Source organism: Acipenser ruthenus, chromosome 32 (genome assembly GCF_902713425.1).
Source record: "Acipenser ruthenus chromosome 32, fAciRut3.2 maternal haplotype, whole genome shotgun sequence".
Classification (NCBI taxonomy): domain Eukaryota; kingdom Metazoa; phylum Chordata; class Actinopteri; order Acipenseriformes; family Acipenseridae; genus Acipenser; species Acipenser ruthenus.
In genome coordinates this window covers 6432728-6574768 of record NC_081220.1, presented here as the reverse complement: position 1 = coordinate 6574768, position 142041 = coordinate 6432728, and the positions used below count along the sequence as shown (strand labels likewise).

Here is a 142041-nt window from a genome sequence, read left to right as displayed (position 1 = left end):
CTGAGTGGTGGGACGTGAGCTCTGCCTCCACACTATCCTCTCCGTGGAGAGGCTCACCCTCTGATGCATCTCGAGAGATAGCATCCACGTCCCATGCGTCCTGTTGCGCAACTGGAACGGACAGGGGTTGTGGTAGGATGATCGGCTGGTTGACAGCCGGTCTGACTGGCTCCTCTGCGGCCCGAGCTGTGGCCAGGGACATGAGCAGCGATTGCTGCCCCATCATAAGGTCCATAAACTGAGACATCTTAATAGTAAGCTCAGTTACACCACCACGCCTGTCGCGACGAGGAGAACGGGAACATCCTCTCCTTCGGGGCGATCTAGAGCGGGATCTCGAGATCTGACGGGGGCGTTCGCCGCGAGGAGAAGGGCCTCGCCTTACAGAAAGGCTGTGGGAGCGGTCTCTCTTGCGCCTAACGTCAGGAGATCGTTGACCAGGGGTAACCTGGGAAGGCGAACTCCTGGAAAAAGGCAGCTTCGCTGGCGGGGAAGCCAAAGAAGGCTGCGGGGTGGAAAGGGTGTGTGACGACCCAGATGAAGGGGAGCGATCCCCGACTGCTCTCCTCGCCCTACGACGCAGAGTGCGCGTCTGAAAGCTTGCACATAACGTGCAAAAAGCTTTGTCTGCCAAAGCAGATGCCGCAAGCTCCGGTCCCAGACAGGACACACAGTCCTCATGCAGGTCATTAGCCGGTAACTTCGTCTGACAGGTGACACAGCGGTGAAATGACATGGTGCAGCACGTTGTATGCCGAAGCGTACCGTGCCAGTAATAGGAGCGCCGAGCGTTAAGCACTGAGCACCAAGAGAACAGCTTTAAGGTGCGTTGAGGCGCGTGCACCAAGCACTGAAAAGACAAACGTCAAGTGCGTGCACTGAGGCACCGAGCGGCGAGGTGCGTGCACCGAGCACCGAGCGTCGAGTTGCGTGCACCAAGGCACCAAGCACCGAGTGTCGAGGCGCGTGCACCGAGGCACCGAGCGCCGAGCGTCGAGGTGCGTGCACCGAGCACCGAGCGTCGAGGTGCGTGCACCAAGGCACCGAGCATCGAGGTGCGTGCACCGAGGCACCGAGCACCGAGCGTCGAGGTGCGTGCACGAGGCACCGAGCACCGAGCGTCGAGGTGCGTGCACCGAGGCACCGAGCACCGAGCGTCGAGGTGCGTGCACCGAGCACCGAGCACCGAGCGTCGAGGTGCGTGCACCGAGGCACCGAGCACCGAGCGTCGAGGTGCGTGCACCGAGCACCGAGCGTCGAGGTGCGTGCACCGAGGCACCGAGCACCGAGCGTCGAGGTGATTGCACCGAGGCACCGAGCACCGAGCGTCGAGGTGCGTGCACCGAGGCACCGAGCACCGAGCGTCGAGGTGCGTGCACCGAGGCACCGAGCACCGAGCGTCGAGGTGCGTGCACCGAGGCACCGAGCACCGAGCGTCGAGGTGCGTGCACCGAGGCACCGAGCACCGAGCGTCGAGGTGCGTGCACCGAGGCACCGAGCACCGAGCGTCGAGGTGCGTGCACCGAGGCACCGAGCGTCGAGGTGCGTGCACCGGGCACCGAGCGTCGAGGTGCGTGCACCGGGCACCGAGCGTCGAGGTGCGTGCACCGAGCACCGAGCGTCGAGGTGCGTGCACCGAGGCACCGAGCACCGAGCATCGAGGTGCGTGCACTGAGGCACCGAGCGTCGAGGTGCGTGCACCGAGGCACCGAGCACCGAGCATCGAGGTGCGTGCACAGGTGCGTTGCGTGCACTGAGCCCAAGCACTAGGCGCCGAAGCGCTACACCAGGCGCCTAAGCGCTGACACCGAAAGCGCCGGAGCGCGTGTACTGCACCAGACGATCCACGTCAGCTGACCCGCAAAGCGGAGACGCTATGTGCTCTAGTACTGTGTCTGAGTCTCGAAAGACAAGGTGTTGTGCTGCTTATAAGGGCAACAGTTAATGCACTTGGTGGTCGTCTTCCTTATACTGTATGGGAAAAAAACTTTTTTTTTTTTGTTTGTTTGTTTGGACGCTGCAGCAGACACTACGTATGGTGTAAAACAGTGGGGCTATACTCAATAGCAGCCACGTGGCGGTAGAACGTGCCGCGGTGGGGGGGAGACTGCAATGCAGGCTGCACGCACACACACACACACACACGGTCTAGCCTAAGCAAGACCGAGGCTGCAATAATGCGCGTGGCCTAAGGCCAACGCACACGCGTCCCAAACAATATACAATAAAAAATATATATAACAATATATATATATATATACACAAAAACCCAAATAATAAATATAATATAGTTATATATTATAATAATAACAATAAGAAAAGGAAGACGGGGACCACGAAGACGCGATGCCGAAGCAAAGCGAAAGGAAAAATATATTAAAGAAATATATATAATCCTAAATAACACAATAACTGAAAAAAACTCAGAGAAGGGGTAATTAAACAGCTTCTCAAGCGTAAAGCTTATCGAGTACAATCAGTTAACAAGCTCTATTATCTATTACCTACCGTACCAAGGCTGAAGACAAAAGAGGAAGTGCATCCCCGCGCGCGCAGATAAGTAAGCTCCCAGGGGGGCGGGCTTACACTGCAGCTGGCGTGGGGGCCTATCGGCAGCTTTGCTATAAAAGCTCAGCCTACCGGTGCTGCCTGACGGCAATATCTCATGTTGATGGTTATTTTCGACTTGAAAGGGAACCATATTTTAAATATTCAAACAGCACTGTATTAAAAAAATCCTTTACTTCAGTTCCAGACCGTTTTCCAACAAATAAAAGGAGGTACATATTTATAATAAGTATATTTGTTATGATATTAAGACTAAAGAAATGTGCTACAGTTTGGTGTATAATTTATTTATTTATTAAATGTTGCAGTATTTCTTTTTTTAATACTGTATTGTTTTCACAAAATAACATCCATACATTATCAGTTCATCTGCTAGAGTAATCGAATCACAAATATTACTCGTCAGTAATTCATACATAGAAGTTCAAATGTAAGGCTGGATTAAAGTTTAACCAAATAAATAAGTAAATACATTAATAACGACATGAAGCAAAAATACGTTTTGGTAGCTCATAAGTAGTCCTATTTAAATTACAAAATGCGACCTGTTTTAGAAATTGATTTATATACTACCTGCCATTTAAATCTAAATTATATTTAAAATTGTTTGAGGGGCAGACTAGCATAGATGATTTCTAAAAGCCATTAATATGTTAAATTATAACACCATATTAGCACTCTGGGAAATATAGAAATTGATCATTTGTAAAGAATTAGCTGTAAGATTATTTAGATAAATAATCAGAATTATGGACACATGGATTTTTGATTAAAATATACCCACATGTATTTTTGTTTCATGTCGTAATTTATTTATTAATTTCATTGTAACCCCTTGCTGGTGCCATGGCTTGTCTCTGTATCAATTCAGTGATATTTGAGGTTTTGTTTAGTACACACTAGCAGGTGATTTGATAATCTTATTGATGTTATTTTGTGAAAACAATAACACGTTAATACTGTGCTACAAAAAATGACTCGAGGTGTTGTAACTTCTGCGGGTGATGTCATGGGTTGTCATGGCAGCGCCGATCATCACGGGAGAGGTTATCCGGGACAAACACTTCCTTCGCTGGGTCGGAGAAACGCTGTTCCGCTGGCTTCTGAGGTATCCAACCAGAATATCTAAATCAATACAGTGACAACAAAGTAATGTGACATATAAACCTAATGACTACATTAATGAAGCAGTAATACACGACAGTGTGTGTGTGTGTTATCACACACACACAGCAGTGTGGAGTAGTGGTTAGGGCTCTGAACTCTTGATCGGAGGGTTGTGGGTTCAATCCCCAGTGGGGGACACTGCTGTTGTACCCTTGAGCAAGGTACTTTACCTAGATTGCTCCAGTAAAAACCCAACTGTATAAATGGGTAATTGTATGTAAAAATAATGTAACAATTGTAAGTCGCCCTGGATAAGGGCGTCTGCTAAGAAATAAATAATAATAATAATAATTATCAAGAGGTAATATCACCACGCCTTGGGTGCGTTGGGAGGCACTAGACGAAGTTGAGTTCTTCAACCGCCCAGGAAGTGGTGATATATCTCATGATAACACACAGACCCTGGAGTGTATTATTGCTCTTATTAAATGGGGCTATGAGTGTGGTGTTGTTGGTAAATAAAGAAGACTTTAAACCTTATTTTAATAATTTTTATTTGTGTTACCTTCCACTGAGAGAAGTAGTTCCACAGTATCTAAAAATGGTTTTATTAACAATTAAACATTTGATTTTAAACCGTTTTGTATAATATTTACTTTTTCAGGGCTTCGCTAATAGTTTCTTGTTTAGTCTTTGTAGATATTGAACTGGATAATTGTTTTAACGTGCATGTCTGGGTTTTGTCCAGTAGATGGCGCTGCTGCTGCTGTTGTGATGTTTTGTTTAGCAGAATGCAGTTCACGTACCGTGTTACAAACGGGACGGCGCTGCACAGAGCGGTACAAACTGTGCAATTAAAATCTCCGGTAGTACCACAGACGGGCCGCCGATAGTCATCTCTGATTAACCCAACATGAATATAAATACGAACTCAGTCTGTTTCAAAGAGCACTCAGAGTGACGGCGCCGGAGAGTCTGATAGCAGGTTTAATAACACTATGTAACACAATTTTTGTTCCTGGGTAGTAAGTGTTATTTCCTAATTGCTTATGCCTCAAAAGTATAGAAAATGGCTATTATTCCCCACAAACTTTGCTTTTGTGACCAGGACAGTGATATTTTAAAATTTACCTATTTCCAATGAGAAAACGGGCGAATTTGTTTCTTTTCGTTCACATAAAGTCAGAAAAAAACAACATATGAATCCAAATTAACATGTATTTATACTAAAGTAATACAAAGATGACTACAAAAGATTTAGAAGTGAGTAGTTTCTCGAGATTTACGATTATACTGTAAATCACTTTCACGAATCAGCCCCCAAATGTGGTCTCCCATCAGGTTCTCGTTATACTGTCCTTCATCGACAGCTCATCCAGGAGCCTCAAAGCCGTGCTGCTCCATAATGGTAACAAGTACCCGTCTCTTCCCCTGGCTCACTCGGTGCACCTCAAAGAGGATTACAACAGCATCAAGACCTTGCTCGACGCCTTGAAGTATGATGAGTACGGCTTGGACCCCCGGAAGGTGCTGATGCCACCACTGCACATCAAATTAGGCCTTATGAAACAATTTGTCAGAGCTCTAGATAAGGAGTCGGCAGCCTTCAAGTACCTTCAAGACTTCTTCCCTAAGCTGTCTGAGACAAAGGTCAAAGCCGGTGTCTTCGTCGGACCACAGATAAAGAAGATCCTGGAGTGCAATGAATTCCCCAAGAAGCTCACTAGTAAGGAGAAAGCGGCTTGGAACAGCTTTGTCACAGTGGTTTGGGGCTTCCTGGGCAATCACAAGGCCGAAAACTATGTGGAGCTGGTTGAGACTCTGGTGAACAACTACGGCACAATGGGCTGTAGGATGTCCCTCAAAGTCCATATCCTTGATGCTCATCTTGATAAATTCAAGGAGAACATGGGAGCGTACTCGGAGGAGCAAGGCGAGCGCTTCCACCAGGATATACTGGACTTTGAATGCCGCTACCAAGGACAGTATAACGAGAACATGATGGGAGACTACATTTGGGGGCTGATTCGTGAAAGTGATTTACAGTATAATCGTAAATCTCGAAAAACTACTCACTTCTAAATCTTTTGTAGTCATTTTTGTATTACTTTAGTATAAATACATGTTAATTTGGATTCATATGTTGTTTTTTTCTGACTTTATGTGAACGAAAAGACACAAATTCACCCGTTTTCTCACTGGAAATAGGTACATTTCAAAATATCACTGTCCTGGTCACAAAAGCAAAGTTTGTGGGGAATAATAGCCATTTTCTATTCTTTTGAGCCATAAGCAATTAGGAAATAACACTTACTACCCAGGAACCAAAAAAAAAAAAAAATAAAAAAAAAAATAAAAAAAAATAATTGTTACACAGTGTAATATGAATGTGCCTGTGTCTGATCGAGTCTCGCATCAAACTCTCCGTCTTCTTTATAATATAAACACATTACACCCCCCGTACTACACACGGGGTTTCCAGTGTAGTGAATTCAGTTCCAATAACTCACACACTCAAACATGAAGAGAACAACATGTTGTTAAGAAGCACTTTTTTGTGATACTAGAACAAGGTATATATAAGGAGTATTGATAATTTCACCCTAAACTTGCATATTGAAAGTAGCATGTCAAAGCAAGAAGGAATCTAATACGTAGATTATGCCTGTGTAATCACAACTCAGAGGCAGCCAGACCTATGGCATCACACATGGGACTACAGAAACTGGCAAGGGATTCTGGGAATTGTAGTTTGTTTGCAGTTTTACCGTTTTGTGGCTGAACGCTGGAGGCTGCATTAGCCACTGTATTCGATTTTTTTTTAATCTAACGGGAGTAATACAAACTACACTAAGCAAAAATGTAAGAGATATATTAATGTTTTATATTTTGCATGTATATGTACAGAACTGTATAATAAAGTTTGTTTCTAGAATTCTGTTCTTTGCATGTGTGTGTTTTATAATATGCATACCTGTCAGCACTGAGCTTTCAAAGTAAGGGAGACTGCATGGGGCAGAACTCTGAAACAGGCCTTCATGGGCAGGGTTACCATATGACTTCATGCACACTAGAACACACTGGGATAGTTTAGGCTCTTCAACTCACACCCCAATACATTATGGGAAGTGTAGTCCTGCTGTGAACAGTGACCAAGAGGTGTAGAATGTACCACAATGCATTGCAATTGGAAAAGCCTGAATTGTCCCAATAAACAAGGAGTCACATGGTAACCAGAATGCATGCCTGCCACAGGCTTCCCATGGGCCCTAAAGTATGACCAATACAGACAGGGAGGAACTGCACTGCTGGAAATAGTGATTTTAGAACCTGAAATGTTAGCAAAAATAATTGCTTTTGCAAAAACTTATGTAGGAGCTGAACTGGAATTTTGATTATTAAAAAAAGGAATTGTCACGGACAGCTGAGTTGGGTGGAGGTGTAAAAATAATCAAGTCCAGACAATGGTATGATATGACACAAGTTGTTTTCTTTTCCTTTATTAGTGTCTGCAAACAGTGGTAATCAGGACAACAAACAAAAGAAAATGTCCAAACAAAAGAGAAACGCTAACTGAAATGTGGAGAGACAAAACAAACAACAAAGTAAAATTATCCAGACTCTGGGTGGCTGTCCTTGCCTTTCTGGCCATTCTGGTGTCCAACCTCCTGGTTGGTTGTCTCTCTTTTGAATTAGTTTGTTTATGTCTGTCAAAAAAGTCACAGTGAGCATTTGTTTGGTTTTATCCCTCAGTACCTCTCCCACACTCCTTTGTGCTTTCAGATACCACCCTCAACTGCTACAACACAGCCCCATTTTATGTGCTGCGGAACGCCCCCTGATCAGCGGAACACCAATCAGCAATTTTAATCTCCTCCCAATTCTGGGACTTTGCAGGACATTCCGTGTTGTTGCCCTCAACAAAGATGGAACTGCCATGTCACACCATGTCACACCATCTCTGTTGGGGCCTTCTAGGCTGGCTCACAGCCCGCTGGCGGCTGGGAGGAAGGCTTACAGCACGGGATCGCTTTATCTCGTCACAGGAATGTATTCTTATTTTAGTTTATTTAGGCGTGTATAATTATGATTTATGGATTGGTATGTGCTCCTTTTCTATGCACTGCACCCTCAAGTGGTAGTTTTCTTTATAGCTAATGAATTACAGAATTCAGTGTGGAAAGTAAACAATAAAGAACACAGATGACACAGTGAGGAGGAGCAGCAGCAAATACAGTTCAACTGAAGACAATTAGTTTCTACTTTTGAAAGGAGTTCCTGGTATGGAACATATTGCTGTAGTGGAAGGATTTTCCACTAGTTTTATTATTGGATGCAAGTTAATAAAAGCTTACTGTATTCTGAAGATTGGGAAGTTTACACACCTGGAATTATTCTAGAAGTTAAGAGCTGGAAGTGATGTGAAGCACAGTGACTGTATGATGAGTCGTAATGTAGAGGATACCTAGCCTACAAAAATTAACAAGTGGGAAAATTATTTATGAAGCCACCACAATGTAAATTTAAAAGAGACAAGAGAATCTGTCAGGGAGAAGGGCCCAACATAAGGGAAAGTGGACAAGCCTGGCTTTGGTGGACAGCTTTTAACTTTACACCAGCTTTTGTTTTCAAATGAACCCCCCCCTCCATTACTATTTCTACACACGAGGCTTCAAAATAATTAACAGTTAAACATATATTCTTAAATCAGTGATGCAGGGCTCTAGTTTGTTTCTTGTTGAAGCCTGGTTCATGACAATATATAAATTGTATACTGAAATAGAATTTCTATATGAAAATTGTTACCTAATACATATTTAATAAAAGGGACAAATGAGGGGGCAGGGGTTCTTCCTTAAATTTTATCATACTAAATAACTGAAAGTATAGTAATTGCCCTGTTACTGTTCAATATAAAAATAGTGTTACAGCTCAATGGAGGAGGAAAGTCTTTGCCCCCGGGTTCACACAGTGAATTAGTGAAGGGTCCTTGAGTAACACACCATATTGAGAATGGCCTGATCAGGGAAAATCAAAGCATTTGCTACAGCAAAGAGGAGGAAATCCCATTGACATGACCATTCTGACATATCAATGGTAGAATTAGTCAAGCACAAAAAAGAAGCTTTTACAAGTAAGATTTTTATTTATCAATACACACTTTTTGGCAGTTTCCAGAAAGATACAACTCCAGCTACGAAGATAACCACTGAACACACACCCATTGCAGCTCCCAGAAGGGACCACACATTGAATTGGCCTGCAAGAGAACAAAGAAATAGTTAGAGGAATAAAAAGTGTTATATTTTACTTGAACTGCAATTGTGTTCACATCATGCATATTACCACTTCTAGGCATAAAGTGAAGGTACCCATCTCTCTTCAGCTCAATTGGGCCAGAAGACACAAACACCTTTAATGCACCACCATCCATCCCTTCAGCACTGCGACCTACAGGAGGAATTAGGAGGAGTCCATCAAATCAAACGGACAAAAAAGCATGCAAAATGTACCCCCCTTCTTAGACAGAGCTCTTACCAAGCCTCTGTTTCCCTGGAATGCACCGTCTCCTACAGAGGCTGTCTGATGGCCGGTTTGAATCACATATCACAACACTGCAGTGGAAGTAAATCTGAAAGACAGCACACCTTGTCAAGCAAAACAAGCATCAATAGATCAGGCAGTACCATCATCCAATGAGGATTACTGAATTGAAAAACAAATATATTGCATCATAAGTGTTTCTTGCAAAAGTGTAGTTACATGTTTTCATTCCAACTCACTAAAGATTTGAGAACAGCAACTATTTGCTGCTTGCAAAGCAATCCAAACCATGCATTGTGGTACAAGATCCCCATCCTAACACTCCACTTTACCTGTCCTTTCAGTGCATCCCGGCCGCTTGAAGGAAAACATTTTCACTTCAAACCTCTTCAGATGGGAAGGGAACAGCACTCTTGCATTGCTGGAGACTGGGTGAAAGATGGTCAAGTACTCATCTGCAGAGTTCTCACAACTAGAAAGAGAAAGTAGGTCAGGAGCACATCAGCCACAACTCCAATCCCTAGGTTTTGTAGCAGAAATATCATATTCCAGCATCTTACCTGTCCACAACAACATCCCACTTTGGAGAGCTATTCCTGTCAGCAGAATAGGTTGCCCAGCAGTTCTCCAAAAACAATTCAGCCTGTGGATCCCTGCTGTACAGGATCTCTACCTCAAAATACAAGGGTCTTCGCAAGTACTTCACAACAGGGTAATCCTGAGCGCCATAGAAGTCATTGTAGGTTGAATCTGCAGAGATGCAAGGGAGAATTTTATAGGTGGAAACACACTACTAGAGCATCTATATTATTTAAATTGCCAAGTCATACCCAATGCAAGCCGCATGATGACTGCAAGGTCCCCCAAGCCAGGCTGGACTACAGGTGCAGGATTATTCTGGTACAAGAACTGCACTACCTTGGTGTCATTGACCAGGTAGTGACAGGCAACTCTCAACCTGGAAAGAGAAGATGAGGTTAGGAGAGTTTCAGGCTCAACCACAAGGATACTCAATTTGATTGCAATCCTTACCGGTAAGATGTGAACAGCACTTCATTCTCATAAGTCAGGAGGTTGTTGTCAAACTGGAAGAGAAATCACAAAAGGCTCAGGTTGCAATGAACTTGTAGATTTAGTATGGAGCTGCATACCAAGTTGCAGACTAGCGAATATGGTACTCAGGATCATCCCCAGCTGTGTACTAACTTTGTACCAATTTCACAATTTAAAAATAAAAAGCAGTGATTATGAATATTACAGTTAGATTATGTTTGTTACAGTTAGTATGATACCACAAGTCTGTCTACAGAAACTGCTAGACTAATTTGGTATTGTTTTAGTAACCGCCAAGAGGGCAACAGCAGTTATTTTGGATTTGTTGCAAATACACATTTGAATACACAGCTGGCAACTCTTGAGCTGCAATTGGTATTAACTCGTGTACTAGTTTAGTCCCATCCTACATACTAACCACGGGATCTTCCCGAGTTAGTACGCTCCTTCCAGTTCACTGCCATTGACCCAAAAAGGTCTATAGGCAGCACATGCAATGCCATAACCAAGAGTCATGTGTCGCAGCACCTTTGTCAACTGGACAAGCAGTTCAATACAAAGGTGGCATCCTTCAGACGTACACAATTCATGCAAGTAATTCAGCTGATGGAAAACACCAGTCACCATGGCTCCCCAGATTGATCCATGGGTGTTGTGGCCAACTTGTCAATATGTTGAACCTCCTCAAAATATGGTTTTAAATGTGTCAACACTAACCCTTCTAGTTGTGCCACAGGAGTTGACATTGAAGTAGAAAACCGCATTGATAGCATCAGACTGAAGAGGCCGGCAACTCGGATCCCTTAGAGATAGTTGACTTGGAGACAAGCTGGGGACAGATTCCACTTTCACAGCAAGAGCTGCCATAGTTCCATTGGTGAAGCAATCTGAAACACAGCATTTGGATCCAGGCTAAGGAAACAGATTATAGCTTCAATACCACTCCATGCAACCTTTGGCCAATCTCAAAAACAGCTAATTCTAAAGAATGCTTGGTCTGCAAGAGAGTTACCAATCATCTTTGTAGGGAAACTGCAGGACAGAGAAGTCAGCCACCACAACCATGGTCTCAATATCCTTCAAGGTCAAGTCAAGCCTGCTTCTGATGCCTGAAGAACTGATCACCTACAGAGACAATACATCAGGTCAGTAATGTGTTGAACCCAAGACAACTAAAAACACATTAAAGTTTCATCACTTACTTCATATGTGGCATCAACTGAATTGTATGGCAGTCATCCAGAAATTGGTAGCGTTGGCATTATACTTGTACAGGGCAAGCAGACTTCCACCAAGTTCTCTTGAGCCCACAAAAGGAACCCAGTTGCGACCCATGTTGCCATATGTTACCATGGTATAGAATGCAGCACCATCACAGTAGCCAGTTACTGTAGGTAGAACTGCAAGAGGAAGAGCAGTTGTCAGGGCAATGGACTGGATTGGTCAGAAAAGAGTAATTGTAGACCACAAACAGTCAGGCACTTACTGATGTCTTTGAGAATGGCTTCAACTACAGCAGGATGAGTAAAGGGCGTATTCTCTGGCACTATATTCAGCAAGTAGGTCAGGGGCAGAATGTAGGTTCTGGTGTCTGGAGGAGTTACCTGAAAGAAAAGCAATGGTTTGTAGGATTAAACCCAAAGTCAGACAGCAAGCAACACATCCACAAGAAGCAAGTGTTTTCAAAGGGCAATTGGATGGTTGAACAGGTGGGATGTTACCTTTTGCTTCACATTGGGGTCCTCAAATGGCACCTGGAGAGTGTAGGTCTTGGATCCATTGGGAAAGACATGCTCCTGGACATTATAACCTTTTAGGTTGGCTTCTGGCACAGTTAACGTCTCTGATCCAACTATAATTTTGACCAGCTCCACATCAGGCAGGAATGTCCCCAGGGTCACATTGAACACTCTGGCTTTAGGAACAGTGTCTGAAATTAAAGCATGCAATTAAAATGAAGGCTATGAAGTGGAGCATTGCAACAAATCCCTTTGATTTACAGCATGTGGACAAGTTCTACATACTGTTTGTGACAACTGGTGGCCGAGGCATGAAAGGAGTGGTTATTGGATGAAGTACTGTGTACTTGGTCTTCTCAGGCCCATCTTGCCAGGTATGCTCCAGCATTGGTTCAATAGAGTAAGAGATCACATAGGTGTTGTCCAATACATGGCTCTGAAAGCACAGAAGCATCTTAGGAGGAAAGCTTTAAAATGAGAAGGATTTAGAAGATGTTGAACTTCTACATACCTTGTAATATCCACCATCAGCTCCCACAGGAATTTTTACAGTGATTAGCTGGGGACCGACATCCAGTTTATAATCTCCATTATGAATCGTTGCAGGGTCAAGCTTGCGACCATCAACTCCCATTTGAACATCAAGGGTAGTAATTTGTTGTGTCGGAACAAGAGGAGGTGGAACACGGGGAACATTCCATGTAATCATCTGTTCTGTGAAGGCTGTTCCATCTGACAGAAAGGAACACCATAGACTTGGTATAGAAAATTCACTTAAACGTAGAACAGTTCTTGAGCACCGTTACCCTCCATAAGCTTACTCACCAGTAGGACATGTAACTGCAGTGTCCACCATCATGACCATCCATCTTTGCTTATAAAAGGTGGTTGACCTTAGCACAGCCATTGGTACAGTTTGGATCTGTTAGAGGGGAGGGGGAATTTTACCAAAACAAAAGCAAGACTTGTCTACCTTCGTAGTCTGGATATACTGTACTGGAGAACAATGAAGCCTAGACTACTTACCACCTGAGGCTGGCTTTCTGTGGAGTTGTATGCAGCTCTAACCAGAATTCGAGTTGGTGTAGTGTTTATGCCATAGCCATTTGTCATGGCCTGAGCAACAGTCATAGTTGTCTTTCTATTTGCTGGGAGATGGAACACAATTTTCCAGATGCTGTTGTCAGCAGCAGTTGCCTAGCAAAAAAAAAAAAAAAAAAAAACACACATTAGAATAGGGAGTTTGAACACAAAGCATCCCCAGTCTAAAGGATTTGTCACAGCAGATGGCTTGTTTAATAAAACATGAACTAAAACTGAAGGGTGAAATTAACAATGTATCACTGAAACCGTTATATGATCACCAAACATCTCTAATGGAACAGAGAATCCTCAAATACAACTGCGTACGAAAGAGCCTACGTGAAAGCATGTGGTCTGGATCGGATACAGGCAGAGTTTGTAGCCACTCATTTGTACTGGACCTTAATATATCAGTGTAACAAACTTTAGGACAATACTTGAAATTGCTCCTATACAGCAGACTTCAAAAAAGGTATATCAGGACACATTTATCATGAAGGGTTTATAACCCTGCACATATGAAGCCACTACCTCAGTGGTTGAAATACAAGGCTTGCACACAGACAAGAAAGTGTTAACTTCACCACAATCATGGTTTTACCAAAACAAATCACAGAATATATGTATACAAAGCCAATGCCTTAAATGTTACACAATTCCAATATGACCACCCTCTTGGGAGACAGGTTAAAGTTAATGGGGCCGTTAGATTTTGCTTCAACTAGATGAGACAGTAGAGTAGACCTCAATTAGGCAAGACCAAGGGGATGTGAATGAAGCAAATGCAAAGTCACATGATTCTACCTCAGGGTATGCAAGGGACCAATCAGGATAATCTTGAACAAAGTTTGGCTCAATAAGTGGCACACCTCTTCTCACAGAAACCTAAAGAATATTGAAATTAGTCATGAGTGAAGCACTTCTGTAATGACAATTAACATACCCACACAACCCAACAAGTTATACTGAAACAGCATTATCACATCCTGACAGCCCTTACCTCCATGTAGTTTCTTTCACACAGAATCTCCCTCTCCACCCATGGAGAATAGCGGCATGTCATGCTCTGAACATAGGAGGAAGCTGAAGTCATAGCACTGTTTGAGAAGACACCGATTTGTACGTCTCATTCTGGAAACAAAGGCTAAAGTTAGTCCCAGCATGTCACCATTAGAAACAGGTTTACAAGAAATAAAATGATGACTCACTGTGTTCTGAGCAAAGCAACTCAGCACAGAAGCAAGGAACTTGGCATTTCCCAAGAAGTCAACAGTTAAGCTATATCCACACTCAGCAGCCAGTCTTGGAGAGAGGGATACAAGCACCCCCTTATTGTCTATGGAAAATAAATTAAGTTGGCCTTTTAAGAAACTGTACACGTGATCAAGCAATGTAGAGATATAACAACGTGAACACCCCCACCACCCCGTCCCATCTACTTTTTGCAATTTTTTAAAAAACTATTTATATTTCTAGAATTATACACCCATTCGGAACAATAGGTTTAGAGTAAATAATTTCTAATTCTGCGCACTTGCAGTCAACAAATCTGACCAAGGTTGTAGCAGCACAGGTCTATTATTTAGTGTGATCAGCAACGCAAGAGTTTCATACCCTGTATTTGAAAAAAAAAAAAAAACGAAGCCTGGTTGATGCCATACAGCGCGGGAGTGCTCTGTACTTAATTCAGGTTATTACATTACGACTCAACAGGCTTTATACATCAAAAGCTTTCTATTCAAGAAAAATGATCACTCACCAATCACATTGATACGAAAATACTTTCCAACAAAAGACTTATCCAACATCATCATCATAACGATCCCTTGACATTCTGTCCTCACCGAGCCTGCAGAAGACAACGATACGTAAACACACAACCGGCAAATAAACAGGAAGCTGAAAGAACAGGTCTGCTGAAGTGACCGTTATCGTACCTAGAGGCGGGTTCTGCGTCCAAACTTCAGTGACTAACACTGCTAACAGCAATGTTATTCTGCATTGAAAAAAAAAACACGCAAGTGAGAAACACACAATAAAATGAACGTTTCTAAAGTAGAGAAAAGATCAACAATTACCCAAATCTAAGACAACACGGCATCATTAAATCCAAGGCAGCCCCGACCGTGAACTTCTTTCACCGTTATAAAGAAACAATAATAAAAACACAACCGTCAGTAGCTGAGTTTGGTGTTCCTTAGAGCGCAATGTGTTTATAAAGAGGTTCAGGTGCTAATGGGAGCTAATTAGCTGCAATTGATGAGCGCACCTCTTTCATATTAGTCCTCTAATTTTCAATCAGTACGTTAATTAAAATAAATAATAATAATAATAATAATAATAATAATAATAATAATAATAATAATAATAATAATAATAATAATAATAATCCATTTAGAAGATTGTACTTTGAATTTAAGTTTGGAAGAAGTACGTGCGGAACAAACTGGACTGTCACCGACAAGGACTGTCTGATTAAAGGCTCAGCTATGGAGGCATGTAGTAAACAAACCCCAATGAACAATAAAAAGCAGGCCGCGCAAATGAAGAAACACATTTATATCATGCAGGAATCCAGGCAGATGTGTTGCCTGCGCCAGTTTGAGGGGACGAGAATGACAGCTCGAGTTCTGATGTTAACATCCACAAGTCAATTACCCATTTTTACAATTTCACCAGACTGATAGGTAGGCTAAGCAGATATTAAAGTAGACAATTTATTTGAGGCCACTTGATTTAAGAAACAGTGCAAAGCATCTCTTTAGCATGTCAGATTTGCCATGACAGGGGCAGTCCCGGGGAATAGAATGACCAAGTGGCAAATGGAAAGCACAGCGCTTAACCTGAAATACAACGCGCAGTATTGATTTAGAACAGACTAAACACAAATCTGATGGCGTGTTGGAAATTTGAATTGTAATCAATTTATTTAAGATTTGAAGTTCCCATTTCAATTATTGAGCTTAATTACATTCATTATTTTATGTATAATTAATTCAATTAGTGTGTTGAACATTTTCAATTTGATATATTATCTTCGAGTGTTGAGCTTTGTCTATTTGACAGCTGTTATTTCAATTCAAATGTTGAACTTTGTCGTTGATGTTTGACGCTCCGGCTTTTGCAGTTCACATTTTTGTTACATTCCACCTCTCATAGGTTTGAACACAAACGGGTTTATTTGTGAAATTGTCAGATTGTTTATTGTGTATCCAGCGATCTTCTGAACTAACTGGTTCAGTAGTCTGTTCCCGTGAATAGACAGCACATGTCTGAGGGGGGGTGTTCTGTACAGCTGTGCATTTGAGTAAAGTTTGTCGCGGAGTTTTAAACGTTCCCATGGCAACTGAGTCAACAAAACCAACATCATCACGCATTGAGACGCAAGCTAAGGGCTAAGAAGTAAATGGTAAAAAGTGAAAGCAGTGTGAGTCAGTGGAATTTTTTGATTGTTTGATTTTATCAAATGTTCACGATAATCATGTATGTTCTGTAAATGCGGAATGCAATTAGTTGATATGTAAAAGCATGAATAAATGAATGGTGTCTATTCCTAACGCATCGGTAAAGTTCAGTATAGTGCCGCTTTTGTAGCAGCAAGCAGGCTTGTTCCGTCACTATGTAACACAATTTTTGTTCCTGGGTAGTAGGTGTTATTTCCTAATTGCTTATGACTCAAAAGTATAGAAAATGGCTACTATTCCCCACAAACTTTGCTTTTGTGACAAGGACAGTGATATTTTGAAATTTACCTTTTTCCAATGAGAAAACGGACGAATTTGTGTCTTTTGGTTCACATAAAGTCAGAAAAAAACAACATATGAATCCAAATTAATATGCATTTATACTAAAGTAATACAAAAATGACTACAAAAGATTTAGAAGTGAGTAGTTTTTCGAGATTTAAGATTATACTGTAAATCACTTTCACGAATCAGCCCCCAAATGTAGTCTCCCATCAAGTTCTCGTTATACTGTCCTTGGTAGCGGCATTCAAAGTCCATTATATCCTGGTGGAAGCGCTCGCCTTGCTCCTCCGAGTACACTCCCATGTTCTCCTTGAATTTATCAAGATGAGCATCAAGGATATGGACTTTGAGGAACATCCTACAGCCCACTGTGCCGTAGTTCTTCACCAGTCTCAACCAGCTCCACATAGTTTTCGGCCTTGTGATTGCCCAGGAAGCCCCGAACCACTGCGACAAAGCTGTTCTAAGCCGCTTTCTCCTTACTAGTGAGCTTCTTGGGGAATTCATTGCACTCCAGGATCTTCTTTATCTGTGGTCTGACGAAGACACCGGCTTTGAACTTTGCCTCAGACAGCTTAGGGAAGAAGTCTTGATGGTACCTGAAAGACCCTTCTCTTTACTTCTAAAGAAGGCTGCTCTCTCTCCGGAGGAGTGGGTACGGGGAGCTCATGGCAGTGTGGCACCGGAGCGATGGATGAAGGAAGGTCCGGATACGTGATAGCAGGTGCATTCTTGCCAGTCCGACATTTGGAAGGGTCCACCATGCAGAAGTAGCAGTTGCTTGAGTGGTCAGTGGGTTCCCGCCAAATTCTTGGGATAGCGAACTTCATGGCTCTCTTTTCCCCTCTGTACCATCCTACAAAAATACATTTATTTCACCCATGACTAATGTGTAAGAGATTCTCGCAACATTTTTCATATATGATATATTTATTCAATAACATTGAAAATTGTAAAACATTTTAAAATTAAAAACTTTTACAATTTTAAAAATGTTAACAAATTTTATAACATAAAATTCCGAGCAACAATTGTCCATCTTACCAGAGTTTTTTTTGCAGTGCTCGCAGGTGAAATGAGGTGCCCAGGGTTTGTCTTGATCCCCAACAGGCATGCCGAAATATGCCTCGTAGGCCTCACACATCTTAGCAGATGCTTCCACGGAGTACTTTTTCAATCTTGTCTTGATAAATTGGCCGCAGACATAGCAAAATGCGTCTGCCGGATGGTTGCAGCCTCTTGATGCCATCTCAGAAAAATGCAGATATGTATCCACTTAGGCAGCTGGAACTAAACTGAACTGGTGGGCTTAAGGCCCCTGTATTTATACTACTATTTATATTACTGGAAAGTTCTAGAAAGTTCTAGAAGTTACTCCAAGTTTACTCAGCACTTAATCTATCTGGAATGTTCTGGAAAATAGGTCAATTTCAAAATATCACTGTCCTGGTAACACGAAAGCAAAGTTTGTGGGGAATAATAGCCATTTTCTATACTTTTGAGGCATAAGCAATTAGGAAATAACACTTACTACCCAGGAACCAAAAAAAAAAAAAAAAAAAAAAATTGTTACACAGTGATATCTGCCTCCGGTGGCTTCTTTGAGGATTGCGAACAAATTATGACTGAAAAAAAGATCAAGAATGTACCAATCTGGCGCGAAGAAGCGTAAAAAGAAAAAGACTGAGGAAGAAAAACAACATGAGAAAGGTATTGTATTATTTGATTTAGCTCCGTTTTTATTGCTGTAGCTTGCTTGCATGCTGGCTGTGCCCAGGCGCGTAGTCACAGTGTACACATTGAGGCAGCCGAGGCCCTCGGTAAAAATCGACTCAATTCTTAATTGTGAAGACCAAAATAATAATAAAAAATGTACCCACTTTCTTTTTTAAGAGTGTAAAATTTATATATATATATATTTATATATTCACATTACTATAATCTTGGGCTGTGTATTTGCATCTATAGCGACCCGGCCTGTGCGCCAGGCAGCACCGGGACCTCTGCGACCGGTTTCCCCCGCCTGAAGTACTGTACTACTTCCTATCATCGATTTATACAGACAAAAAAATATTAAAGTTGAGTGAGAAACTGTGTGCTAAACTCGTTCAAAGCAGGAGTCACAGTGTCAGCACCAGTCCCAGCAGTATCAGCACCAGTCTTACCGGTCAGCAGCAGTTACCAGTCCCAGCAGTGTAAGGCAACTTAAGTAGCAGTGAACCAAATGCAAGTCAATAAAGGTATGAACCCATCTACTTATTAATAGTGATGTTATATTCTTGTCCTTTTAAAATCACATATTTCTGACAGTGTGAATATGGTCATTGTAGGTTGCTGTGGTTTTGCTGGGAGACAATTAGTTTTAATCTTTGAAATAATATGGGTCATCAAATTTTAACATTAACATCATCATCCAAGAGACTTAATATTGCTTAGCAGTTTACATGAACAGTCTTCAGGCTTTGTAAGATGATAACTTTTACCTTTGTAACATGAACAGGATCTGCAAGAGGTTTGTTCAACTTTATTTATTTTTTGCCTCAGTAAAAATCTAAATGTTTATTTGTACATTGTATGTTTGCTCGTACATATGTGTGCTCTTACAAACGTTTCAAGAAAGACAGTAGTCTTAAGCCTATGTTGTTTTGATGTCGTGCCAAGTGGAGTGTGCTACTGGGGGGGGGGGGGTGGGGGTGGCGGGGGGGGGGGGAAACCAAATCCTGCTTAGGGCCCCCAAAAGGCTAGTAACAGTCCTGTCTATTACCAGTACAAAACACACACACACACACACACACACACACACACACACACACTCACACACACACACACACACACACACAGGCAGCAGTTGTACAGTGTTATACAAGGAAAATAACAAGATATACTCATGACACGTTAAGTGTTGAGATGACGATATCACATTATTTTTACATTAGTAGCCTATTATTTATTTTACAGTTGTCACACACAGCCTACATAAAATAATAATAATAATAATAATACACATTTCAAGAATCACAAATGTATACAAATTCTGCCACCCTTTTATACAGTTGGGTTTTTACTGGAACAATCTAAGAGGTACCGTAAAGTAGTTGCTTGCTAGCTGTCTGTCTGTCCATCCATCTAGTGCAGGAGTTGTTAACCCATGGTCCTAAAGAGAGCCTCAATCCTGCAGCGGCTCCCCTATAACTTTCCTGCCGTATCGGAGCGCCTGTCAGTCTGCGAGTGAACGGCGGTGTGAGCCGTGTCTTAGATCGCAGAACCTTCAAAGTAAAAAAATAAGATCCGTATTAATTTGGAATAGCATTAAAAAATTGACGCACACGTCTTCTTTTCATCCTTTCTTCATTCATCCCTTCCTCTTTTCTTTTGATATTTAGCGGAGAAATGGAACTTTTTATAGACCTCCTCGGAGTCTCCTCCCCACTCCCTCCCTCGCTTCTGAGCTCCGTCAGCGGGACAGTGCCGGGTTTTGTATCCCGCCTTTGGCGCACAATGCCACGGCTTGGCCCGTGTGGGTTTCCCGTCGCAGCCCCCAAGTGCTTCGTAGGCAGTGGCCCTCTATAATAGGCGCAGTCGAGCCGAAAGAGAGCACCAGACTCCAGCGGAGAGATAGCAGCAGCAGCGCCGCACACGAATACACCCGGCACAGAGTAGAAATGGGGACTCGGTCGAATTTACGAAGCGGTTCCCGTACTCGAAATGTCAAAGGTAAGTAAAAATAAATACTGAATCTTATGCAGTATGGATTTACATTGACAATGATGTGTTTTATTTATTTATTTATTGTCATTTATTTTAAGTCTTTGTTAAGTTTAACACGCAGTGAGGAGCATCTAATAACATAAATGAGCAGATAGACTTCGTTTGTTTATTTTTTTTCATCTCTTTTCAAATATTCATTTATGTACTTTGAAATGTTATATATTTGATCATTCACATATATATTCAACAAAATCTATATTATATTATTAAATATACGGGTTTGGTCTATGTATGTATTTCTTTGTATCGCTTGTTTTGAGTTTGCGAACATGGTCCTTTTAGTATTCCTTATTTTTAGTCGTTTTTCCGTTTGATAGAAATGTCAGACATGCTCAATCCATATCAGGATCTGCTGCTGTGTATTATAAAGAGATTTCAGACATGCTCAATCCATATCAGTATCTGCTGCTGTGTATTATAAAGAGATTTCAGACATGCTCAATCAATATCAGGGTCTGCTGCTGTGTATTATAAAGAGATTAAAGACATGCTCAATCCATATCAGTATCTGCTGCTGTGTATTATAAAGAGATTTCAGACATGCTCAATCAATATCAGGGTCTGCTGCTGTGTATTAAAGAGATTTCAGACATGCTCAATCCATATCAGGGTCTGCTGCTGTGTATTATAAAGAGATTTCAGACATGCTCAATCAATATCAGTATCTGCTGCTGTGTATAATAAAGAGATTTCAGACATGCTCAATCAATATCAGGGTCTGCTGCTGTGTATTATAAAGAGATTTCAGACATGCTCAATCAATATCAGGGTCTGCTGCAGTGGATTATAAAGAGATTTCAGACATGCTCAATCCATATCAGTATCTGCTGCTGTGTATTATAAAGAGATTTCAGACATGCTCAATCAATATCAGGGTCTGCTGGTGTGTATTATAAAGAGATTTCAGACATGCTCAATCAATATCAGGGTCTGCTGCTGTGTATTATAAAGAGATTTCAGATGTCAATCAATATCCAGGTCTGCTGCTGTGTATTATAAAGAGATTTCAGACATGCTCAATCAATATCCGGGTCTGCTGCTGTGTATTATAAAGAGATTTCAGACATGCTCAATCAATATCAGGGTCTGCTGCTGTGTATTATAAAGAGATTTCAGACATGCTCAATCAATATCAGGGTCTGCTGCAGTGGATTATAAAGAGATTTCAGACATGCTCAATCCATATCAGTATCTGCTGCTGTGTATTATAAAGAGATTTCAGACATGCTCAATCAATATCAGGGTCTGCTGGTGTGTATTATAAAGAGATTTCAGACATGCTCAATCAATATCAGGGTCTGCTGCTGTGTATTATAAAGAGATTTCAGATGTCAATCAATATCCAGGTCTGCTGCTGTGTATTATAAAGAGATTTCAGACATGCTCAATCAATATCCGGGTCTGCTGCTGTGTATTATAAAGAGATTTCAGACATGCTCAATCAATATCAGGGTCTGCTGCTGTGTATTATAAAGAGATTTCAGACATGCTCAATCAATATCAGTATCTGCTGCTGTGTATAATAAAGAGATTTCAGACATGCTCAATCAATATCAGGGTCTGCTGCTGTGTATTATAAAGAGATTTCAGACATGCTCAATCAATATCAGGGTCTGCTGCTGTGGATTATAAAGAGATTTCAGACATGCTCAATCCATATCAGTATCTGCTGCTGTGTATTATAAAGAGATTTCAGACATGCTCAATCCATATCAGTATCTGCTGTTGTGTATTATAAAGAGATTTCAGACATGCTCAATCAATATCAGGGTCTGCTGCTGTGTATTATAAAGAGATTTCAGACATGCTCAATCAATATCCGGGTCTGCTGCTGTGTATTATAAAGAGATTTCAGACATGCTCAATCCATATCAGGGTCTGCTGCTGTGTATTATAAAGAGATTTCAGACATGCTCAATCAATATCCGGGTCTGCTGCTGTGTATTATAAAGAGATTTCAGACATGCTCAATCAATATCAGTATCTGCTGCTGTGTATTATAAAGAGATTTCAGACATGCTCAATCAATATCAGGGTCTGCTGCTGTGTATTATAAAGAGATTTCAGACATGCTCAATCCATATCAGGGTCTGCTGCTGTGTATTATAAAGAGATTAAAGACATGCTCAATCAATATTAGAGTCTGCTGCTGTGTATTATAAAGAGATTTCAGACATGCTTAATCAATATCCGGGTCTGCTGCTGTGTATTATAAAGAGATTTCAGACATGCTTAATCAATATCAGTATCTGCTGCTGTGTATTATAAAGAGATTTCAGACATGCTCAATCAATATCAGGGTCTGCTGCTGTGTATTATAAAGAGATTTCAGACATGCTCAATCCATATCAGGGTCTGCTGCTGTGTATTATAAAGAGATTAAAGACATGCTCAATCAATATCAGGGTCTGCTGCTGTGTATTATAAAGAGATTTCAGACATGCTTAATCAATATCCGGGTCTGCTGCTGTGTATTATAAAGAGATTTCAGACATGCTCAATCAATATCAGTATCTGCTGCTGTGTATTATAAAGAGATTTCAGATGTCTCAATCAATATCTGGAGCAGCAGTGTGGAGTAGTGGTCAGGGGGGCTCTGTACTCTTGACTGGAGGCTCTTGTGTAGGTTCAGTCCCAGGTGGGGACACACACACTGCTGCTGTACCCTTGAGCAAGCAGATACTTTACTTAGATTGCTCCATTAAAAAACCCAACTGTATAAATGGGTAATTGTATGTAAATAATAATATCACAATTGTAAGTCACCCTGGATACGGGTGTCTGCTAAGAAATAAAATATCAGAGTCTGCTAAACAGTAGAATGTATGCTGTGCCATAGGAGTCTCATTGAAACTGCTGTGCCATAGAAGTCTCATTGAAACTGCTGTGTCATAGGAGTCTCATTGAAACTGCTGTGCAATAGGGAGTCTTATTGAAACTGGCCTAGTCTTTTTTACTGAAGTTTATGCCATAGGGCTTCATCAGCAGGTTACAAGCTGACAAGCTAATTATTAAGTTGTATACCCTCTGTGTGTGTTTGTGTGTGTGTGTGTTCGTGTCTCAGTGAGTGTGTGTGTTTCCCTGTGTGTACGCGTGTTCATGTCTCTCTGTGTGTCAGTGTGCGTATTTCTCTGTGCATGTGTCACTGTGTGTGTGTTTCAGAATGTGCACCTGTGTCTCTGTGTTTGCGTGTCTATGATGTAAACCAATCATTCTGGTTTTCAAACAGCTTGCAGAGCAATAGTGAATCACTCAAATTGTGAATGAATGTGTAAATAAATAAATTAAACAAACTAATGAGAGAGTGGGAGGGAGAGGGAGGGAGGAAAAGGAAGTGAGAGAAAGAACAGCAGGAGGGAAAGCGAGAACGAGTGACTCGTTTGGAAGTGTAAAGGGATGAACTAATGAATGAATCAACAAATTAATCACTGGAATTCTGGAGACTAAAAGATAAATAGAAGTTTATAACCGTTTGTCTGAGGGATGCTGTGACAGGAAATGACCGAGGTTGAGACTCAGAGATAGTTTAAACGTTCAAAAATAAAGTTTTTAATAAACAAAAATACAAAATAAACCGGCACAAGGGCCAACCAAAAAGGTTTTAAACATAAAATAAACAAAACAAAAAAAGCAAAACTTACAAAAATAAAGGTTTCCAGGCTGGACGTTGCCTTCACTGGATTCAAAAACAAACAACCAGAAACACAGCACACACAAAACACTCTTGTTTCTTCTCCTTCTAGAACACTCCCCCTAGCCAGGGCCTCTCCCCTGGCTTTTATCCCCTGTGGCTGGAGCCCAATTAATCAATAATTGCTGATTATTCAATTAGGGCTCCAGCCACATTCTCACATGTTTTCCTGGCACGGAGGAATTTAACCCCCCCCTCCCTGCCAGTCCCAACCACGTTCTTAAAGACGGGGCAGTCCCCCGTCACAGATGCCTTTTCAAGCAGTCACCCCCTCAAATGTTAACATCAAAGCATATCAGTGTTTCTTTTTTTTTGGAATCGTCAATTATTTTTACCCCGTGATTTCTCCCCAATTTGGAATGTCCAATTGTTTTTAAGAAAGCTCCTGTCTCACTGCTTCTACAACCCCCCACCCCACCTCCCCACCTCCCCCCCCCCCCCCACCCCCGCAGTGACTCCTCCTCGGCTGGGAGAGGCTGGAGACAGACAAGCGCACTCAAGCTTTAGTCCTCTGAAACAACACCGTACTTCAAGCTGTCAAGTCAAGCTGTCCACTTTCTTCTTTCTTTGTTTTTTTTGTTTCTTTCTTTCACACTGCAAGCCCAGTGTAACACAGCCGGCTCACAGGCAGGCAGGCAGGCAGGCAGGCGGGCGTCTGCCACCCACAGGAGTCACTGGTGTGCGGTGAGACCGTGATTACCCAGCTGACTTGAGCCCCCCTGCCTGGGTGGCACTCTGCTAATTGTGCACTGTCCCCTGGGAGCCCCTTGGAAATCCTCTAGGAATCCCCTAGGTACCTCCTAGGAGCTCCTGGCCACAGCTGGCGATGGCATAGGCCCGGATTCGAAACAGTGCATTCTGCACTCCAGGGTGTGCCTTTACAGGATGCACCACTCGGGAGTCCCCTATTATTGTTAAAGATAATAAAATATTATAATCAGATTTGTAGGTCAACAGATCCACCATAAATAAAGCGGCTTCTTGTTCCTGATGAAGTCATTTCCACCATGCTGCTGATGTGCTGCTGTGTGAGAGTGCTAATCTGGAGTGAAATGTGTTCAGGCTTTCACACACACACATTGAGAAAGACACACACATTGAGAGACACACATACGCACACTGGAGCACACACACACACATTGAGAGAGAAACACACTGAGACACACACACACACATTGAGAGAGAAACACACTGAGACACACACACACATTGAGAGAGAAACACACTGAGACACACACACACATTGAGAGAGAAACACACTGAGACACACACACACTGAGAGAGAAACACACCAAGACACACACTGAGACACACACACACACACATTGAGAGAGACACACACTGAGACACACACATTGAGAGAGAGACACACACACACATTGAGAGAGACACACACACACATTGAGAGAGAAACACACTGAGACACACACACACACATTGAGAGAGACACACACTGAGACACACACTGAGACACACATTGAGACACACACACACACACACACACATTGAGAGAGACACACACTGAGACGCACACATTGAGAGAGAGACACACACACACACATTGAGAGAGACACACACTGAGACACACACACACACATTGAGAGAGAAACACACTGAGACACACATTGAGAGAGAAACACACTGAGACACACACACATTGAGAGAGAAACACACTGAGACACACACACACACACACATTGAGAGAGACACACACTGAGACACACACATTGAGAGAGAGACACACACACACATTGAGAGAGACACACACACACATTGAGAGAGAAACACACTGAGACACACACACACACATTGAGAGAGACACACACTGAGACACACACTGAGACACACATTGAGACACACACACACACACACACACATTGAGAGAGACACACACTGAGACGCACACATTGAGAGAGAGACACACACACACACATTGAGAGAGACACACACTGAGACACACACACACACATTGAGAGAGAAACACACTGAGACACACATTGAGAGAGAAACACACTGAGACACACACACATTGAGAGAGAAACACACTGAGACACACACACACACACACATTGAGAGAGACACACACTGAGACACACACATTGAGAGAGACACACACGCACACATTGAGAGAGACACATACTGAGACACACACACACAGAGAAACACACCGAGACACACACACACACATTGAGAGAGACACACACACACACATTGAGATAGACACACACTGAGACACACACACACATTGAGAGAGACACACACAGAGACACACACTCACATTGAGAGAGACACACACTGAGACACACACAAATTGAGAGACATACACTCACTGGAACACACACACATTGCAAGAGAAACACACTGAGACACACACATATTGAGAGAGAAACACACTGAGACACACACACACATTGAGAGAGAAACACACTGAGACACACACACACATTGAGAGAGAAACACACTGAGACACACATTGAGAGAGAAACACACTGAGACACACACACACATTGAGAGAGAAACACACCAAGACACACATTGAGACACACACACACACACATTGAGAGAGACACACACTGAGACACACACATTGAGAGAGAGACACACACACACACATTGAGAGAGACACACACTGAGACACACACACACACAGAAACACACCGACACACACACACACACACATTGAGATAGACACACACTGAGACACACACACACATTGAGAGAGACACACACAGAGACACACACACACATATTGAGATAGAAACACACCGAGACACAGACACACATTGAGAGACATACACACACACACACACACACACAATGAGATAGACACACACTGAGACACACACACACATTGAGAGACACACACACACACATTGAGAGAGACACACACTGAGACACACACACACACATATACACACACATTGAGATAGAAACACACCGAGACACAGACACACATTGAGACACACACACACACACACACACACACACACACACACACACACACACACACATTGACAGTGTTCTCCTCTATTCATTGTCTTCCCTGAATTATAGAAGGCGTTCCTGTTTTTCCGAGTATTCGGGTTCTTCTATAAATGTCACCAAAGTTTCCGAGCCTCTCTCTGAGTGACTGTTCGCCCAGTCAGTTCTGTTATGTGCTGAGAACATTATATCATTGGGTCACTCGGGGTCAGGGGTCACTCTTAGAGAGATCTATGACAGACAACTGAATAAATGTTCATTGAGACATGACTTCAAATCTGTCTGTCTATTTGTTTATCTGCCTTTCTGTCTTGTCTGTCATTCTGTTTATCTATCAGTCTATCTCTCTCCCCTCCCTTCTCCTCTCTCACACTCTCTCCTCTCTCTCCCCACGCAGGCTCGGTGTCTGTCTGGCTGTTGCTCTGGCTGGCAGTCTGCTCCCCTAGCCCTGCCTATTCCTGCCCCAGGCTGTGTGTCTGTTACCCCTCCCCGATGACGGTCAGCTGCCAGTCTCAGAACTTCTCGGCGGTGCCGGCCGGCATTCCCTACGACAGCCAGAGAGTGTTCCTCCAAAACAACCGCATCACAGAGCTGCGGGCGCAGTCCTTCGGCTTCCAGACACAGGTACCATCTTGCCCTGTTCACACTTCACATTTATTTGTAACCCCCTTTTCTCCCTCAATTTATAAATTGTTTTTAAGACTATGTCTGCCTCACCACTGCTGCTGCTGCTGCTGCGATCTCCCCCGCAGTGACTCCTTCTCGGCTGGGAGAGGCTGGAGATAGACAAACGCACTCAAGCTTTTGTCTTCCGAAACAACAACGTGCAAGCCCACACAATAATCTAAATGTAATTCAATTCCAGTACTTATTTTGTTCATATATGTAGTCTTTTACAGAGTTTTTTAAACATACATATATAATTACAGGAAGGTAGGATGTCGGAGACAAATTGAAAATGTATGGGGGGGGTCCCTCTTTTAAGTGACACTATTTAACTGTCCCTTGAGTGCAGGTCTCTTAATCGAGGTTTGACTGTAACTCGAAATTGAGCTTGAAAATGATCTTCCTCTCTCTCCCCCACCTCTCTCTCTCCCTCTCATCAGGTCCTGTGGCTCTACTCCAACAACATCAGCTCCATCAAACCCGATTCCTTCAGCGACATGCGAGATCTGGAGGAGCTGGACCTGGGGGATAACCCCTCCCTGCGCACCCTCCACCCTGACTCCTTCCAGGGGCTGGACAAGCTGCAGAGCCTGCACATATACCGCTGCCAGCTGGGGACCCTGCCCGGAAACATCTTCAAAAAACTCTACAGCCTGCAGTTCCTTTACCTGCAGGACAACCTGCTGCAACACATCCAGGTGAGAGAGAGAGAGAGAGTTAGACCTCCTATCTAATACAGTGCACCTCCAACCCTGCTCCTGGAGCCCCCCCCCACCCCCCCCATCCTATCTAATACAGTGTGTCTCCAACCCTGCTCCTTGAGCCCCCCCCATCCCCCCCCATCCTATCTAATACAGTTTGTCTCCAACCCTGCTCCTGGAAAGCCCCCCATCCTATCTAATACAGTGTGTCTCCAACCCTGCTCCTGGAGCCCCCCCATCCTATCTAATATAGTGTGTCTCCAACCCTGCTCCTGGAGAGCCCCCTCTATCCTATCTAATACAGTGTGTCTCAATCCTGCTCCTGGAGAGCCCCCTCTATCCTATCTAATACAGTGTGTCTCAATCCTGCTCCCGGAGAGCCCCCTCTATCCTATCTAATACAGTCTGTCTCAACCCTGCTCCTGGGGGGGGAGGGGTGACAGGAGGCAGATACATACAGGAGAGCTATAACACAAATAATTTTAATTTCATAATTTAACATACAACTTTTTGGTAGTACTGAATTTTCATGTGCCAAATATCAATCTCTGTCCCTCCCCTTCCCCCTCCCTCTCTCTCCCCCTCTCAGGACAATCTCTTCTCAGACCTGGTGAATCTCACTCACCTCTTCCTCCACGGCAACCGAATCCGAGTCCTGTCTGAAAATGTCTTCAGAGGGCTGGTCAACCTGGACAGGCTCCTCCTCCATGAGAACCGAGTGCGACAGGTCAACCGCAAAGCCTTCAGGGACCTGGGTCACCTCACCACCCTGTTCCTCTTCAACAACGCCCTAACAGACCTCCCTGCTTCGGCCCTCTCCGATCTCTCGTCCCTGCAGTTCCTCAGACTCAACGGAAACCCCTGGAGCTGCTCCTGCCAGGCCCGCCCTCTCTGGGAATGGTTCCGTCAGGTCCGGATCTCCAGCTCCGAGCTCCTCTGCGCCGGTCCCGAGGAGAGGAAAGGTCTAGATTTGAGGTTCTTGAGAGAAATCGATTTCGCTCCCTGCCCCATGATGCCTTACTATCCGAGAGCCCGCGTCACTTACACCTTCAGCACCAGAACGAGATGGTGGTTCCCCAAATTGGGCAAGGCAAGCGGGGGGAATTCGGACAAATCTAAAGGCTTGGATGGAAAGAAAGGACAACAGCAAGACAACAGTTACATCAGTCCAGATAAAAGTCAAACCAAAAGTTACGAAGCTGAGTCCACATTGACGAAAGTTAAAGAGCAAGACTACTGGGAGAAATATGAAAACGAAGACTCCACTATTCGTTGTTACAAGTTGGATTGTTTGAAAGAAGCAAATGGGAAATCCAGAGGCGTTTGTCCAGACGCGTCCCTCTTTCTCCTCTCTCTCTCCCTCACTCTCACCCTCTCCCTCTCTCTCACCCTTCACTTTCTTTTTCCTGAAACCATGTGAAGAGCATTTGTGAATTTCCCCTTAAAGTCTATATTGAAAAGATATTACGATTCAATTACTGCTCTGCAGTGTTGAGTTTCCTATAGACCAGCTCTGCTCTGAAACTGCTGTGCGATAACACCGTGTAACAATTTTTTATTTTTTTTTGGTTCCTGGGTAGTAAGTGTTATTTCCTAATTGCTTATGCCTCAAAAGTATAGAAAATGGCTATTATTCCCCACAAACTTTGCTTTTGTGACCAGGACAGTGATATTTTGAAATTTACCTATTTTCCAGAACATTCCAGATAGATTCAGTGCTGAGTAAACTTGGAGTAACTTCTAGAACTTTCCAGTAATATAAATAGTAGTATAAATACAGGGGCCTTAAGCCCACCAGTTCAGTTTAGTTCCACCTGCCTAAGTGGATACATATCTGCATTTTTCTGAGATGGCATCAAGAGGCTGCAATGATGGCATTCCTGATGGGTCTCCAAGGCGGTTTTACCAAGTTTCCCTGCTATCTTTGCCTTTGGGACAGCAGGGACACCAAGGCGCACTACCACATGCGGGACTGGCCACAGCGGACCGAATTCTCTGTGGGAAGGAACAACGTCAAGTGGGAGCCACTGGTGGACCCCCGGAAGGTGCTGATGCCACCACTGCACATCAAATTGGGCCTTATGAAACAATTTGTCAGAGCTCTAGATAAGGAGTCGGCAGCCTTCAGGTACCTTCAAGACGTCTTCCCTAAGCTGTCTGAGGCAAAGGTCAAAGCCGGTGTCTTCGTCGGACCACAGATAAAGAAGATCCTGGAGTGCAATGAATTCCCCAAGAAGCTCACTAGTAAGGAGAAAGCGGCTTGGAACAGCTTTGTCGCAGTGGTTCGGGGCTTCCTGGGCAATCACAAGGCCGAAAACTATGTGGAGCTGGTTGAGACTCTGGTGAAGAACTACGGCACAATGGGCTGTAGGATGTCCCTCAAAGTCCATATCCTTGAGGCTCATCTTGATAAATTCAAGGAGAACATGGGAGTGTACTCGGAGGAGCAAGGCGAGCGCTTCCACCAGGATATACTGGACTTTGAACGCCGCTACCAAGGACAGTATAACGAGAACATGATGGGAGACTACATTTGGGGGCTGATTCGTGAAAGTGATTTACAGTATAATCGTAAATCTCGAAAAACTACTCATTTCTAAATCTTTTGTAGTCATTTTTGTATTACTTTAGTATTAATACATGTTAATTTGGATTCATATGTTGTTTTTTTCTGACTTTATGTGAACGAAAAGACACAAATTCGCCCGTTCTCATTGGAAATAGGTAAATTTCAAAATATCACTGTCCTGGTCACAAAAGCAAAGTTTGTGGGGAATAATAGCCATTTTCTATACTTCTGAGGCATAAGCAATTAGGAAATAACACTTACTACCCAGGAACAAAAATTGTGTTACATAGTGTAATGAGTCTTATTAAAACTGCTGTGCGATAATGAGTCCTATTGAAACTGCTGTGCAATAGGGAGTCTCATTGAAAATTCTGTGTGATAGGGAGTCTTATTGAAACTGCTGTGTGATAGGGAGTCTCATTGAAACTGCTGTGTGATAGGGAGTCTTACTGAAACTGCTGTGCAATAGGGAGTCTTATTGAAACTGCTGTGCGATAGGGAGTCTTATTGAAACTGCTGTGCGATTGGGAGTCTCATTGAAACTGCTGTGCAATAGGGAGTCTCATTGAAACTGTTGTGTGATAGGGAGTCTTATTGAAACTGCTGTGCAATAGGGAGTCTTATTGAAACTGCTGTGCAATAGGGAGTCTCATTGAAACTGCTGTGTGATAGGGAGTCTCATTGAAACTGCTGTGCAATAGGGAGTCTCATTGAAACTACTGTGTGATAGGGAGTCTCATTGAAACTGCTGTGCGATAATGAGACTTATTAAAACTGCTGTGCGATAGGGAGTCTTACTGAAACTGCTGTGCAATAGGGAGTCTTACTGAAACTGCTGTGCGATAGGGAGTCTCATTGAAACTGCTGTGCAATAGGGAGTCTCATTGAAACTGCTGTGCAATAGGGAGTCTCATTGAAACTGCTGTGTGATAGGGAGTCATTGAAACTGCTGTGAAATAGGATAAGTCTCATTGAAACTGCTGTGCAATAGGGAGTCTTATTTAAACTGCTGTGCGATAATGAGACTTATTAAAACTGCTGTGTGATAGGGAGTCTCATTGAAACTGCTGTGTGGTAGGGAGTCTTATTGAAACTGCTGTGCAATAGGGAGTCTTATTGAAACTGCTGTGTGATAGGGAGTCTTACTGAAACTGCTGTGCGATAGGGAGTCTCATTGAAACTGCTGTGCAATAGGGAGTCTGATTGGAACTTCTGTGAAATAGGATGAGTCTCATTGAAACTACTGTGCAATAGGGAGTCTTATTGAAACTGCTGTGCAATAGGGAGTCTTATTGAAACTGCTGTGCAATAGGGAGTCTCATTGAAACTGCTGTGCAATATTGAGTCTCATTGAAACTGCTGTGAAATAGGATGAGTCTCATTGAAACTGCTGTGCAATAGGGAGTCTTATTTAAACTGCTGTGCAATAGGGAGTCTCATTGAAACTGCTGTGCAATAGGGAGTCTCATTGAAACTGTTGTGTGATAGGGAGTCTTACTGAAACTGCTGTGCGATAGGCAGTCTTATTGAAACTGCTGTGCGATAGGGAGTCTCATTGAAACTGCTGTGCAATAGGGAGTCTTATTGAAACTGCTGTGCAATAGGGAGTCTTATTGAAACTGCTGTGCGATAGGGAGTCTCATTGAAACTGCTGTGCAATAGGGAGTCTTATTGAAACTGCTGTGTGATAGGGAGTCTTATTGAAACTGCTGTGTGATAGGGAGTCTCATTGAAACTGCTGTGCGATAGGGAGTCTCATTGAAAGTGTTTGAGAGAGACCCAGGGAAAGCACTGTTTTAAAAGGAACTAATCTAAAAAGTTATATAAAAAATGAAATTGTGTCTTTCCTATAGACTTGCTCTGTACAGCTCTGCAGTGTTGATCTCTCTTTCCTTTTAACCTGTTCTGTACAGCTCTGCAGTGTTGAGTTTCCTACAGACCTGCTCTGTGCAGCTCTGCAGTGTTGTTTTCTATAGACCTGCTCTGTGCAGCTCTGCTGAGTTTCCTATAGACCTGCTCTGTGCAGCTCTGCAGTGTTGGTTCCTATAGAACAGCTGTGTGCAGCTCTGCAGTGTTGAGTTTCCTATAGACCTGCTCTGTGCAGCTCTGCCATCTTGAGTTTCCTATAGACCTACTCTGTGCAGCTCTGCAGTGTTGAGTTTCCAATAGACCTGCTCTGTGCAGCTCTGCAGTGTTGAGTTTCCTATAGACCTGCTCTGTGCAGCTCTGCAGTGTTATTTTCTATAGACCTGCTCTGTGCAGCTCTGCAGTGTTGAGTTTAATATAGACCTGCTCTGTGCAGCTCTGCAGTGTTGAGTTTCCTATAGACCTGCTCTGTGCAGCTCTGCAGTGTTGAGTTTCCTATAGACCTGCTCTGTGCAGCTCTGCAGTGTTGGTTCCTATAGACCAGCTGTGTGCAGCTCTGCAGTGTTGAGTTTCCTATAGACCTGCTCTGTGCAGCTCTGCAGTGTTATTTTCTATAGACCTGCTCTGTGCAGCTCTGCAGTGTTGAGTTTCCTATAGACCTGCTCTGTGCAGCTCTGCAGTGATGAGTTTCCTATAGACCTGCTCTGTGCAGCTCTGTTCATAATGAATTACAAATTACACTTCTTTTAAAGTCTTTTGCCATTTCTTTCCCAGTTTTATGTCTCTCTCTCTCTTTGACTTTCTTAATTGCTACGAAAATCCCTACAAAATATTCTGCAACTGTTTTAAGATGTTTAAAGATGATATATATATATATATATATATATATATATATATATATATATATATATATATATATATATATATATATATATATATATACAAAATGTGTTTCAGATGTTACAATTTGAAACTGTTTTCTTTTTAGTTTGGAATTGCGTGTATTTTATTTAATTTAAGTGCAAAATGACTTTTTTTTTTTTTGAAGGGACTGGTCCATTTAGATGCAGTCAAAGAGAGGGGTGAGGGAGTTTGGACTAGTAATAATATTGTAATAATAATAATAATAATAATAATAATAATAATATGCACAATAGCCTTAGACCAATCACCCCCTATACTAACTATAATGGACTGTTCCGTGTTACTTTGTACTTTTTTTTTTAAAAGGTGTTGAATTGACTGAATTTGTGTAATTTTAGGAATTTGTTTATAAAGTTGTGTATTGATTTTTTCATTTATGTATTTATTTGTTTATTTCGTTCATTCATTTTCATAAGTGTTATTTCTCAGGAATTTAAGATTTACAACATTTTATGGATTTTAAAAACAGCACTGTACTGTACTGGAGATCTGAGAGCCAGCTAATTCAATACAGTCCAGTCTAATCTAACAGCACGGCACTGTACTGGGGATCTGAGAGCCAGCTAATTCAATACAGTCCAGTCTAATCTAACAGCACTGTACTGTACTGGAGATATGAGAGCCAGCTAATTCAATACAGTCCAGTCTAATCTAACAGCACGGTACTGTACTGGGGATCTGAGAGCCAGCTAATTCAATACAGTCCAGTCTAGTCTAACAGCACTGTACTGTACTGGGGATCTGAGAGCCAGCTAATTCAATACAGTCCAGTCTAGTCTAACAGCACTGTACTGTACTGGGGATCTGAGAGCCAGCTAATTCAATACAGTCCAGTCTAGTCTAACAGCACTGTACTGTACTGGGGATCTGAGAGCCAGCTAATTCAATACAGTCCAGTCTAATCTAACAGCACTGTACTGTACTGTACTGGACATTTTGGTAGGGAATGTGTTCACATGCGACAATTGACAAGCTCTTACCAAGATGGCAGCCCAACAACAAACAGAAAAAAAACCGAAAAAATATTTTAACTATTGTCATTCTTTTAACAAAAAAAAAACATTCCGTGTTGTATTGTGTTGTATTTTTATGTATTTTTGTAAAAAAAAAACATGTTGAATAAATGCTTTATTTTAAAAAAAAAAAACCTAAAAAAACACCTTTTGTGTTTCCTCTTTTCAAGCAAAATCCAATGGGACTTTATTTGATTTCATGCGAAACACACATACATCAAATATATTTCTGTCAATAAAAACATAATTCTTAAAGGTTATTAAATTAGTTTTATCTTTTCTTAATGAATGTCTTTTAAATTTGTAAAATTATAACCCATTAAAATAGAACAAATCGACAGAAATTAATGCATTTGTCGCTCGTTACCCTTTTTCATTTTTTTTATTATTATAAAGTCCAGCCACTGTAAAATATCAGAAATTATCGCGATCGCTAAAACCCAGCCCATCACTGATGCATCATGGGAACAAAGAACAGTCGTTTGAATTTGAATACGAATATATTCAATATTTGACCAAAAAAGAGGGGATATGGCAGGTTGACAAGTAAGAGAATAATCTTTTTTTATTGTATTTTCTTAATTAAACAGGAAATAGAAAACTTTTTTTTTTTCTCAGCGTCTTTTCTGTGTTTTCAACGTGTTGTGTTGTCAGGATACCGTACACACTTAACTCGCTCAGTCAAAAATAGATTTTTTGAAGCTTAACTATTTAATTTATTTTTTTGTAATATTTTAAAAAATTCTCCCAATTTGGAATATCCAATTGTTTTTTTATGGCGCTGCTGCAGCTTCCCGTATCGACTCGGGAGAACGAAGACTCATCATGCGCATCCTCTGAAACAAACGCCGTCAGCCACCCTCCTCTTGTCACACTGCAACAGCAAAGCCAGCCGCACCTGGCTGTAGCGGTGTTTGAGGAAACGCAGTTCTGCCCACAACTCGCAGGAGACCGGTCGCCACAGGAGTTGCTGGAGCTTGTTGAGACAATGATTACCAAGCTGACCTAAACCCTCCCACCCGGGTGGCACTCTGCCAACTGTGCGCCGCCCCCTCGGCGTTCCTGTCGGCGATGGCATAGTCTGGATTGGAACCAGCGATCTCCAGGCTATAAGGCACACCTTGCAATTCAGATGAAGCGCCTCAGCTGGATGCGCCACGCTCCCCCCAACAATTCAGCAATTCAGTAGGCTACGTTTGACCCGTTCAGTTAATCAGTGCAGTGTTTTTCACTAGTTTTCTGTTAGGTTATCATCTGTTTTCTTTCTCAGTATTAGCCGTGATTTCCTGGAAAATGTGACAGTGGCGACCTGCAAGTTTGGTCCATCCATAATTAAATACTCTACTGCAGTTACTGACCAGCTCTGCTCTGAAACTGCTGTGCGATAACACCGTGTAACAATTTTTTATTTTTTTTTGGTTCCTGGGTAGTAAGTGTTATTTCCTAATTGCTTATGCCTCAAAAGTATAGAAAATGGCTATTATTCCCCACAAACTTTGCTTTTGTGACCAGGACAGTGATATTTTGAAATTTACCTATTTTCCAGAACATTCCAGATAGATTCAGTGCTGAGTAAACTTGGAGTAACTTCTAGAACTTTCCAGTAATATAAATAGTAGTATAAATACAGGGGCCTTAAGCCCACCAGTTCAGTTTAGTTCCACCTGCCTAAGTGGATACATATCTGCATTTTTCTGAGATGGCATCAAGAGGCTGCAATGATGGCATTCCTGATGGGTCTCCAAGGCGGTTTTACCAAGTTTCCCTGCTATCTTTGCCTTTGGGACAGCAGGGACACCAAGGCGCACTACCACATGCGGGACTGGCCACAGCGGACCGAATTCTCTGTGGGAAGGAACAACGTCAAGTGGGAGCCACTGGTGGACCCCCGGAAGGTGCTGATGCCACCACTGCACATCAAATTGGGCCTTATGAAACAATTTGTCAGAGCTCTAGATAAGGAGTCGGCAGCCTTCAGGTACCTTCAAGACGTCTTCCCTAAGCTGTCTGAGGCAAAGGTCAAAGCCGGTGTCTTCGTCGGACCACAGATAAAGAAGATCCTGGAGTGCAATGAATTCCCCAAGAAGCTCACTAGTAAGGAGAAAGCGGCTTGGAACAGCTTTGTCGCAGTGGTTCGGGGCTTCCTGGGCAATCACAAGGCCGAAAACTATGTGGAGCTGGTTGAGACTCTGGTGAAGAACTACGGCACAATGGGCTGTAGGATGTCCCTCAAAGTCCATATCCTTGAGGCTCATCTTGATAAATTCAAGGAGAACATGGGAGTGTACTCGGAGGAGCAAGGCGAGCGCTTCCACCAGGATATACTGGACTTTGAACGCCGCTACCAAGGACAGTATAACGAGAACATGATGGGAGACTACATTTGGGGGCTGATTCGTGAAAGTGATTTACAGTATAATCGTAAATCTCGAAAAACTACTCATTTCTAAATCTTTTGTAGTCATTTTTGTATTACTTTAGTATTAATACATGTTAATTTGGATTCATATGTTGTTTTTTTCTGACTTTATGTGAACGAAAAGACACAAATTCGCCCGTTCTCATTGGAAATAGGTAAATTTCAAAATATCACTGTCCTGGTCACAAAAGCAAAGTTTGTGGGGAATAATAGCCATTTTCTATACTTCTGAGGCATAAGCAATTAGGAAATAACACTTACTACCCAGGAACAAAAATTGTGTTACATAGTGTAATGAGTCTTATTAAAACTGCTGTGCGATAATGAGTCCTATTGAAACTGCTGTGCAATAGGGAGTCTCATTGAAAATTCTGTGTGATAGGGAGTCTTATTGAAACTGCTGTGTGATAGGGAGTCTCATTGAAACTGCTGTGTGATAGGGAGTCTTACTGAAACTGCTGTGCAATAGGGAGTCTTATTGAAACTGCTGTGCGATAGGGAGTCTTATTGAAACTGCTGTGCGATTGGGAGTCTCATTGAAACTGCTGTGCAATAGGGAGTCTCATTGAAACTGTTGTGTGATAGGGAGTCTTATTGAAACTGCTGTGCAATAGGGAGTCTTATTGAAACTGCTGTGCAATAGGGAGTCTCATTGAAACTGCTGTGTGATAGGGAGTCTCATTGAAACTGCTGTGCAATAGGGAGTCTCATTGAAACTACTGTGTGATAGGGAGTCTCATTGAAACTGCTGTGCGATAATGAGACTTATTAAAACTGCTGTGCGATAGGGAGTCTTACTGAAACTGCTGTGCAATAGGGAGTCTTACTGAAACTGTTGTGCGATAGGGAGTCTCATTGAAACTGCTGTGCAATAGGGAGTCTCATTGAAACTGCTGTGCAATAGGGAGTCTCATTGAAACTGCTGTGTGATAGGGAGTCATTGAAACTGCTGTGAAATAGGATAAGTCTCATTGAAACTGCTGTGCAATAGGGAGTCTTATTTAAACTGCTGTGCGATAATGAGACTTATTAAAACTGCTGTGTGATAGGGAGTCTCATTGAAACTGCTGTGTGGTAGGGAGTCTTATTGAAACTGCTGTGCAATAGGGAGTCTTATTGAAACTGCTGTGTGATAGGGAGTCTTACTGAAACTGCTGTGCGATAGGGAGTCTCATTGAAACTGCTGTGCAATAGGGAGTCTGATTGAAACTTCTGTGAAATAGGATGAGTCTCATTGAAACTACTGTGCAATAGGGAGTCTTATTGAAACTGCTGTGCAATAGGGAGTCTTATTGAAACTGCTGTGCAATAGGGAGTCTCATTGAAACTGCTGTGCAATATTGAGTCTCATTGAAACTGCTGTGAAATAGGATGAGTCTCATTGAAACTGCTGTGCAATAGGGAGTCTTATTTAAACTGCTGTGCAATAGGGAGTCTCATTGAAACTGCTGTGCAATAGGGAGTCTCATTGAAACTGTTGTGTGATAGGGAGTCTTACTGAAACTGCTGTGCGATAGGCAGTCTTATTGAAACTGCTGTGCGATAGGGAGTCTCATTGAAACTGCTGTGCAATAGGGAGTCTTATTGAAACTGCTGTGCAATAGGGAGTCTTATTGAAACTGCTGTGCGATAGGGAGTCTCATTGAAACTGCTGTGCAATAGGGAGTCTTATTGAAACTGCTGTGTGATAGGGAGTCTTATTGAAACTGCTGTGTGATAGGGAGTCTCATTGAAACTGCTGTGCGATAGGGAGTCTCATTGAAAGTGTTTGAGAGAGACCCAGGGAAAGCACTGTTTTAAAAGGAACTAATCTAAAAAGTTATATAAAAAATGAAATTGTGTCTTTCCTATAGACTTGCTCTGTACAGCTCTGCAGTGTTGATCTCTCTTTCCTTTTAACCTGTTCTGTACAGCTCTGCAGTGTTGAGTTTCCTACAGACCTGCTCTGTGCAGCTCTGCAGTGTTGTTTTCTATAGACCTGCTCTGTGCAGCTCTGCAGTGCTGAGTTTCCTATAGACCTGCTCTGTGCAGCTCTGCAGTGTTGGTTCCTATAGAACAGCTGTGTGCAGCTCTGCAGTGTTGAGTTTCCTATAGACCTGCTCTGTGCAGCTCTGCCATCTTGAGTTTCCTATAGACCTACTCTGTGCAGCTCTGCAGTGTTGAGTTTCCAATAGAACTGCTCTGTGCAGCTCTGCAGTGTTGAGTTTCCTATAGACCTGCTCTGTGCAGCTCTGCAGTGTTATTTTCTATAGACCTGCTCTGTGCAGCTCTGCAGTGTTGAGTTTAATATAGACCTGCTCTGTGCAGCTCTGCAGTGTTGAGTTTCCTATAGACCTGCTCTGTGCAGCTCTGCAGTGTTGAGTTTCCTATAGACCTGCTCTGTGCAGCTCTGCAGTGTTGGTTCCTATAGACCAGCTGTGTGCAGCTCTGCAGTGTTGAGTTTCCTATAGACCTGCTCTGTGCAGCTCTGCAGTGTTATTTTCTATAGACCTGCTCTGTGCAGCTCTGCAGTGTTGAGTTTCCTATAGACCTGCTCTGTGCAGCTCTGCAGTGATGAGTTTCCTATAGACCTGCTCTGTGCAGCTCTGTTCATAATGAATTACAAATTACACTTCTTTTAAAGTCTTTTGCCATTTCTTTCCCAGTTTTATGTCTCTCTCTCTCTTTGACTTTCTTAATTGCTACGAAAATCCCTACAAAATATTCTGCAACTGTTTTAAGATGTTTAAAGATGATATATATATATATATATATATATATATATATATATATATATATATATATATATATATATATACAAAATGTGTTTCAGATGTTACAATTTGAAACTGTTTTCTTTTTAGTTTGGAATTGCGTGTATTTTATTTAATTTAAGTGCAAAATGACTTTTTTTTTTTTGAAGGGACTGGTCCATTTAGATGCAGTCAAAGAGAGGGGTGAGGGAGTTTGGACTAGTAATAATATTGTAATAATAATAATAATAATAATAATAATAATAATAATAATAATAATAATAATAATATGCACAATAGCCTTAGACCAATCACCCCCTATACTAACTATAATGGACTGTTCCGTGTTACTTTGTACTTTTTTTTTTAAAAGGTGTTGAATTGACTGAATTTGTGTAATTTTAGGAATTTGTTTATAAAGTTGTGTATTGATTTTTTCATTTATGTATTTATTTGTTTATTTCGTTCATTCATTTTCATAAGTGTTATTTCTCAGGAATTTAAGATTTACAACATTTTATGGATTTTAAAAACAGCACTGTACTGTACTGGAGATCTGAGAGCCAGCTAATTCAATACAGTCCAGTCTAATCTAACAGCACGGCACTGTACTGGGGATCTGAGAGCCAGCTAATTCAATACAGTCCAGTCTAATCTAACAGCACTGTACTGTACTGGAGATATGAGAGCCAGCTAATTCAATACAGTCCAGTCTAATCTAACAGCACGGTACTGTACTGGGGATCTGAGAGCCAGCTAATTCAATACAGTCCAGTCTAGTCTAACAGCACTGTACTGTACTGGGGATCTGAGAGCCAGCTAATTCAATACAGTCCAGTCTAGTCTAACAGCACTGTACTGTACTGGGGATCTGAGAGCCAGCTAATTCAATACAGTCCAGTCTAATCTAACAGCACTGTACTGTACTGGAGATATGAGAGCCAGCTAATTCAATACAGTCCAGTCTAATCTAACAGCACTGTACTGTACTGTACTGGACATTTTGGTAGGGAATGTGTTCACATGCGACAATTGACAAGCTCTTACCAAGATGGCAGCCCAACAACAAACAGAAAAAAAACCGAAAAAATATTTTAACTATTGTCATTCTTTTAACAAAAAAAAAACATTCCGTGTTGTATTGTGTTGTATTTTTATGTATTTTTGTAAAAAAAAAACATGTTGAATAAATGCTTTATTTTAAAAAAAAAAAAACCTAAAAAAACACCTTTTGTGTTTCCTCTTTTCAAGCAAAATCCAATGGGACTTTATTTGATTTCATGCGAAACACACATACATCAAATATATTTCTGTCAATAAAAACATAATTCTTAAAGGTTATTAAATTAGTTTTATCTTTTCTTAATGAATGTCTTTTAAATTTGTAAAATTATAACCCATTAAAATAGAACAAATCGACAGAAATTAATGCATTTGTCGCTCGTTACCCTTTTTCATTTTTTTATTATTATAAAGTCCAGCCACTGTAAAATATCAGAAATTATCGCGATCGCTAAAACCCAGCCCATCACTGATGCATCATGGGAACAAAGAACAGTCGTTTGAATTTGAATACGAATATATTCAATATTTGACCAAAAAAGAGGGGATATGGCAGGTTGACAAGTAAGAGAATAATCTTTTTTTATTGTATTTTCTTAATTAAACAGGAAATAGAAAACTTTTTTTTTTTCTCAGCGTCTTTTCTGTGTTTTCAACGTGTTGTGTTGTCAGGATACCGTACACACTTAACTCGCTCAGTCAAAAATAGATTTTTTGAAGCTTAACTATTTAATTTATTTTTTTGTAATATTTTAAAAAATTCTCCCAATTTGGAATATCCAATTGTTTTTTTATGGCGCTGCTGCAGCTTCCCGTATCGACTCGGGAGAACGAAGACTCATCATGCGCATCCTCTGAAACAAACGCCGTCAGCCACCCTCCTCTTGTCACACTGCAACAGCAAAGCCAGCCGCACCTGGCTGTAGCGGTGTTTGAGGAAACGCAGTTCTGCCCACAACTCGCAGGAGACCGGTCGCCACAGGAGTTGCTGGAGCTTGTTGAGACAATGATTACCAAGCTGACCTAAACCCTCCCACCCGGGTGGCACTCTGCCAACTGTGCGCCGCCCCCTCGGCGTTCCTGTCGGCGATGGCATAGTCTGGATTGGAACCAGCGATCTCCAGGCTATAAGGCACACCTTGCAATTCAGATGAAGCGCCTCAGCTGGATGCGCCACGCTCCCCCCAACAATTCAGCAATTCAGTAGGCTACGTTTGACCCGTTCAGTTAATCAGTGCAGTGTTTTTCACTAGTTTTCTGTTAGGTTATCATCTGTTTTCTTTCTCAGTATTAGCCGTGATTTCCTGGAAAATGTGACAGTGGCGACCTGCAAGTTTGGTCCATCCATAATTAAATACTCTACTGCAGTTACTGCTTGCTCTTAAATATAACTCTATTTAATGTATTGCCGCTGCTCTTATTTAAACTGCCTTTACATTGATTTCCACATTCCATTTTGCACTCGTTATTCGTCCGATTTGATCTCCATTCTGCTTCCAAGCTGATGGCTGGGAAGCCTATTGTTTCTGTTAGGATTAAATAGCTACGTATTTTGAAATAAAGATGTATTCATTATTATGAACGTTAACAGAAAGTATATTGTATTTACTTTTCCCATGTGTGCTTGCCTTGTACAAATCTGACAGTTTCAACAAAGGCATTTGACTTGGGTTCATTAGTTAGCCTATACTGCCATCTACAGCATTACTGCGAAAGCCGTTTACTTCTTTTGGATATTTTCACAATTAACCGTGCGAGCATGTAGTCGTGGCCGAGTGGTTAAGGCGATGGACTTGAAATCCATTGGGGTTTCCCCGCGCAGGTTCGAATCCTGCCGACTACGTAAGCTTTGTTTTTAATTGATTGTATGTGTTCATTGTTAATACATGTTTAAAGCACAGGAAGTCTGAAATATTACTGGTTGTACTTCATATCGCTTCGGTTCATTTTGTTAAAGAATGTTCATTTTGGCACCATTACAAATGCTGTGGTTTCTTTAAAGAAGAAAAGCCATGGCCCGTACGGGGATCAAACCCGCAACCTTGGCGTTATTAGCACCATGCTCTAACCAACTGAGCTAACCGGCCACACACTCAAAACTTGATACTAGAACCCGAGGAAAATAAGTCCTGCGGACATTATGATTGTTCTACCAAGATGTTCTCATGTTAAACTGAACAATAACACATTCAAAGTATTGGAAAGGCATAATTAGAGGCCTCGTCATAATGAGGCAGTTTAACAGTGTGAAGGATGTGGTGAGGTGCAGGCTTGCGGTGACTTTCTCTCATTTAACGACCTTGTGATTTGAATACTAACAAGAAAAACAAATCAAATTACCAAGCATTCGGTGGACGTTTTAAGAAATAAATGAACAAAAAGGTTTGTCAGAAGTGGGATTCGAACCCACGCCTCCAGAGAGACTGCGACCTGAACGCAGCGCCTTAGACCGCTCGGCCATCCTGACTTACACCGACGACTTTGCACAACACTGCAGTACACTGCTGAACCTCCAATGTCTGACGCTACAGTAAATCACCTGGTGTGTGCGTGAACTTATTCTTTTTCTGTTTATATTAAGGAGGGCGACCTGTTTCGTCGCATTCTATATGGGATCACAAGGACACTCCTCTTACAGACAGAAAATTTACGGCAAACAGAGCGATCGCTTCACGGTTAGAAACAAATCAGAACAGTCTGTTAGCAAATTAACTTCATGAAAAAAACACACAGGCATTACATAAATGTTACAGATATGTTTCGTAGACACAAAAGTTGTAACATAATTGAGTACATTTGTAAACTATCCGCCAGTAACAGACATTATCTCACATTATCTCTAGTTTCAAACGCATTATCACAGGCGGCACAAATACGACATGGAAAAAATCCAGTATATTTGTCCAGTACACCGAGATCTCTCGAACGTTTCAATGAGTCAGCCCTTAATAAACACACTCCGTGTTCATTTCTGTGTATATGACATTGTCTATACACAATACCTGCCATGTAAACCTATTGGTATCAAACCGATCACAATTAATGTGATCCGTGTTTTCAGTCAGAATGATAGTTTTAATCAATCGTCGAAAAAGCAGCAGTGCTTTGCAACTGTAGTTCGTCTTGCGTACCTTTAGGAAAGATACCCACTCAGAACGTGTCCGCTTCCTCCAGCCCCCTAAGGAACACTGGAGGGGTCATCAATAACAGGGAGCAGTTGGCCAAAAAAAAAAAAACAAACACTCGCTGTCTCCTTCACGCTCAAAAACGAACACTCTCACTCTTCCTCGTGGATAGCGAGTCCAAACACTTTATAAACGCATTTCGCTGGCAAATCACTATAGAAATGATCCCGGAAAGTATTGTTTTATGGGCAAGTGGCCGACCGTCTCCCTCCAACTCTGAGTGGCACCGGTAGCTGTGCCGCTGACAAATAGACAGGAGCTTTCATATAATGCAATTGCTGTTGCCCAGTGAGGTGTTACAACAACATTTCAAACTCATTCCAAACTGCAGGCGGTTAAAAGCTAAATTGGGTTCAAGTTTCTCGTATGATTTAAAAAGTAGGAGCCAGTTGCCTCATTTCAATTGTCTGCCTTCCTCCTTTGCACTGTGAAGTCTATCAAATTTGTGCTTAAAATCTGAATACGATTCCCATTTGAATCGTGTATATTTGGTTTCCATTTTAGCAATATGCATACACACTGTTCTGTTGAGCTCCCAGGGTGTTATCTAATAAAACACCATAATCGGTTAGCACGATCGGCTGTTAATCGAAATTTTGGTGTTTCAAGCCCACGCAGAGATGATGCTTTTTGCATTTCTTTATCGCATTAGAAAATGGCACTATAATACGTTTTTATTTCCTCCAATTACACTAAAGAAAAAATGTGCTGTTTTTTTAATTCAAAAAATTAATTAAGAACAAATAACCCTAGTCGTGCTGTATACAAAAACCCGGTATCGAAGCAGGGACCGTTACAGTCTAACGCTCTCCCAACTGAGCTATTTCAGCTTGACGCGATGTTGCTATCGAGACAGCATTCTTTTCGTCACTCGCCTTTTTGTCAAGCCAGTAAACCTGCATGTAATGAGAAACGTTCAACAGTTCGGAAACACCACAATAGAATCCAATGCCTTTGCAAATGTGTTTCCAAACTGTTAGTTTTTCTCCCAAATGCGGTTTCTCAAAAAATGGTTTTGCCTACTTTTTATTATTATTATTACTTTTTCCAGAGTAAGACCAAAAGGCAAACATCCAGGAAATAGTTAAACACTGCTACAGCGCTTGAACTGTCTCAGCAAACGTTTAGCTCTAAAACGTGTACATTAAAAGTCTATTAACATCTTTAACACAATCATCTGTGTTCCAATAGCGGTTAATCCACATGGTGATCAATAAAGTGAATGCTGGCTTTGTTCACATATTCGCAAGACGTTTTCACGATTCACGCATATTCTGAACAAGCACACTAGAATATGGTAATGAAAGGAAAGGAAAATAACTGCTTTATTGGCTCTGGTCTTGTATCGTCACCTTGATTACTGTCCGTAAGAAAGTGGCATTAATCAAAAACCTAATTATGTAAGGTTCCCAATGCGCAAATACGCAGCATACTTAAACTTCTTCACAATCTTAAATCTTCCCACATGAATGTCAAATACGTACTGACAAGTACGGCCCTTTCCCAGTGTAACACTCTGCTGTGTTTGAACAGCAACGATGGCTTGGATATGATGTATTAAACCACGATACTATTGTTCCCACTTTCTTTATTACTACCAAATGTGCTTTTCGCGTCAGCCCTTGTGGCCTAATGGATAAGGCACTGGCTTTCTAAGCCATGGATTGTGGTTTCGAGTCCCATCTGGGGTGTGATTTTGTTATAGGAGGCTGTGTGGTCCAGTGGTTAAAGATAAAGGGCTTTTAACCAGGAGGTCCCCCGGTACAAATCCCACCTCAGCCACTGACTCATTGTGTGACCCTGAGCAAGTCACTTAACCTCCTTGTGCTCCGTTTTTCGGGTGAGATGTAAATGTAAGTGACTCTACAGCTGATGCATAGTTCACACACCCTAGTCTCTGTAAGTTGCCATGTATAATAAAAACGAACATAATTATGGTATGTTTTATTAGCATGAAATACTTTGTAGATCTTGTTATCTGCTAAGTCCGCTCACGCTAGCCAGAACGTGCTCGAGTGCTCTGGCAACAGCCATGAAGCAAGTCGATTTTTCAGTTCAATTAAATAACTACTTTGTTTTTGTGGATGGGGGTGTTTCTTGAAAAGATCAGTTAAATAGCTACGTATTTTGAAATAAAGATGTATTCATTATTATGAACGTTAACAAAAATTATATTTTATTTACATTTCCCACGTGTGCTTGCATTGTACAAATCTGACAGTTTCAACAAAGACATTTGACTTCGGTTCATTAGTTAGCCTATACTGCCATCTACAGCATTACTACGGGTTTCGTTTACTTCTTTTGGATATTTCACAAATAATTGTGCGAGCATGTAGTCGTGGCCGAGTGGTTAAGGCGATGGACTAGAAATCCATTGGGGTTTCCCCGCGCAGGTTCGAATCCTGCCGACTACGTAAGCTTTGTTTTTAATTGATTGTATGTGCTCATTGTTAATACATGTTTAAAGCTCAGGAAGTCTGAAATATTACTGGTTGTACTTCATATCGCTTCGGTTCATTTTGTTAAAGAATGTTCATTTTGGCACCATTAGAAATGCTGTGGTTTCTTTAAAGAAGAAAAGCCGTGGCCCGTACGGGGATCGAACCCGCGACCTTGGCGTTATTAGCACCACGCTCTAACCAACTGAGCTAACCGGCCACACACTCAAAACTTGATACTAGAACCCGAGGAAAATAAGTCCTGCGGACATTATGATTGTTCTACCAAGATGTTCTCATGTTAAACTGAACAATAACACATTCAAAGTATTGGAAAGGCATAATTAGAGGCCTCGTCATAATGAGGCAGTTTAACAGTGTGAAGGATGTGGTGAGGTGCAGGCTTGCGGTGACTTTCTCTCATTTAACGACCTTGTGATTTGAATACTAACAAGAAAAACAAATCAAATTACCAAGCATTCGGTGGACGTTTTAAGAAATAAATAAACAAACAGATTTGTCAGAAGTGGGATTCGAACCCACGCCTCCAGAGAGACTGCGACCTGAACGCAGCGCCTTAGACCGCTCGGCCATCCTGACTTACACTGACGACTTTGCACAACACTGCAGTACACTGCTGAACCTCCCATGTCTGACGCTACAGTAAATCACCTGGGGTGTGTGTGAACTTATTCTTTATCTGTTTATATTAAGGAGGGCGACCTGTTTCGTCGCATTCTATATGGGATCACAAGGACACTCCTCTTACAGACAGAAAATTTACGGCAAACAGAGCGATCGCTTCACGGTTAGAAACAAATCAGAACAGTCTGTTAGCAAATTAACTTCATGAAAAAAACACACAGGCATTACATAAATGTTACAGATATGTTTCGTAGACACAAAAGTTGTAACATAATTGAGTACATTTGTAAACTATCCGCCAGTAACAGACATTATCTCACATTATCTCTAGTTTCAAACGCATTATCACAGGCGGCACAATTACGACATGGAAAAAATCCAGTATATTTGTCCAGTACACCGAGATCTCTCGAACATTAAAATGAGTCAGCCCTTAAAAAAACACTGTCCGTGTTCATTTCTATGTATATGACATTGTCTATACACAATACCTGTCATGTAAGCCTATTGGTATCAAACCGATCACAATTAATGTGATCCGTGTTTTCAGTCAGATTGATAGTTTTAATCAATCATCGAAAAAGCAGCAGTGCTTTGCAACTGTAGTTCGTCTTGCGTACCTTTAGGCAAGATACCCACTCAGAACGTGTCTGCTTCCTCCAGCCCCCTAAGGAACACTGGAGCGGTCATCAATAACAGGGAGCAGTTGGCCAAAAAAAAAAAAAAAAACACTCGCTGTCTCCTTCACGCTCAAAAACGAACACTCTCACTCTTCCTCGTGGATAGCGAGTCCAAACACTTTATAAACGCATTTCGCTGGCAAATCACTATAGAAATGATCCCGGAAAGTATTGTTTTATGGGCAAGTGGCCGACCGTCTCCCTCCAACTCTGAGTGGCACCGGTAGCTGTGCCGCTGACAAATAGACAGGAGCTTTCATATAATGCAATTGCTGTTGCCCAGTGAGGTGTTACAACAACATTTCAAACTCATTCCAAACTGCAGGCGGTTAAAAGCTAAATTGGGTTCAAGTTTCTCGTATGATTTAAAAAGTAGGAGCCAGTTGCCTCATTTGCATTGTCTGCCTTCCTCCTTTGCACTGTGAAGTCTATCAAATTTGTGCTTAAAATCTGAATACGATTCCCATTTGAATCGTATATATTTGGTTTCCATTTTAGCTCTATGCATACACACTGTTCTGTTGAGACTCCCAAGGTGTTATGTAATAAAACACCATAATCGGTTAGCACGTTGGGCTGTTAATCGAAATTTTGGTGTTTCAAGCCCACGCAGAGATGATGCTTTTTGCATTTCTTTATCGCATTAGAAAATGGCACTATAATACGTTTTTATTTCCTCCAATTACACTGAAGAAAAAAATGTGCTGTTTTTTTAATTCAAAAAATTAATTAAGAAAAAATAGCCCTAGTCGTGCTGTTTGCAAAAACCCGGGATCGAAGCAGGGACCGTTACAGTCTAACGCTCTCCCAACTGAGCTATTTCAGCTTGACGCGATTTTGCTATCCAGGCCGCATTCTTTTCGCCAATCGCCTTTTTGTCAAGCCAGTAAACCTGCATGTAATGAGAAACGTTCAACAGTTCGGAAACACCACAATAGAATCCAATGCCTTTGCAAATGTGTTTCCAAACTGTTAGTTTTTCTCCCAAATGTGGTTTCTCAAAAAATGGTTTTGCCTACTTTTTATTATTATTATTACTTTTTCCAGAGTAAGACCAAAAGGCAAACATCCAGGAAATAGTTAAACACTGCTACAGGGCTTGAACTGTCTCAACAAACGTTTAGTGGTTAAAGATAAAGGGCTTTTAACCAGGAGGTCCCCCGGTACAAATCCCACCTCAGCCACTGACTCATTGTGTGACCCTGAGCAAGTCACTTAACCTCCTTGTGCTCCGTTTTTCGGGTGAGATGTAAATGTAAGTGACTCTACAGCTGATGCATAGTTCACACACCCTAGTCTCTGTAAGTTGCCATGTGTATAATAAAAACGAACATAATTATGGTATGTTTTATTAGCATGAAATACTTTGTAGATCTTGTTATCTGCTAAGTCCGCTCACGCTAGCCAGAACGTGCTCGAGTGCTCTGGCAACAACCATGAAGCAAGTCAATTTTTCAGTTCAATTAAATAACTACTTTGTTTTTGGGGGTGTTTCTTGAAAAGATCAGTTAAATAGCTACGTATTTTGAAATAAAGATGTATTCATTATTATGAACGTTAACAAAAATTATATTTTATTTACATTTCCCACGTGTGCTTGCATTGTACAAATCTGACAGTTTCAACAAAGACATTTGACTTCGGTTCATTAGTTAGCCTATACTGCCATCTACAGCATTACTACGGGTTTCGTTTACTTCTTTTGGATATTTCACAAATAATTGTGCGAGCATGTAGTCGTGGCCGAGTGGTTAAGGCGATGGACTAGAAATCCATTGGGGTTTCCCCGCGCAGGTTCTAATCCTGCCGACTACGTAAGCTTTGTTTTTAATTGATTGTATGTGCTCATTGTTAATACATGTTTAAAGCTCAGGAAGTCTGAAATATTACTGGTTGTACTTCATATCGCTTCGGTTCATTTTGTTAAAGAATGTTCATTTTGGCACCATTACAAATGCTGTGGTTTCTTTAAAGAAGAAAAGCCGTGGCCCGTACGGGGATCGAACCCGCGACCTTGGCGTTATTAGCACCACGCTCTAACCAACTGAGCTAACCGGCCACACACTCAAAACTTGATACTAGAACCCGAGGAAAATAAGTCCTGCGGACATTATGATTGTTCTACCAAGATGATCTCATGTTAAACTGAACAATAACACATTCAAAGTATTGGAAAGGCATAATTAGAGGCCTCGTCATAATGAGGCAGTTTAACAGTGTGAAGGATGTGGTGAGGTGCAGGTTTGCGGTGACTTTCTCTCATTTAACGACCTTGTGATTTGAATACTAACAAGAAAAACAAATCAAATTACCAAGCATTCGGTGGACGTTTTAAGAAATAAATAAACAAACAGATTTGTCAGAAGTGGGATTCGAACCCACGCCTCCAGAGAGACTGCGACCTGAACGCAGCGCCTTAGACCGCTCGGCCATCCTGACTTACACTGACGACTTTGCACAACACTGCAGTACACTGCTGAACCTCCAATGTCTGACGCTACAGTAAATCACCTGGGGTGTGTGTGAACTTATTCTTTATCTGTTTATATTATGGTGGGCGACCTGTTTCGTTACATTCTATATGGGATCACAAGGACACTCCTCTTACAGACAGAAAATATACGGCAAACAGAGCGATCGCTTCACGGTTAGAAACAAATCAGAACAGTCTGTTAGCAAATTAACTTCATGAAAAAAAAAAACACACAGGCATTACATAAATGTTACAGATATGTTTCGTAGACACAAAAGTTGTAACATAATTGAGTACATTTGTAAACTATCCGCCAGTAACAGACATTATCTCACATTATCTCTAGTTTCAAACGCATTATCACAGGCGGCACAATTATGACATGGAAAAAATCCAGTATATTTGTCTAGTACACCTAGATCTCTCGAATATTAAAATGAGTCAGCCCTTAAAAAAACACTGTCCGTGTTCATTTCTATGTATATGACATTGCCTATACACAATACCTGTCATGTAAGCCTATTGGTATCAAACCGATCACAATTAATGTGATCCGTGTTTTCAGTCAGATTGATAGTTTTAATCAATCATCGAAAAAGCAGCAGTGCTTTGCAACTGTAGTTCGTCTTGCGTACCTTTTGGTAAGATACCCACTCAGAACGTGTCCGCTTCCTCCAGCCCCCTAAGGAACACTGGAGCGGTCATCAATAACAGGGAGCAGTTGGCCAAAAAAAAAACAAACACTCGCTGTCTCCTTCACGCTAAAAAACGAACACTCTCACTCTTCCTCGTGGATAGCGAGTCCAAACACTTTAAAAACGCATTTCGCTAGCATTATATATAAAGTTTATTAAAAAAAAGTCTGAAATATTACTGGTTGTACTTCATATTGCTTCAGTTCATTTTGTTAAAGAATGTTCATTTTGGCACCATTACAAATGATGTGGTTTCTTTAAAGAAGAAAAGCCGTGGCCCGTACGGGGATCGAACCCGCGACCTTGGCGTTATTAGCCAAGGAAACCCGAGGAAAATAAGTCCTGCGGACATTATGATTGTTCTACCAAGTTGTTCTCATGTTAAACTGAACAATAACACATTCAAAGTATTGGAAATGCATAATTAGAGGCCTGGTCATAATGAGGCAGTTTAACAGTGTGAAGGATGTGGTGAGGTGCAGGCTTGCGGTGACTTTCATGTATTTCATGTCATTAGATGATCAAAGCCCCTTTGTGCCAGTGCGCATTCAGAGGAGACGCGCTGAGAAAATCCGTCATCTGTGTCACTCAGTACTGCCAGCTTTCCCTCGTTGGTGATATATTGGTCAGCATAGCTGCTTTCCAAGTAATTGACCCGAGACGATTCCCAGCCAGTACAACTGTGTTTATGCCCACGTTTCAAATAATAAACATCATAAAAGCAAATTGCATTGTTTTATGTTTTCTTTACTTTTAAGCTGAGAATCAAACACACTTCTGACAACTTCATAGCCCTGCTGACTACGAACAAATATTGAGTCGGCTGTTTCCCTTGACCCTGGTGATACCGAGTGTTTTCCTAGTATCAGCATCGGAATTAGCATGCGTTTGGCATGCTTGCTGTGCACTCTAGCATTGCATAACAAGCATACACTACGGCAGGAATTCGTGGCGCAACGGTAGCGCGTCTGACTCCAGATCAGAAGGTTGCGTGTTCCAATCACGTCGACGTCAAAGCCTTTGTTTCTATTCCACACCATTTAATTTTGTGATGTGTTTGCAAATACTAGTTTGGAAGAATTTAATGTACAGCAAGTAATAATTGATACCTTTAAGATGAACAGGCATTTAAAAATTAACAACGAAGACATAAAAAGGGACACAACGCCAACAGAGTTCAAGCCCATCACCTTAACCACTTGGCCACGACTACTTGGTGCAACGTGCCAAGATCTATAAACACAGACCACATATATCACAGACCAAGAACAAATACACACACACTGTTTTAAATAAAACTGACGAAACCATAATCCCTGGTTAAGGAGGCCAGTGCCTTATCCTTTAGGTGACTTCCAGATGGATAGCAGTCAGCGAGACAATACACGACCAGAGGAATAAATTTGTTGATTTTACTATAAAGATTGTTTCAATGAAATCAACAGCTGATACCAAACTCTTGTCAGCACTCAATACCATTTTAATTTCTTTTTTAAATCGGACTAAAATAGCGTTCCTAACACGATTGTATTTTCTGTTGTAAACAGACTACTTGTTGAAGTCACTGAAAAATACTGTGTGTCCAAACATGTATTTAACTTGATTGTTTTAATATTCCAAATAACATATTACTTTGAAAAACATCTCCGTCGGCCACTGGATCGTGGTCTCAGGCTGGGATACGGACCATTGAGAACAGTATAAACGATCTATATCTGGAAGTAGCTTACATGAGAAATGCTCTCGTTAAACATGCTAGGATGATCGACTTCGGCATTCTCCAACTGCTGTTTACATTTTCTAACACGTTATGTGAACGAATACAAAGTTTGACCCTTTCCTTGTAAGTGGGGGTAAGCACAAGTTATTTTCAGATGTAATGTCTTTATTTAAGCACAATCAAGTCCTGCGTAGTGCAAATCACATTACTATATTTTTTATATTAGTCAAGTCCTATTGAAAGAGTTCTTAAATAGTTTCAACATTATCAATGATCAATTTGAAATTTGCTTATTGATTTAAACCAGTATGAGATGCACACTCAAAATGTGTCCCCTTCCTTCAACAACCCCCTGACTGAAGATTGGAGTGGTCATCACTAGCAGCCAGCAGGTGCCCGAAAACAACACTCATTGTCAGCTCGGTGCTGAGAAGTTGCAAGCTCTACTTCATTAATATGATACAATGACTGGGCAACAACGAGGTGTTACTTTAACAATACCAACTAACTTGAGACAGCCAAGACGTTGAAGTATACCTTAAGTCTGTCATGTGATGCAATAACAGATTTTAGCATTTTTGCATTTTCTGCTTGGTCAAACAAGCTCAAGCCACAGCACACAGCGCTGATGCATCGGAACAAAGGTGGATTTTAAAGCGACTGAATCAACGAGCTGAGACTACTTTTTGAAGAAACTGAAAACATACCTCTCGTCGAAAAATGTGCTATTTAGTTAATTTATTTATTTATTGAATTCGCAAATGGCAGACTACATACATGGGAATAAATATAAAAGGCTTGAAGTTTGCTTGCATTGGGTTGCATACATTTAATTGTGATTACAGACTTTTCTGCCGTGTTGCTTTCTTCTTAGATGTGGTCTCAGGTTCGGTTGAGCCGATTGGTCTCTGTGGCGCAATTGGTTAGCGCGTTCGGCTGTTAACCGAAAGGTTGGTGGTTCAAGCCCACCCAGGGACGATGTTTTTGCATTTCTTATTCACATTAGAAAATGGCACTCTGATACGTTGTTATTTCTTCCAATTAAACAGAAAAAAAACCGCTCTATTTTTCAGTTCAAAATAATACAAAACAAAAATAGTCTTGCTATTTGCCGAAACCCGGGATCGAACCAGGGACCTTTAGATCTTCAGTCTAACGCCCTCCCAACTGAGCTATTTCGGCTTGACAAGACTTGCGTTTTTTGTCACCCCAGTAAACCTGTGTATTATGAGAAACGATCAACAGCTCGGCAACACAATAGAATCCGATGCCTTTACAAATGCGTTTCGAAACACTTAAGTTTTCACCCAGATGCGGTTTTCAGCCGAAACGGGGGGATAAAACTGCCTATGATCAAAGTGGGCAGAAAAGTTGCATACTTTGCATACCGTATTGGGAGAAAAGAAAGCGGATCATCAAATTGATCAATGCTAATGTTAAAACAATTTAAGAACACTTTACATAGGCCTTGACTAATATAAAAAATATAGTAATGTGATTTGCATTACGCAGGACTAGATTGAGCTTAAATAAAGACATTACATCTGAAAATAAATTGTGCTTACCCCCACTTACAAGGAAAGTGTCCAACTTTGTATTCGTACTCATAACGTGTTATAACATGTAAACAGCAATTGGAGAATGCCGATGTCGATCATCCTAGCATGTTAAACGAGGGCATTTCTGATGTAAGCTTCTTCCACTAATAGATCGTTTATACTGTTCTCAAAGGTCCGCATCCCAGCCTGAGACCTCGATCCAGTGGCCGACGGAGATGTTATTCAATTTAATATATTATTTTTAATATTAAAACAAGTTAAATACATGTTTGGACAAAATATTTTTCATTGACTTCAACGAGTAGTCTGTTTACAACCAAATGCAATCTGTGTTAGGAACGCTATTTTAGTCTGAATTAAAATGGAAATTAAAATGGTATTGCGTTCTGACAAGAGTTTGGTATCAGCTGTTGATTTCCTTGAAACAATCTTTTATAGTAAAATGAACACATTTTTTCCTTTTAAGAATAAATAAAATTGAACTGTCAGAGGAGGATTTGAACCGACACCTCCACTTGGAGACCAGAACACAGAATTCTTTGGAAAGACAGAGTCCTTAAGTCTAGCGCCTTAGACCACTCGACCATCCTGACAAACTGCGTTCATTACAGCAGAAAACCGCATTATTTATTTCAGCACAGCCTAGGGTTGTCATATCAAGGCCCGATCGGGTTTATTACGCACATACCAACTGTTGCTCCATGAATGATGTAATGACAAGTGTTAAAACAGAAACGGTTTGAAGCCAACCCACAAAAGTAAGACTATTTATTTCAATATCGTTATAACTATAAACGATGCACGCATTTTACAATAGCAATTGCTATATGACAACGACCAAAAAGTAATTTTGTTGCAATACTGTATACAGTGTGAACAGAATCAGATATTGCTCTGTTGCCTCGAAGAAACATCTACATTTTGTATTTAAAAAGGACGTCCAACTTGGGGCTCGATCCCAAAAGAGAGCGGAATGTTCATCAATGATCAAGAACAGCTACAGTGAAATAGCATTCAAGTCCCGCTTCGCGCTCAAAAGAAAACACTGTAACTCCTCGTTATGGTTAGCGAGACCAGACACTAGAAACGCATTTCACTAGAAACAAACTATAGAAATGATTCCTGAAAGTATAGTCTTAACAAATATGTGGGTAAAACAACTTCCCTACTCCCGGCATGATGGTGTCTGATTCGGTTTCCTTTCTAGAATATTACTTGTTCATAGTAATGTTAATAATTGCCAATGCGTTTCAAACACAAAGCTCACTTTCTGACAAGGTTCCATAGTGTAGTGGTTATCACGTCTGCTTTACACGCAGAAGGTCCTGGGTTCGATCCCCAGTGGAACCACTTCAGTTTGTTTTTACAATATGACTCCCTGGTCAAGACAAGGTAGTTCTGGGTTTGGCCGATCATTAGATTGCGGATGTAAGGTCTCTGGTCCCATCGTAGAAGCAAGATAGTTTATTCACAAAAAATACATACACTTTTATTTATGTTTCTTTTGTTGGTAAATTAACCCAATACATTATTGCATTCTGTCACGTCATTAGATGATCAAAGCCCCTTTGTGCCAGTGCGCATTCAGAGGAGACGCGCTGAGAAAATCCGTCATCTGTGTCACTCAGTACTGCCAGCTTTCCCTCGTTGGTGATATATTGGTCAGCATAGCTGCTTTCCAAGTAATTGACCCGAGACGATTCCCAGCCAGTACAACTGTGTTTATGCCCACGTTTCAAATAATAAACATTATAAAAGCAAATCGCTTTGTTTTATGTTTTCTTTACTTTTAAGCTGAGAATCAAACACACTTCCGACAACTTCATAGCCCTGCTGACAACGAACAAATATTGAGTCGGCTGTTTCCCATGACCCTGGTGATACCGAGTGTTTTCCAAGTATCAGCATCGGACTTAGCATGCCTTTGGCATGCTTGCTGTGCACTCTAGCATTGCATAACAAGCATGCACTACGGCAGGAATTCGTGGCGCAACGGTAGCGCGTCTGACTCCAGATCAGAAGGTTGCGTGTTCAAATCACGTCGAGGTCAAAGCCTTCTTTGTTTCTATTCCACACCATTTAATTTTGTAATGTGTTTGCAAATACTAGTTTGGAAGAATTTAATGTACAGCAAGTAATAATTGATACCTTTAAGCTGAACAGGCATTTAAGAATTAACAACGAAGACATAAAAAGGGACACAACGCCAACAGAGTTCAAGCCCATCACCTTAACCACTTGGCCACGACTACTTGGTGCAACGTGCCAAGATCTATAAACACAGACCACATATATCACAGACCAAGAACAAATACACACACACTGTTTTAAATAAAACTGACGAAACCATAATCCCTGGTTTAGGAGGCCAGTGCCATATCCTTTAGGTGACTTCCAGGTGGATAGCAGTCAGCGAGACAATACACGACCAGAGGAATAAATGTGTTCATTTTACTATAAAGATTGTTTCAATGAAATCAACAGCTGATACCAAACTCTTGTCAGCACTCAATACCATTTTAATTTCTTTTTTAAATCGGACTAAAATAGCGTTCCTAACACAGATTGTATTTTTGTTGTAAACAGACTACTTGTTGAAGTCACTGGAAAATACTGTGTGTACAAACATGTAACCCATTCTTGCCTAAATTTTCTGAATTAAGTTTCCTTTGCTATACTTATGCGCAGATGTGACTTATGAACATTTCTAGTGTATGTTTTAAATTAGCCTTAGAAATTTTCAAAGAAATCTTTTTTTTTTCTGTGTCCCATATATGGGACGCCAGGCACAGGTGGGTACATGTTTTAATATGTTATATATCTTACCAATAATATCAGTAATAATATTCATGAATACTAAATAAAGTAATAAACCACAATATTATATATCAATAACTTTTATTTATTAAATAACAATAATTTTTATTTATTATATACCAATAACTCGTATTGTATAACAAGAACTCTCATTTATTGTAAATCAATTAACTCAAAGTAAACAACTTAATTGTATCAACAAGTATGTGGTAAAAAACATAACTCATAGCAAACCCTGCTTTACAGCATATAATAAAGGTAATTTGATATTTGATATTTTTACTTCAACCTGATATTCTGTCAACAGATATTGAAAACAAACTGGGGACCTCTGACACCACTTTGCCAATTACTGTTGGTGGAATGGCTTGAAACAGTCAATGTGCAGTCCAACATGACATTTGCAACATGCAACTTTAGCCTTCTTGCCGCAATGAGCACACCTTCTCTGCGTCTGATTTGTTTTTGGGTAGTGACCTTGTTCATCCCATCGCACAGCTTTAGGCACTTTCTCCTTTCTTTGGCGTCCTGCAGTTAGTGGCCGACCAATGCCAGGAGCATTCCTCGCCTCAGCTGAAAACTTTAGCCTGTACATATTTACCACCTCTCTTCGAAAAGCCAGCAGATCCAGGGATCTATTTTTGTGCCCTGCAGAGTTCCTATACAGAAGCCATGCATTCTGTATGGCCACATCAGGCATGAACATAAAGAAGGGAACCCACCACTTCTTTGAGCGGATGGAAATTCTGTAGTAGCTAATGTTTTGGTCCATTCTATCAACTCCACCCATGTACTTGTTGTAGTATTGAATTACCTGTGGCTCATCAACTTCAATCACCTTCTTCTCAGCCCGAGAGTAGCGCTTTGCCTTTCCGATAGGCATTACTGGCTGACAATTAGATGCCATCGTGACCACGCTGTTATCATTCCATCGTGTTACTATCACACGATTGGTAGAACTGTAGCGGTAGTCTGCACTTCCCCGAGGACTTTTAGACATTGACTTTGTATCTAAAACAGGACAATCCTGCACTCTGTTAGCTCTCAGTGTGCCAGTAGCTCCTATTCCTTTGTCACCCAAGTACTGCAGCAGTGGAAGTGATGTAAACAGATTGTCAAATGTTAGCTGGAATGTCACTTTCTTAGGTAATACTGAAATCAGTCCTGTCACCACAGAGCCACCCAAGCCAAGTTCAGGTAATGTAACACCTTTACCAGCATAAGGTTTGCACTGAATGAGATATCCAAGGTGAGTATTCAGACACCACAGCTTATAACCAAACTTGATTGGTTTGCTCTTCATGAACTGTTTAGCTGAGTGCTTCCCATAATAGGGAATCATGGCTTCATCTATACACAGATTTTGTTCAATCTGGAAGGCCTTGAGGAATCTCTCATTCATCATTTCATAGGATGGCCTTATCTTGCCAAGCTTGTCTCCAACAGGTAGTCTGCTGTTATCAGCAAGGTGCAAATATCTGAGGATCTCTTCGAATCTATCACGTTTCATCAATTGTGATACTGCAACATTACATACATCTTCATTCTGTTCCCACTTCATACGTCTCCTTGGTACAACAGCATACCCGCTTATAAGCAGCACTGCTAAAAAGGCCCTCATTTCATCTGGACTGACAGTGAAGTTCAGCTTACCTTTGAAAGATGCATAGAACTTGCTTTGGTCACACAGGTATTGAATCACTTCTTCATCAAAAAATTGCTCAAACCAAAGGTGTGGTGCCCAGTCATTCTCAGTAATTTGCAGTGTAGTGCTGTCCCATTCAAATTTCTTCTGCTCTGTTGCTGGCAGATCCTTCTTGTACCACTTTTGTCGTGCTGATTTAGCCTGTTTTCGAAATGAATAGCTTGAGGTGGTGATCGTAGAAGAACTTGGCTGTACTTCCTCAGCATCAGTAGCTTCAGGTGGAGCATCATCACCTTCACTTCTGCTGTCATAAACCTTTTGACCATGTCTGTATCCAGTGAAGTCTGCATCTACTCGCAGCTGCTTTCCAGACAGGTTATTCACACTACCTCCAGTGTCCTCATCTCCACTGTCTTCTGCACTGTCTGCACCATCATCATCAGGTGGAGTAATAAAAATTTCAGCCTCATCAAACTCTCCTGATTCTAGTATACTAACAACTTCATGAACACTGTACTTTTTCTTTGAATGTGCCATCTAAACTGTGAATAAAATACTAAAGAAGGAAATAGGTATTACCTGTCAGACAAGCTGAATAAGTTCACTGGTTTCATAGATTGTATTCCTTGGTACATGGGGAATCAACAATATAAGGGAACCAGACACAACAATTATGGCACCAGACAAAAAACAATACCATCATCAACTATATTACCATAGAAAAAAACCTGCCTGCATCTGTGCCTGGCGTCCCATATATGGGACGCTACAAAAACAATGCTCAGTTTAGACAATATGCACATTTTTTTTATAAAATGGTTATGTACAGCTACAGCACACCCTGACCAACATAAATTCATGAAAAAATAAGAATGAAAGATAATGGCTAAATAGATTTGCATCAATATCTCTAAGCTATCGCTTCTATGCGTTTTTTGCTCAATTTGAAAGATTGCATTTGATGCCGAGGGAAGAAAAACCTGGCAGCCAAATAATAAAAGCAGGAATAACAGAACTATAAGAGGGGAATATTTTACAGGTTTCATTATTTCATTTCAGTGAACACACCCCCGAGGAGATGCACATTTTCACCCCGTCCCATATATGGGACGCTAGGCATTAATGGGTTAACTTGATTGTTTTAATATTCCAAATAACATATTACTTTGAAAATCATCTCCGTCGGCCACTGGATCGTGGTCTCAGGCTGGGATACGGACCATTGAGAACAGTATAAACGATCTATGACTGGAAGTAGCTTACATGAGAAATGCTCTCGTTAAACATGCTAGGATGATCGACTTCGGCATTCTCCAACTGCTGTTTACATTTTCTAACACGTTATGAGAACGAATACAAAGTTTGACCCTTTCCTTGTAAGTGGGGGTAAGCACAAGTTATTTTCAGATGTTATGTCTTTATTTAAGCACAATCAAGTCCTGCGTAGTGCAAATCACATTACTATATTTTTTATATTAGTCAAGTCCTATTGAAAGAGTTCTTAAATAGTTTCAACATTATCAATGATCAATTTGAAATTTGCTTATTGATTTAAACCAGTATGAGATGCACACTCAAAATGTGTCCCCTTCCTTCAACAACCCCCTGACTGAAGATTGGAGTGGTCATCACTAGCAGCCAGCAGGTGCCCGAAAACAACACTCATTGTCAGCTCGGTGCTGAGAAGTGGCAAGCTCTACTTCATTAATATGATACAATGACTAGGCAACAACGAGGTCTTACATTAACAATACCAACTAACTTGAGACAGCCAAGACGTTGAAGTATACCTTAAGTCTGTCATGTGATGCAATAACAGGTTTTAGCATTTTTGCATTTCCTGCTTCGTCAAACAAGCTCAAGCCACAGCACACAGCGCTGATGCATCGGAACAGAGGTGGATTTTAAAGCGACTGAATCAACGAGCTGAGACTACTTTTTGAAGAAACTGAAAACATACCTCTCGTCGAAAAATGTGCTATTTAGTTAATTTATTTATTTATTGAATTTGCAAATGGCAGACTACATACATGGGAATAAATATAAAAGGCTTGAAGTTTGCTTGCATTGCATACATTTAATTGTGATTACAGACTTTTCTGCCGTGTTGCTTTCTTCTTAGATGTGGTCTCAGGTTCGGTTGAGCCGATTTGTCTCTGTGGCGCAATTGGTTAGCGCGTTCGGCTGTTAACCGAAAGGTTGGTGGTTCAAGCCCACCCAGGGACGATGTTTTTGCATTTCTTAATCACATTAGAAAATGGCACTCTGATACGTTGTTATTTCTTCCAATTAAACAGAACAAAAAAAACCGCTCTATTTTTCAGTTCAAAATAATACAAAACAAAAATAGTCTTGCTATTTGCCTAAACCCGGGATCGAACCAGGGACCTTTAGATCTTCAGTCTAACGCTCTCCCAACTGAGCTATTTCGGCTTGACAAGACTTGCGTTTTTTGTCACCCCAGTAAACCTGTGTATTATGAGAAACGATCAACAGCTCGGCAACACAATAGAATCCGATGCCTTTACAAATGCGTTTCGAAACACTTAAGTTTTCACCCAGATGCGGTTTTCAGCCGAAACGGGGGGATAAAACTGCCTATGATCAAAGTGGGCAGAAAAGTTGCATACTTTGCATACCGTATTGGGAGAAAAGAAAGCGGATCATCAAATTGATCAATGCTAATGTTAAAACAATTTAAGAACACTTTACATAGGCCTTGACTAATATAAAAATATAGTAATGTGATTTGCATTACGCAGGACTAGATTGAGCTTAAATAAAGACATTACATCTGAAAATAAATTGTGCTTACCCCCACTTACAAGGAAAGTGTCCAACTTTGTATTCGTACTCATAACGTGTTATAACATGTAAACAGCAATTGGAGAATGCCGATGTCGATCATCCTAGCATGTTAAACGAGGGCATTTCTGATGTAAGCTTCTTCCACTAATAGATCGTTTATACTGTTCTCAAAGGTCCGCATCCCAGCCTGAGACCTCGATCCAGTGGCCGACGGAGATGTTATTCAATTTAATATATTATTTTTAATATTAAAACAAGTTAAATACATGTTTGGACAAAATATTTTTCATTGACTTCAACGAGTAGTCTGTTTACAACCAAATGCAATCTGTGTTAGGAACGCTATTTTAGTCTGAATTAAAATGGAAATTAAAATGGTATTGCGTTCTGACAAGAGTTTGGTATCAGCTGTTGATTTCCTTGAAACAATCTTTTATAGTAAAATGAACACATTTATTCCTTTTAAGAATAAATAAAATTGAACTGTCAGAGGAGGATTTGAACCGACACCTCCACTTGGAGACCAGAACACAGAATTCTTTGGAAAGACAGAGTCCTTAAGTCTAGCGCCTTAGACCACTCGACCATCCTGACAAACTGCGTTCATTACAGCAGAAAACCGCATTATTTATTTCAGCACAGCCTAGGGTTGTCATATCAAGGCCCGATCGGGTTTATTACGCACATACCAACTGTTGCTCCATGAATGATGTAATGACAAGTGTTAAAACAGAAACGGTTTGAAGCCAACCCACAAAAGTAAGACTATTTATTTCAATATCGTTATAACTATAAACGATGCACGCATTTTACAATAGCAATTGCTATATGACAACGACCAAAAAGTAATTTTGTTGCAATACTGTATACAGTGTGAACAGAATCAGATATTGCTCTGTTGCCTCGAAGAAACATCTACATTTTGTATTTAAAAAGGACGTCCAACGTGGGGCTCGATCCCAAAAGAGAGCGGAATGTTCATCAATGATCAAGAACAGCTACAGTGAAATAGCATTCAAGTCCCGCTTCGTGCTCAGAAGAAAACACTGTAACTCCACGTTATGGTTAGCGAGACCAGACACTAGAAACGCATTTCACTAGAAACAAACTATAGAAATGATCCCTGAAAGTATAGTCTTAACAAATATGTGGGTAAAACAACTTCCCTACTCCCGGCATGATGGTGTCTGATTCGGTTTCCTTTCTAGAATATTACTTGTTCATAGTAATGTTAATAATTGCCAATGCGTTTCAAACACAAAACTCACGTTCTGACAAGGTTCCATAGTGTAGTGGTTATTACGTCTGCTTTACACGCAGAAGGTCCTGGGTTCGATCCCCACTTCAGTTTGTTTTTACAATATGACTCCCTGGTCAAGACAAGGTAGTTCTGGGTTTGGCCGATCATTAGATTGCGGATGTAAGGTCTCTGGTCCCATCGTAAAAGCAAGATAGTTTATTCACAAAAAAATACATACACTTTTATTTATGTTTCTTTTGTTGGTAAATTAAACCAATACATTATTGCATTCTGTCACGTCATTAGATGATCAAAGCCCCTTTGTGCCAGTGCGCATTCAGAGGAGACGCGCTGAGAAAATCCGTCATCTGTGTCACTCAGTACTGCCAGCTTTCCCTCGTTGGTGATATATTGGTCAGCATAGCTGCTTTCCAAGTAATTGACCCGAGACGATTCCCAGCCAGTACAACTGTGTTTATGCCCACGTTTCAAATAATAAACATTATAAAAGCAAATCGCTTTGTTTTATGTTTTCTTTACTTTTAAGCTGAGAATCAAACACACTTCCGACAACTTCATAGCCCTGCTGACTACGAACAAATATTGAGTCGTCTGTTTCCCATGACCCTGGTGATACTGAGTGTTTTCCAAGTATCAGCATCGGACTTAGCATGCCTTTGGCATGCTTGCTGTGCACTCTAGCATTGCATAACAAGCATGCACCACGACAGGAATTCGTGGCGCAACGGTAGCGCGTCTGACTCCAGATCAGAAGGTTGCGTGTTCAAATTACGTCGAGGTCAAAGCCTTCTTTGTTTCTATTCCACACTATTTAATTTTGTAATGTGTTTGCAAATACTAGTTTGGACGAATTTAATGTACAGCAAGAAATAATTGATACCTTTAAGCTGAACAGGCATTTAAGAATTAACAACGAAGACATAAAAAGGGACACAACGCCAACAGAGTTCAAGCCCATCACCTTAACCACTTGGCCACGACTACTTGGTGCAACGTGCCAAAATCTATAAACACAGACCACATATATCACCAACCAAGAACAAATACACACACACTGTTTTAAATAAAACTGACGAAACCATAATCCCTGGTTTAGGAGGCCAGTGCCTTATCCTTTAGGTTACTTCCAGGTGGATAGCAGTCAGCGAGACAATACACGACCAGAGGAATAAATGTGTTCATTTTACTATAAAGATTGTTTCAATGAAATCAACAGCTGATACCAAACTCTTGTCAGCACTCAATACCATTTTAATTTATTTTTAAATCGGACTAAAATAGCGTTCCTAACACAGATTGTATTTTTGTTGTAAACAGACTACTTGTTGAAGTCACTGGAAAATACTGTGTGTCCAAACATGTAATTAACTTGTTTGTTTTAATATTCCAAATAACATATTACTTTGAAAAACATCTCCGTTGGCCACTGGATCGTGGTCTCAGGCTGGGATACGGACCATTGAGAACAGTATAAACGCTCTATGACTGGAAGTAGCTTACATGATAAATGCTCTCGTTTAACATGCTAGGATGATCGACTTCAGCATTCTCCAACTGCTGTTTACATTTTCTAACACGTTATGAGAACGAATACAAAGTTTGACCCTTTCCTTGTAAGTGGGGGTAAGCACAAGTTATTTTCAGATGTAATGTCTTTATTTAAGCTCAATCAAGTCCTGCGTAGTGTAAATCACATTACTATATTTTTTATATTAGTCAAGTCCTATTGAAAGAGTTCTTAAATAGTTTCTACATTATCAATGATCAATTTGAAATTTGCTTATTGATTTAAACCAGTATGAGATGCACACTCAAAATGTGTCCCCTTCCTTCAACAACCACCCGACTGAAGATTGGAGTGGTCATCACTAGCAGCCAGCAGGTGCCCGAAAACAACACTCATTGTCAGCTCGGTGCTGAGAAGTGGCAAGCTCTACTTCATTAATATGATACAATGACTGGGCAACAACGAGGTGTTACATTAACAATACCAACTAACTTGAGACAGCCAAGACGTTGAAGTATACCTTAAGTTTTTGCATTTCTTAATCACATTAGAAAATGGCACTCTGATACGTTGTTATTTCTTCCAATTACACAGAACAAAAAAAAACGCTCTTTTTTTCTGTTCAAAATAATACAAAACAAAAATAGTCTTGCTACTTGCCGAAACCCGGGATCGAACCAGGGACCTTTAGATCTTCAGTCTAACGCTCTCCCAACTGAGCTATTTCGGCTTGACAAGACTTGCGTTTTTTGTCACCCCAGTAAACCTGTGTATTATGAGAAACGTCAACAGCTCGGCAACACAATAGAATCCGATGCCTTTACAAATGCGTTTCGAAACACTTAAGTTTTCTCCCAGATGCAGTTTTCAGCCGAAACGGGGGGATAAAACTGCCTATGATCAAAGTGGGCAGAAAAGTTGCATAATTTGCATACCGTATTGGGAGAAAAGAAAACGGATCATCAAATTGATCAATGCTAATGTTAAAACAATTTAAGAACACTTTACATAGGCCTTGACTAATATAAAAATATAGTAATGTGATTTGCATTACGCAGGACTAGATTGAGCTTAAATAAAGACATTACATCTGAAAATAAATTGTGCTTACCCCCACTTACAAGGAAAGTGTCCAACTTTGTATTCGTACTCATAACGTGTTATAACATGTACACAGCAATTGGAGAATACCGATGTCGATCATCCTAGCATGTTAAACGAGGGCATTTCTGATGTAAGCTACTTCCACTAATAGATCGTTTATACTGTTCTCAAAGGTCCGCATCCCAGCCTGAGACCACGATCCAGTGGCCGACGGAGATGTTATTCAATTTAATACATTATTTTTAATATTAAAACAAGTTAAATACATGTTTGGACAAAATATTTTTCATTGACTTCAACGAGTAGTCTGTTTACAACCAAATGCAATCTGTGTTAGGAACGCTATTTTAGTCTGAATTAAAATGGAAATTAAAATGGTATTGCGTTCTGACAAGAGTTTGGTATCAGCTGTTGATTTCCTTGAAACAATCTTTTATAGTAAAATGAACACATTTATTCCTTTTAAGAATAAATAAAATTGAGCTGTCAGAGGAGGATTTGATCAGACACCTCCACTTGGAGACCAGAACACAGAATTCTTTGGAAAGACAGAGTCCTTAAGTCTAGCGCCTTAGACCACTCGACCATCCTGACAAACTGCGTTCATTACAGCAGAAAACCGCATTATTTATTTCAGCACAGCCTAGGGTTGTCATATCAAGGCCCGATCGGGTTTATTACGCACATACCAACTGTTGCTCCATGAATGATGTAATGACAAGTGTTAAAACAGAAACGGTTTGAAGCCAACCCACAAAAGTAAGACTATTTATTTCAATATCGTTATAACTATAAACGATGCACGCATTTTACAATAGCAATTGCTATATGACAACGACCAAAAAGTAATTTTGTTGCAATACTGTATACAGTGTGAACAGAATCAGATATTGCTCTGTTGCCTCGAAGAAACATCTACATTTTGTATTTAAAAAGGACATCCAACGTGGGGCTCGATCCCAAAAGAGAGCGGAATGTTCATCAATGATCAAGAACAGCTACAGTGAAGTAGCATTCAAGTCCCGCTACGCGCTCAGAAGAAAACACTGTAACTCCTCGTTATGGTTAGCGAGACCAGACACTAGAAACGCATTTCACTAGAAACAAACTATAGAAATGATACCTGAAAGTAAAATCTTAACAAATATGTGGGTAAAACAACTTCCCTACTCCCGGCATGATGGTGTCTGATTCGGTTTCCTTTCTAGAATATTACTTGTTCATAGTAATGTTAATAATTGCCAATGCGTTTCAAACACAAAACTCACTTTCTGACCAGGTTCCATAGTTTAGTGGTTATCACGTCTGCTTTATACGCAGAAGGGCCTGGGTTCGATCCCCAGTGGAACCACTTCAATTTGTTTTTACAATATGACTCCCTGGTCAAGACAAGGTAGTTCTGGGTTTGGCCGATCATTAGATTGCGGATGTAAGGTATCTGGTCCCATCGTAGAAGCAAGATAGTTTATTCACAAAAAATACATACACTTTTATTTATGTTTCTTTTGTTGGTAAATTAACCCAATACATTATTGCATTCTGTCACGTCATTAGATGATCAAAGCCCCTTTGTGCCAGTGCGCATTCAGAGGAGACGCGCTGAGAAAATCCGTCATCTGTGTCACTCAGTACTGCCAGCTTTCCCTCGTTGGTGATATATTGGTCAGCATAGCTGCTTTCCAAGTAATTGACCCGAGACGATTCCCAGCCAGTACAACTGTGTTTATGCCCACGTTTCAAATAATAAACATTATAAAAACAAATCGCTTTGTTTTATGTTTTCTTTACTTTTAAGCTGAGAATCAAACACACTTCCGACAACTTCATAGCCCTGCAGACTACGAACAAATATTGAGTCGGCTGTTTCCCATGACCCTGGTGATACCGAGTGTTTTCCAAGTATCAGCATCGGACTTAGCATGCCTTTGGCATGCTTGCTGTGCACTCTAGCATTGCATAACAAGCATGCACTACGGCAGGAATTCGTGGCGCAACGGTAGCGCGTCTGACTCCAGATCAGAAGGTTGCGTGTTCAAATCACGTCGAGGTCAAAGCCTTCTTGTTTCTATTCCACACCATTTAATTTTGTAATGTGTTTGCAAATACTAGTTTGGAAGAATTTAATGTACAGCAAGAAATAATTGATACCTTTAAGCTGAACAGGCATTTAAGAATTAACAACGAAGACATAAAAAGGGACACAACGCCAACAGAGTTCAAGCCCATCACCTTAACCACTTGGCCACGACTACTTGGTGCAACGTGCCAAGATCTATAAACACAGACCACATATATCACAGACCAAGAACAAATACACACACACTGTTTTAAATAAAACTGACGAAACCATAATCCCTGGTTTAGGAGGCCAGTGCCTTATCCTTTAGATATAGGTGACTTCCAGGTGGATAGCAGTCAGCGAGACAATACACGACCAGAGGAATAAATGTGTTCATTTTACTATAAAGATTGTTTCAATGAAATCAACAGCTGATACCAAACTCTTGTCAGCACTCAATACCATTTTAATTTCTTTTTTAAATCGGACTAAAATAGCGTTCCTAACACAGATTGTATTTTTGTTGTAAACAGACTACTTGTTGAAGTCACTGGAAAATACTGTGTGTACAAACATGTAATTAACTTGATTGTTTTAATATTCCAAATAACATATTACTTTGAAAAACATCTCCGTCGGCCACTGGATCGTGGTCTCAGGCTGGGATACGGACCATTGAGAACAGTATAAACGATCTATGACTGGAAGTAGCTTACATGAGAAATGTTCTCGTTAAACATGCTAGGATGATCGACTTCGGCATTCTCCAACTGCTGTTTACATTTTCTAACACGTTATGAGAACGAATACAAAGTTTGACCCTTTCCTTGTAAGTGGGGGTAAGCACAAGTTATTTTCAGATGTTATGTCTTTATTTAAGCACAATCAAGTCCTGCGTAGTGCAAATCACATTACTATATTTTTTATATTAGTCAAGTCCTATTGAAAGAGTTCTTAAATAGTTTCAACATTATCAATGATCAATTTGAAATTTGCTTATTGATTTAAACCAGTATGAGATGCACACTCAAAATGTGTCCCCTTCCTTCAACAACCCCCTGACTGAAGATTGGAGTGGTCATCACTAGCAGCCAGCAGGTGCCCGAAAACAACACTCATTGTCAGCTCGGTGCTGAGAAGTGGCAAGCTCTACTTCATTAATATGATACAATGACTGGGCAACAACGAGGTGTTACATTAACAATACCAACTAACTTGAGACAGCCAAGACGTTGAAGTATACCTTAAGTCTGTCATGTGATGCAATAACAGGTTTTAGCATTTTTGCATTTCCTGCTTCGTCAAACAAGCTCAAGCCACAGCACACAGCGCTGATGCATCGGAACAGAGGTGGATTTTAAAGCGACTGAATCAACGAGCTGAGACTACTTTTTGAAGAAACTGAAAACATACCTCTCGTCGAAAAATGTGCTATTTAGTTAATTTATTTATTTATTGAATTTGCAAATGGCAGACTACATACATGGGAATAAATATAAAAGGCTTGAAGTTTGCTTGCATTGGGTTGCATACATTTAATTGTGATTACAGACTTTTCTGCCGTGTTGCTTTCTTCTTAGATGTGGTCTCAGGTTCGGTTGAGCCGATTTGTCTTTGTGGCGCAATTGGTTAGCGTGTTCGGCTGTTAACCGAAAGGTTGGTGGTTCAAGCCCACCCAGGGACGATGTTTTTGCATTTCTTAATCACATTAGAAAATGGCACTCTGATACGTTGTTATTTCTTCCAATTAAACAGAACAAAAAAAACCCGCTCTATTTTTCAGTTCAAAATAATACAAAACAAAAATAGACTTGCTATTTACCGAAACCCGGGATCGAACCAGGGACCTTTAGATCTTCAGTCTAACGCTCTCCCAACTGAGCTATTTCGGCTTGACAAGACTTGCGTTTTTTGTCACCCCAGTAAACCTGTGATTTATGAGAAACGATCAACAGCTCGGCAACACAATAGAATCCGATGCCTTTACAAATGCGTTTCGAAACACTTAAGTTTTCACCCAGATGCGGTTTTCAGCCGAAACGGGGGGATAAAACTGCCTATGATCAAAGTGGGCAGAAAAGTTGCATACTTTGCATACCGTATTGGGAGAAAAGAAAGCGGATCATCAAATTGATCAATGCTAATGTTAAAACAATTTAAGAACACTTTACATAGGCCTTGACTAATATAAAAAATATAGTAATGTGATTTGCATTACGCAGGACTAGATTGAGCTTAAATAAAGACATTACATCTGAAAATAAATTGTGCTTACCCCCACTTACAAGGAAAGTGTCCAACTTTGTATTCGTACTCATAACGTGTTATAACATCTAAACAGCAATTGGAGAATGCCGAGGTCGATCATCCTAGCATGTTAAACGAGGGCATTTCTGATGTAAGCTACTTCCACTAATAGATCGTTTATACTGTTCTCAAAGGTCCGCATCCCAGCCTGAGACCTCGATCCAGTGGCCGACGGAGATGTTATTCAATTTAATATATTATTTTTAATATTAAAACAAGTTAAATACATGTTTGGACAAAATATTTTTCATTGACTTCAACGAGTAGTCTGTTTACAACCAAATGCAATCTGTGTTAGGAACGCTATTTTAGTCTGAATTAAAATGGAAATTAAAATGGTATTGCGTTCTGACAAGAGTTTGGTATCAGCTGTTGATTTCCTTGAAACAATCTTTTATAGTAAAATGAACACATTTATTCCTTTTAAGAATAAATAAAATTGAACTGTCAGAGGAGGATTTGAACCGACACATCCACTTGGAGCCCGAACACAGAATTCTTTGGAAAGACAGAGTCCTTAAGTCTAGCGCCTTAGACCACTCGACCATCCTGACAAACTGCGTTCATTACAGCAGAAAACCGCATTATTTATTTCAGCACAGCCTAGGGTTGTCATATCAAAGCCCGATCGGGTTTATTACGCACATACCAACTGTTGCTCCATGAATGATGTAATGACATGTGTTAAAACAGAAACGGTTTGAAGCCAACCCACAAAAGTAAGACTATTTATTTCAATATCGTTATAACTATAAACGATGCACGCATTTTACAATAGCAATTGCTATATGACAACGACCAAAAAGTAATTTTGTTGCAATACTGTATACAGTGTGAACAGAATCAGATATTGCTCTGTTGCCTCGAAGAAACATCTACATTTTGTATTTAAAAAGGACGTCCAACTTGGGGCTCGATCCCAAAAGAGAGCGGAATGTTCATCAATGATCAAGAACAGCTACAGTGAAATAGCATTCAAGTCCCGCTTCGCGCTCAAAAGTAAACACTGTAACTCCTCGTTATGGTTAGCGAGACCAGACACTAGAAACGCATTTCACTAGAAACAAACTATAGAAATGATCCCTGAAAGTATAGTCTTAACAAATATGTGGGTAAAACAACTTCCCTACTCCGGGCATGATGGTGTCTGATTCGGTTTCCTTTCTAGAATATTACTTGTTCATAGTAATGTTAATAATTGCCAATGCGTTTCAAACACAAAACTCACTTTCTGACAAGGTTCCATAGTGTAGTGGTTATCACGTCTGCTTTACACGCAGAAGGTCCTGGGTTCGATCCCCACTTCAGTTTGTTTTTACAATATGACTCCCTGGTCAAGACAAGGTAGTTCTGGGTTTGGCCGATCATTAGATTGCGGATGTAAGGTCTCTGGTCCCATCGTAAAAGCAAGATAGTTTATTCACAAAAAAATACATACACTTTTATTTATGTTTCTTTTGTTGGTAAATTAAACCAATACATTATTGCATTCTGTCACGTCATTAGATGATCAAAGCCCCTTTGTGCCAGTGCGCATTCAGAGGAGACGCGCTGAGAAAATCCGTCATCTGTGTCACTCAGTACTGCCAGCTTTCCCTCGTTGGTGATATATTGGTCAGCATAGCTGCTTTCCAAGTAATTGACCCGAGACGATTCCCAGCCAGTACAACTGTGTTTATGCCCACGTTTCAAATAATAAACATTATAAAAGCAAATCGCTTTGTTTTATGTTTTCTTTACTTTTAAGCTGAGAATCAAACACACTTCCGACAACTTCATAGCCCTGCTGACTACGAACAAATATTGAGTCGTCTGTTTCCCATGACCCTGGTGATACTGAGTGTTTTCCAAGTATCAGCATCGGACTTAGCATGCCTTTGGCATGCTTGCTGTGCACTCTAGCATTGCATAACAAGCATGCACCACGACCGGAATTCGTGGCGCAACGGTAGCGCGTCTGATTTCAGATCAGAAGGTTGCGTGTTCAAATTACGTCGAGGTCAAAGCCTTCTTTGTTTCTATTCCACACTATTTAATTTTGTAATGTGTTTGCAAATACTAGTTTGGACGAATTTAATGTACAGCAAGAAATAATTGATACCTTTAAGCTGAACAGGCATTTAAGAATTAACAACGAAGACATAAAAAGGGACACAACGCCAACAGAGTTCAAGCCCATCACCTTAACCACTTGGCCACGACTACTTGGTGCAACGTGCCAAAATCTATAAACACAGACCACATATATCACCAACCAAGAACAAATACACACACACTGTTTTAAATAAAACTGACGAAACCATAATCCCTGGTTTAGGAGGCCAGTGCCTTATCCTTTAGGTGACTTCCAGGTGGATAGCAGTCAGCGAGACAATACACGACCAGAGGAATAAATGTGTTCATTTTACTATAAAGATTGTTTCAATGAAATCAACAGCTGATACCAAACTCTTGTCAGCACTCAATACCATTTTAATTTATTTTTAAATCGGACTAAAATAGCGTTCCTAACACAGATTGTATTTTTGTTGTAAACAGACTACTTGTTGAAGTCACTGGAAAATACTGTGTGTCCAAACATGTAATTAACTTGATTGTTTTAATATTCCAAATAACATATTACTTTGAAAAACATCTCCGTTGGCCACTGGATCGTGGTCTCAGGCTGGGATACGGACCATTGAGAACAGTATAAACGCTCTATGACTGGAAGTAGCTTACATGATAAATGCTCTCGTTTAACATGCTAGGATGATCGACTTCAGCATTCTCCAACTGCTGTTTACATTTTCTAACACGTTATGAGAACGAATACAAAGTTTGACCCTTTCCTTGTAAGTGGGGGTAAGCACAAGTTATTTTCAGATGTAATGTCTTTATTTAAGCTCAATCAAGTCCTGCGTAGTGTAAATCACATTACTATATTTTTTATATTAGTCAAGTCCTATTGAAAGAGTTCTTAAATAGTTTCTACATTATCAATGATCAATTTGAAATTTGCTTATTGATTTAAACCAGTATGAGATGCACACTCAAAATGTGTCCCCTTCCTTCAACAACCACCCGACTGAAGATTGGAGTGGTCATCACTAGCAGCCAGCAGGTGCCCGAAAACAACACTCATTGTCAGCTCGGTGCTGAGAAGTGGCAAGCTCTACTTCATTAATATGATACAATGACTGGGCAACAACGAGGTGTTACATTAACAATACCAACTAACTTGAGACAGCCAAGACGTTGAAGTATACCTTAAGTTTTTGCATTTCTTAATCACATTAGAAAATGGCACTCTGATACGTTGTTATTTCTTCCAATTACACAGAACAAAAAAAAACGCTCTTTTTTTCTGTTCAAAATAATACAAAACAAAAATAGTCTTGCTACTTGCCGAAACCCGGGATCGAACCAGGGACCTTTAGATCTTCAGTCTAACGCTCTCCCAACTGAGCTATTTCGGCTTGACAAGACTTGCGTTTTTGTCACCCCAGTAAACCTGTGTATTATGAGAAACGTCAACAGCTCGGCAACACAATAGAATCCGATGCCTTTACAAATGCGTTTCGAAACACTTAAGTTTTCTCCCAGATGCGGTTTTCAGCCGAAACGGGGGGATAAAACTGCCTATGATCAAAGTGGGCAGAAAAGTTGCATAATTTGCATACCGTATTGGGAGAAAAGAAAACGGATCATCAAATTGATCAATGCTAATGTTAAAATAATTTAAGAACACTTTACATAGGCCTTGACTAATATAAAAATATAGTAATGTGATTTGCATTACGCAGGACTAGATTGAGCTTAAATAAAGACATTACATCTGAAAATAAATTGTGCTTACCCCCACTTACAAGGAAAGTGTCCAACTTTGTATTCGTACTCATAACGTGTTATAACATGTACACAGCAATTGGAGAATACCGATGTCGATCATCCTAGCATGTTAAACGAGGGCATTTCTGATGTAAGCTACTTCCACTAATAGATCGTTTATACTGTTCTCAAAGGTCCGCATCCCAGCCTGAGACCACGATCCAGTGGCCGACGGAGATGTTATTCAATTTAATACATTATTTTTAATATTAAAACAAGTTAAATACATGTTTGGACAAAATATTTTTCATTGACTTCAACGAGTAGTCTGTTTACAACCAAATGCAATCTGTGTTAGGAACGCTATTTTAGTCTGAATTAAAATGGAAATTAAAATGGTATTGCGTTCTGACAAGAGTTTGGTATCAGCTGTTGATTTCCTTGAAACAATCTTTTATAGTTAAATGAACACATTTATTCCTTTTAAGAATAAATAAAATTGAGCTGTCAGAGGAGGATTTGATCAGACACCTCCACTTGGAGACCAGAACACAGAATTCTTTGGAAAGACAGAGTCCTTAAGTCTAGCGCCTTAGACCACTCGACCATCCTGACAAACTGCGTTCATTACAGCAGAAAACCGCATTATTTATTTCAGCACAGCCTAGGGTTGTCATATCAAGGCCCGATCGGGTTTATTACGCACATACCAACTGTTGCTCCATGAATGATGTAATGACAAGTGTTAAAACAGAAACGGTTTGAAGCCAACCCACAAAAGTAAGACTATTTATTTCAATATCGTTATAACTATAAACGATGCACGCATTTTACAATAGCAATTGCTATATGACAACGACCAAAAAGTAATTTTGTTGCAATACTGTATACAGTGTGAACAGAATCAGATATTGCTCTGTTGCCTCGAAGAAACATCTACATTTTGTATTTAAAAAGGACATCCAACGTGGGGCTCGATCCCAAAAGAGAGCGGAATGTTCATCAATGATCAAGAACAGCTACAGTGAAGTAGCATTCAAGTCCCGCTACGCGCTCAGAAGAAAACACTGTAACTCCTCGTTATGGTTAGCGAGACCAGACACTAGAAACGCATTTCACTAGAAACAAACTATAGAAATGATCCCTGAAAGTATAGTCTTAACAAATATGTGGGTAAAACAACTTCCCTACTCCCGGCATGATGGTGTCTGATTCGGTTTCCTTTCTAGAATATTACTTGTTCATAGTAATGTTAATAATTGCCAATGCGTTTCAAACACAAAACTCACTTTCTGACCAGGTTCCATAGTTTAGTGGTTATCACGTCTGCTTTATACGCAGAAGGTCCTGGGTTCGATCCCCAGTGGAACCACTTCAATTTGTTTTTACAATATGACTCCCTGGTCAAGACAAGGTAGTTCTGGGTTTGGCCGATCATTAGATTGCGGATGTAAGGTATCTGGTCCCATCGTAGAAGCAAGATAGTTTATTCACAAAAAATACATACACTTTTATTTATGTTTCTTTTGTTGGTAAATTAACCCAATACATTATTGCATTCTGTCACGTCATTAGATGAGCAAAGCCCCTTTGTGCCAGTGCGCATTCAGAGGAGACGCGCTGAGAAAATCCGTCATCTGTATCACTCAGTACTGCCAGCTTTCCCTCGTTGGTGATATATTGGTCAGCATAGCTGCTTTCCAAGTAATTGACCCGAGACGATTCCCAGCCAGTACAACTGTGTTTATGCCCACGTTTCAAATAATAAACATTATAAAAGCAAATCGCTTTGTTTTATGTTTTCTTTACTTTTAAGCTGAGAATCAAACACACTTCCGACAACTTCATAGCCCTGCTGACTACGAACAAATATTGAGTCGTCTGTTTCCCATGACCCTGGTGATACTGAGTGTTTTCCAAGTATCAGCATCGGACTTAGCATGCCTTTGGCATGCTTGCTGTGCACTCTAGCATTGCATAACAAGCATGCACTATGGCAGGAATTCGTGGCGCAACGGTAGCGCGTCTGACTCCAGATCAGAAGGTTGCGTGTTCAAATCACGTCGAGGTCAAAGCCTTCATTGTTTCTATTCCACACTATTTAATTTTGTAATGTGTTTGCAAATACTAGTTTGGACGAATTTAATGTACAGCAAGTAATAATTGATACCTTTAAGCTGAACAGTCATTTAAGAATTAACAACGAAGACATAAAAAGGGACACAACGCCAACAGAGTTCAAGCCCATCACCTTAACCACTTGGCCACGCCTACTTGGTGCAACGTGCCAAGATCTATAAACACAGACCACATATATCACAGACCAAGAACAAATACACACACACTGTTTTAACCATAATCCCTAGTTTAGGAGGCCATTGCCTTATCCTTTAGGTGACTTTCAGGTGGATAGCAGTCAGCGAGACAATACACGACCAGAGGAATAAATGTGTTCATTTTACTATAAAGATTGTTTCAATGAAATCAACAGCTGATACCAAACTCTTGTCAGCACTCAATACCATTTTAATTTATTTTTAAATCGGACTAAAATAGCGTTCCTAACACAGATTGTATTTTTGTTGTAAACAGACTACTTGTTGAAGTCACTGGAAAATACTGTGTGTCCAAACATGTAATTAACTTGATTGTTTTAATATTCCAAATAACATATTACTTTGAAAAACATCTCCGTTGGCCACTGGATCGTGGTCTCAGGCTGGGATACGGACCATTGAGAACAGTATAAACGCTCTATGACTGGAAGTAGCTTACATGATAAATGCTCTCGTTTAATGCTCTCGTCTCGTTTAAAGATTGTTTCAATGAAATCAACAGCTGATACCAAACTCTTGTCAGCACTCAATACCATTTTAATTTCTTTTTTAAATCGGACTAAAATAGCGTTCCTAACACAGATTGTATTTTTGTTGTAAACAGACTACTTGTTGAAGTCACTACTTGTTGAAGGAATTGTGGGAAATGTCGTTTTAAGACCTTGAAATATACCTTTGCTTCTATACCTGATCCAAAATTTCCCACAATTATTTTCAACGTCCCGTCCCTGCCTATTGGCTGAGCGTCGCAGAGCATGCAGGGGCGGCGCATTTAAATTTCAAACTTGTACAGACAGACACGGAGTATTTCGCTTATTTGTTTTTAAGATACTGACTGTCTGTTGAACAATACAAACTAACTTGAGACAGCCAAGCCGTTAAAGCATACCTTAATTCTGCCATGTGATGCAATAACAAGTATTGGAATTTTTGCATTGTCTGCCTCGTCAAACAAGCTCGAGCCACAGCATACAGCGCTGCTGCATCGGGACACAGAGGTGGATTTTAAAGCGACTGAATCAACGAGCTGAGACTACTTTTTGAAGAAATTGAAAACATACCTCTCGTCAAAATATTTGCTATTTAGTTAATTTATTTATTTTTTGAATTTGCAATTGGCAGACTACATTGCCGACAATCTGAATTGCTCATATCAAGTTGCGTTGTAGCCTATGAGAATCGCTGGCATAGCTCAAGGGGAATTAGCTCTAATGGTAGAGCGCTCGCTTAGCATGCGAGAAGTAGCGGGATCGATGCCCGCATTCTCCAAATAGTTTTAATGTATCTGCGTATTTAGTCCCAACGCATTATGGAGATAAATACAAAGTGTGACAATTCTTTGTAACAGAGACGCCCGCCCTACATGTGTATTTTAAAGCACAGTCTCCTAATTTGTAATATTCCCCAGGCTGAAAAACTGCATTGCGCCCTCCATCGTATGCCTTCCGAGAAGCACAAAGGGAGATTTTTTATATATTTTTTTTTAACAATGGAAGAGTTTGTGTTATTTGGGAATAATTATAAAGGCTTGAAATAACGCCTTGGCTGTGACTTATTGCTTTTATAAAACGGCTACACCAATATTTGTAACGTTAGTCACTTTTTGAGATCTAGTCAGCTATAACTATGCTAAGCTCCGCTAGCAAATCGACTGCCGTCCTGTGCTAGCTAGCTAGCTGGGTTGCTAAAAAAAATATATATATATATATATATATATATCAGCTCAAACATTTCCCAGGTCGCCTCTCTCTCTCCGCCTCTCTCTCTCTGCCTCTCTCTCTCTCTCTCTCTCTCTCTCTCTCTCTCTCTCTCTCTCTCTCTCTCTCTCTCTCTCTCTCTCTCTCTCTCTCACACACACACACTCTCTAATTTTTTAAAAAAAATAAGATACGATACTACAGGTTTAAATACAGTAAAATCGGGAGCAGATAAGTGCAAGTTAAAGTGCATTAAGGGCAGAGTGCTATATTGTCCAGAAGGGGAGAGCTGAGTTTTACAGGTCCTGTCTGAAGAGGTGTGTCTTGAGGAGGTGCCTGAAGGTGGTCAGGGACTGGGCAGTCCTGACATCTATAGGAAGGTCGCTCCTCCACTGCGGGGCGAGGGTGGAATCTGCAGTATCAGTAGTGTATCCTACAGATGTCAGGACTGCCCAGTCCCTGACCACATTCCGGCGCCTCCTTAAGACTCACCTCTTCAAACAGCACCTGTAGAACTCCTCTGTTTGTATCCTGGGACACTATCACCCTTCATTTAAATGTGCTTTATTTTGCTCTTATCTGCATTTAATCCTGTACTTCAGAATACTGTAATCTGTCAAGTGTTTAACCTGTAGTATTTTGTATTTAATCATATCCTGATGTAACTATCACTATTTAATCATATCCTGATGTAACTATCACTATTATCTTCTGTATTATAGAATTATGGTTTGTCACACTTGAACAAAAGTTATTGTATTTCTTGCTCTTATTGTATTACTTGTATTGCAACACTTGAAATGTATTTGCTTACGATTGTAAGTTGCCCTGGATAAGGGCGTCTGCTAAGAAATAAATAATAATAATAATAATAATAATAATAATAATAATAATAATAATAATAATAATAGTTACTTTGAAAGACACTAAACCAGTTTAAAGCATTCGTTATTTAAACCAAAACCAGTGTATAAAGTGTTTTTGTAAGACAAATAAAACACAAATGCACCGAGATTTGAACTCAGCTCGCTAGATTCAGAGTGCTAGCCATTACACCATGAAACCACCCATACAGTTCCTCCATTGCAGGGACTCTCGTCAATGTTTCGTCAAAACACCAAACAGCACAAACTGCACTACACTCTGTGACCACAAGAGGGAGAGAGAGCGTAATAAAATGATGCTCTTTAATCCAGAGCAGTGGTTCTTAACCTGGGGTCCTCAGAGACAGTCCAGGAGGTCCACAGGAAAAAAACTTGAAACTTTTCACTCAACATTAGTAATGTGCAAAATCAAAATGTTTGCTTCTTGAATTGATTTGATTTCACAAAGTTTATGATGGATCTGTTAACCTGCAGCTCTGAAAGCTACATAATCACAGCCGTGGCTAAGATGAATGGTTTGAGAGAAGGGAGAAGAGAGAGAAATAGCTGTGTTTGTACAAACTCAACACAAAGAAAACTATATTCTATTTTTTCGTTTTGCTTGCAAGATCAACTTTTTTCAGTTTTTTTCTGAATTGCAAACAAACTGCATCATCTGAAAATGAGTTTACACTTAAGAGCACTGCTTGACTAGAAGTGGCTGCTGTGCCAAGGAAGACAATTTGCAAAGAAAAGACACTTTGCATTGGCAGCACATGCTTCAGTGCTCTGGGAGTGTTTATAGCCCTGTGAGTTTAACAAGTTGTCTGAATTTAACCTGTCTGGTCAGGCTCTGAAATGGATGGAGTCTGACTTGTTAGATAGAAAACAAAGTGTTAAAATAAGCAATAGTGAATCAGCGTTTAGGATCTGTACTATGGGGGTCTCACAGGGATCTATATTTGGGCCTTTGTTATTTAGTCTCTACATTAATGATCTACCTTTGGTCTGTCCAGAAGATCAACCACAAGAGGAGACTGTAGTGTCTTGACATCACACTACGTTTGCACAAACAGCTTGCTCAATTAAGGGTGCCATGTTCTGGAATACGCTACCAGACTTTATGAAAAGTATATCAGACTACAAGAGTTTTTTTTTTTAATAGAACTGAAAAAATGGTTGAAACAGGACCAACTTTGTGACCATGTCTAGTCCCCCTCCATTTGTTGACATTAAATAATAATAATTTAATGTTTGAGAGCTGCCCTTCATGGCAACAGAATCCACAACAACAATGACTTTTATCAGCATCTTCATCTGGGCACTTGTCATCTGCACTCAGGGTAAGAATCATTTAGAAAAACACTTTCATCAATTTGTGGGGCTATTCTTAATATATAAGTGTAAAACAGGGGCAAACTAATGGAAAATAAATTAAACTTCAATAGAAAAGGCTTTCATTTAAATGGGTTTTCATTAGTTAATTCACTGATGTACTTTATTTTTACAGACCCCCCACTAATTTAGTCTCATTCCAAATGAAAGAAAGCTGGTTTTTCCAACTTTCTCAAAACAACATATCAATACAAGAGCCATGTGTTTCTCAGTGAGCTGGAATCGCCATGGCAATGGAGTGTGATCAGTCACTGTGTGCGCCCTTTCACAAACATCAAACAAAATCAATCAATAAAGAAATCAATACACGAGTGTGATGGAAATATAATGAGTTCTGGTTGTAAATCTCCCTCTTGACCTGTGAGGATACAAAGTAGCGAAAGGGAAAGGCTTTGGACGGGTTGGCCTGACAGTTCATTCCCTGGGTCGGGAAGTCAATCAGCCTGGAAAAAGACGAGACTCCAGTGCGGGAATGTATTGACCTGGAAGGTAAACGAGGTAGCAGCTGCAGGCAATAGAATCAGCTGCAATCGTTTACCAAGGGGTCATGCATAACCGCATAAAAGGGGCTGGAGAATCTTTTCCTTCGTTTTTGGTTTTGAAATAGACCCAGAAGGACCCGTGCACTGTGTATTAAGAATATTGTGAGTTTTTGTTTTGTTTGTCTTGTCTATAATTGCTATTTGTGTGTTTATAGACAGCTAACACGTTCTGGAGCTGTTAGTAAGAGCCAGCACTGAACCCGGAACAGCACTGCACTCTTTGTCACTCTTTAACCTGTATCACCCACCACGAGCACTACAGCATGCACCCAGGACTGGTGACCGTGGTTGTATATTGTGGGAGAGATGCTGTGTTTATTGTTTAGGGCTGCAATCCCTGTTACTGTACTCCGTGTTTTACGCATCGCTTATTATTTGGTCACCAGACCTGGATTATAACTAAAAATAAAACGTATATTTTTCCATACCGGATTACAAATCTCGTCCGTTTATTCCTGCACTGCATCAGCTCTGCACCTGTTCATAATCAGCAACCACTTTGCCACAAGGAGTTTGATACCTTTTCCCCTGGCTTGTTAAATATCATTCTGATTGACATAATGAAAACGCACTCCTAGCAGCTTGCTCAAGGTACATCTTGAAAAGGCCTGTGAAAGACAGTGAAGTAGATGTCCAATTTATAACAGTAAGAAGCAGTCAAAATGTGACCAATGAAAAGAAAAATGACAGGTCCATTACTTCTACAGCAGCAGCAGCAGCACGTGGGAAGGTATACCACTAGGGGTAGGGCACTACATACCCTTTAATACACAATAGCATTGAAATGATGACAGAAACAGAAATATTACTGTCAGTTTAGACAAACAGATCAGTTATATTAGACAGCAGTGATATACTGAGAGCTTTGACTGGGGGAAAAATAGAAGAAAACAGTCAAAGTGAACCCGACCCTATCAATTGCACTGGTGCTCACTCACGGCTCAGATCTCCTCTATCTGTGACAGCAGCAGCAGCAGCAGGATTTGTAGAAAGGAAGCTGCTTTGTATACCGGTGCCTGCCTCACTGCTCCAAACACTTTGAGACACACAGTATTGATGAGTCACTGCTCAGCCCTTTCAGAGTCACTGAAACACACAGTACAATGATGCCATTGCTTCTACTGCTGGGGACACGGGGGCTCTTTGCTCAAGGTGATAATTAAATAGTTATTTATAAATCTGAAAGCTTGACTGGAGTTCATTTTAAACAGAACTTTTCATTGAAGTAAATCTGTCTAGCCGCTTCTTTACATTTTGTTTGTATTCTAACACAACACTATTTAATTTGACTCTTGCATTATTATTTTATAATCATTTTTTGTTGTATTTTTTCTCCAGAGTCCAGTGCAGACGTTGTTCTGACTCCGTCTCCAACAGCTCAGTCTGTTCTCCAGGACACACGGTCTCTATCCGCTGTACAGCCAACAGCTTTGTTAGTACCAGCTCCATCCACTGGTACCTGCAGAAACCTGACTCCTGATTTATTCTACTTCTAACCGTCACTCTGGGACTCCAGCTTCATTCAGTGGCAGTGGATCAGGGACACAGTTTACACTGAGCATCAGTGGAGTGCAGCCTGAAGATGCAGGAGATTATTACTGTCAGCAGGGCAATAGCTACACATTCACACAGTGATACACGTCCGTACAAAAACCTCCCTCAGCTCTGCAGGAACTGCTCTGGCTCATAGACAGTAACCACAGGGGCTGAGGCTGAGAGCAGCTGCAGAGCTGCTACAGTCGGACTGCACAGAGCTGGGTTTGATTAGGCTGTGTCAGTGGTATAGCATGGATTCAAACCAGCGCTCTCCGGGCTATAGGGCACATCCTGCACTCCGGCACAGTGCCTTTGCTGAATGCTCCACTCAGGAGCCCCTGAATTTTATAATTTTTAGAAGATTTGTTTTTATTTTATTAAGTAAGCAATATTAATAAAATAATTTCAGTATGAATGTAAAATGTTGTTTAATGACAGTGATGACATTTGAATGTGTCCAACGTGAAAGATCATTTAAAGAAAGACCAGGTCAATGATCTAGTCTTAGAGCCCACCGTGGGGGACATTAGTGCTGCTATTACTTAACAATGTGAGGAAGTAAACAATAATCTATTTGCTTTACTTCATTCTTTTTCTTGTTTTCATCATTTAAAAACCTGCATACAGAAGAGATGTGTTCATACTCAGAAAAGTAGTCCAAAGAGTTTGATGATAAAAACAGCATTTTAATGACAAAGAGCAATTAATTTGACCTCCGAGAGACACACAGCAGATATTAATAGTGACCACAAGAGGGAGCCAGAGCACCACTGCTGTCCATAATGTAACAACACAGTAATAAGACTATTGAAATAGGCAGTAGCAGTTACCTCCCCAGTCAGCCCAGTTCTCCCATTGTTAACACAAGGCTCCTCACACCCAGTCATCTAAACATTCCAGTGTGGGTCTGTGTCTGGAGGAAGGAGCTGCTCACAGTGATGCATGCAGGGAAACACTGACTCTAAAATCTCAACCTGCAACTTCCACCCCTGACACTTCTAGTATATTTGTTGTCTTACATTTGATTTCTATAAGAATCCAGACTGACGCAGATAGTCAAAGTAAACAGCTTTTATTTCCCTAATCAAATACAGCTCATCGCTTAGCTTGTGCCCTGCTTGTTGTGTTATCTGGTTTTACACTTTGAATTTGCACAGGGTGGGGCTAGCAGCAACACACAGTCTAAAAGCGCATCTACATTTACTCTATTACAGCTGCCTTGTGCCATTCTATGCAAAATAATTAACAATAGTAGTTTGTTTCCTCCTTCAAAGGGTTTACCAGGAGAGCTGCTCTGTGATACAGCTGTAGCTCATAGCAATCGATGGAGCTGAATTCAGCATTCCTGGACTTCCAATAAGAGCATTTACACTGTGTCCTAAATTTGCATTGCGCATTTTACTTTGTAGTTTGGACATATCATTTTTAATAGCTCTATTTATTAAAAAACAAACAAAAAAAAAAACAAAAAAAAAACAACAACAACACAGTGTTGAACATGAGCACTCAGATTCTGATCCAATCCGAAATTATGTCTTTCGTATTACAATGTGAGTGTGTGTCTCAGTCACTTCAATCATACAAAGAGCATTTCAAGAGGAGCGATGAAGTGGAGCGAAGCGATCAAAAAAAAGGCGCCAAGTTAGAAGCAAGAATTGTGTGAATCTTGGGCCCCAGCACCTTTCCAATTGTGCCTATTTGCTTGACAAGATTGGCCTAATTGCTTCTCCTAACTTGGATTTTTGCATTTGAGATCACCCCTTTAAACAGCTGTTTGTCGAATTTGTTTTTGTCATGGGATATATTTAATATAGGGAGGTAATCACTCCATAGTGGTTGGCTTTGTGCTAAGGGCGAGGTCGTTACACTAGTAAATTCCATTTAAGGATTTTTTCTTACTGTCTCCTCGGCTTGGGCAGCCACACTATTCAGCAGCACACTGCTGTGCTGAAATGCCAGGAAGCAAAATGGATAAAAGTTATTTTTATGCAGGAACATTATTTACATTTTCTTTTTTTTTCTCTCCTGTGTGAATTTGCTGGTGTGTAACAAGGGATCTTGACTGACTGAAACTCTTCCCACAATCAGAGCAGCGGTACGGTTTCTCTCCTGTGTGAACGCGCCGGTGTGAAACAAGGTGTCCCGACCGTCTGAAAGTCTTTCCACAGTCAGAGCAGCGGTACGGTTTCTCTCCTGTGTGAATACGCTGGTGTGCAGCAAAGGATGCCAAGTGACCGAAACTCTTCCCACAGTGAGAGCAGTGATACGGTTTCTCTCCTGTGTGAATGCGCCGGTGTACAGCAAAGGATGCTGAGTGACGGAAACTTTTCCCACAGTTAGAGCAGTGATACGGTTTCTCTCCTGAGTGAATTCGCTGGTGTGAAACAAGGTTTGCTAACGAACTGAAACTCTTCCCACAGTCAGAGCAATGAAACGTTTTTTCTCCTGTGTGAATCCGCTGATGGTTTTCCAAGTTGTCCTGACTGACTGAAACTTTTACCACAGTCGGAGCAGTGATATGGCTTTACTCCTGTGTGAGTTCTCTGGTGTTTTACAAGGTCTGTTGAATCCCTGAAACTCTTCCCACAGTCAGAGCAGTAATATGGTTTCTCTCCTGTGTGAATTCGCTGGTGTGTTACAAGTTGTCCTGATCGACTGAAACTCTTCCCACAGTCAGTGCAGTGATACGGTCTCTCTCCAGTGTGTATTCGCTGATGTATTAATAGGTGTTCTGACCGACTGAAACTCTTCCCACAGTCAGAACAGTGATATGGTTTCTCTCCTTTGTGAGTTCGCTTATGCAATTCAAAATTTCCAGACCGACTGAAATGCTTCCCACAGTGAGAACAGCGATAAGGTTTCTCTCCTGTGTGAATTCGTTGGTGTTTTGAAAGGTCTCCTGAGTTCCTGAAACTCTTTCCACAGTCAGAGCAGCAATGCGGTTTCTCTCCTGTGTGAATTCGCTGGTGTGCTGTACGGTGTCCTGATGACTTGAACCTCTTTCCACAGTCAGAGCAGCGATAGGGTTTCTCTCCTGTGTGAATTCGCTAGTGTATCACAAGGTCTCCTGAGTGCCTGAAACTCTTTCCACAGTCAGAGCAGTGATACGGTTTCTCTCCTCTGGTATTTTTTTAATTTCTCTCCCCTCAGTATTTTTAAATTCCTTAACTGGGTCCTTGCTTTAACTGCTGGACTGGAAAAAACAAACAGGAGAGAAAAATCAGAGACGGTTTTAAGTAAGAAATGCAGCAAATGTTCCTTCCTCATTATGTCGTTTCATGGCCTTTTCTGGGTTAGGTAGTGTAGGTAACTGTAGTGTAGTCCGCACCAGGGAGGCTGCAAAACTGATTTGATTTCATCCATCTGAACGCATGAAGGAACCTTCTAACCTCTCTTTAACTGAACTTTAGAGGAATACTAAGGATGAGTTTAATTTATTCATCACAGGAATAGTAACCTACTATACTGTTTTTTCTGGTGTTGTTGATTATTGTTTATTATTTGTCAAAAAGGGTTGCAATGGGTACCTATCTGTTATTAATACTAGCCCGATCAGCTAGATTAGGATAGGGAGATTGTAGGAGGTAACAGAGCTGTACATTTCTACGAGGAATCTGTGCACTCTGATTCTGGGGCCCTGTGCCGATCTCGGAAGGTTTGATCAGGAGAGTCAGCCTAGAACTTTTAGTCTTTTTCGAAAAACAGATTTAAGGGGTGGTGTAAAGTAGACAGAGATTGGGTGTTTGAAATACTATACCAGAGTTGCCAGGTCCGCGGTTTTCCTTTAAAAAGACAGCCGCAGGAAATATTTAGGAGTCGCTGGTTGCTACTTTTTGGGCTACTTTCAAGAGGTCTCGTGGTTTTTTGGGCTAGTTTACTTTATACATATAAAAAAGAATAACTTTATTAAAAATGTATAAACTTTTGCAGCCTACCCGCCGCAGTGCACACAAACTATGTAAAACTTTGTTTCCCAATAAAATAACATATTGCGCATGACCACAACCACCACTGCGCATGACCATGCGAGTGAACAGGAGTGAGAGACGAATGATTGTGTTAATTGACAGTGAAAAGCAGCCATTTTAAGAAACAGGGTAGAAACATCGAAACCGCTAAAAAGCAGGAAAAATAAAGAAGTAATCTAAATACTGAAAAAATACTGCAAAGACTGAGAAAGAAAAAGGGTTACAAGCATGGATTAGCCGTGTACCTGGCGATGACTCAAAAGCAGCGTGTAGGTACTGTAAATGTGAAGTGCGAGCGCATCACAGCGATCTGTTAGCTCACAGTAAGACAGAGAAACATATTAGAAATGCAGCTCCCTATTCAAATACAAGAAGCTTATTTGACACAGGATTTAAGAAACAAGTTGACAATGCCATTAAAATATGTGAGTTGAATCTGGCAGCCCATATTGCTTGCCTTTCCAGCATCCACACCGTAGATCATTTGGGATGCATAGTCAGGGAAGTTGTACAGAAGGATATTAGTCTTCATAGAACAAAATGCTCAGCACTTATAAAATGTGTCATCGGGCCCATTGTTCATCAGGAGATGCTTGAAGACATCGCCAAAGAGCCACACTCTCTAATTGTGGACGAAAGCACAGACATCAGTGCAAACAAGCAACTCTGTGTGGTGTTCAGGTACTTCAGCAGAAAACTTGAACGTATCGTGACATAATTTGCCGGGATTGTTAGCTTGCCAGCCGGTGATTCTCACAGCATTGCAACAGCCTTGTTCAAATTCTTAAAGGAAAACAAACGAAGTGGAAAGATGCATTGGTCTGGCAACAGACGGTTGCAATACAATGTGTGGGAAAAATAATTCGGTACTAACAAAGTTAAGGGAGGTGAATCCAAAAATTGTGTACATCAAGTGTGTTTGTCATTCACTGCAGCTCTGTGCATCAAAAGCAATGGACGTACTTCCTTGAAACATCGAGTACATGGTATCACAGACGTACTCGTGGTTTTCCCACAGCACTCAGCGTCAAAAGAAGTACCGCGATCTCTATGCCACCATTAATGTTGGAGAAGCCCCGCTGAAGATTTTGCAGCTTTCTGACACAAGATGGCTTGCAATTAGCCAGTGTGTTGATCGAGTGCTTTCTCAGTATGAAGAGCTAAAGTTGCACTTTCAGCTTACAAAGGACACTGAAAGGAATTACAATGCTGAACTGCTGTACCAGATGCATTCAGACCGCGTAAACAGAATGTATCTGGTTTTTTTTCAGCCCCTCGTCACTGAGGTCAACAGAATAAACAAGCTGTTTCAGCTTGACAGTGCCAATCCAGCGAAACCTCTTGCTGATTTAATGACATTTTACCGCAGTTTGATCCAATGAATCATGAAACCTCACGATTTTCCAACACGGTCATCTGTAATGGATTTTGACATAACGTCTGACAGAAACAGCTTGCCACTTTCAGCAGTGGACTTCGGGATCAAGTTCCAGTTAGAACTGTCAGAATCAAAGATTGAACCTCAGAAAGCAGAGGATATCAAATGCAGATGCAGAGATTACATGTTCGAGTTTCTGAAAGAGATCAAACAAAGATTGCCTCCTAATATCCAGCAACTTGAGTCACTTACCGTTCTCAGCCCAACTGTTGTACTCAGTTCCAAAAAGCCACAGCTGGCAAATTTATCATTTTTGCCACTTTACAATGGAGATCTTGGCAAACTCGAACAGCAATGGCGAGCTTTGAACAATGTACACTGGGAGCACACTGAAGACAGCCAAATTAAAGAGTTCTGGGTTGAAGTGGCTAAACACTCCGATGCAGCTGGTGATAAAGATTTCACTGAACTTGGTCTTTTTGCCTTATCTCTTTTAGCCCTACCATTTAGCAATGCATCAGTGGAACGTGCTTTTTCAAAACCAAACTAAGGACCCGCATGCAAGAGAAATTGTTGGAAAACATTCTTAGGGTCAGAGCATATATGCAGCGTAATAAGTGTTGCTGCAACCAATTTCAGCCATCCAAAGCAATGCTGTCACTGTTTACAGGCGACATATATGAAGCAAATAACGCAGAAGATGGTGCAGACTCAGAGGAGTTTTTTTGAAACTAATATATATAAAAGATCAAAAGTAAAAATGTTTTATTTAGTACATACTTTTTTCTTTGTACATTTAAAATTGACTTGAGATACACCTGCGTGATGATAACAGCTGGCCCTTACACGAGGAGTGTGAAGGTAAGAGGTTAAAAATGTTTTTTTATGTGTTATTTCAATGCATGAGGCATACTTTCAATTAACTTTTGTGTTTGCAAAAAAGAGCCAACAACTTGCCTTTTTTAATTTGTTAGGTGTATTTAATTGATGTGGATGTTTAATTGATTTAAATGATGTGATCATCTAATTAGATTGGTGGCATAACTTTAAAAGATTGAACTGTTTTCTTCTTTGGGAAACAGTAGCAGCATTGAAGGATAGGGCTATATGTTAATGGTAATAAGCTTGGTTTCAGTAAAAAAAAAACAAATGAGGCTAGTTTTGAAGTGACTTTGGGCTATAAACACTGTAGAAATCTGGCAACCCTGTACTATACAGAGTATAATGGTCCTGATCCCATTCTGGTTGCGAAGACCAGGGAGTCAAGTTGTTATTGCTAATTTCCTGAGAGGGACTGTACATACAGTTAAGCTTGCCTATGCTGGGGGGTTCCCGAGTGGCGCATCCAGTAAAGGCGCTCCACGTGAGTGCAGGATGCGCTCTATAGTCTGCAAGTCACGAGTTTGAATCTAGGCTATTCCTTTGCCGATCGAGGACGGGAGCTTCCAAGGGGCGGCGCACAATTGGCCGAGCGTCGCCCGGGGGGAGGGAGGGCTTAGGTCGGTCAGGGTGTCTCGGCTCACCGCGCACCAGTGACCCCTGTATTCTGGCCGGGCGCCTGCGGGCTTGCCTGTAAGCTGACCGAGAGCTGCGTTGTCCTCCGACGCTGTAGCTCTTGGGTGGCTGCATGGTGAGTCTGCAGTGTGAAAAAAAGCGGTCGGCTTGACGGCACACGCTTCGGAGGACAGCGTGTGTTCATCTTCAACCTCCCGAGTCAGCGCAGGGGTGGTAGCGGTGAGCCAAGCGTAATAAAATAATTGGCCATTCCAAATTGGGAGAAAATAATAAATTACTGGCAACGACTAAGTTTATAAAAAAAATAAAAAAAGCTTGCCTATGTTGAGAGTAATTGAACATGCAAATGGGAAAGGCTTGCCTAGGTTGCAAGAGAACCCAGAGAGTCATTTGTTAGATTGGGTTGCAGGAGAAACCAGAGAGCAGTTGAATGCACAATAAGCTTGTCAAGGTTACAGGAGTTTTCTGGGAGTAATTGTGTGTACGATAACCTTGTTTGTTGATTGTAAATGAGAGAGTAATTGGAAATAAACTCATTGATTATATGTTGATTCACAAATCTGCTGTATAAAAATAGAATAAATGAATAAGAGTGATTGAATATTAACTCCAATATATCGGAGGACAAACCCGCCGATTAGCAATAAAGATCATTTTAAATCTGTGTATTAGAAATAAATGAATAAGAGTGATTGAATATTAAGTCTAGTATATTGGCAGGGGGGGGGGTAAGCCTGCCGATTCGGAATAAAGTCATATTCCCCAATAGATGTCATATTAACCCTGTAGACCCCAGATTAAATACAGAACCCTCCTGTAGATTCCTGAGAATTTTGACCAACAGTGGCGATTCCACCTAAGTTTGATTCAAATAAACATAACTAAAAAAAACAAGTAAAATGTATAATTACAGGTTTTATTAATTCTAAACAGGACAAATTATTCTTTGAAACAACACCAGCCTTGACAGTTTGTGCAAAGCAGACAGCAGAGTGAAGAGATGGGTAAGACGAAAGGGCTTCCAGGTCGAGTCCGCCACTGAAAAGAAAGGAGACGAGAAGGAAGGAGGGGCTTCTGTTCCATTAGCCAGTAAAATAAGAAGAGGCGGAAAAGGCGGCGGGGCAGAAGAAGGCAGCTGCCATCCTGTTGGTCAGGAAAGAAGGAGCTCTCAGCCTAGCAGTCTAAAGGGGAGGAGCTACCGCCAGCCAAGTTACCAGAGAAGGAGGCGGAGCTCTCAGCCCAGCATTCTCAGGGGGAGGAGCTACCGCCAGCCCAGGAAGGGGGAATGGCAGTCATGTCAACCAGAGGGGGCGGAGCTATGGTTCCCACGGGGAGAGAAAGTGAGCCTGTCCGAGCGTCTGGAGCCGACAGCACCCGTGCCTGAGTGGCCGTTTGCCCCAGCAGCAGCAGAGGAGTGGCTGTTGTCACCACTAGCAGCAGTGTGGCCACTGCCACCACCACCACCGCCAGAGCAGGCGTTGCTGACCCTATGCCCTGCACTGCAGCCAGATGGGTTAGTGCTGCTACATGGGGACATGGGGCTTAAGGGAAAATGTGGTGGTTAAACGTGCGCCTTCTAACAGAAACCCAGGGGGCAACAATAGGATAAAATTAGAGACAGCGGTTAGCAGACGGCAGGGCATCCAGGTTAGAAAAGGCAGCCATGTCCGTCTGGTATTTGACAGGTGTCAGGGTCAGGGTTGGCTGGACTCTACAGCGAAAGTGGGAGGAATATGATCAGGCAGTTGTCAAATGATTGGGCTTTTAAAAGAGAACTGAGTGCCAGTCAGTGCCAAAGTCATAGTCTTCAATGTCAAGTGTCAAAATGCTTGAGTGATGTTATGGGAAACATATAAAAGTTCAAAATGTATGTGAATTGTTTTTGAAAAAAAAAAAAAAAAAAGTACCAGAAAACTCTGACTATTCAAAAAGGTCGCTGTAAGAGATAGCCGTCTCTTTTAAAGAAGAACATAACATTAAGTTTCATATTGCACACACTATAGCTTCTAGAGGGAGAGTGAATTAGAGGACTGGGAATGTTAATCAAATCTCTTAACTGTTTCATCGATTTTTACCTACATAATTGGGTACAATTTGGTTTCGACAAACAAATAAATACAATAAATTGAACTGTGTTTGGGATCTCAAGCTGTGTTGTACGGACTGTGTGAGAATGGAGAGAAAGATGTCCAGCTGCATTCTGGGACTACAGGCTCTCACCACACAGACACACACACACACACTCATTTCAATGCCCACTTTTTAAATAATATACTTTGAATACTTAGAAGTGATTAGGAAGAAAATAACATGAATTTGGTGATTGATTTTGCATAGAATTAATTAACACATAAAGCATTTTGTTGTAAGAATCATTTAAATTGTTTATTTCTTACTTTTGATAAACACTGAAAGACCTTGGCTGTTAACTCAATCTGGTAGTTATGGACATGTTCATTAAATTACATTGAAGTTTTACCCAATTAGCCAAATTTGATAAATTACTGTGGATGGTCTTTAGGAGCAGATCCATTACGATGTTTATCTACCAGTTCCATTGAGAAAGATCCATGAGAATAAATGCAATTCATATTACAAAAATTAAAAGTAATCTGAACATTTTAAAAGTAAGACACATTGACATTGTAATAAGAAAACAAGTTTTACTTTAGCCATTAACTAATTAATGGCTTGTAGACTGAGATTATGGAAAAGCTAATGATTAAAAACTTTTTACAAAAGTGGCCTTGGGCAGCAAATTGGACGGGACCACGTGAAATTATAGACACATGTGGCGAGGGGAATATGATGGTTTGTAAAAACAAGGAAACAGCCGACATATAAATGGTTTCATGTGGATTAGTGCAAATTGTTTAAAGGCTGATATTGTCTAGAATACATTCTAAATTAAAGTCTTAGACCTATATTTCAATGGGGAGGTTGGGGCAAAAGTCATGCAATATATATTTAAGGTTTTCAAATATTAACAAAGAATAAATCCTTCACTTGATTTTTCATTTCAGAAGCTGCTGTTCTGTGTGCATTGGTGAGCCTGCTAGCAGTCACTGAAATGCACCCTTTAGTCCAGATCCCTGTGTTCCCTCAATGAGAGATAAACAAGCCGATTACTGCTTTGCTATGAACTAAGATCTGGTGGAAGCAGTGATTAACAAACAAGGAGAACTCCACAGTGATGTTAACAGAGGGGAAGCGAGAACCCGCAATTGATACAGGCAGTACCTCCAGAACAAAATACTGATGAACAAAAACACATAAAACCTACTGCTTTGCCAAAGATTGGAGATGTCAAATCCCTAAAGAAAGAGGAACATGGAGGCTGGGTAATGACTTCATTCAAAGATTGGAGATGTCAAATCCCTAAAGAAAGAGGAACATGGAGGCTGGGTAATGACTTCATTCAAAGATTGGAGATGTCAAATCCCTAAAGAAAGACGAACATGGAGGCTGGGTAATGACTTCATTCAAAGATTGGAGATGTCAAATCCCTAAAGAAAGAGGAACATGGAGGCTGGGTAATGACTTCATTCAAAGATTGGAGATGTCAAATCCCTAAAGAAAGAGGAACATGGAGGCTGGGTAATGACTTCATTCAAAGATTGGAGATGTCAAATCCCTAAAGAAAGAGGAACATGGAGGCTGGATAACGACTTCATTCAAAGATTGGAGATGTCAAATCCCTAAAGAAAGACGAACATGGAGGCTGGGTAATGACTTCATTCAATATCCATTGTTGTTGAAAAATTCCTAATTGGGGGGGGGGATCGGACATTCCCTTTAAGGAGTTGCGAATTCATCCCTTCAATGCAAAACACACTGGAACTTACTGGTTGCAATATACCACACAATAAACTTGGACCACTCTCAATGTGTTTCAGCTTTCATTTCTGAAACAAAAACCCATTATTATTGCCACGACCATGACCAAAACCACTGATACCACATAGTCCACAGACTACTCCAGGATCCGCAAACAGACTTGTGTTTACTCGTTTCAAAAAGACTACTGTTGAAAATGTTCAAATAATCAATGTTGACTGTGCTTATTAATGTTGATAGTTGGAATAATATGCTAGAAATGTATTGTTTAAACGACATTAGGTCTAACTCGAAAGTTATCCAGGGTGCCGTTTCCCAAAAGTAACTCGACCATCGTAACAGCAACGTGTCAAATCTGATGTGTTTCCCAAACACCGTCGTTAGTCAAGTAGCTCATGAATAGCATTGTGGGTTCACGAGCGGTCTGGGGTAATTGCGAGGAGACTTTGTGAGCACACAAGGGCTGCGGAGCACCACTTGAAGTGTGTGTGTTGAGGGCATCAAACATATACATTCTGGTTTAAGTTTAATAATTCTTGCTTTGAACAGTATATCGCGTTGCTTTGTGTTGAATTTATTGCATTTATAACAAATAAAAAGGGTAATTTTATTAAGAATAAAAAAAGACCAGTATTTAATTGTATCGTTTTGAAGCCAGGTTACCTTCAATTGCAATGTGTAAAATAAAGACGCATTATATGAGGGCTGAAGTACAAAGTTTAGTAATACAAAGTGTACATAAGATCATGATTTAAATGGAAATTGAAATGATATCTGGAAGATGCTGTTATCACAATACATAATGGTTACTCCCCATGACCCTGTAAAGGATTAAGCGGTTATGGAAATGGTTACTTGGATATACTGAACGGAGACATCACCACCAGGGGCCATAAGAAAAAACAAACTATTATTATTATTGCGCTGTAAGCCTAACCTACCTGCATTCTATATCTGGGATGGATTGAACTTATTATTACCAGTATTAGACCTATTATTATTTCATTACTTATCTTTATTAATAGACAACATTGATCTATATTTATAAACAAAAGTGCTAGTAGTTTATATCTTTAATTTACTTATTTGTATATAGAGCTTGTTTTTACTGTACCGTCAGTTCAGGGGAGTCCAGATGAGAAGAGAAAGATTGAGTTTGGCACGGTTGTTTTGTATCCCTTTTCACTGTAATAAACCCTCCATGCTTGATTCAAGTGGCCTGTTCGCATTTATATAACCCATGCCTGGCTGTCTAATCTTTTTAAACCCTTACAATATTACAGTATATTAACAATACAAATTTTTATTTCTGCTTGTTCATTTTCCAAAGTTTCCTCGTCTATATAATCGCCAGGTCTCAAATAAATTGGCAGTCTCCAATAGGCGCTGGTCTGTAACCACACTTTTATTAAGGGTTCGTTTCTCAACACAAAAAGTTCTTCAGAGTCAATAATGGTTACTGTTTTATTTTTAAATAATCATATTGCATACAAAATCGACAGCCGGGTCTCCTTTCTATGTATGCTAACTGAATTCCAGAATGGGGTAATTGGTTCCTGCGTTTTATAGTAATCCCAGAAGAATGGTATTTAAGGACAACACGTCCTACCTAGGCTCAGTGGAATGGTGTTAGTCCCGAATCAGCGACAGCTCGCAAGCTTATAGTAGATGGGCAGTGTTAGCGATCTGCTCTCTGTTGTGTCTCAGTCCAAAGAGAGCGACTTCCTCCTCGCAGGCAGCTAAATGCTTTTAGAATTTCTCCCCCAGGGCGGGGCTTGCTAGCGAGCCCTCGCAAAGACTGGTCAATAGGGTGTGCCTATTACTGACGTGATCTACCCCCAATAACAGGAAATAATAAACTGCGTTACAACTCCCCTCCGCTAAGGTGGCTGTGCACAGTTACTCTAAGAATACAGTTACATCAAGTGACCTTGGCTGTCCACAAAACATTACATAACATTCTGAACGCTAAATATTAATAACATAAAATCTAAATATGTGACACACAAATAACTGAACAGTTTGTAGTGTCCCTTGTAGACAGGTTATCCTTTCATTGTTTTCTCCTTATGGTGCTGTCATGCTAATGCACAGGAAACTTCAGGCTGCAATTTTTTTTCAAGAACCCACGGCAAGGGCCCTATGGACCGGTTTGGCCCGGTTCCGCAGGTTGTAGGGTCTTCCCTGAATCCTTTTGGGGCTGCGCATCTTCGGTTCACCCTCCTTCAGTTTCTGAGTTGTTACATCAGAGGAACGTGTCTCTTCTCCAGCCAGTTTTCTGTGATTGAATGGTCGCAAGTTGTGTACAGGTTGAACTCCCAGATTGTTACCCGAGACAGGATCACAAAGTTCGTAGTTGAGTGGCGAAATAGCCTTTACAATGTTGTAGGGTCCAACCCAATTTTGAGACAGTTTTGCAGAGAATCGTTGTTCCTTTGAAGAGACGGGGTGTGCACGAAGAAGAACCTGATCTCCATCATTGAACTTTACATGTCTGCGCTTCCCGTCATAATACTTTTGCTGCTTTTGTTGAGCTTTTGCAATGTTATCTCTGGCTGTTTCATAATATCGATGTAGTTTTTCATAGAGAGCTTCTTGATACTCTCCTAGATCTTCTTCAACTGGGTCTTTGTTAGTGGCCAATGAACGATCAATTGGGAGAGCTATCTCTCGTCCAAGATTGAGCTGTGCTGGGCTATAGCCAGTGGTGTACTGCTGTACGAATAGCAAGACCAAACTTTGCGAGGTCCTCATCCCATCTGGACTGATCTTGGTGGACATACGACTGAAGAATGATCTTGATTGTGCGGTTCATTCGCTCTGTCCAATTGGCCTGAGGATGGTAAGGAGAAGTATACTGAGGTTTTATTCCCCATCTTAGGCAAGCTTCCTTCCATTCCTTGGACGCAAACTGAGGCCCATTATCAGATAAGATAATTGCCGGTATACCCCAGCGACAGAACACTTCGTTTTCCAGCTTAACCAAGATTTTCTTTGTTGTAGCACGACGCATGGGAAATAATTCCACCCACTTAGTAAACTGATCCACAGCAACCAGAAGATACTCATTTCCACTAGAGCTCTTTGGCAGCGGTCCCATGAGGTCAACAGCTATCTTATACCAGGGTTCGACAGGCTTCTGAGGTACCATCAAACCTACTGGTTTCTGGTTGTCTGGCTTGACCTTTTGGCAGATGTCACAACTTCTGACATAGTTTGCAACATCTCGCACCATGCCTCTCCAAAAGTACCGCTGCTGAAGACGATTTAACGTCTTGTGGAACCCCAAATGTGCAGCTGTCTCACAGTCATGAAATAACTTAAGCACTTCCTGCTTGAGAGAATGAGGAATTACCATCTTCCAATCCTCTTCTGATTCTGTGCGGTAAGGATCCCCATCCATTCGATAGAGGACATCATCTACAAGTGCATAATTTCGGTGAGTACCTCTGATTCTTGCTGCTTGCTCTTTGCAGGGGGGAACAGTTCCATGACTGAGGTACTCAATGATAGGCAACAGGTACCCATCCTTCTTTTGCTCCTCTTGAACAATATTTCGGCTTAAAAGGCGTGGAGGGTTCCCCTCCACTACGGTAGAGACAAGGACTGTTATGGCTTCTTCCGGTGGGAGCTGCAATTCAGGCAGCATCTTGTCATCTAGAGAACTATAATCAGAGCTGTCTTCCAGTACAGTGTTCCGAGACAGGGCATCTGATGCTTGATTTGAAGTTCCTGCACAGTGCTGCACTTCAAAATCAAATTCCTGAAGCTGTAAAGACCATCGTGCTAATTTACTGCTGGTATCTTTCATACTGGCTAGCCACTTCAGTGCACTGTTATCAGTGACTAGTGTAAAGCGACGTCCATCAAGGAAAGGACGAAACTTCTTTACAGCCCATACCACCGCTAGGCACTCCCTTTCAGTGGCATGGTAACACCGCTCTGTAGCATTGAGTGTCTTGCTTGCATACGTAATGATGCACTTTCTCTCCCCTTCCATCTGATAAAGGATTGCTCCTAGTCCTACACTACTGGCATCAGTTTGAAGGACAAAAGGCTTATGGAAGTTTGGATAGCTCAAATGCACAGCACTCTGTAGCTCTTCTTTAAGATGCTGGAAGGCTGCTTCTGCTTCTGTACTCCACTTCCAAGAGGTATTTTTCTTTAACAGTCTTGTCAGTGGCTCAGCAATGTCAGAGAGTCTCTCGATAAATCCTCCATACCAGTTACACATGCCCAAGTACTGTCGAATATGTTCTGGTTTGCTTGGTCTGGGATACTGATTCATTGCTTCCAACATTTTTGAGTCAGGGGCTACACCTTTGTCAGAAATAATGTGTCCTAGATATTTGAGTTCTTTCTGACCGAACACGCATTTCTCAAGCTTGCAGGTGAGTCCATGATCCTTGAGTCGCTGCAATACTTCAGTTAGATCTTGGAGATGCCGTTCCCAGCTTGACGAGAAGATGACAATGTCATCAAGATAAGCAAAGCAATTGCGATGGACTAGTCCCCGAAGTACCTCATTCATAAGCCTCTGGAACGTGGCTGGAGCATTCTTTAGCCCGAAAGGCATGACTTTGAACTGGTACAGTCCCATGTGTGTAATGAAAGCGGTCGCTTCCCGACTGTCTTGTGACATAGCTATCTGCCAATATCCACAGCGTAAGTCTAGAGTGCTGAAGTAGACTGCCCCATGAAGACTGTCAAGGACCTCCCGCATGTTCACCATAGGAAAGGCATCTGTTTGGGTTGCCTGATTAAGTCTCCTGTAGTCTACGCAGAAGCGATCACTGCCATCTTTCTTTTTAACGATGACTACAGGAGATGCCCAGGGTGACTTAGAGGGCTCAACCACACCTAACTTCAGCATTTCTTCAACTTGCTGCTGGATGGACATTCGCTTCTCTGGGCTGTATGGATAAGGTCTCTGCCGACAGGGTGGGGATCCATTTGTTGTAATATGGTGTTGAACAGTGTCACTTCTGCCCATATGGTCCCCTAAAACTTCTGAGAACCGTTGCAGTACATCCTGTAGCTGACTGTGCTTTTCCTTGGAGGATGAGCCTGTTGTGCTACTATTTTGCAAGGAGGTGGTTCCTTCCGCTTCCAGAATTGGAGAATCACCCGCTGCCACAAGCACTGGAAGTTCTTGTGTCGTCTTGGTAGGTGGGATAGGCACCCCTTTGGCTGAGCTAGAATACCACACCTTCATGTGCTGGAGGTCTATTAACAATCCAGTTTCACGAATTAAGTCAACTCCAATGATCAGCTCTGTTGTGAGATCATCCATCACTAAAACCGTTCCCTCCCATAACCTTCCTACCATCTTCAGTCGAACCTTCAACAACCCCAAGGGTGAGCACTTGATGTCGGTAGCCAAGGTGACATCGTTCCCTTCCCACGCTGACAACATGTGGGGTGGCATGGAAAGTTTCCGCATTAGTTCACTGGACATCAAACATTTGGTCGCTCCAGAATCAACCAATGCCTGAGTCTTGTGGCCACCTACTTCTACCTCAAGGAGAGGCAGGCCTCCATATCTTGACCAAGCAGAGAGATTGGTGCCTTCGAATGAGTGCATGATTTCATGGACGTTTTGATCGTTGCTTGAGTGCTCAGATGTGTGCTGTAGGTCTTGGTGGGCAGAATACATTGCTGCCACGCCTTCTGCAGGAGCATGCTGTTCTAATAGGAAGGCCCCAGCTCCTGCTTCATGGCCTCCCCTCTGACGTTTCCCTGGTCCAGATGGTTGTCTGTGCCTGTAGAGATACCAGTAACAGCAGCAGTTACTTTATCAGGTGGGGTACGCTGGGACTTCCTCGGGCAGTTCCTCTGATAGTGTCCAAATTTATTGCATGACCTACACTGAACATCCATGCTGGACTGAGACTTTTCAGAGTAATATTTTTTTTGTTGGCCTTTCCCTTCAGGGGATTCCTGTCTGTCACTGGTGTTAGTAGTTTTGAATGCAAGGGGTTTTGACAAGGAGTTTTGCTGCCGTTTATACTCTCTCTCCTCCTTCAGGTCTTGTTGTAAGGTCTTGCCCCTCTGCACTAGCTGTTCAAGGGTGTTCAGTTCCATTGACCGCATTAAAACTTTGAGATCAGGATGCAGGAGACCAATAATATATTGAGTCACTTGCTCCTCAGAGCATTGTGGGTATATCTGAGAATGTAGTTCGTACTTTCTCCAGACAAATGCTTCTAGTGGCTCATCAGCGTGCTGGCGGACCTCCAGGTCCCTTTGTGTCTGTTCTCTGCTCATGAGACCTTCATGGTAGGTCAGAAACGCCTTCTTAAATTGTTCCCAGCTGCGAACCTGCTGCCGTTTATAACGCCACCATTGCTGTGCACTCCCTTTAAAATGGAAATCAGTCTGCATTAGCCACTGGTTCTCTGGAATACACTGTGCTTGGAAGTATCGTTCTAAAAGAGCAACAAACTCACGAGGTTTGGGGCCTCCCTTACTGCCATATTTAGGGGGCTGCATAACAGATGGAGGACGAAGCCATGGTGCAGGGCTTGCGCACCATGATGTGGATAGTGAAGACCTTTCATGTGATGGAGGTAAAGGGGTGCTGAATTGGAGCTCAGAAACTCTGGGGTTTAGTGCAGGAGAATCAGCTACAGCATTCTCAGTCTGAGACATTGTGGTCTGGGTGTGTCGTTTAGGCATGTCACCCCCACAAGCCATGGTCTCTTGAATGTGTCGGACCTCTAGGCGAAGGCTTCTCAGGTCCCCAATCACAGCAGAGTCAACCTTGCTTTGCAGGTTCTCTACCTTCTGGTTCAAAGCATCTACGTCCTGCTGTGTTCCCTGAAGACCTTTTTGCATGTAGCCTACGTCCGCTTGCATATTCTCCAAAGCAACATCATGCTTGGAAATAACACATTCACAAGATGCCATTTGGGCCATAAGATCATCTGTAGTCTTCCCAATGTCACTAACTTCTCTTCTAAGCACGTTTTGGAGGTCATTAAGGCCATTGGTAACCTTATGGAGATCGTTTTGCACTGACCCTAAATTCTTATTTATTTGTTGATTTTGGTTCTCCATTCTATCCAAAATACATTGCAGCATATCTTTGAAAAAAGAACAATTTGGTTCGTTTTCTTCATTGTAAGTATGCTTTTGCCCCTTTAAATTCGCAAGGGGGTCGGCTTCTCGTGCCTCATCTAACATTGCCAGTTCCAACTCAGCTGCTTTGCTTTCAATGACTTTGGGATTAGCTTGACAAGTAGTTGCTATACTGCCACCACCAGAGGTCGCTGCAGGCAGCAATTCCACTGTTCGCACACTAGCAACGTTTTCCATGGCTGAACCGGACGTATTCATGTCAGTTGAAATACAGGAAGTGTTTACTTCACAACACACGGTAAGAATTGGTTATTTTCTTATTTTTAACCAGCGGTTTTGTCCAGTGAAGCAAGCAAAGTTAGTTTTAATGAACAAACAAATGTATTTTTATATTATTTTCTTTTCTTGCTTCTCGCTTTTATTTTCTCAGATCGCTATTAAACGCAGGCCCCTCGTTTGGGCGCCAGTTGTAACCACACTTTCATTAAGGGTTCGTTTCTCAACACAAAAAGTTCTTCAGAGTCAATAATGGTTACTGTTTTATTTTTAAATAATCATATTGCATACAAAATCGACAGCCGGGTCTCCTTTCTATGTATGCTAACTGAATTCCAGAATGGGGTAATTGGTTCCTGCGTTTTATAGTAATCCCAGAAGAATGGTATTTAAGGACAACACGTCCTACCTAGGCTCAGTGGAATGGTGTTAGTCCCGAATCAGCGACAGCTCGCAAGCTTATAGTAGATGGGCAGTGTTAGCGATCTGCTCTCTGTTGTGTCTCAGTCCAAAGAGAGCGACTTCCTCCTCGCAGGCAGCTAAATGCTTTTAGAATTTCTCCCCCAGGGCGGGGCTTGCTAGCGAGCCCTCGCAAAGACTGGTCAATAGGGTGTGCCTATTACTGACGTGATCTACCCCCAATAACAGGAAATAATAAACTGCGTTACAGGTCTGCTTGTGAGTTTTGTAAATAAATGCCTGGCCGTTTAATAGAAGTTTCACGGTATGTGTTAATGTCCATTTAACTGCTGTTAAATACTTTTGTACATGTCCGGCTACAGAGATTAGCACTGTCTCTCAGAGCCGGCCTTAGGGCAAGGCAAGCAAGGTGACCGCCTAGGAGGGCCCCACCCCCAAATTGTGTATATGACGTCTTGAAATGAATTCCGATTCAGACTCTTCACAATAATCACCTCCAAAATATATTGATTTCTGCTGACCAATTTACTGTATGCACAGACTGACAAAGTGGATGTATTTCCTCATGTGTGTACTTGTTCTGCCATAACGCCATAACGGCCCTTTTATTGAAGGATGGGTCCTGATCATGACATGCTTTTATTAATTAGTAAAAGAAAATACTTTAAAAAAAAAAAAAAAAAAAAAAAACTCAAGCAAAAAAGTAAACCTACAAAAAGGACCCTTCAGTACGGCATTCACACAGCGATATTACAGGCTCAGCTGCAATTTGGCAGCATACCTCCATTTACATAGAAGGCAGATCATGCAGTGTTAAAACATGCTGCCGGTGTGTCACACTTCAAAAGAATATACTGTATGCTGCACACATTAAATAGGGATTCGTTTTTTAAAAAACAAAAACATTCTGTTCTTCAAATCTGCAAGAGCACAAAACATAAAGTCTACCGGTAACTCACATTTCAGTATGTTGCTTAGACAAGTTAAACTGACAGTTTGTTTCAAACTTTTTGTGCCAAGTAATCATACACATAAAACAGTAGGCTACAGTATTTTAATTAAAGAATAAACCATTTTAGCCAGAACTCTAACTTATTCTAATAAATTAAACTTTGTTTTATAATATAAAGCAGAAATGCTGTTAACATATGGTATTTTTAACAGTATTTGCGTTTTTATCATTTATATTCTGAGGTGAAATTAAATATTTAAGCTATTTATTACCCAACCTGTGACATAAAATATACAATATTGTAGCCTACGCTGGTCAGACAGTTGGTTTCGAACTTCAGCCCCGTGTCATCAGCTGCAGATGTGGGCAGGACCAGATTTCAGAACACGAAAAAATAAGGGGAGTTTTAGGACTGTACCAGTAACATCTATTACACACATTATAGGGTGTTACATACTGTCCTATATAAAATGTGGTGTCTGTTCACACTGAGAAAAATCTGCTTCACACCGGCACTGTGCCTCCACTGAACCACCTTGAGAGTGTCGCTGCATTTCCCAGCATTTCCCATTGACACTGAAAGTGATTCCGCATCAGTGCCGCCACAGACACAGTGATTTGCTTCAGTGTAGACAAGTATGTGAAATGAACCTGGATGCTAATGTGGAGCCCTGCTATCTGTTCTCAGCCTCTCAGTCACACTGTGGCCATCACTCAGTGTAGAATGACAATGTCACAGCTAGTCACTCACTCACCTGCTGGACTGCACTCTGAATGTGAGCTCTCGTCGTCCTGTCCACCTCCTTGCGTGCTGTTGGGAGAGCCTTCCTCTCCAGAGCCTTGCTTTCTCGCATAGATTCTCTCCAGCACCACGCTACACTCCCGCAGGTGTACCGGACCCAGCTCAGTGGGGGCTGCTTTCAAGTCTTCGGATTCTTCCTTCCCTGGTTTCAAGAGTACCTCCTCTTTCAGGGGCTCCAGTTTAATACGCACCATTTCCAGCACCTCTTCTTTCATAGGAACTGGTTCTTCTGTCTGGGAGATCTCCAGTTCGTTGTGCTCAGCTTTAATTCCAAACACCACTGGCTTGATGCTGTCACATGGCGTCTCACAGAGCTCCTGTTTAATGGGGAGGGCAGCCAGTCCAGTGAACTCCAGTCTAATGGGGACCAGTTCAAGTTTAGGGGGCTCCTCTTTAATCGGGACTGATTCCATCTTTAAACTGTCCACAGTATCAAATGGGGTTCTGCTCGGTAGCTGCCAAAAGTAAAAAAAAGAAAGATTATAAATCCTGTCAAAGAGGTTTAAGTAGGGGCTCCTGACAGGCACACCCAGTAAAAGCGCTCGCCCGAGTGCAGTGGATTTGTATTTCACTTTCAGACACCAGAAACTTAAAAATACCAGAATTATTCTGATCTGACTCTTAAGGTGGATTTCACTTTTAAATCGCCACAAAACATGAAGATGTTTAATTTAAATTACTGATTGCGCGTGCGTCTATTCAAAAACACTCCTGCAAATTCGGCGATTTTTCGGTTTAACCCTGAAGCAGAAATCGTGTTAACCATTGACACACACACACACACACAACACACACACACACACACACACACACACACACACACACACACACACACACACACATATATATATTAAACATGGATTACATTGTCAATGTGTAGTTTATACTAACGTGATAATGTTTCAGAAAATGCGGAAACATTTGACTACATGATGTATTCACACACAAACAGGAAACAGGCTGCTCTCGTACAAGCAGTGTTATAAATTATGGGGTTTCCACAAACGATTAGACTCACACTGTGTATTACTTCTAAATGAACACACTTTATTGAAAATCACACATCCGGTACAACGAACTCCGCTCTTCCCAGAATCCCGCTCTCCAACATCTTCCTACCAGACCCCATCTCCCTGTAACAAAGGTTCCCACCGAGTAAGCGCTACAATTCATTGAATCACCAGACTGTTACATTTGCTTAGTTGCAGGTTAGTAATATTACGAAAGCACACAATTACTTTAATTGCTTGTTCTTATATCACTGACCAATATAAATCCAGGATTTTATGAAATTGTTAACAACTCACCCGCTACTAATCTTCAAAACTCAAACCCGCCGCAAATCTTGCGCTTTAAAATGATGCGTCCGGTTCAGTTGAGTTTTTGGAAACCAAGCTTGTTCTGGGGGCAGAACGAATGCTTTGCTTCTGATTGGTTACTTGCGAGTCTAAAATGTTTAATGGAACATTTGATTGGCCAGATTATGTGACAAAACGCTGGTGGGGAAAGACTGGGAAAAATTTAGGTGTGTCTGACTTTGCGGTTAGAACTACCCACTGAAATGCATAGAATTATATAAAATATTGTATAGAAGAACAGAGGCTGTATCAAACTACCGATATATATATATATATATATTTTTTTTTAATTTTGCAAGATTCGTACATATACAATATTTTAATACCAGTGTTTCCAAAGATGGTTTATTCAAGTTTTTCATGGCAATGTAGTGTTGGTGATACAGAATGAGACTTGAGTTTAAAATATGTCTGCCTTGAGCAAGTGCAGGTCTGTGTCCATCCTGACCGAATCATCTGTCGAGCATAAACAAATAACCACTAAACCTACTGCTGCCCCTCGTCAGCGGAGTCCAATGACACATCTAGCCCTTTATCATTCATTACACAATACAACTGAGATCGGCTGTTTTAATAACGGTGTGTGGATTTCATTTCTGCTTCTTTAGTGTTTGTTTTCCCTTCAGTATAATGTTTGCTTTTCAGGTTGTGTGTGTGTGTGTGTGTGTGTGTGTGTGTGTGTGTGTGTGTGTGTGTGTGTGTGTGTGTGTGTGTGTGTGTGTGTGTGTGTGTGTGTGTGTGTGTGTGTCGTTTTATGGCCGTGCATATGCGTTTCTTATTTTTTATTTGTTCTTACCCCGTGGTCAGTTTTGGTGTCGTTTAAATTTGGTATTTAGGCTACTGAAAGAACAATACAGACGAAAATCTTGTTTGAAGTTTGTCCGACCACCTGCAATTATCGAAATAAATAAAGTAATATGTAAATATTGGAATGAATAAATAAATACGTATGGGAATAAATACATTTATGTCGATATTTATGAATTCATTCATTCATTTTAAGCAATGCTTTTTTTCCTCGTGTAGCAGTATTCCGGTATTAGTTACTATGAAACATACTAAACCACCACCGCTTTCCGCTTACGGCCATACCACCTTGAGAACGCCCGATCTCGTCTGATCTCGGAAGCTAAGCAAGGTCGGGCCTGGTTAGTACTTGGATGGGAGACCGCCTGGGAATACCAGGTGCTGTAAGCTTTTCTACCTACAGCTTGAAAGGGGGCGCTATTTCCCCACATATTTCGAATAATATTCTCACACTTGCTCCAACTAGAAAAAAAATTACATTTTATTTTAACATTTAACATGAAACATTAAAATAAGTAAATGATATGAACTCAATCCATCCTGCCCTTTTCCCATGTGTGTGTTCGAGTTTGTTAAAACATAAAAAATTACATAATTTTTCAGTTTGATAAATAGATATTGTTGTGGAATTACGTGATTTCAAAGACATTGAGATTCAATGTATTATCAGTATATCAGCCTATATATGTACAGTAAAATGGTACATGCATATTTAAATATGCTTTTCTATTTTCTAGCTGCCATGAAAACTTACTGGTGTTCCTTAAAAAGAAAAAGCAACAAATCCAACATTTGGAACAGACGGCATCTTGAGGAGAGAAGAAGAAAGTCAATAAGAAATGTAAGTGGTTTTACTATACGGTTGCAATTAAGGACAAATATTTTAACACATTGAAATGGTCTTTGTTATTGTTAACTTTTTCTTAACTCAAATTTTGAAAGATAAAAGTCAAACCATGAGGTAAAATATTACGAATTAACAAATTGTCTTAAGAATTGTATAATTGTTGATGTAGACCTGACTTGGAACCTTAAAAGTTTTGCTGAATGTATCGGACACTACTTCAAAAATTCCACATTGTATTGGACAGGATTAAGCAATATGAAAATGTCAGACGCATGGAGAGGTGTCATTCAATAGTTGAAATGCTTTGTAAAAGAAAATGTCAAAATGAAATTTGTTTATTGCTAATTTCTCCAGAAACTACAACGTCGTCTCCAAGTCCTGTCAACAGCTGAGAACAGTAGTTAGGCCCAGGCGATGGGCATCACCAGCATTTAAAGAGGTGAAGAAACACCTTGACTTACAATCCAAGCCGAGAAGCCCACAGGCAAAACCACCCAAAAATTGGGTCATACTTAATTAGAGAGCATCCTGAATTTGAATCAGCCTGGATTACTCGGGAGAACTGAGCAGTATTCACTCAAATATGTCATGATAACAAAAAACTCCAAGTCCCATAAGCAAGTTGATAACTCCTCAGCTCCAAGCTAGTGCCACTGGAAGCAAACCCTGCCACTTGTTTCTCTAGGTCTAACTCCGGACAATGCAAAATTGAAGAAACATGGCAGTTTGATTACAACATAATTTCTCATTTTTTGTTGACCCTTGCAAGGTCATAGGTCGAAGGAGAAATTAAAAAAAAAATAACAACCATAGTTTCTGCACTCAGCATGTCAGAAAAACCCCAGGTGATTTTTTCTAGTAAAATCTGCACTGGTTGAGTTGGTATTGAATGCCCCATATATTAACATGGTGTGCACCTCAAATAGATGGAAGATTGGGTGCTTTAGTCTTCTTTTTCTAACTTGGATTATAACTTATAATAATAAAAATGATGTTATCTCAATTTCAGACACATTTTTAAATGAGGAACTCAGAAGTCCCTGAATGAATTTTTATTTTTTATTCAGGATCAGCACATCAGCGTTATTAAAGTCAGTTTATTCTTCATTGTCTTGCCTCCTGTGTCATCCTTGTTACCCACCTGGTCTCCTTCATTCCTTATGTGTGCAGCAGCTCCCTGGCACACATGTCTCAACACTTATGGGCCAGTTCATTCTGAACAGGCAGATTTCTAATGCCCCTCCTAGAGAGCAGGAAAGCACTGAAAGGCTAAACATAAAACTACAGGAAGGATAATCTAACTGTACTGTGAGTCACCCAACCCTATCAAGTCCCACCTGTGTTCACAGCTCTGATCTCATAGAACTGTCTGTGACACTTATTGAAACAGAAGTGCAGCGCTTAGAACACATATACAAATAGAACTAATCCACTCTTCTATTAAACTGTGAACTTAGTGTTTGATTGAATCCCTCTCTGGAAACAGGCATCAGTGCCCTGCCAAGCTGTACACATGGCCATCACTCACACTGACCACAAGAGGGAGCCAGAGCACTACTGCTGCCCCATACTGTAACACAGTAATAAAACAATTGAAATAGGCAGCAGCAGTGAGCTCCCCAGTCAGCCCAGTTCTTCCATTGTTAACACAAGGCTCCTCACACCCAGTCATCTAAACACTCCAGTGTGGTCTGTGTCTGGAGGAAGGAGCTGCTCACCATGGTGTAGTTTACATGTATGTGTCACGGGTAGGGTGTCACGTTGGGTTTGGGAAGGACAAGGACCTTCATGGCCGAGAGGAAATAGAATTTGCCCCACGCGGCTTGGCAATTTTGAGTGAGTATTTAGGGCGCTGGCCTAAACCTTCTATGACGCTGGTTTGTGGACTGACCACGACCTGCGTTCCCTCTGCCTGCCGGTCGGGCTTGGTTACCTGCTGGTGTGCCCTGAGGGCGATGCCTTAGATCACCCAGTGGAGCTGTGGAGACTGGGACAGTTCGTGTGACAGTCCGAGTCTGTGGAGCTCATCAGTGGCTCGACCTACCCCATGCAGAGCCACAGGGAGGGAGCAATGCGGCCACCTGACTGGATGCCTCGCGTTCCTGGTGGGATCTTTGCAAAATCTCCTCCACTGCTCGCCCAAACGTATGACCTGGGGATATGGGCGCTTCAAGCAGCGCAGCCTTATCCGCATAAGGGACCCTGGCTTGAGAAAGCCATAGCTGTCTACGAGCCACCACTAAGCTAGGCTCCAGCCAAGGGCTTGCCCTTGGAGACCAGAGACTTGCAGCAGTGTGCTGGACAGGAGGCGCAGCTCCGGGGCCACAGGCCCGGGGAGTGGGGCTTCACGCAATACACCATCTAAATACGTGGTCAGCACACTAGCTGTATTAGCCAAGCGAGTTGCCTGCGCTTCTGCTGCGTAGGCTGCTTCAAATGTGTCTCCGTCACCCTGCATTGGGGGTTTGGGCACGCCGGGTCTTTAATAAGACCGCCCACCGGCGGGGTCTTAACCAGGGCTACAATGGTGGAGTCTACCAGGAGGCGAGCAATGTGGCCTGCTTCAGCACACTGAGTCCCGAGGCCGGGTGGTCCCAGGAGGAGCGTACCGACTCCAAAAAATCTGGGAAGGCCGGGAACCTCTGGGGGCGGGGAGCCAGTGCCTGCGTCCGGAAAACGGACCAGCGTGGTTCTGATGCTGGCGTCCATGGGAGCTGCAGGAAAGCTGCAGCACGTCCCACGAGTGCCGAAATGGAGCTGGACAGTGGGGTGTCAACATGGCTGTCCAGGGTATTCTGTTGAGAATGGTAATGGACAGAATCCACCTGTCAGGAACTTCAGTATTAAAGCGACCACACTCCAGGATAAATTACCCTGAGAGGGAATACCTGCATCATAAATATACAGTAAAATAGACTATACAATAAAAATAAACTCAAATACAATATATACTGTATACAGTATATACTTGTAATACAGTTTGCTATGATATAGAAAAAAGTGCTACACCATACAAACTCAGAGAAAAAAAATATCAGTGTTAATAGTATAAAATATATTCAGTATATGCTTTTTTCTATATTTTGTAGTTAAATACTTTCAAATGTATACAGCAAGATAATAGAAGCCAGGCAAATAACAATTTGTATGAAGTGCTTATTTATTCAGCACTGCCATTGTCAATGTTTCACTCCAACATAAAGATATATTGAAAAACAAATAGAAGCTTGTAGATAACTAAACTAAACTAATAATCCATTCTGGCAACAAACAATCACACACTGACTAACACCAGTCAGTGCAAGGAGGACACCTGTCTAAAGGTTCACTGTCATAATGAGGGTGCTTTTCATTTCTACTGGTTACATGGCTGAGCAAGACGCTTCACTTCCAAGCACACTTATGCTCGTTTTTGGACCAATCGAGAACCCAGTTCCCAAGACCTTTGCCTCAATTCCCTCCACTCCTATAGAAGCCCCTGTGTCAATTCCCAGCCGAACCTTCACACCTACAGGGCCTATTGATGCAGAGGCACTTGCCAGCTCGCCTCGGACCATTGCAGAAGCTCCCAAAGCACTGACTTCAGCACGTGCTGCTGCACTGCTGCCCTTGGCTTCTAATTGAATCTCACGGAATTCTACCTTGGTAGATTCAGCTTCCATTTCTATAAAACCTCCGATTTTAGGAATCGTCATGGCAGGGTGACTTCCAGGCACATGTTTGTCCAAGTGTAACCCAAATGGACTATATTTCAATGAAGCTGGTTTATTGTGGATCACAATGCCTTCTTCGTGTTGCATATTAACATATTTAATTGATACACTGCCTTCTTCGTCTGTAAAAAAAATAGATAGTTATTTATTTTTTTATCACATTTTTATTAGGTTTTAATGATAACAAACAAAATACACACAATAATGCATGCAAAATGTGGTCCAGTACATAGGGGGTTAACATAAGATGAGATAAAACAAATACATGAATACATCAATACATAATAGAATAAAATACAACTTAGGGAGTGAGGGCTCCCACACTTAAAATAAAAACATGAATTATGTGGACCGCAGATGGCCCAAACATGACTTAATGTTATCCTGACTTTCGAATAACATTCTCATAACGTTCTGAAACATCATTGTGTTCGCGGGGTTACTGTAAAATCTATTACTGACACCTTGTGGTCATGATACGCAACTGCACGTCATCACATTGCTTATCATTGAATTTCTGCAAGTGTTTCACGTGATTGTAGTTTCGTGTTGTTTGTATACTCTTGTATACAACAGCATTTATTTACTTTAACAACATAGAACAGCATAAACATTCTGCATGGACAGATGTGAACGCACAGTTTCGTTTTTCCAAAGCTGGTAAAGGATTTACTCGTGACTTAGGGCAGTACATGTGCTTATTAGAGTGACTGTATTTTGTTTATGACTGTAAGTCGCCCTGGATAAGGGCGTCTGCTAAGAAATAAATAAATAAATAAATAAATAAATAAATAAATAAATAAATAAATAATACTTACAGCGCATCGACTCCAACAACACGGGTGTAAAAGAAACCCATGAGTGTGTGTGTGTAAACATGTGTTTGCCTCTGCAGAAATGCAGAAGTACAACTGCAATACGCAGGGAAATGCATAACCATTATCTAAGAAAAAAATGTGAAACAACTTATTTGGAATTAGGTTAACAACGCAAATGTAGATGCATTTATTGAAATGTTCTTTAGTCAGCAACACTGTGCAGGGAATGCGAGTCAGCAGTTTGGTGGTTAACACGCGCTCACAGACACGGCTCAGTGGTGGGCGGGTCTAATGTTTCCGCGCTCTTCTTTGCTGGCTTCTTTTTCAATCAGGTCCGGTCTGCGTGTATGTATTAGAGCCTCAGCCCTCGTTTCAAGTATTGTATTATTTTCATAATACGGATCTACAGCATGTCTGGAAGAGGCAAAGGTGGTAAAGGACTCGGCAAAGGAGGCGCCAAGCGGCATCGCAAAGTGCTCCGTGATAACATCCAGGGCATCACCAAGCCCGCTATCCGCCGCCTGGCTCGCCGCGGAGGAGTGAAGCGAATCTCCGGGTTGATCTATGAAGAGACCCGCGGGGTGTTGAAGGTTTTCCTGGAGAATGTGATCCGGGATGCCGTCACCTACACTGAGCACGCCAAGAGAAAGACCGTCACCGCTATGGATGTGGTGTACGCTCTGAAGCGCCAGGGTCGCACTCTGTACGGATTCGGAGGTTAAGGATATTCATCGGCTGCATTTGAACACAAAGGCTCTTTTCAGAGCCACTCACAATATCAAGCACGAGTTTAAATCCGTTTACTAATCATTCACTTTCTACAACCTCAGGAGATGCTCTTTGGGTTCGGGTGTTAGTTATATATTTATGTATGTTGTTTATATATGTATCTGCGTAAACTCTGAATTCCAATGATGTGTGTATGTTTAATATGCGTTTTGGGAGTTATTTTGTTTTAAGAAAGTCTGCATTAATAAAGTACGGATAATGTATTAACGAGCTAATTTAATTAAGGTAGTATGTTGATGTAAACTAGGGAAAGAGGTATTGTTCTAAACTTGAACAGTCTTAAGCAAAAACACCGCTGCTTCACTTTAATATTAACAAACTGCTGATACCGCAGAACTAGCGGTGTGTTCACTGGAAACCCCTTCCAGCTCTCCTAACAGGAGGCTGCCTGTCACCGGGGGAATGCGCTGCTCAGATGCGCGGGATTATACAGCGGGGGTCGAGGCCGAGTGGGTTAGACGATGGACTGGGAATCCATTGGAGTCTCACCGCGCAGGTTCCAATCCTGCAGACAACGTGTAAATATTAATTTTGTATTATTCCGTGCCATTGTATATTCTCAATGAAACCATAGATAGGATGTCTATGAATGTTTTCATGTGGGCAAAAATCTGAGCCTGTGTTACTGAACCTCATCCCGAGGATACTCGAGTTAAAACAGGCACGGTGGTCTAAAAATCTTCAGCGATATTTCGTACTTTGGGGGGGAATGTTTTAATCAAACTGTTTTATAATGTAAATAAATTATTGGAACATATCATTTAAATTGGTATCATTGCAGATATAACTACCTTTACACAATGTAAACAAACTGGACAGTCAACAATATCGACTTTCTAGTTAACTGAAGTGCCCAGAACTCTAAACTGTAAACTAAAACCTAGGAATTATAACAACTCGAACACGACTGTAGGGCTGTGTGGTTTTAAACACTTCTAAACGGTTACATTTTGTTACAGCTGTCTTCCAATTTAAAAATGCGCGCCAAGAGGAAACAAGACAAACCGCAGCAGAACAGCGCCAAACCAGAAACAGCGGGCAGGGAATGATACCACCAATCAGAGGCATGCAGTAAGATTCTGCACGCCCTCATCCACTATGACGTCTTTTAACATTCTAACTAGTATTGCACCGTTCTGTCCAATCACGAATGAGCCGGTGTGTATAATAGCAGGAGAGCGGCCGCGCATTTATTGTTGTGATATTCTGAACTACAGTGAAGATGTCTGGAAGAGGAAAGACTGGCGGTAAAGCCCGTGCTAAAGCAAAGACTCGCTCCTCCAGGGCAGGACTGCAGTTCCCAGTCGGTCGTGTTCACAGGCTACTGCGGAAGGGAAACTATGCCCAGCGTGTGGGCGCTGGAGCCCCGGTCTATCTGGCCGCTGTGCTCGAGTACCTGACTGCTGAAATCCTGGAGCTGGCCGGGAACGCCGCCCGGGACAACAAGAAAACCAGAATCATCCCGCGTCACCTGCAGCTCGCTGTCCGCAACGACGAGGAACTCAACAAGCTGATGGGAGGCGTCACCATCGCCCAGGGCGGAGTGCTGCCCAACATCCAGGCCGTGCTGCTGCCCAAGAAAACCGAGAAGCCAGCCAAGAAATAAATCACTCGGACGCCGCTTTTACATCTTATAAACCCCCAAAGGCTCTTTTAAGAGCCGCCCACTTTTCTATAAAAGCGCATCGAATCGGTTTATTTTTATTGTCTGAAAAATACCGACTGGTGAGAATTGAAGCAATAAATAGTTAGTTTGTATTTGTGTGCGGCAGTGCAGCGCTGCCATGTCTGTTCAAACCCACGCCTCGCCTCAGCGCGTGTAGATCACGTTCCCACATTAATGCCACGTTCTTTACAAAGAGACAATCTGATACAATATCAATTGACTGCTTTACTTTGTTTTCGATCGAGCTACCTTGAAACATGCTTCCAGTTGGAAATCCACCCCCTCCCGCGTTTGTGTTTTATTGCGGGGATATGTATTTTCCGTGTTTTGTTTTTTGTTTGTTTGTTTTCAGTCTGATTATAGTTTTTGAATTGGTCTATTTTCTTTAGTGTTAAGGGTACATGCTTGGTTTATGTATTTTCTCTCGCCATAAATAACTATTGCTTGCCTATTGTTGAGCGTTTCTCCGTTACAATTTTGAACCCAGACTGCTTAATCTGAATGGAATGCATTTCTTATACTGGGGATAAGCAATGTTGTCCTGAATGACTGACTATACTGTATTTATTTAAAAAAAGGCGCCAACAGCTCCGAAACAATAACTGCTTAACAGAATGCGCGCGCGCAGAATTCAAATGTTCCAATCAATCATTGAGAGTCTGGAATATAGCCAATGAGGAACAGAGACCCGCCCTTCAGATCTCATAGCCTATCAGAGTAGCTCAGTTCCTATATAGTCTCTGGTATCGGCTGCTTGTTCCATTTACAGTTTTTTTTAATACTGTGTAGTAGAGTTTGAAAATGGCAAGAACTAAGCAGACTGCGCGTAAGTCCACCGGTGGAAAGGCGCCCAGGAAACAGCTTGCTACCAAGGCTGCTCGAAAGAGCGCCCCTGCTACCGGCGGCGTGAAGAAACCTCACCGTTACAGACCTGGCACTGTGGCTCTGAGGGAAATCCGCCGCTATCAGAAATCCACCGAGTTGTTGATCCGCAAACTGCCCTTCCAGCGGCTCGTCCGAGAAATCGCTCAGGATTTCAAGACCGACCTGCGCTTCCAGAGCTCCGCTGTGATGGCGCTGCAGGAGGCTAGCGAGGCTTACCTGGTCGGGCTCTTTGAGGACACCAACCTGTGTGCCATTCACGCCAAGAGAGTCACCATCATGCCCAAAGACATCCAGCTGGCCCGCCGAATCCGAGGAGAACGCGCTTAAACTGCAAAACCCTTAAAATACAGCGAAACTCAAAGGCTCTTCTAAGAGCCACCCACTTCTCTGAAAGTGTTATATTCCAATTTTAAATAAACAGCTGTAGTTTACACGGTAAGTGTTATATGTGTAAGTTTCGCAATTGGAACATGTTAACATTATATTATGAGCGCTTTTCGCTTTTCCTTCCCAACGTTGTGTTTCTTTTAAACCATCAAATCTATAGATGGAAAGAGAGGCTACATTTTAGGCCAAAATAAAAATCTGATATCAGATATAAAAAAATGCCTCGTTTATTATCGGCGGAATTTCGGGAGGTGAACCGGCTCGGACTCGCTCAGCTTGTTCGGTGTGTAACAGGAACAGCTTCGAGTCTTTTCTCAGAATCAGTTTGTTCTGTTTCTGTTCTAGCATCTTGGCTGACAGCGATGTGGGGATGATGGGGTTTGTGCTTGGTGATGTTTTTTCAGTCGACAAGTTCAAACCAGTATTTATATCATATGTAAAATAGCAACATTAATAAAATTGAGTCAAATACATAAAAACAATCTCGCTGTACAGTACAGACCATCGTAAATCGAGTCTGTTTATTGCAGATACAGCTGTCATTGATCTAATGTATAATGTGTACAATGTGATAGATTTTAATTGTAAGTCGCCCTGGTTAAGGGCGTCTGCTAAGAAATAATAATAAAAATAAAAGTATTGAACAATGTGACGTTTCCAAATCTAACACGAAATACTGTACAACTGCATTATGGCTTTTGATAGACTTTTACGACATCATTTCGTAGTTTATTTGATTACATGTCAAATAAAAGATCTAAATGAGGTTATTAATTATTTTAAAGGTGTTTCAATCATAGAATTCGAGATAATGCAACACCTTTGTCCACAGCTGTACCTGCGGGGCGGCGCCATGTTTCACCGTCTTGGACTGCTCGCCGAGGAGACCGGGCTGTTCCACCGAGAAAGCGGAACACGTTCCACGGCAGCACATTCCACACATCGCCCTGTGTTTACAAGGACAATCTGCTCTTTTAGAAAGATGTTTTGGCTCTGAAAAGAGCCTTTGGGTTCACTGTCGCATGGTCGCTTTAACTGATCACTTCTTTTTAGGAGGCGCCTTCTTCGCTGCGGGTTTAGCTGCCTTGGTCACCTTTTTAGGTTTGGGCGCTGCCTTCGCTTTCTTCGGGCTCTTCTTCACGACCTTTTTAGGCTTGGCAGCCGCTTTCTTCGGGCTCTTGGGCGCCTTCTTTACAGCTTTCGGTTTCTTCGCTTTCGTAGGAGTCTTCTTGGGTGTCGCTGCTTTCTTTGCCGAAACCTTTTTCGTTGTTTTCTTGACAACCGCTTTCTTTGCCGCTGGTTTCTTTGGAGCTGCCTTCTTCTTGGCCGCCTTCTCCTTGGCTTCAGCTGCTTTTTTGTTGAGCTTGAAGGAGCCCGAGGCGCCGGTGCCCTTGGTCTGTAGCAGGGTCTCCTTGGTCACCAGGCTCTTGAGGGCTCTATTGACGAGGGAGTTGTTCTTCTCCACATCGTAGCCGCCGGCCTGCAGGATCTTCTTGAGCGCCGCCACGGACAGCCCGCTGCGCTCCTTGGAGGCAGACTCAGCCTTGACGATGAGCTCCGACACGCTGGGACCCGATTTCTTGGGCTTTGCTGCGCTTTTCTTCTTGGGAGCTTTAGCCGGAGCAGGAGTGGCTGGTGCTGGAGCAGTTTCTGCCATTTCTAATATTTCAACACGGAGAAAACTCACACGTAATGCTGAACTGTTCTGCGAGTCACAGAATGCGAGCAGAAAGGCGGAGAGCGAAACTTATCCACACGATGAGAACCGTGTAGACTCAACTGACCCGCAGGCAACAGATTCATTATGAAAACGTCCTGTCTTGTGTTTTCACGCAGCACAAAATATACAATTTGATAATGAAATTGGAACAAATGTACACAAACAACCGGAGGTATCAAAACAGAAGGGTTGTGTTTACAATATAACGTATTCTTTAACCAGGACCATTACTGCATTTTTAATTGAGGTGACCAAAACTGCACTATCCTCCAGCGAAACCAAACTGCTCGCTCTGTACTTCGCTAGATTTTTTTTAATATAAGATGACAATTGTATTATTTAAAGTAACTGTATGATTGGTTTCACAAACGAGAAAGCTAGGCAAACACAACTTAAGTTTGAAGCGTGAAGTTTGTAAAACTGGACATTTAATCACCTTTATGTGCGGTGCGGTTAATACACTGCATCACGTTCTGACGGATCATCCCCTTGTAATCGATTGGGAGAATTACTTTGTTGAATTGTATTTCTCTTCACCCCTGACCCACACTTGTTGCAACAATGTAAGTACCCTGGCATCAGCACAGCATTCTCTGAGTAGTTTAAATATTTCATTAGTAGTGTATTTCATAGGCAATGCCACCTCTGCCTCCTGGTGAGGAAAAAAGGTTATTTTTCCACTGTGTGTTTGCCTGCAGAAATACATAACCATTATGTTGGAAAACAATGTGTAAAAACTTATTTGGAATCAGGTTAAAGGACATTTCTATAAATTCATTCACATTCGCGTTGTTAATCAGCAACACTATGCAGGGAATGCGAGTCAGCAGTTTGGTGGTTAACACGCGCTCACAGACACGGCTCAGTGGTGGGCGGGTCTAATGTTTCCGCGCTCTTCTTTGCTGGCTTCTTTTTCAATCAGGTCCGGTCTGCGTGTATGTATTAGAGCCTCAGCCCTCGTTTCAAGTATTGTATTATTTTCATAATACGGATCTACAGCATGTCTGGAAGAGGCAAAGGTGGTAAAGGACTCGGCAAAGGAGGCGCCAAGCGGCATCGCAAAGTGCTCCGTGATAACATCCAGGGCATCACCAAGCCCGCTATCCGCCGCCTGGCTCGCCGCGGAGGAGTGAAGAGAATTTCCGGGCTGATCTATGAAGAGACCCGTGGGGTGTTGAAGGTTTTCTTGGAGAATGTGATCCGGGATGCCGTCACCTACACTGAGCACGCCAAGAGAAAGACCGTCACCGCTATGGATGTGGTGTACGCTCTGAAGCGCCAGGGTCGCACTCTGTACGGATTCGGGGGTTAAAGATCTGGACACGAACACAAAGGCTCTTTTAAGAGCCGCCCACCTTTTCATTTAAAGAGTTTTCAATTCTGAAACAAGCTAAATTTTAGTACACCACTAAAATCTTCAAAAGAATAAAACCACATTTTTCAAAATGTTTTATACTGCTATCTCCCCAGTGTTTTCTTTGTTGTTCTAAAATGGCTATTTAGACCTATTTCACGCTGTGTAACGAGAGTATTTTAGGCTTAAACTTAAGTGTTGGATTTTTAACTCTTGACACAAATCCAGAAAAAAATAACATTAAAATAAGCATTTCAGTTAATAAATCAATAAAATCAATTAATTGAATGGAATTGTATTTTAAAAAGTGAACATTTTCAGTAATAATGAGAAAATACGAGCTCGGTTTTATCCGATTCCGTGCAGAATTAAAGTCAGATAAGAAATAAAACACTTTAAAAAAAAAAAAAAAGTCTTATCTAATTTTATTTTCAGTACATTTTGTAATCAGTATAATAAATTAAAAGCAGCAGATCCTGATTCAGCTTTGAGCTCCACGATGTCGTCTTTTCTGTATTTGAGTTGAAGTTTCGCCATTCAAGCTGCTGTGAAACAATCGAGACTCTGGGATGAGGAAGAAATCAAAGAGCATCAGCATTGATCGTGTGTTTCTACATTTAACGTGTTTAATGAGCACAAAAAGTGACGTGAGTTTGATTATTTATATTTCTATATTTAAGACGCATCGGGTGTGGATTTCAGTATTGCTGTATACCGAGTTCTTCATGTATTTAATAAATAAAAAACAAAAGACCTAAACTAACCGATCAAGAAAAAAGGCGCCGAATTCAAACCTGAACTCGAGAGAGAAAAAAAAAAAGATCTCAGCTCGCGGCAAAGTTACCACCCCCTCTGTTGCGTTTCCAGTAAACAACCAATCACATCGAAGTACTCCGTCACCCGGGAGCGTTGCTAGGTTACCAGGTCAAATTTCTCACTCTAAAGGGTTGTTTAGTAATAATTTGCATACAGACTCTATAAATACTGGGGCTCTGGGGGCTGGTTACTCATTCATATTTCAAAAATCATCAGAGAAGGATAATGCCAGAACCGAAAGCTGCACCCGCGCCGAAGAAAGGCTCCAAGAAGGCTGTTGCCAAGACCCAGCCTAAGGGAGGGAAGAAGCGCAGAAAGACCAGGAAAGAGAGCTACGCGATCTACGTGTACAAAGTGCTGAAGCAGGTCCACCCCGACACCGGCATCTCTTCCAAGGCGATGGGCATCATGAACTCGTTCGTCAACGACATTTTCGAGCGCATCGCCGGCGAGTCGTCCCGCCTGGCTCACTACAACAAGCGCTCCACCATCACTTCCCGGGAGATCCAGACAGCCGTGCGCCTCCTGCTGCCCGGAGAGCTGGCCAAGCACGCCGTGTCTGAGGGCACCAAGGCCGTCACCAAGTACACCAGCTCCAAGTAAACCGAGACCGCCCCCGCTCCGTCTTTACAACACAAAGGCTCTTCTGAGAGCCACCCAAATACCGCAAAAAGAGTACAATTCTCATTTCAGTTATCTGCACATTTTAAAATGGAAATGTTTAAAGTAAGGAGACTTACGTATTTATTTGGGAATGCATTTAGTTTTAGTTTCATAAACTTAAATGTTTATCGGGTTTTATGAATTGTATTTTTCTTGTAAAAATCGATTCGAATCTGTTTAATTTCGGCGGGAAAAATTAAATATGGATTGTTTCGACAAAACTGCGAATATTACAAGAAACATTACATTTGAGTTATAATAAGCGTTCTTAATTATTGAACAATCTGCTTTTGTTGGTATCTCATTTATTTCATGTATATCGCTGCCTCCACTGGCATGCATTCTGTTGTACTTTGCAATTCAAAGGTTTGGTTGTGCATTGTTTTAAACCGAGAGTAGAACCGAGGCAGGTTTAAATTTCATTGTTTACATTCATATATTATGTTTGTTTTTTTATTAACCCAGTGAAATACACCGCCCAACTATCAGTGTATTCATAAACCTTGATTTAAAAATAAAATAAAAAAATAACTGCTTGATAATGTTAGTTGTCCAGTTTGTTTACATGCTCTCCATTTGCAAGCAGCAGCGCTTGCTGGAGCATCTTGAGAAACGCAGCCGTCTGTTTAAGTGAGATAGAGAGGTCTCAATGACACGACACGTGATCTTCATTCTGTTTGCACCAAGATCACCTCGAACAACGAAATGGACCTGGATCAATAAGGAGATCGAGAGATTCGCCTGTAACAGAACTCCCATAGGCTATACTGCAGAACGTGTCTATTGCCATTGTGCCTTTTCTTTCTCCACTAGATGGCACTCTTCTCTCATTTGTAACGTCTTTATCTTTGGTTCATTAATAAAGAAACGGATGCCACTCTTCCTTGTAAGTGGGGATAAGCACAGGTTATTTTCAAATGTAATGTCTTTATTTAAGCTCATCTAGTCCTGCGTAGTGCAAATCACATTACTATATTTTTATATCAGTCAAGGCCTATTTAAAGTGATCTTAAATTGTTTTAACATTAGCATTGATCAATTTAAAATTTGCTTATTTATTTAAACAACTGAACAATTGTAGGCTTGATGGTTTAAGATTTTCTGCGTTTCTACCAGTATGAGATACGCACTCAAAATGTGTCCCCTTCCTTCAACAACCCCAGATTGAAGATTGAAGTGTCATCACTAGCAGCGAGCAGGTGCCCAAAAACAACACTCATTGTCAGCTCGGTGCTGAGAAGAAAACACTCCCACTCCTCCTGGTGGATACCGAGACCAATCCCTTCAAAACATGTTTCACTCTAGAAATGATCCTTGCAAATATAGTCTTCTCTTTTATTGGCAGACCGTCGCCCCCAGCTGGCAAGCTCTACTTCATATGATACAATGACTGGGCAACAACGAGGTGTTCCATTAACAATACAAACTAACTTGAGACAGCCAAGTCGTTAAAGCATACCTTAAGTTTGTCATGAGATACAAAAGCAAGTTTTGGCATTTTTGCATTGCCAATAATAAAAAAAAATCTATAGGACAATCTGAATTCATATCAATCTGTGATGTAGCCTATGAGAATCAGTGGCCCCATTCAAGGGGAATTAGCTCAAATGGTAGAGCGCTCGCTTCGCATGCGAGAAGTAGCGGGATCGATGCCCGCATTCTCCAAATAGTTTTAATGTATCTGCGTATTTAGTCCCAACACATTATGGAGATAAATACAAAGTGTGACAATTCTTTGTAACAGAGACTCCCGCCCTACATGTGTATTTTAAAGCACAGTCTGCTAATTTGTAATATTCCCCCGACTGAAAACTGCAGTGCGCCCTCCATCGTATGCCTTCCGAGAAGCACAAAGGGAGATTTTTTTTTAGCAATTGAAGTGTTTGTGTTAATTGATAATAAATATAAATGGTTTGAAGTTTGCTTTCATTTGTAACGTGTTTGTAATTAAATATGTTTGTGGTTCCCTTTTACCAATCATTGTACTGTATACTAACTATTGTTGTATGTCCATGATTTTGCTACATAGCTTCCTATATGGTCTAGTGGTTAGGATTCCTGGTTAACACCCAGGCGGCCCGGTTTCGACTCCCGGTAAGGGAACGTCTTTGTTATTGTCATTTTGTTACAGAACTAATGTGTGTAATGTGTTTTCATTATGATAATAAATCTACAGTTACTTGAAATATATATATATATACAGAATGATGCAAATGTATTTGACTCTATTCACATACCCTCACATTTCAAATCCTCTTGTTTCTAAGCGACAATGAATCTGGAATAACATTCTTAGGGTTCGTGTCATACGACTTTGTCTCATCAAAGCTGTTTCTGGTGACGTCCAGTGGATTATATTTGGAATCTTTGGTTCTGTCGTTAAGTATTTTCTCAAATAAGATGACAAATTAATAGCTCAGTTGGTTACAGTGAAAGTCAGCCCGGCTAGCTCAGTCGGTAAAGCATGAGACTCTTAATCTCAGGGTCGTGGGATCGAGCTCCATGGTGGGCATCCTTTTTAAATACAAATTGAAGATGTTTCTTCGAGGCAACGGAGCAATGTCTGATTCTGTTCACATTGTATACAGTATTGCAACAAAATTACTTATTGGTCATTGTCAAATAGCAATTGCTATTGTAAAATGCATGCATCGTTTATAGCTATAACGATACTGAAATAAATAATCTTACTTTTTTGGGTTGGCTTCAATCCGTTTCTTTTTTTACAATTGTCATTACATCTTTCATGGAGCAACAGTTGGTATGTGCGTAATAAACCCGATCGGGCCTTGATACAATAGACAACCCTAGTCTGTGCTGAAATAAATAATGCAGATTTTTACTGTAATGGCCGAGTTGTCTAAGGCGTCAGACTCAAGAACTCTGTGTTTCCAAAGAATTGTGTGTTCTGATATCCAAATGGAGATGTGGGTTTAAATCCCACTTCTGACAGTTTGATTTTTACTTATTTTTAAAAGGAATAAATGTGTTTATTTTACTATAAAAGATTGCTTCAAGGAAATCAACAGCTGATACCAAACTCTTGTCAGCACTCAATACCATTTTAGAAGTTGATTTGCTATTTGTTTGGTTTCCACACTGTTTAGCTGTTCTTTTCCCACCCAGCTGTTATATTAATCAGGAAGGCTATTTCCGCGGCCAGCACGAAGCGCCAGCAAACAGAAGAGCCTCAACAAAAGAGCCGGGAGTCTAGCTGTGGGAGTCCAGTGGGGGAGGGCTGCCTCGAGACGCTGTTCGAATAGATCCTAACCTAACAGCGCTCTGGATGATGCCATCTACTAGTCAGGTCTGTACCCTCCACCGCACCGCTCCCACTGTGCCTATTTGTCTTACCTGTCCTGCTATGACTGTCTCTCAATTCCCTGTTCTGTCCTCTCGTCCTCGTCCTCTGCCCTCTCTCCACTGCTGCTCCTCCAACCCCTCTAACCTCATCCCGCTGCCTCTCCCCCCTCCCGCACACTCTCTGGTGCACTCTGGAACTGTCACTCTTCTGCTAACAAAGCTGATTTCATCTCTGCCTTTGCCTCCCACCTCTCTCTCGATTTCCTTGCTCTCACTGAAACCTGGCTGTCCCCTGATGACACTGTAACTCCTGCTGCCCTGTCCTCTCTCTACGTCCTGTCCCATACCCCGCGTCTCCCTGGACAGGGAGGTGGGACTGGTATTCTCCTCTCACCCTCCTTACTCTTTTCGGTCCACTCCAACCTCTCCTCACTTGCCTTCAAACAACCCCCTATCACTCCCCTCCTTAAAAAACACCCTCGACCCCACCTCCCTCCAGAGCTACCATCCTGTCTCCCTCCTACCCTTCCTCTCCAAAACCCTCGAGCGGGCTGTACACCGCCAGCTCTCTGCTTTCCTGTCCAGCCACTCTCTGCTCAACCCTCTCCAATCTGGCTTCCGCTCTGCTCACTCCACTGAAACCGCCCTCCTGTCTGTCACCAACTCACTAAACTCTGCCTTAGCTGCCTCTCTGTCTTCTGTCCTAATTCTCCTCGACCTCTCTGCTGCCTTTGACACTGTCGATCACTCAATTCTACTATCCTCTCTCGCTGACCTGGGAATCTCTGGCAATGTTCTGGCCTGGTTCTCCCATAACTCTCCAACTGCACTTACCAAGTAATAAAAGGTTTAAACACAAAACAGGACAAGGCACTTCACGCCAAAATAAAGAGACAAACAAAACGGACTATACAGTGCACGGACAGACACACAAACAAACACGGTGAGTTTTAAATAAACAAGTATTGTGCTGGTCCTACCAGCACGTAATAGCAATTGATATTTTAAAGTTATTTCTCCTTCTCTCTCTCACCCGTTCTCCACTCTCGAACACCCAACCCTGAGTGAATGGTACGTGTCTCTATATATACTGTTGTGCTGGGATTGAATTACTAATTAATTTTTCACTTGAATCCCAGCACGTGAATTAATTCTGTGCAACCCCGTGCTCACATATTACATTTAACCAGCACGTGAAGTGATTTGTGCCCTCCTCGTGCCTAAATACAAATCTACCTTTTTAAATCACACGTGAAACACAGACCCGTTTATATCTCGTGTACCAATGACTATACACCAACATTAACACACGCATGCAACATACAACATATAACACACAAATGCACACAGGGGCAGGGCACATTGCCACAGACACTCACTTGCCGATTCTTCCTGAGCAACATATGAAGAATCCGACCCTTCCTCACCAACTACGCCACCCAGCTCCTGGTCCAGGCCCTGGTACTCTCCCGTCTAGACTACTGCAACTCCCTCCTGGCTGGCCTCCCTGCGTCCGCCACCTGTCCGCTCCAGCTCATCCAAAACTCTGCTGCTCACCTGGTGTTCTCTCTGCCTCGCTTCTCCTACGCAACCCCACTGCTCCGCTCACTCCAGTGGCTCCCAATCACCGCTCGCATCCAGTTCAAGACTCTTGTACTAGCCTACAGATGCCTTGACCAGACTGCACCCAGCTACCTCCAGACCCTCATCTCTCCCTACACCTCCACTCGACCTCTCCGCTCCTCCTGCACTAGAGGACTGGCTCTACCTCCTCTACACTCCCCTGCCTCCATAACTCGCTCCTTCTCCACCCTCGCCCTGCAGTGGTGGAATGACCTTCCTACAGATGTCAGGACTGCCCAGTCCCTGACCACCTTCCGGTGCCTCCTCAAGACTCACCTCTTCAGACAGCACCTGTAGAACTCCTCTGTTTTTCCCTCTGGACACTTATCACTCTTCCTTAAATGTGCTTTACTTGCTCTTATCTGCCCCCTATTTTACTACATCTAATCCTGTACTTGAGAGTACTCTAATCTGTCAAGTGTTATTTAAACTATAGTATTTTGTATTTAATTATATCCTGATGTAACTATCACTGACACTGTTATCTGCTTCGTTATTGAATTGTATTTTGTCATACTTGTACTTGCTTGAACCAAAGTCATTGTATTTATCTTGCTCTTAATTGTATTAATACTGTACTGTGATTCTTGAAATGTATTTTGGTTTACGACTATAAGTCGCCCTGGATGCAGCAGCAAAGGTCATTCAAAATGATCTAGACAGCATTCAGAACTGGACAGACACATGGCAAATGACATTTAATAGAGAAAAGTGTAAGGTACTGCACACAGGCAATACATTTCTCCCCCCTTCCTTTCTATATTGGTTAATTGTAGGCTCTAGTATTTTTTTTAAACATCACTGAGTCCCTTGTCCCTGTGCAACCACAATGTAGAAACATATAGAGAATGTATGTGAATGGACAATAAACATCACTGCTGTTTCTCTTAAAGCGTGTTTATTTATTTATAATACTGGAGCCTGTCTTAATACTGTATTACATTATGAATATGAATATAGCTGAATTATTAATTGTAGATAATACTTAGAATACCAGATACATATTTAGCATTAAAAAGAGCAGTGTGCTATACTGTAATGATGCTCCAGTCAGTCTGCCCGGACTGCACCAGAACCATCTTGAAAACACGAAGCCTCCAATAAGCTAATTTGTAAAAGTTAGTAAAGAGTTGCGCTAATATAATGAAGATAAATTTGAACTCCTAGCTGGAGCAACGAGAGAGGGCGAGAGGGCAGGGCAGAGAAGGAGGGGGAGACGCTGCTAGGCAACCGGCTCGTGAACATTCCACTCAGCTGAGCAGAGACCGTTAGGATTTAAAAATGCGAACGTTCCGAGCGGCGTTAGGCGCTTCGTTAAATTAACACACCGTTGCTGGCATTTTAATTTTGAAGATAACCATATTTTAAATACTTTACTTCAGTTCCAGACCGTTTTCCAACAAATTAAAAGAAGTGCATATTTATAATATGCATATTTGTTATGATAAAGACTAAACAAATGTTCTACAGTTTGGTGTATAATTTATTTATTTATTTAATGTTGTAGTATTTCTTTTTTAATATTGTCTTGTTTTCACAAAATAACATCCATACATTATCAGTTCATCTGCTAGAGTAATCAAATCACAAATATTACTCGTCAGTAATTCATACACAGACATGCTGTGGTAACTTCAAGAAGTTAAAATGTAAGGCTGGATTCAAGTTTAACCAGATAAATAAGTAAATACATTAATAACGACATGAAACAAAAATACGTTTTGGTAGCTCATACGTAGGCCTATTTAAATTACAAAATGCGACCTGTTTTAGAAATTGATTTATATACTACCTGCCATTTAAATCTAAATTATATTTAAAACTGTTTGAGGGGCAGACTAGTATAGATGATTTCTAAAATCCATTAATATGTACACCACATTAGCACTCAGAGAAACATAGAAATTGATAATTTGTAAATAATTAGCTGTGGGATTATAATCAGAATTATGGATCATGGATTTTTGATTAAAATACACCCACATGTATTTCTGTTTCATGTCGTAATTTATTTATTAATTTCATTTGTATCTCTTGCTGGTGCCACGGCTTGTCTCTGTATCAATTCACTGATATTTGAGGTTTTGTTTAGTACACACTAGCAGGTGATCTGATAATCTTATTGATGTTATTTTGTGAAAACAATAACACGTTAATACTGTGCTACAAAAAAATGACTCGCCGTGTTGTAACTTGTGCGGGTGATGTCATGGGTTGTCATGGCAGCGCCGATCATCACGGGAGGGGTTATCAGTGGTTGTCGGAGAAACGCTGGAGTTCCGCTGGCTTCTGAGGTATCCAACCCGAATATCTAAATCAATACAGTGACAACAAAGGAATGTGACATATAAACCTAATGACTACATTAATGAAGCAGTAATACACGACTGGGTGTGTGTGTTATCATGAGGTAATATCACCATGCCTTGGGTGCGTTGGGAGACACTAGACGAAGTCGAGTTCTTGAACCGCCCAGGAAGTGGTGATATATCTCATGATAACACACAGACCCTGGAGTGTATTATTGCTATTATTAAATGGGTCTAGGAGTGTGGTGTTGTTGACAAATGAAGACTTTAAACCTTATTTTAATAATTCACTGAGAGAAGTAGTTCTACAGTAACTAAAAATGGTTAGGTTAACAATTAAATATTTGATTTTAAACTGTTTTGTATAATATTTTCTTTTTCGGGGCTTCGCTAATAGTTTCTTGTTTAGGCTTTGTAGATATTGAAGTGGATCATTGTTTCAACGTGTATGTCTGGGTTTTGTCCAGTAGATGGCGCTGCTGCTGCTGCTGTGATGTTTTGTTTAGCAGAATGCAGTTCACGTACCGTGTTACAAACGGTACGGCGCTGCACAGAGCGGTACAAACTGTGCAATTAAAATCTCCGGTAGTACTACAGACGGGCCGCCGATAATCATCTCTGATTAACCCAACATCAATATAAATACAAACCCAGTCTGTTTCAAAGAGCACTCAGAGTGATGGCGCCGGAGAGTCTGATAGCAGGTTTAATAATATGAATGTGGCTGCTCGAGTTTTGCATCAAACTCAGTGTCCTCTATATAGTATAAACACATTACACAAGGGGTTGCCAGCGGGTGTAGTGAATTCAGTTCCAATATCTCAGCTCTCTCATAGATATGTTAATTCTCCTGTTTTACCGAACAGCTCAAAGAATGGAACTTCTGGTTCAGACTGCTGCGCGGATCTAAAGATTCCCCACATCGGGTGTACCGGTTTGTTACGGAACGTGTTTCGTAAAATGAGTTTATCCAGTAACAGACTATATAAACCAGTCAAAACAAACATGAAGAGAACATGTTGCCAAGTAGTGGTTTGTTTAACCAGTAACTCAAATTACTTAAAAAAAAAAAAAAAAAAAAAAAAAAACCACACACAACCTCATTTCTATAGTGTTAAAACTGAAGAAGTTAAACTAATACCTTACTTGGAGCTCTCACCAGGGACCACTTTCAGTAAAAGACGTATTAATCTCAGTGAACAAAATGAATACAAACTTGTATTCATAAAAAAAACCACCAAGCAATCAGACCATATAAATCTACACACTTTTTGTGATGCTAGAACAAGGTTTATATATATACATATATAAAGGAGTGTTGATAATTTCACCCTAAACTTGCATACTGAAAGCAGCATGTCAAAGCAAAAAGGAACATAAAAAGAGGGTTACAACTCAATGGAGAAGGAAAGTCTTTGCCCCCAGGTTCACTCAGTGAATTAATGAAGGGTCCTTGAATAACACTCCATATTGAGAATGGCCTGATCAGGAAACAAGCAAAGCATTCAATGCAGTAAGAGGAGAGAATCCCATTAACATGGCCATTCCGACACTCTATATAATCTATGTAGAATTAGTCAAGCACCCACCAAAAAAATAAAAACAACACACAATCCAAAAAAGTCTTTAAAAGCAAGATTTTTATTTATCAATACACACGTTTGGGCATTTTCCAAAAATATACAACTCCAGCTACAAAGACAACCACTGGACACACACCCATTGCAGCTCCCAGAAGGGACGACACATTGAATTGGCCTGCAAGAGAAGAAAGAAATAGTTAGTGGAATATAAAGAGATAGTTATATATTTCACTTGAACTGCAATTGTGTTCACATCATGCATATTACCGCTTCTAGGCATAAAGTGAAGGGATCCATCTCTCTTCAGCTCAATTGGGCCAGAAGACACCAATGCCTTTACTGCACCACCATCCATCCCTTCAGCACTGCGACCTACAGGAGGAATTAGGAGTCCATCAAAACAAATGGACAAAAATGCATGCAAAATGTCGTCGTCCCCCTCTCAAGCAGAGCTCTTACCAAGCCTCGGTTTCCCTGGAATGCACCGTCTGCTACAGAGGCTGTCTGATGGCCGGTTTGAATCACATATCACAACACTGCAGTGGAAGTAAATCTGAAAGACAGCACACCTTGTCAAGTAAAACAAGCATCAATAGATCAGACAGGACCATCATCCAATGAGGATTACTGAATTGAAAAACAAATATATTGCATCATAGTAAGTGTTTCTTGCAAATGTGCAGTTATAGGTTTTCATTCCAACTCACTAAAGATGTGAGCACAGTGACCATTTGCTGCTTGCAAAGCAATCCAAACCAAGCATTGTGGTATAAGATCCCCATATCAACACTCCACTTTACCTGTCCTTTCAGTGCATCCCGGCCGCTTGTGAATGAAAACATTTTCACTTCAAACCTCTTCAGATGGGAAGGGAACAGCACTCTTGCATTGCTGGAGACTGGGTGAAAGATGGTCAAGTACTCATCTGCAGAGTTCTCACAGCTAGAAAGAGAAAGTAGGTCAGGAGCACATCAGCCACAACTCCATTTCCTAGGTTTTGTAGCAGCAATATCATATTCCAGCATCTTACCTGTCCACAACAACATCCCACTTTGGAGAGCTATTCCTGTCAGCAGAATAGGTTGCCCAGCAGTTCTCCAAAAACAATTCAACCTGTGAATCCCTGCTGTACAGGAGCTCTACCTCAAAATACAAGGGTGTTCGCAAGTACTTCACAACAGGGTAATCCTGAGCTCCATAGAAGTCGTTGTAGGTTGAATCTGCAGAGATGCAAGGGAGAATTTTATAGGTGGAAACATGCTACTAGAGCATCTATATTATTTCAATTGCCAAGTCCTACCCAATGCAAGCTGCATGATGACCGCAAGGTCACCCAAGCCAGGCTGGACTACAGGTGCAGGATTATTCTGGTACAAGAACTGTACTACCTTGCTGTCATTGACCAGATAGTGACAGGCAACTCTCAACCTGGAAAGAGGAGATGGGGTTAGCAGAGTTTCAGCATCAACCACAAGGATACTCACTTTGATTGCAATCCTTACCGGTAAGATGTGAACAGCACTTCATTCTCGTAAGTCAGGAGGTTGTTGTCAAACTGGAAGAGAAATCAAAGACCCAGGTTGCAATGAACTTGTAGATTTAGTATGGAGCTGCATACCAAGTTGCAGACTAGCTAATATGGTACTCTGGATCATCCCCAGCTGTGTACTAACCTAGTACCAATTTCACAATTTAAAAAATAAAAATGGTAATGAATATTGCAATTTCATAATTGAACACTTTTACGGGACCTCATGATTGTTACAGTTAGTATGATACCTCAAGCCTGTCTACAGAAACTGCTAGACTAATATGGTATTGTTTTAGTAAACTCTAGGAGGGCAACAGCAGTTATTTTGGATTTGTTGCAAATACACATTTGAATACACAGCTGGTGACTCTTGAGCTGCAATTGGTATCAACTCATGTATTAGTTTAGTCCCGGCCTCACCACGGGATCATCCCCAGTAAGTACGCTCCTTCCAGTTCACTGCTATTGACCCAAAGGTCTCTAGGCAGCACATGCAATGCCATAACCAAGAGTCATGTGTCACAACGCCTTTGTCAACTGGACAAGCAGTTCAATACAAAGGTGGCATCCTTCAGATGTCCACAATTCATGCAAGTAATTCAGCGGATAGAAACACAGGTCACCATGGCTCCCCAGACTGATCCAGGGGTGTTGGGGCCACCTTGTCAATATGTTGAACCTCCTCATAATATGGTTTTAAATGTGTCAATACTAACCCTTCTAGTTGTGCCACAGGAGTTGACATTGAAGTAGAAAACCGCATTGATAGCATCAGACTGAAGAGGCCGGCAACTTGGATCCCTCAGAGTTAGTTGACTTGGAGACAAGCTGGGGACAGATTCCACTTTCACAGCAAGAGCTGCCATAGTTCCATTGGTGAAGCAATCTGAAACACAGCATTTGGAGCCAGGTTAAGGAAACAGATTATAGCTTCAATACCACTTCATGCAGCCTTTTTCCAATCTCAAAAGCAGCTATTCTAAAGAATGCTTTGTTCGCAGGAGAGTTACCAATCATCTTTGTAGGGAAACTGCAGGACAGGGAGAAGTCAGCCACCACAACCATGGTCCCAATATCCTTCAAGGTCAAGTCAAGCCTGCTTCTGATGCCTGAAGAACTGATCACCTACAGTGACAATACATCAGGTCAGTAATGTGTTGAACCCAAAACAGCTAACACACATTTTAAAGTTCCATCACTTACTTCATATGTGGCATCAACTGAATTGTATGGCACAGTCATCCAGAAATTGGTAGAGTTGGCATTATACTTGTACAGGGCAAGCAGACTTCCACCAAGTTCTCTTGAGCCCACAAAAGGAATCCAGTTGCGACCCATGTTGCCATATGTTACCATGGTATAGAATGCAGCACCATCACAGTAGCCAGTTACTGTAGGTGGAACTGCAAGAGGAATTGTCACGGCAATGGACTGGATTGGTTAGAAAAAGGTAGTTGTAGACCACAGTCAGGCACTTACTGATGTCTTTGAGAATGGCTTCGACTACAGCAGGATGAGTAAAGGGTGTATTCTCTGGCACTATTTTCAGCAAGTAGGTCAGGGGCAGAATGTAGGTTCTGGTGTCTGGAGGAGTTACCTGAAAGAGAAAGGGTTTGTAGTATTAAACCCAAAGTCAAACAGCAAGCAAAACGTCCACAGGAAGCAAGTGTTTTCAAAGGGCAATAGGATGGTTTAACAGGTGGGATGTTACCTTTTGCTTCACATTGGGGTCCTCAAATGGCACCTGGAGAGTGTAGGTCTTGGATCCATTGGGAAAGACATGCTCCTGGACATTATAACCTTTTAGGTTGGCTTCTGGCACAGTTAACGTCTCTGGTCCAACTATAATTTTGACCAGCTCCACATCAGGCAGGAATGTCCCCAGGGTCACATTGAACACTCTGGCTTTAGGAACAGTGTCTGAAATTAAAACATGCAGTTAAAATGAAGGATATGAAGTGGAGCACTGCAACAAATCCCTTTGATTTACTGCATGTGGACCGGTTCTACATACGGTTTGTGACAACTGGTGGCCGAGGCATGAAAGGAGTGGTTATTGGATGAAGTACTGTGTACTTGGTCTTCTCAGGCCCATCTTGCCAGGTATGCTCCAGCATTGGTTCAATAGAGTAAGAGATCACATAGGTGTTGTCCAATACATGGCTCTGAAAGCATAGAAGCATCTTAGGAAGAAAGCTTTAAAATGAGAAGGATTTAGAAGATGTTGAACTTCTACATACCTTGTAATATCCACCAACAGCTCCCACAGGAATTTTTACAGTGATTAGCTGGGGACTGACATCCAGTTTATAATCTCTACTATGAATCGTTGCAGGGTCAAGCTTGCGGCCATCAACTCCCATTTGGACATCAAGGGTAGTAATTTGTGGTGTCGGAACAAGAGGAGGCAGAACACGGGGAACATTCCATGTAATCATCTGTTCTGTGAAGGCTGTTCCATCTGACAGAAAAGAACACCATAGACTTGGTATAGAATATTCATACTTAAACCTAGAATAGTTCTTGAGCACCGTTGCCCTCCATAAGCTTACTCACCAGTAGGACATGTAACTGCAGTGTCCACCATCATGACCATCCATCTTTGCTTATAAAAGGTGGTTGATCTTAGCACAGCCATTGGTACAGTTTGGATCTGTTGGAGGGGAGGGGGAACTTTTACTAAAACAAAAGCAAGATTAAATCTACCTTCATAGTCTGGATATACTGTACTAGACAACAATGAAGCCTAGACTACTTACCACCTGAGGCTGGCTTTCTGTGGAGTTGTATGCAGCTCTAACCAGAATTCGAGTTGGTGTAGTGTTTATGCCATAGCCATTTGTCATGGCCTGAGCAACAGTCATAGTTGTCTTTCTATTTGCTGAGAGATGGAACACAATTTTCCAGATGCTGTTGTCAGCAGCAGTTGCCTAGCAAAGAAAAAAACCTAATTAGAATAAGGAGTTTGAACACAAAGCATCCCCAGTCTAAAGGATTTGTCACAAATGGCTTGTTTAATAAACAGGAACTAAAACTGAAAGGTGAAAGTTTAACAATGTATCACTCAAACTGTTCTATGTTCACCGGGCATCTCTAATAGAACAGAGTAAATCCTCAAATACAACTGCGTACGAAAGCCTATGTGAAAGCATGTTGTCTGGATCCGATACAGGCAGAGTTTACAGCCATTCATTTGTACTGCACCTTAATACATCAGTGTACCAAACTTTAGGACAATACCTGAAATTGCACCTATGCAGCAGTCCTCAAAAAGGTAAATCAGGACACATTTAGCATGAAGGGTTTATAACCCTGCACATATGAAGCCACTACCTCAGTGGTTGAAATACAAGGCTTACACCAACAAGAAAGGGTTAATTTCTCCAATCAATTTCTATCAAAGCAATCACAGAATACATGTATGCAAAGCCAATGCCTTAAATGTCACACAATTCCAATATGGCCACCCTCTTGGGAGACAGGTTAAAGTTAAGGGGGCCGTTAGATTTTGCTTCCTCTAGACGAGACAGTAGAGTAAACTTCAATAGGCAAGACCAAGGGGACATGAATGAAGCAAATGCAAAGTCACATGATTCTACCTCTGGGTACGCAAGGGACCAATCAGGATCATCTTGAACAAAGTTTGGCTCAATGAGTGGCACCCCTCTTCTCACAGAAACCTAAAGAGAATTCACATTAGTCATGAGTGAAGTACTTCTGCAGTGACAATTAAATACCCACACAACCCAACAAGTTATACTGAACAGCATTATCACATCCCGACAGCCCTTACCTCCATGTAGTTTCTTTCACACAGAATCTCCCTCTCTGCCCATGGAGAATAGTGGCATGTCATGCTCTGAACATAGGAGGAAGATGAAGTCATAGCACTGTTTGAGAAGACACTGATTTGTACTGTCAGCTTGTACGTCTCATTCTGGAAACAAAGGCTAAAATTAGTCCCAGCATATCACCATTAGAAACAAGTTTACAAGAAATAAAATGATGACTCACTGTGTTCTGAGCAAAGCAGCTCAGCACAGAAGCAAGGAACTTGGCATTTCCCAAGAAGTCAACGGTTAAGCTATATCCACACTGTGCAGCCAGTCTTGGAGAGAGGGATACAAGCACCCCCTTATTGTCTATGGGAAAAAATTCAGTTGGCCTTAAACTGTACACGTGATCAAGCAAGGTAGAGATATAACAAAGTGAACACCCCGACCGCCCCGTTCCATCTACTTATTGAAATTGTCATAACTAGTCCATCTACTAAATGCAATTTTATAAAAACGATTCATACAAGTAGAATTATACGCCCATTTGGAACAGTGGGTTTAGTGTAAATGATGTCTATTTCTGCGCACTTGCAGTCAACAAATCTGACTAAGGCTGTAGCAGCACAGGTCTACTTAGCGAGATCAGCAACATGCTTCTAAAACTAAGGCAAGAGCCTTTCATACCCTGCATCCTAAAAAAAACAAAGCCTGGTTGCTGTCATACAGCGCAGGAGTGCTCTGTATTTAATTCAGGTTATTACATTACGAGTCAACAGGCTTTGTACATCAAAAGCTTTCCATTCAAGAAAAATGATCACTCACCAATCACATTGATGCGAAAATACTTTCCAACAAAAGACTTCTCCAACATCATCATCATAACACTCCCTTGACATTCTGTCCTCACCGAGCCTGTAGAAGACAACGATACTTGAAAACACACAACCGGCAAATAAACAGGAAGCTGAAAGCTGTTGTGCTGAAGCGACCGTTATCGTACCTAGAGGGGCACAAACTTGCGTCCAAACTTCTGTGACTAACACTGCTAATAGCAATGTTATTCTGCATTGGAAAAAAAAAAACACGCAAGTGAGAAACACACAATAAAATGAACGTTTCTAAAGTAGAGAAAAGATCAACAATTACCCAAATCTAAGACAACACGGCATCATTAAATCCAAGGCAGCCCCGACCGTGAACTTTCACCGTTATAAAGAAACAATAATAAAAACAAACCCGTCAGTAGCTGAGTTTGGGGTTCCTTAGAGTGCAATGGGGTTATAAAGAGGTTCAGGTGCTAATGGGATCTAATTAGCTGCAATTGATGCACGCACCTCTTTCATATTAGTCCTCTAATTTGCAATCAGTACGTTAATTAAAACTGATAATAATAATAATAATAATAATAATAATAATAATAATAATAATAATAATAATAATAATAATGCTTTTTAAATTATATTACAACCCATTTAGAAGATTGTACTTTGAATTGAAGTTTGGCAGAAGTACGTGCAGATCAAACTGGACTGTCACCTACAAGGACTGTCTGATTAAAGGCTCAGCTATGGAGGCATGTAGTAAACAAACCCCAATGAATAATAAAAAGCAGGCCGCGCAAATGAAGAAACACATTTATATCATGCAGGAATCCAGGCAGATGTGTTGCCTGCGCCAGTTTGAGGGGACGAGAATGACAGCTCGAGTTCTGATGTGAACATCCACAAGTCAATTACACATTTTTACAATTTCACCAGACTGATAGGTAGGCTAAGCAGACATTAATGTAAACAATTTATTTGAGGCCACTTGATTTAAGAAACAGTGCAAAGCATCTCTTTCGCATGTCAGATTTGCCATGACAGGGGCAGTCCCGGGGAATAGAATGACCAAGTGACAAATGGAAAGCACAGCGCTTAACCTGAAATACAACGCGCAGTATTGATTTAGAACAGACTAAACACAAATCGGATGGCGTGCTGGAAATTTGAATTGTAATCAATTTATTTAAGATTTCAAGTTCCCATTTCAATTTTTGAGCTTAATTACATTCATTATTTTATGTATAATTCATTCAATTAGTGTGTTGAGCATTTTCAATTTGGCATTTTATCTTCGAGTGTTGTGCTTTGTCTATTTGACAGCTGTTATTTCAATTCAAATGTTGAACTTTGTCGTTGATGTTTGACGCTCCGGCTTTTGAAGTTCACATTTTTGTTACATTCCACCTCTCATAGGTTTGAACACAAACGGGTTTATTTGTGAAATTGTCAGATTGTTTATAGTGTATCCAGCGATCATCTGAACTAACTGGTTCAGTGGTGTGTTCCCGTGAATAGACAGCACATGTCTGAGGGGGGGTGTTCTGTTCAGCTGTGCATTTCTGTGCGCTCCCCAGCCCGGCCAGCTCTCCCTCCCACCCGATCTGCAATCTTGGGAATATCTTGGTAGCTTTGACCAATCATAGCCCGTGTCACTACCAAGAATTGACCAGGAGCGAGCCAATCAGATTTCGCAGAGCTACCACGAATGAAGTGACGGAATTATCCAATCAGATCTCGTAGAACTCCCAGGAATCCTGCGCGTTCTCAACGGCGGGAGATTATTGAATCGTGAAGACTTTTGGTTTATTTCGAAATACAATCATCTGAAGGGAAGAATTTTATTACAGTATTATTTTAATTGTCACTAGTACTGTACGTATAGTCACCAAAAATTAAAAAAAAAATGGCAATAATAATATATGTTCGTATTGACATTTTTACAATAGGTGTCAGTTCTGAGTGTTAAAAAAATGTAATATTTACAACAGCTAGAAACTTGTTTGAGGGACTGTTTTATCCAAAGCGCAATTATATTTAATACATTTCTCCGTTATAATGTTACTGTAATACTTGTATCCGGGACAACAGAAATCGTACCATGGTAAAATAAATAGTACCATATAGTACCGTGGTGTAGTGTTGCATTATACTGTAGATACCAGGATACTTCTTAGAAATAAAAAGGACAATCATATTATCATGATGGTACTGCATTATAGTACCAGAATAGTGCATTGTACATTGATAGTATCGGATACATTGTGTTTTTCTATCATTTATTTTTAATTATGTATCCATGAACGTTATAGTACTGTATTTAACTTCAGGTTTTTAAGTCTAATTTAGTTTCATTGAAAAATGATCTTGTTTTGAAAGCAATACTTAAAAAATGTGAACATGGATACTCCATGCTTTTTAAAAAAAATAATCTCTCTTTTTCAACAGTAAGTCCCTTTTGTCATTGTATAGTAGTGTTTATTTGTTTTCACCCAGTGAACCCCTTTTTGATTTCTTGTTGTTTTGTGTAGAAACCTTTTATTTGGCCATTGTGACTATTTTGTGTTTAGGCTATTTGTTTAATTGAAGTCTTTTGTTTAACTGCAACCTTGCTATTTTGTCACAAATGCTCTTTTTTCAGGTTCAGATGGAACCCTTGTTTAGAAGAAAGGCTGATGGCAGACTCAGCCTGACTGATACAAAGTAATCTATAAGCTGGTATCGCCCCAGAAGGTTCAACCATGTAAGTTCGAATTTGAATCAATGCTTATAAAAATAATGATCTTCACATTATAACTACTTTATAGGTCTCCCTTTCAGTGCTAATTTCATTATCTATTACAATGCATTTTTATAACTGATGGTGTGATTTAAACTTGGGTGCTATATAATGAATGTTCTAGTATACACATATCAAATACTGGCATTATAATATTTCGAGGAAAACAGTCAGTTGATATAAATGATATGTGGTCCAGTTACCATACCAGGTACCTATTGCTGTTGTTTTTCAGCTCTGATGACTGGTGCTGAACTGAGCAACCAAGAACTCCAGAAAAATCGTATCTTCTTATACTGGACCATGCAAATACACAGGTACAGTGAACTTGATAAAGGATTGTCAGCATTACCATTAAAACTATAGGAATAAAGCTGCTAAATTTTTAGCGCAATTTTCTATGAAATTCCACACAGGAGATGGTAGCAGTGTTTGATTTTTATAATCTTTCATAAATAATTATAATGTAGCTGCATTTCTTAATTACAAATACAGAATTAATTAATATTACATTTCGCAATCAAGGATGATGTAATGCGCAAGGATACTTGTCTTTCATAAGAGCTGAAATAAATTATAGCGCTTTGAGATTATATATGTTACTAGCGGATTGTTTAGAAATGTACTTAATTATATTACAACTTTTCTAAAAAAACAATGTTATCTCGAGAAAGGAGGCTTGTCAAGCCGAAATAGCTCAGCTGGGAGAGCGTTAGACTGAAGATCTAAAGGTTCCTGGTTCGATCCCGGGTTTCGGCAAACAGCCAGAATATTTTTCTGTTTTGTATTATTTTGAACTAAAAAACAGAACACATTTTCTTCTTCAGTGTAATTGGAGGAAATAATAACATATTACAGTGCCATCTTCTAATGGGATTAAGAAATGCAAAAAGCATCGTCCCTGGGTGGGCTTGAACCACCAAACTTTCAGTTAACAGCCGAACGCGCTAACGGATTGCACCACAGAGACCAACCTGTTAAACCACCAAAGCATACGGGAGATGCTGCACAACGTGATCGAGGGAGCAGAAAGCCGAAACAGACCACATCTAAGAAGAAAGCAACACTGGGCAGGAAAGTCTGTAATCACAATTACATGTATTCAAACCAATGCAAGCAAACTTCAAGCCATTTATATTTATTCCCAAATAACACAAACTCTTCCATTGCTAAAAAAAAAATATATAAAAAAAAACTCCGTTTGTGCTTCTCGGAAGGCATACGATGGAGGGCGCACTGCAGTTTTTCAGCCTGGGGAATATTACAAATTAGGAGACTGTGCTTTAAAATACAGATGTAGGGCGGACGTCTCTGTTACAAAGAATTGACACACTGTATGTATCTCCATAATGCGTTGGGACTAAATACGCAGATACATTAAAACTATTTGGAGAATGCGGGCATCGATCCCGCTACTTCTCGCATGCTAAGCGAGCGCTCTAACATTTGAGCTAATTCCCCCTGAATTATGCCAGCGATTCTCATAGGCTACATCGCAGCTTGATATGATCAATTCAAATTGTTGGCAATGTAGTCTGCGATTTGCAAATTCAAAAAATAAATAAATTAACTAAATAGCAAATATTTCGACAAGAGGCATGTTTTCAATTTCTTCAAAAAGTAGTCTCAGCTCGTTGATTCAGTCGCTTTAAAATACATCTCTGTGTCCCGATGCAGCAGCGCTGTGTGCTGTGGCTCGAGTTTGTTTGACGAGGCAGGCAATGCAAAAATGCCAAAATTTGCTTTTGTATCACGCGACAAACTTAAGGTATGCTTTAAAATAAAATTGAAAAGTCAGAAGTGGGATTTGAACCCACGCCTCCACTTTGAGCCCAGAACACACAATTCTGTGGAAATACAGAGTCTTTGAGTCTGGCGCCTTAGACTACTCGGCTATCCTGCCAAGCTGCACATACTACAGCAGAAAACCACATTATTTATTTCAGCACAGCCTAGGGTTGTCATTATCACGGCCCGATTGGGTTTATTACGCACATACTATTTGTTTATTTAGCAGACGCCTTTATCCAAGGCAACTTACAGAGACTAGGGTGTGTGAACTATGCATCAGCTGCAGAGTCACTTACAACTACGTCTCACCCGAAAGACGGAGCACAGGGAGGTTAAGTGGCTTGCTCAGGGTCACACAATGTGTCAGTGCTTGAGGTGGGATTTGAACCGGGGACCTTCTGGATACAAGACTTTTTTGTTTAACCACCGGACCACACAGCCTCCTAACTGTACATAGTGTAAAAAAAGAAACGGATTGAAGCCAACCCAAAAAAGTAAGATTATGTATTTCAATATTGTTATAGCTATGATGCACGCATTTTACAATAGCAATTGGTATATGACAATGATCAATAAGTAATTTTGTTGCAATACTGTATACAATGTGAACAGAATCAGACATTGATCAGTTGCCTCGAAAAAACATCTACCCCGGACGTTGAAAAGAATTGTGGGAAATGTGGGCTCAGGCATAGAAGCAAAGGTATATTTCAAGGTCTTAAAACAACATTTCCCACAATTCTTTTCAACGTCCTGTCCCTGCCTATTGGCTGAGCATCGCAGAACAAGCAGGGGCGGCACATTCAAATGTCAAACTGTACAGTCAGACGCGGAGCATTTAGCTTGTTTGTTTTTACGCTACTGACTGTCTCTGTTGAAGCGAATACTGTTTTGTTTTTAGCCGTATTTTTATTTTCATCGGCAGACGTGCTCTGGATGCAAGCACAGTGCTGACATGTCATTTCCTAAAATTATATTAAGCAAGGTTTCGGGTAAATATATAAAGAAAAAAGGGAGTGTATATTTTAGCACTAGTACAACAAGACCATGTACGGAATTAAAATGAATGGACTATAGAATAGTCTTTTTTGGGGTTTTTTTGGAACAATTTAAATGGTTTAAAAGCAAAAAAGATTATCCATAAACTAATGTTAACAGAAAATACATATAAAAATAGAATTTCGACAAAAGCTGCCGGGAAGCACTGTCGCTGCTGATTGCTTGTTTCTACGCGCTTTGAAAAGGGAGTCTCGTCTTCCAGAATATCACTTACAATGTGCGCCATCAAAAATAAGAATAAAGTTTCTAAAGAAGATGATTTCAGCAAGCTAAAACACCACACGAACACTTGTCATGTGACACTTTCTATATTGGCTTGCTAGCTTGCAATGGTCTGCTGGTCCGCGGCGGTGCGGCACTGAGCGCTGGTTTAACATGTTACAGGTGTTACACACCAGCGCCAGTAGCACTGAGCGCTTTTCACCTCCAGCGACAGTGTGTCACTGACGCTGGCATGCGTATCTGGTGTTAAACGAACCATCTGAAATGGTTCTATATAGACACTTTTAGGGTTCCATATATGAAGCACGCCAAAGAACCTTAAAAGGTTATAGAACTCTTTATTCTAAGAGTATACTAGCATGCGCTTGATGCGTAGGCTACATAACTCTGAATGTTTGTAGCAATTGACACAATAATATATAACGCAAATGCAAATTACAAAATGTACACTACATAATCTGATGGCAAGAAAAATAGAACACAAATTAGTTGTATTTATCTTTATTAATAACAGCATGTTATATTATTTTACATAATGTTAGTAGTGTACGCTATATGTGCTATCACCATGTTAATTTTTAACCAATGAGAATGCAGCATTTGGTTTTGACAGGTCCCCTAGCCAATCAGAATCGACCAGAGGTTCCGACTCCCAGTTCCGGTCATGTGTTTGTAGTCTTTAAGCAATTCCAGAAGTCCCACCCTCCCGTCAAAACTAAAATGTATCAAGTGTTGAAAAAATTAAATGAGTAAAAAGGGAAAACAAAAATGTATAAAATGTTGAAAAGATAAAGCACGTTTTGAAAATAAAATGAGCAGTAAAATGTTAAAAACAAGTTTACAATGCATGTGCTTAAAAATGAAAAACCGTTTAAAAACAGAGAAATGTGAATTGTTAAAACCTGCAGAGAACAGAGAACCGTGTCTGTTGAAAAAAGACTAAAAACGTGCTAAACAGTTTAAAACACTTCTTAACTACCACATAGATAGATAAATAAATAAAACAAAGTAAGATGTGAGAACCTGTAGACATTGTTAACATTTTAAAAAAACGTATTTTACATAGCTTTAGACCTAAGCACAAGTTCCAACTTTGTTACAATGTATTTGCTTAAAGAATATATATATTTTTTTTAAATAAAATACTACAAACCTTAAATGTGTCTGCGGGAAAGAGAACACTGCTGTACACTAATCTGTGCCCTGCAGGAGCTAAGGGCGTCGCTCGAAGATAAGAAACTAGGGGAACCCCAGCACTGGCTAGCAGCATCGCTGGGCATGTGCGAAGGGTGTTGCTGGTACGTCTGTTCGAAGATAAGAAACGGTACAGAACCAAACGGCGAATCTCTGCAATAAATGGTAAAAACAAGGTTGCCATGCAGTTACTTAAAAATGAAAAACAATTTTAAAAGGGGAGAAATGTGAATTGTTAACACGTGTAGAGGTTGCATGTCCAGAGCTATATTGCGGCGACACAGAAGGAAACGACACAGGATGGCTTTAAACAGAGCAGTGTGTATATTTAAAAAAGACAAAATGTTTAAAATAAGGAACAACCTGTTTAAAATGTACATACTTAACCCAACACAAACAAACAAACAAACAAACAAACAAACAAACAAGGGCTCTGCACTCTTGACCGGAGGGTCGTGGGTTCAATCCCAGATGGGGAACGCTGCTGCTTGAGCAAGATACTTTACCTAGATTGCTCCAGTAAAAAAAAAAATAACACCCAACTGAATAAATGGGCAAGTGTATGTAAAAATAATGTGTAAAAAATAATGTAATTTAATTGGTTTAAAAGCAAACAAGATTATCCATAAACTAATGTTTACAGAAAATACATATAAAAAGAGAATTTCGACAAAAGCTGCCGGGAAGCACTGTCGCTGCTGATTGCTTGTTTCTACGTGCTTTGAAAAGGGAGTCTCGTCTTCCAGAATATCACTTACAATGTGCGGCTTCAAAAATAAAAATAAAGTTTCTAAAGAAGATGATTTCAGCAAGCTAAAACACCACACGAACACTTGTCATGTGGCACTTTCTGTATTGGCTTTCTAGCTTGCAATGGTCTGCTGGTCCGCGGCGGTGCGGCACTGAGCGCTGGTTTAACATGTTACAGGTGTTACACACCAGCGCCAGTAGCACTGAGCGCTTTTCACCTCCAGCGACAGTATGGCACTGACGCTGGCAAGTTTATCTTTCACAGATATTTACAAATCCCTACATTTATAATAAAGAATGAACAGTTAAGTGTTTGGAATGAACTTTCCTTCGTGTTGCACAGGATATTTGTGTTAATAATCTCAAGAGTGCGATGTACGTCAGAGGCATCGACAGACATGTTAACACATGGACGCTACAGCGTTTGAAAGCTGACCAGTGTGTGTAGGCATAGAGGATGGACTAAACTAATATCTCGACACACGCAGCATAGTGTTTACAGCTGGGCATTAGATACAATTTGATCATGTAAATGAAGCACGTTTTACTATGGAGGTGACATTGGTACCTAGTTTCTCTATTTCACTTCAGTCGTGTTAGAATTCCCCTGGTAAAAATGAAACGGTGGCACTACCTCCCAGCTCAGGGAGATATTTATGTTCCTTCATTTCAGTGCATTCAAACTTTAGCTTTTTATTTTCAGGATCTTTGAGGAGGAGCCCCTCTGTCAAAGAGTCTGCAAACTGTATTGTGAAGAATGTGGTTATCAAGTGACTGCATTACACTCCAGATAGGGCAGGTGTAAGTTAGATAGCCACGAGAGATGACAAGTTAAAGAAGAGCCCCTCACCCCCTTGTTTTTACACACTCTGTTTTAACAAGTCAATTTGTAACCAAGAAAAAATCCTTAATGTGAATTTAGGATACC

At 41.1% G+C, this 142041-nt stretch overlaps 5 protein-coding genes, 1 long non-coding RNA gene, 32 other non-coding genes and 3 pseudogenes across 38 annotated transcripts; 16 read left to right on the top strand and 25 right to left on the bottom strand.

The window, feature by feature from the left end:
- Positions 1 to 8925: 8925 nt before the first annotated feature.
- Positions 8926 to 10149, bottom strand: LOC131703004 (zona pellucida sperm-binding protein 2-like). Its single transcript, XM_059005881.1, has 5 exons — positions 10050 to 10149; positions 9780 to 9969; positions 9552 to 9691; positions 9214 to 9307; positions 8926 to 9126 (listed from the first exon to the last, which is right to left on the bottom strand). The coding sequence occupies exons 1-4, from the start codon at positions 10063 to 10065 to the stop codon at positions 9276 to 9278; spliced, it is 378 nt and encodes a 125-aa protein (XP_058861864.1). The 5' UTR covers positions 10066 to 10149; the 3' UTR covers positions 8926 to 9126; positions 9214 to 9275.
- A 4729-nt stretch (positions 10150 to 14878) lies between these two features.
- LOC117418715 (uncharacterized) lies at positions 14879 to 15258 on the bottom strand. The gene is made up of 3 exons (XR_004546872.3): positions 15173 to 15258; positions 15032 to 15090; positions 14879 to 14943 (listed from the first exon to the last, which is right to left on the bottom strand). It is a non-coding gene; the product is annotated as an uncharacterized LOC117418715 (long non-coding RNA).
- Positions 15259 to 27683: 12425 nt separating this feature from the next.
- Positions 27684 to 36032, top strand: LOC131703091 (reticulon-4 receptor-like 2; the record flags this gene model as incomplete). Its single annotated transcript, XM_059005955.1, has 4 exons — positions 27684 to 27908; positions 28391 to 28648; positions 29241 to 29972; positions 35814 to 36032. Coding segments are annotated over 4 exons (1434 nt in total), but the record flags the coding sequence as incomplete, so codon positions are not given.
- A 6965-nt stretch (positions 36033 to 42997) lies between these two features.
- trnas-uga (transfer RNA serine (anticodon UGA)) lies at positions 42998 to 43079 on the top strand. Its single transcript has one exon. It is a non-coding gene; the product is annotated as a tRNA-Ser (tRNA).
- Positions 43080 to 43249: 170 nt separating this feature from the next.
- On the bottom strand, positions 43250 to 43323 carry trnai-aau (transfer RNA isoleucine (anticodon AAU)). Its single transcript has one exon. It is a non-coding gene; the product is annotated as a tRNA-Ile (tRNA).
- Positions 43324 to 43621: 298 nt separating this feature from the next.
- On the bottom strand, positions 43622 to 43703 carry trnal-cag (transfer RNA leucine (anticodon CAG)). Its single transcript has one exon. It is a non-coding gene; the product is annotated as a tRNA-Leu (tRNA).
- A 678-nt stretch (positions 43704 to 44381) lies between these two features.
- LOC131703403 (small nucleolar RNA U3) lies at positions 44382 to 44605 on the bottom strand (annotated as a pseudogene).
- A 2151-nt stretch (positions 44606 to 46756) lies between these two features.
- On the top strand, positions 46757 to 46838 carry trnas-aga (transfer RNA serine (anticodon AGA)). Its single transcript has one exon. It is a non-coding gene; the product is annotated as a tRNA-Ser (tRNA).
- A 170-nt stretch (positions 46839 to 47008) lies between these two features.
- Positions 47009 to 47082, bottom strand: trnai-aau (transfer RNA isoleucine (anticodon AAU)). Its single transcript has one exon. It is a non-coding gene; the product is annotated as a tRNA-Ile (tRNA).
- Positions 47083 to 47380: 298 nt separating this feature from the next.
- trnal-cag (transfer RNA leucine (anticodon CAG)) lies at positions 47381 to 47462 on the bottom strand. Its single transcript has one exon. It is a non-coding gene; the product is annotated as a tRNA-Leu (tRNA).
- Positions 47463 to 48141: 679 nt separating this feature from the next.
- LOC131703368 (small nucleolar RNA U3) lies at positions 48142 to 48365 on the bottom strand (annotated as a pseudogene).
- A 1555-nt stretch (positions 48366 to 49920) lies between these two features.
- Positions 49921 to 50002, top strand: trnas-aga (transfer RNA serine (anticodon AGA)). Its single transcript has one exon. It is a non-coding gene; the product is annotated as a tRNA-Ser (tRNA).
- Positions 50003 to 50172: 170 nt separating this feature from the next.
- trnai-aau (transfer RNA isoleucine (anticodon AAU)) lies at positions 50173 to 50246 on the bottom strand. The gene has a single exon. It is a non-coding gene; the product is annotated as a tRNA-Ile (tRNA).
- Positions 50247 to 50544: 298 nt separating this feature from the next.
- Positions 50545 to 50626, bottom strand: trnal-cag (transfer RNA leucine (anticodon CAG)). The gene has a single exon. It is a non-coding gene; the product is annotated as a tRNA-Leu (tRNA).
- A 683-nt stretch (positions 50627 to 51309) lies between these two features.
- On the bottom strand, positions 51310 to 51525 carry LOC131703462 (small nucleolar RNA U3). The gene has a single exon (XR_009309918.1). It is a non-coding gene; the product is annotated as a small nucleolar RNA U3 (small nucleolar RNA).
- A 2454-nt stretch (positions 51526 to 53979) lies between these two features.
- trnan-guu (transfer RNA asparagine (anticodon GUU)) lies at positions 53980 to 54053 on the top strand. The gene has a single exon. It is a non-coding gene; the product is annotated as a tRNA-Asn (tRNA).
- Positions 54054 to 54184: 131 nt separating this feature from the next.
- Positions 54185 to 54257, bottom strand: trnaf-gaa (transfer RNA phenylalanine (anticodon GAA)). Its single transcript has one exon. It is a non-coding gene; the product is annotated as a tRNA-Phe (tRNA).
- Positions 54258 to 55559: 1302 nt separating this feature from the next.
- Positions 55560 to 55772, bottom strand: LOC131703435 (small nucleolar RNA U3). The gene has a single exon (XR_009309891.1). It is a non-coding gene; the product is annotated as a small nucleolar RNA U3 (small nucleolar RNA).
- Positions 55773 to 55911: 139 nt separating this feature from the next.
- On the top strand, positions 55912 to 55984 carry trnav-uac (transfer RNA valine (anticodon UAC)). The gene has a single exon. It is a non-coding gene; the product is annotated as a tRNA-Val (tRNA).
- A 628-nt stretch (positions 55985 to 56612) lies between these two features.
- On the top strand, positions 56613 to 56684 carry trnaw-cca (transfer RNA tryptophan (anticodon CCA)). The gene has a single exon. It is a non-coding gene; the product is annotated as a tRNA-Trp (tRNA).
- Positions 56685 to 61248: 4564 nt separating this feature from the next.
- trnan-guu (transfer RNA asparagine (anticodon GUU)) lies at positions 61249 to 61322 on the top strand. The gene has a single exon. It is a non-coding gene; the product is annotated as a tRNA-Asn (tRNA).
- A 134-nt stretch (positions 61323 to 61456) lies between these two features.
- trnaf-gaa (transfer RNA phenylalanine (anticodon GAA)) lies at positions 61457 to 61529 on the bottom strand. Its single transcript has one exon. It is a non-coding gene; the product is annotated as a tRNA-Phe (tRNA).
- A 1301-nt stretch (positions 61530 to 62830) lies between these two features.
- On the bottom strand, positions 62831 to 63043 carry LOC131703492 (small nucleolar RNA U3). Its single transcript, XR_009309941.1, has one exon. It is a non-coding gene; the product is annotated as a small nucleolar RNA U3 (small nucleolar RNA).
- A 2286-nt stretch (positions 63044 to 65329) lies between these two features.
- trnaf-gaa (transfer RNA phenylalanine (anticodon GAA)) lies at positions 65330 to 65402 on the bottom strand. The gene has a single exon. It is a non-coding gene; the product is annotated as a tRNA-Phe (tRNA).
- A 1300-nt stretch (positions 65403 to 66702) lies between these two features.
- On the bottom strand, positions 66703 to 66915 carry LOC131703496 (small nucleolar RNA U3). Its single transcript, XR_009309942.1, has one exon. It is a non-coding gene; the product is annotated as a small nucleolar RNA U3 (small nucleolar RNA).
- Positions 66916 to 67054: 139 nt separating this feature from the next.
- Positions 67055 to 67127, top strand: trnai-uau (transfer RNA isoleucine (anticodon UAU)). Its single transcript has one exon. It is a non-coding gene; the product is annotated as a tRNA-Ile (tRNA).
- Positions 67128 to 67755: 628 nt separating this feature from the next.
- On the top strand, positions 67756 to 67827 carry trnaw-cca (transfer RNA tryptophan (anticodon CCA)). The gene has a single exon. It is a non-coding gene; the product is annotated as a tRNA-Trp (tRNA).
- A 1618-nt stretch (positions 67828 to 69445) lies between these two features.
- Positions 69446 to 69519, top strand: trnan-guu (transfer RNA asparagine (anticodon GUU)). Its single transcript has one exon. It is a non-coding gene; the product is annotated as a tRNA-Asn (tRNA).
- Positions 69520 to 69654: 135 nt separating this feature from the next.
- trnaf-gaa (transfer RNA phenylalanine (anticodon GAA)) lies at positions 69655 to 69727 on the bottom strand. Its single transcript has one exon. It is a non-coding gene; the product is annotated as a tRNA-Phe (tRNA).
- A 1301-nt stretch (positions 69728 to 71028) lies between these two features.
- Positions 71029 to 71241, bottom strand: LOC131703433 (small nucleolar RNA U3). The gene has a single exon (XR_009309889.1). It is a non-coding gene; the product is annotated as a small nucleolar RNA U3 (small nucleolar RNA).
- Positions 71242 to 73527: 2286 nt separating this feature from the next.
- On the bottom strand, positions 73528 to 73600 carry trnaf-gaa (transfer RNA phenylalanine (anticodon GAA)). Its single transcript has one exon. It is a non-coding gene; the product is annotated as a tRNA-Phe (tRNA).
- Positions 73601 to 74899: 1299 nt separating this feature from the next.
- Positions 74900 to 75112, bottom strand: LOC131703466 (small nucleolar RNA U3). The gene has a single exon (XR_009309922.1). It is a non-coding gene; the product is annotated as a small nucleolar RNA U3 (small nucleolar RNA).
- A 139-nt stretch (positions 75113 to 75251) lies between these two features.
- Positions 75252 to 75324, top strand: trnai-uau (transfer RNA isoleucine (anticodon UAU)). The gene has a single exon. It is a non-coding gene; the product is annotated as a tRNA-Ile (tRNA).
- A 628-nt stretch (positions 75325 to 75952) lies between these two features.
- trnaw-cca (transfer RNA tryptophan (anticodon CCA)) lies at positions 75953 to 76024 on the top strand. Its single transcript has one exon. It is a non-coding gene; the product is annotated as a tRNA-Trp (tRNA).
- A 6962-nt stretch (positions 76025 to 82986) lies between these two features.
- LOC131703090 (zinc finger protein 345-like) lies at positions 82987 to 98462 on the bottom strand (annotated as a pseudogene).
- Positions 98463 to 104985: 6523 nt separating this feature from the next.
- LOC131703341 (5S ribosomal RNA) lies at positions 104986 to 105104 on the top strand. Its single transcript, XR_009309807.1, has one exon. It is a non-coding gene; the product is annotated as a 5S ribosomal RNA (ribosomal RNA).
- A 5336-nt stretch (positions 105105 to 110440) lies between these two features.
- LOC131703089 (uncharacterized) lies at positions 110441 to 116861 on the top strand. Its single transcript, XM_059005954.1, has 6 exons — positions 110441 to 110795; positions 111326 to 111334; positions 112402 to 112429; positions 113340 to 113753; positions 115292 to 115450; positions 116486 to 116861. The coding sequence occupies exons 1-6, from the start codon at positions 110503 to 110505 to the stop codon at positions 116849 to 116851; spliced, it is 1269 nt and encodes a 422-aa protein (XP_058861937.1). The 5' UTR covers positions 110441 to 110502; the 3' UTR covers positions 116852 to 116861.
- On the bottom strand, positions 114805 to 115548 carry LOC131702995 (histone H1-like). The gene has a single exon (XM_059005871.1). It carries the CDS (start codon positions 115474 to 115476, stop codon positions 114859 to 114861), a length of 618 nt encoding a protein of 205 aa, XP_058861854.1. The 5' UTR covers positions 115477 to 115548; the 3' UTR covers positions 114805 to 114858.
- Positions 116862 to 119497: 2636 nt separating the features above from the next.
- LOC131703502 (small nucleolar RNA U3) lies at positions 119498 to 119702 on the bottom strand. The gene has a single exon (XR_009309944.1). It is a non-coding gene; the product is annotated as a small nucleolar RNA U3 (small nucleolar RNA).
- Positions 119703 to 127230: 7528 nt separating this feature from the next.
- LOC117395234 (uncharacterized) lies at positions 127231 to 133777 on the bottom strand. The gene is made up of 22 exons (XM_059005758.1): positions 133644 to 133777; positions 133498 to 133559; positions 133320 to 133409; positions 132736 to 132863; positions 132515 to 132658; positions 132321 to 132401; positions 131481 to 131651; positions 131278 to 131374; positions 130962 to 131182; positions 130736 to 130886; positions 130433 to 130641; positions 130201 to 130318; positions 129925 to 130124; positions 129732 to 129846; positions 129438 to 129607; positions 128693 to 128745; positions 128491 to 128618; positions 128221 to 128410; positions 127991 to 128132; positions 127650 to 127743; positions 127458 to 127562; positions 127231 to 127365 (listed from the first exon to the last, which is right to left on the bottom strand). Exons 1-22 carry the CDS (start codon positions 133667 to 133669, stop codon positions 127256 to 127258), a joined length of 2805 nt encoding a protein of 934 aa, XP_058861741.1. The 5' UTR covers positions 133670 to 133777; the 3' UTR covers positions 127231 to 127255.
- Positions 133778 to 136783: 3006 nt separating this feature from the next.
- Positions 136784 to 136856, top strand: trnaf-gaa (transfer RNA phenylalanine (anticodon GAA)). The gene has a single exon. It is a non-coding gene; the product is annotated as a tRNA-Phe (tRNA).
- Positions 136857 to 142041: the final 5185 nt, after the last annotated feature.

What these genes read in the sequence shown, in the direction of transcription:
- LOC117395234 (XM_059005758.1), bottom strand. Translation starts at nt 133,669, where the DNA reads ATGATGCCGTGTTGTCTTAGATTTGG. An exon ending in GTGAAAGAAACTACATGGAG is followed by an intron (nt 132,402 to 132,514) that starts GTAAGGGCTGTC and finishes AATTCTCTTTAG; the next exon opens with GTTTCTGTGAGAAGAGGGGT. An exon ending in CATCATGCAGCTTGCATTGG is followed by an intron (nt 128,411 to 128,490) that starts GTAGGACTTGGC and finishes GCATCTCTGCAG; the next exon opens with ATTCAACCTACAACGACTTC.
- LOC131703089 (XM_059005954.1), top strand. Translation starts at nt 110,503, where the DNA reads ATGTCTGGAAGAGGCAAAGGTGGTAAAGGACTCGGCAAAGGAGGCGCC. An exon ending in ATCGCCCAGGGCGGAGTGCT is followed by an intron (nt 112,430 to 113,339) that starts GCCCAACATCCA and finishes ACTGTGTAGTAG; the next exon opens with AGTTTGAAAATGGCAAGAAC. An exon ending in CTTTAGCCGGAGCAGGAGTG is followed by an intron (nt 115,451 to 116,485) that starts GCTGGTGCTGGA and finishes TGTATGTATTAG; the next exon opens with AGCCTCAGCCCTCGTTTCAA.
- LOC131702995 (XM_059005871.1), bottom strand. Translation starts at nt 115,476, where the DNA reads ATGGCAGAAACTGCTCCAGCACCAGCCACTCCTGCTCCGGCTAAAGCT.
- LOC131703004 (XM_059005881.1), bottom strand. An exon ending in TGGGATGTTGTTGTGGACAG is followed by an intron (nt 9,692 to 9,779) that starts GTAAGATGCTGG and finishes TTCTCTTTCTAG; the next exon opens with TTGTGAGAACTCTGCAGATG. An exon ending in GGGATGCACTGAAAGGACAG is followed by an intron (nt 9,308 to 9,551) that starts GTAAAGTGGAGT and finishes GCTGTCTTTCAG; the next exon opens with ATTTACTTCCACTGCAGTGT.